General features: G+C 44.2%; 2 protein-coding genes across 2 annotated transcripts; both read left to right on the forward strand.

Moving 5' to 3' along the window:
• Window positions 1-6,515: 6,515 nt before the first annotated feature.
• Window positions 6,516-66,887, forward strand: STX12 (syntaxin 12). The gene is made up of 9 exons (XM_082246777.1): window positions 6,516-6,734; window positions 30,673-30,742; window positions 32,414-32,513; window positions 35,574-35,711; window positions 44,476-44,519; window positions 47,311-47,416; window positions 51,485-51,557; window positions 52,758-52,840; window positions 66,675-66,887. The coding sequence occupies exons 1-9, from the start codon at window positions 6,638-6,640 to the stop codon at window positions 66,768-66,770; spliced, it is 807 nt and encodes a 268-aa protein (XP_082102903.1). The 5' UTR covers window positions 6,516-6,637; the 3' UTR covers window positions 66,771-66,887.
• Window positions 66,888-87,595: 20,708 nt separating this feature from the next.
• Window positions 87,596-106,699, forward strand: PPP1R8 (protein phosphatase 1 regulatory subunit 8). The gene is made up of 7 exons (XM_082247298.1): window positions 87,596-87,690; window positions 90,879-90,939; window positions 100,923-101,076; window positions 103,266-103,483; window positions 104,127-104,271; window positions 105,595-105,659; window positions 105,799-106,699. The coding sequence occupies exons 1-7, from the start codon at window positions 87,641-87,643 to the stop codon at window positions 106,138-106,140; spliced, it is 1,035 nt and encodes a 344-aa protein (XP_082103424.1). The 5' UTR covers window positions 87,596-87,640; the 3' UTR covers window positions 106,141-106,699.
• The last annotated feature ends 37,480 nt before the right edge of the window (window positions 106,700-144,179 follow it).

A 144,179-nucleotide genomic window follows, 5' to 3' on the forward strand; every position in this document is an offset into this window, starting at 1 on the left:
AAGACAAACATTTATTTTTTTAAAAACAAATATGTTATATTTACCTGCTCTGTGCAATAGTTTTGCGTATACTTCTGGGGTCCTGGTCAATGCTTCTGGCTCCTCTTTCCTGCCATGTGCCCCCAGAGCAAGCAGCTGGCTCACCCTGTGTGTGCTCGCTCCCGAGCCTCCTCTGTGTCCACTGACACACAGAGTGTAGCTCAGCCCCCCCCCCCCCTCTGCTTTCTTCTCACTGTCTGTGATTGACAGCAGCAGGACAACAGGAGCCATTGGCTCTCGCTGCTGCCTCTCTGTCCAATGAGGAGAGAGAGAGCCAAGAGAGCTGCTGATCTGGTGCACATTGCTGGAGCAAGATCGGGTGCAGGTAAGTATAAGGGGGTCTGGGGGGGCTGCATGCAGAATGTTTTCTACTTTAATGCAGATAATGCAAAAAGGTAAAAAACCTTGTACCTTAAAGTGGAGTTCCACCCAAAAGTGGAACTTCCACTTTAAATAGTCCTAACCCCCTGACGTGCCACATTTGGCATGTCATTTTTTTTGGGGGGAGCGGGTACCTAGTTTTGACAGGTACCCACTCCCACTTCCGCTCGGAGCGCCGCGGCACACTGAGCAGAAGTTCTCTTCTCCCCCTCCCTCCCTGCAATCTCCTGGGACATGTCAGAGGTCCCAGAAGATTGCCGGCCAATCAAGACGCGCAGCGCAACTCACGCATGCGCAGTGCGTACCCGGCTGTGAAGCCGCAAACTGTCACAGCCAGGTGCCCACACCAGTGATACCGGGGCCGCCGAGACCAGAGGGAGAGGATCGAGGCTTCGGACGGCCGCATCGCTGGACCGTGGGACAGGTGAGTGTGTGTTTATTAAAAGTCGGCAGCTACACTTTTTTTAGCTGCTGACTTTTAATAAACACAGAAAAGGCTGGAACTCCGGTTTAAGTCTGGGTTCACACTATTGCGAACACAGACAGTGCATTGCTGTGCAGATCACATGCAATGTCTGTGAGATGTGAATTCAACCATACATTTTGTATGGCTGAACATGACAATGCGAATGCATGTGTCGTATCTCATTGAGTGTTCACACCCATGTTATCTGATTCCTGTCTGAATTCACAGTTTGCACTGCGATCTGCGGATGGATCTGTGGGTGTCATTAACTTTGCATTGCAAGGGAGATGTGATGCGGGAACCCGCACTGGAATCATACTAGTTCCCACATTGCAATAGCGTGAAGTTCTGAACCCAGGCTTAGAGCAACTTTATGGTTTAGTTCAGCCTCTCAGAATTCAGGTCACCAGTCTGTCTGTCACTGTCCCTAGTAAGGGGTTATTTAAAGACAGGTGAGTCGGCCTAATAGGGTCCTTTGTGAGTCCCTGTCTGGAGCAGAAAGTCATGAACATGTCTTGTGTATTGATGTGTTTCCCTCTTTACAGTGAGCCTTATTCTTTCCACGTTACTGTTTTGTGATTACCTTCTTGTGGGGAAATATCCTATTGAATAGAGGAAGGGGAAGCTAGGGACTCAATTTATCCTTTTCCTGGAACTAACTAAGGCCCGGTGTACTTTGAAATATTTATGCCTTATGCCACCCTAAAACATTGTTTTGCTTTTTATATAGCTTTTTATAACCTTCTAGTTTAGAGTAGGCTGCTGAGAACATTTAATTGGCTTCTTTGTAGGCAGAGGAGCAGGGGTTCATTACTTTGTGCTGTTGAGTGTCTTACTGGCTGCTGTTCTGCTACCTCCCCCTGTCTTCTGGATATTTCTGGAAGTATAGTGGGAGAGAGAGCAGAACAAGCAGCCTGAATATGCATGAATCTCTAACCTATCCTTGGAGAGGGCTTTCCAGTAGGTGGTTGGAGAGCCTATAAATGTTCTGAGGTCTGGCAGCCAAGGGGCAGTGTTCCAGGGTCCAACCTGCTGAAAGAGATCCCTGTGCTGGGGGCTCTGCCTCTGGGCAGATACAGGAGAGGGAGAAGCATCAGGTGACAGGTGAAAGTCCCAGTAAGGCTTAGCTGTGGGCCCTACCAGAGGTAGAGAGCCTGGGTCAGAGTCTGGATAGAGCCGGGAGGACAAGAGTGAGAAAGCGCCACTATTCTGGGACTCAGTACTTGATCCTGCTACACAGTGGAGAAGAGACAATGAGGTGATTCACGATCTACTTGTGTACAACCAGCTAACACATACATGGATCAAAATTCAGCCTGTCTTTGCTGAAATGGCAAAATTTCAATCCATGTATGGCTGGCATTAGTGTGCTTTTACACCTGCAAATGCACCCCGTGTAAGCAGGTTTAGTTTAAGGCTGGGAGGGTTAGAGTTAACTTGCTTCCCAGGTCTTTCTTGGCTGGCTTTCTTGAGTCTGACCCACTAGTCCTGTGCTGTATAAAAATAGGGACAGGGGTCCGATCCGGGGTACGCATAGTACAAGACATGTTGCTGTTTCCAGAATCTGTACAGCCTACTGCTGTATCTAGAACACCTATGGATAAAGAGCATTCTGCAGAGTACAGGACCACTGAGATCTGCAAATCGCTTGAAGACACCAATTCTGGAGATCTACAATAATGGGCTGTATCCTGTGAAGGTATGCTGGGGCAGCTACAAAGCCTGAGTTAGGGGCCAGGGATGTAAAGGAAAAGACTGTGCACTTTATTCTATTTGCTTGATTTTCCAATAAAGCTTTTGAAACTTTGTCCTTGTTTGGTCTGAAGTTATTAAAGAGGTGTAATGCAAGTAACTGACCCACATAATTTACAGTTGTGTCACTTGAGATACACTGGGGTATAAAGACAGCAGTACAAGAGTTAATACAGTGTGAACAGGTATGGAAGAGGAAGATATAAGTGAGTATATGGAGTCAGTGCTAGCTGCACAGTGGGACCCCATTCCATTACTGGGAGTGAGGTAGCGGAGATACACTGGACAGGTAGAGAAGGCATTGGCTCAGCGTGTCCCTCCTAAATGCAACAGTGGCCATGGTACATTACCATTGAGAGAGTTAACTAGAGTTCAGTCATCTGTTCAGGTAAAAGATACGCCATGTGTAAGGCAGTGATCCTGTTCACGTTGCCCAGGGAAACCCAGAAGAACCCACTCCTTAATAGGCCTCCTATGTGACTCACATTTGGTACCCAAAGAGGAGGGGACCATGGAGAAACTGTCAACTGCCTACAACCTATCCATCGACCCCCACCCACGCTTGTTCCAGCTAATCTCAAGAAACCCCAATGTCTTCTGTTCATACCTATTCTGCTTATGTCCGTTTTTAGGCAAGAAAACATGCATGATGGGTATCGCAATCACTCAGCATGCTATTATAACTAAAATAAAGAAAACCAGATAGAAATTTCAAGCATAAGAAAACTTTCTCAGTTCCCTGACTTGGATTCACTGACAATAGAGCTAAAAATGATTAATAATGGACACTAATGGGCCATACACACTATAAGATTTTCTGAAGACTTTTTCCTTCAGACTTACCAAAACCATATAATATGAGGTCAAACCTAAACACTTTAAATTTGTATGCAATCTGGCAGGCCCTTGCACTACATAGAAAAGGTAAATCTGAAGGAAATCTAACCACAAAAGTTGGATAGTGTGTATCCAGCTTAACACACAAAAACAACTTTGTAAAAATTAGCAAAATATGCTTATAAGAGATGACTTCCTACTGATCATGGGAGCAAAAATTACACAAAAAAAGCAGCCCCTTCTGCCATGCCTAAAGGCAAGGATCGACAGCAATTGTTGAAGACATCAGCATTTCTAGTATGATAATTCACTCTAAAAACTTTCAATTACACCATGATTTCTTAGCTACAGTATCAAAGCCTTGGTCTGGCCAACTTCTCTAATGATTATAATGGCATTATTGAGTTTCTAATCATCAAGGGCATTTCCAGGGTCATAATAGACCTGGGGCACCTCTGGGAAAACAAATGTTAAGAGGCTGGTAGGATCAAATCGGAGTCTAAAGCCCCGTACACACGCAACGATTATAGGCCGACCGATCGTCCGTCTTTTGTCCAGAGTGGTGTTTTGTTGGTTGGAATGTGCCTAGACTGCACACTAATTTTCTCGGCCAACAAAATTCTACTTCAGAAGTGATGTCATGTGCTGGTTTTCTTTCTTTGTGTTCTTTCTTCACTGAGCATGCCCAGTCTTGCTCATCAGATTTTTCCCTGTCGAAATCTGTACTGACTGACGAAAAATCGGCCGTTATGTTGACGGCCAACAAAAATTTTATAGCCTGCACACCAGATATCAGCTGTAATGTTTTTTTATTTTTTTTAGCAAAACTATACTCCCACAAAAGCACATGACTCAAAAACGCAGGAAAACGCAGAATAGCTGCATTTTTCGGCTTTTATCAGAGTTAGAGCATTTTTACAGCTGGAAAACGCCTCTCAAAACCCACTAGTTCTGGGTTTTTTTCCAGCCAGAAAATGCCCCTTCCAAAAACTGCTGATAACAGCCTATGTGTACATGGACACATAGGATAACATGCTGGGGAGTTTACTGGATGCAGAAAAAACCGCCAAAAACAGCAGCTGTAAAAACGTCCAGTGTGCATGAGACCTTAAGAAGGAATTGTGTGTTCCAGTGCGTTTTTAGTGTGTTCCAGTGCATTTTTGATGTGTTTCGCGACGTTCCAGTACAGTCAAGTCCAGATGCAATCTGGATGCTTTCCAGATGCTTTTCTGCCTGTGCATTTTTGGCATGTTTTTGATTCATTCCAGTGTGTTTTTAATGCAGTCCAGTGCATTCCCCCCCTCTTTTTTCCTAACCTTAAATAAAGACATAGGTGTTCCAGTGCGTTCCAGTGTGTTTTTGGTGTGTTTAGGTGCATTTCGGTGCATTTCAGTGTGTTTTTTATGCGTTTTACAGTGTTCCAGCACAGTCCAGTGCAGGAAAAATTCAGCAAGTTCGGGCCAGTTCACACCACATGCAGTTCAGTGCCATTTTTTTCTGCATCAAAAATGCATTGATAGTAGGTTATTTGGTTTCCAGTGGTATAGTTCACAGCATTGCTTACAGTTCCAGTGCATTCCAGCTCCAGAGAAAAAAGTAAAACATGCCGCATTTTTCCTGCACTGGACTGTAAGGAATGCAGCATGTTTTACCTTTTTTTTCTGGAACTGGAATGCCCTGGAACTTCAAGCACTGGTGTGAACTATGCCACTATCCAAGTGTTTTTTGGCACTTTTCCACTGCAAGTACCGGCTAGTACCGGCTCGGCTCTACTCGGCCCTGCTTGGCCCGGTTTGCTTTTCCACTGCGGTACCGCATGGTATAGTGTCGGAACGGTTCGGTACGGTACGGTATAGGTTTGCTTTTCCACTAAAGTAGTACTAAAGTTAAGTGGGTGGGATAACAACGGGGTGGGTGTGATTCTCTGACCAATCAGTGGCTAGTAGTGACTGCATGCAAAGGATTGTGAGATATGGTACCAGTTTGGTACCTGTTGGAACCACAATCGAGTAGGTACTGTTTTTTCAGAGCCGTACCGTACCGTACCATTCGGTTCCATGCAGTGGAAAAGCAAACCTATACCGTACCGTACCGAACCGTTCCGACCCTATACCATGCGGTACCGCAGTGGAAAAGCACAAAAGCGTGCCGAGCCGGTACGGTTCTATGCAGTGGAAAAGCGCCATTTATGCAGAAAAAAATTGCACTGAACGGCACGTGGTGTGACCTGGCCCAAACATAATGCATTTTTCCTGCACTGGACTGCCCTGGAACGCTGTAAAACGCATCAAAAACGCACTGGAGCGCACCAGAAAAGCACTGAAACACACATGTCCTTTTTTAGGGTTAAGAAAAAAGAGGGAAAAAATGTACTGGACTGCATCAAAAACGCATGCAGAAAAGCATCTGGAACGCATTTCTATGGGGTGAACTGGCCCTTCTACTTTATAGAACTGGAACTGCAAGCACTGGTGTGAACTATGCCATTGGAGACCATATAATCTACTTTTCATGCGTTTTTGATCCAAAAAATAATAAATAAATGGACTGGACTGCATCAAAAAAGAAAAGCATCTGCAATGCACCCGGACTGCGTTTCTATGGGGTGAATTGACCCTTCTACTTTCTGGAACTGGAACGCACTGGAACTGCAAGCACTGGTGTGAACTATGCCATTGGAGACCATATAATCTACTTTCCATGCGTTTTTGATGCAGAAAGAATCGCACTGGACTGCATGTGGTGTGAATTGGCTCTGACATCTGGAAGAGAGCTTGTTCTGTTGAAAAACAAGATTATTGTCTCTGGATTACCAGATGCAAATCGAAGCCAAAAAACGAAACTCCTGCAGACATTGTATCTTCGAATCAGAAGGCTACAATGTAATTAAATGTTTATTTTTAGGTAATATTGCTTTCCCTCCCTGTCCTCCAGTCCTGACCTATCCATCACACATCATTCTACAATCAGGAGCAGCCCGGGGCGGGGTTTGTAGACAGCTGATGCGCAGACACGCCCACAAGCTGGCCTTCTCTTTCCTGTTCGCCGAGTGACGACACCGCACGGCCTCTCCTATCGGGCGTAGCTCAGCGCCTGCGCACTAGCATAGTGACCGGCGGCATAGACGGATCTGAGACTGAGACGGGCAGAGCAGACGTAAAGATGTCCGGTCACTGGCAGCAGAGCGGGGCCCGCGGGAAGGACTTCACTAGTATCATACAGACATGCAGCGGCAACATCCAGAGGATCACCAACAACAGTAAGCATGCGCAGCCGCGTGCCTGACATCAGTGATGGGGATGTGTCAGGACTGTCAGGAGCTGGGGATGTCATACATTGCACTGTCACCTCTACCATTGCTATAGATAGTTGGCTAGATGTTTGTCCTTTGTGTGATTTATGGATAGGAGTCACCTATGGAAGTATCTACATACATCAGTGGGACATGATCCCCCGTACCTACATACATCAGTGGGACATGACCCCCCATACCTACATACATCAGTGGGACATGACCCCCCGTACCTACATACATCAGTGGGACATGATCCCCCGTACCTACATACATCAGTGGGACATGATCCCCCGTACCTACATACATCAGTGGGACATGATCCCCCGTACCTACATACATCAGTGGGACATGATCCCCCGTACCTACATACATCAGTGGGACATGACCCCCCATACCTACATACATCAGTGGGACATGATCCCCCGTACCTACATACATCAGTGGGACATGATCCCCCGTACCTACATACATCAGTGGGACATGATCCCCCGTACCTACATACATCAGTGGGACATGATCCCCCGTACCTACGTACATCAGTGGGACATGACCCCCCATACCTACATACATCAGTGGGACATGACCCCCCATACCTACATACATCAGTGGGACATGACCCCCCCGTACCTACATACATCAGTGGGACATGACCCCCCGTAGCTACATACATCAGTGGGACATGACCCCCCGTAGCTACATACATCAGTGGGACATGACCCCCCGTAGCTACATACATCAGTGGGACATGACCCCCCATACCTACATACATCAGTGGGACATGACCCCCCATACCTACATACATCAGTGGGACATGACCCCCCATACCTACATACATCAGTGGGACATGATCCCCCGTACCTACATACATCAGTGGGACATTATCCCCCCCATACTTGCATACATCAGTGGGACATGACCCCCCGTACCTACATACATCAGTGGGACATGACCCCCCGTACCTACGTACATCAGTGGGACATTATCCCCCCATACTTGCATACATCAGTGGGACATGACCCCCCGTACCTACATACATCAGGGGGACATGACCCCCCGTACTTACATACATCAGGGGGACATGACCCCCCGTACTTACATACATCAGTGGGACATGACCCCCCGTACTTACATACATCAGGGGGACATTATCCCCCCATACTTGCATACATCAGGGGGACATGATCCCCCGTACCTACGTACGTCAGTGGGACATAATCCCCCGTACCTACGTACGTCAGTGGGACATGATCCCCCGTACGTCAGTGGGACATGATCCCCCCCCCCGTACGTCAGTGGGACATGATCCCCCCGTACATCAGTGGGACATGAACCCCCCCCCCCCCCCGTACATCAGTGGGACATGATCCCCCCCCCCCGTACATCAGTGGGACATGATCCCCCCCCCCCGTACATCAGTGGGACATGATCCCCCCCCCCCCGTACATCAGTGGGACATGATCCCCCCCGTACATCAGTGGGACATGATCCCCCCCGTACATCAGTGGGACATGATCCCCCCCCCGTACATCAGTGGGACATGATCCCCCCCGTACATCAGTGGGACATGATCCCCCCCGTACATCAGTGGGACATGATCCCCCCCGTACATCAGTGGGACATGATCCCCCCCCCCCGTACATCAGTGGGACATGATCCCCCCCGTACATCAGTGGGACATGATCCCCCCCCCCCCCATACATCAGTGGGACATGATCCCCCCCCCCCGTACATCAGTGGGACATGATCCCCCCCCCCCCCCCGTACATCAGTGGGACATGATCCCCCCCCCCCCCCCGTACATCAGTGGGACATGATCCCCCCCCCCGTACATCAGTGGGACATGATCCCCCCCCCCCGTACATCAGTGGGACATGATCCCCCCCCCCGTACATCAGTGGGACATGATCCCCCCCCCCCGTACATCAGTGGGACATGATCCCCCCCCCCCGTACATCAGTGGGACATGATCCCCCGTACCTACGTACATCAGTGGGACATGATTCCCCCCCGTACCTACATACATCAGTGGGACACGATTCCCCCCCGTACCTACATACATCAGTGGGACACAATCCCCCCCCCCCGTACCTACATACATCAGTGGGACACGATTCCCCCCCGTACCTACATACATCAGTGGGACACAATCCCCCCCCCCCGTACCTACATACATCAGTGGGACACGATTCCCCCCCGTACCTACATACGTCAGTGGGACACGATCCCCCATAACTACTTTTGGAAATCGGTGCACCGCACCAATTGGGACAGTGTCATTGCAGGCAATAGGCTGCCATTTGACATGTCACATTGCGCCAATGTGAACGGGGGCTGTAGTTGCACCAGAAGTCGCGGTTTTGAAATTGTGCGATTTCAGATAAAGTTGCACAATTTCAAAGCTGTGTTTAGTGTGAATGAGGGCTAATAAATGAAACATTCCATCATGGGAGGGCCACTCTCTTCAGTCTGTGTGATCATCATGTGATGGCTGATGTTGGCCCCTAGGCAGTCCCATCATCTGAGGGATAAATCTGGGAAAAGTCCTGCTAGCTAGAATCTGCTCATAGAGTAGAAGGTTTCCTTTTTTCAGGCCAACCTTCCTATGGGTCTCCACCATATCCCGCCTCAACCAAGGAACGTTTTTCAGGAGCCCCTTTCACAACCAATCCATGGGGGGGGGGGTCAGCAAGAGAATTGCAGCTTACATTGGTGATCAGTGCGAACATTGCCCCCTCTTAATTCTTTTATTTGTTACAGGTGCATGTATAGTGCCTTCAATTTCTGCAGAACTTTACATATACACTCATTGGCCACGTTATTAGGTACAGAAATATATAACAGATGCTTGACCCACGCTATTAAACCCACAGTGTTAGGGGAAAATTATAAAAATGAATGTAAACAATAGATATAAAAGCAGATATAGAGAATCAAAAAATATTGATAAAAAACACAATAATGATAAATGTTTCAGGTGTATATACAGATACAAAGTCCATGGAGTAGAGTCTATGTAGAGATGGATGGCTGGGTGGCCGACGGCTCTATCAGAGTTAGGAGGGGACTCTGTGCATGGTAGATAAATAAAAGAGAGAGAACAGAGCAGCGCCCACCTGAGTGTAGTATTAAAACAATCCTTTATTGGCATAAAAGGTAATGCACTCACATGAGTGAAGGAAAGCAGGCTTTACTGCAAGTCATCCGATCCACTGCAGGAGAGGTGTAGCCAGCCTTGGGTCCTGGCTGTGTCAGTGGCTTCTGGCACTTCTTGGTGTCCTGTCGGCGTCACAGCTTCTCCCTCATCACATCCGGTGGAAGCGGGGTGGTGCTAGCATTCGAGGCATGCGTGCCCCTTCGTCAGGCATTGTCTACACCTCTCCTGCCTCCCCTGCAGTGGATCGGATGACTTGCAGTAAAGCCTGCTTTTCTATCACTCATGTGAGTGCATTACCTTTTATGCCAATAAAGGATTGTTTTAATACCACGTTATTAGGTACACCTGTTCAATTGCTTGGTAGCACAAATTGCTAATCTGCCAATCACATGGTAGCAACTTAATGCATTTAGGCATCTAGACGCGGTGAAGACGACTTGCTGACATTCAACCCGAGCATCAAGATGTGGAAGAAAGGGGATTTAAAGTGATTATAAACAATCACCTTGTAAAACAACTAATTTGGTTTAAAATGGAAATGAAATGCATAACATTTTTGTATAGCTCTTAAAAAAAAAAAAGTTTTTCCCTTCAACAGTTCAGGCTGGTGGTAGTGGTGCAATGGTGTAGGGGATATTTTCTTGGCACGCGTTGGTCCCCCTTAGTACTGATTGATCATTGTTTAATCTCCACAGCCTACCTGAGTATTGTTGCTGACCATGTCTATCCTTTATGACTACAGTGTCCCCATCTTCTGATGGCTCCTTCCAGCAGGATAATGCACCATGTCACAAAGCTGAAATCATCTCACCACTGGTTTCTTGAACATGACAATGAGGTCACTGTACTCCAATGGCCTCCACAGTCACCAGATCTCAATCCGATACCTTTGGGATGTGGTGGAATTAGGATTCGCATCATGGATGTGCTCAGGACAAATCTGCAGCAACTGCCTGATGCGTCACCGCCTGTCAAACTTACCCATTGAGGACAATTGAACCGCACCACACATGCGAGCCAAACCTTTGGCTAATGGTTGCGGTGCAGTACTTCAATACTGAAGCCTTCTTTGGGATTGAAAATAAAAATTGCCATTCAGGAGGTGGGAGGATCAACTCTTGATTTCATGGAAGATGCTGCTCTGCTTCCCTCTGAAAATTGTTCCACTGCAGATCACTTTTTGGAGGGGGGGAGAGACTACTGCTCATGTGAAAGGGGCCTTTACTGCGGCAGTCAGAATGGCAACCGTTTCAGATACCTTAAAAGATAATTGGTGTGCCGCGTCCTGTCAAGTGGCATTGGCCTTGGTATTGGGTAGGCACCATCAGGTGGGAGGTCAATCAGCCACAGGTAAACCAACAACTTCTGGAGGAACCCTGGTTGAGTATGGCTGGTCTAATTTGCTGGCATAAATTTTAAAGTGGTTGTAAACCTCAGACATGAAATATGAACATAGCATATATCTCTATAGTGTGTACTTGTCTCAATTAGGAGCACTAAGTGTCAATTCTGTCTGCTGCTTTGTTCCTCTACTATCAGCATGAATTACTTATGACAAGTTTTCCTGACCCCAAGAGAAACATGGTGATGGGGAGGGACCTCCAGCTGATTCTGATTGACAGCCTCAGCTCTCTTTCTATGTGCTGAGTGAAGGGGGTGTGCCAATGCCCCTCAATTGGCTCTCAGAGCTCTCCGCCCCCTTGCTTTTCAGAGCTGAGAGATCTTGTGTAAATTCTGCACTTTAAATGGATGTAGGGGAAAGAATTCTGTGGATAAACAGGTACAACTTATGTCGGAATACTTATTTCATCTCTGTGTATCACCTGCGGCCAGTCACTTCACTGGGTTTAGAACCTCTCTAAAGAAGATTTTAGGATTCTGGGGGTCCTCACCTTTCTGATCACATAGTTCACTTACAAATGTTCATTATGGTAATAATATATAGTTGTTACTGGTTTAGTCACCCCTGTCTAATCGAAAAAACTTAGGGAAGGTCCGCCCCTGAAGTCCATTGGACCAATTATCACTGTGGGCCACAGCTTGGCTGGGTGCCATATGAAGCATCAGGACATATTAGACATTTTACAGCCATTTCCCAGGAGGAGCTGAGATCTGGGTGGGGGTTGTGTGAGACAATCGTGTTATTGACACTAATTGGTTTTCTGAGATGTGCTTGAGTTATTAAACCGTAATCAGTTTTTGTTTTTTTTCCTTCTTTTGAAGCAGATACATTTTTAGTATGCTATAAATTTTCCAGAAACAGCGCACGGATGCTTTACCCATTTACACGCTATTAGCATGTCATGAATCTGTTGACACACCTAGCTGTACAGGCCATTATATGCAGGAGTAATAACTGACCAGCCTTAATGACACATCTGCACATTATATTTCATATGCACTAAGAAGAAAACGTGTGTGTTTGTGTATAATCATAATATTATAATACAGGATTTGTATAGCACCAACAGTTTGCAAAGCACTTAACAAAATGGTAGACATTACAGTTACAATACAATTTGGTAAAAAAGGAATTAGAGGGCCCGGCTTGTTAGAGCTTACAATCTAAAAGGGAGGGTTAATCGATACAAAAGTTTAATAGGTGTGGGGGATGAGCTGATGGAGAAAGTGAAACTGTGTATTAGTATAAGCCAGATAGGCTTCTTTAAAGAGAAGGATTTTCAGGGATCGTCTAAAGATGGATAGATTAAGGGACAGTCGAACAGATTGGTGTAGAGAGTTCCAAAGGATGGGAGAAGCTCTGGAGAAATCCTGGAGGCGGGCATTGGAGTTGGTGACAAGGGAGCTAGAAAGCAGGAGGTCTTGAGAGTACCGAAGAGAGCGACTTGGTTGATATTTTGAGATGAAGTTAATGATGTAGCTGGGGGCAGAGTTGTGGATGGCATTGTAAACTATTGTTAGTTCTTTGAATTTTATTTGGTGGGAGAGTGGAAGCCAGTGGAGGGATTGGCAGGGATGGGTGGAGGACACTGAATGGTTGGTAAGGTGGATGAGTCTTGCAGCAGCATTCATTATGGACTGAAGAGGGGATAGTCTATGTAAAGATAATCCAATGAAGAGGTAGTCGTTGTAGTCGAGGCAAGACATAACCAGTGAGTAAATTAGAAGCTAGGTGGTGTCATTGGTTAAAAAGTGGCATATTCTAAAGATGTTGCATAGGTTAAGGCGGCATGATTTGGACATGGATTGGATGTGGGCCTGAAGGGACAGTGCAGAGTCCAGGGTTACCCCTAGCACCCTGGCATGTGTGGAAGGACTGATAGTTGTCAATTGATTTTGACACAGAATTCAGGGGAAGGGGCACGTGGGAGAAGAAATATTATGAGCTCGGTTTTAGAGATTCAGTTTGAGGAAGTGGTGAGACATCCAGGCTAATATGTCTATTACTAAATCTGTGATGCAGGAGGAGACTGATGGGGTGAGCTGGGGGGGGTAGAGAGATAGGTTTGAGTGTCATCGGCATAGAAATGGTAGTGGAAGCCATGAGAGGCTATTAGCTGACCCAGGGAGGAGGTGTAGATCGAGACTACTAGAGGTCCAAGGACAGAACCTTGGGGGATCCTAATAGTAAGAGGAGTTGCAGAGGAGTAAGTAGAGTTGTAGGTGACACTGAAGGTACGGTGAAATAGGTAAGATTCGAACCAACGGAGAGTATGCACATTAAGTTTTTTGAGGAGGGGGTTGTCAATGGTATCAAAGGCAGCGGAGAGGTTCAAGAGTAAAAGCCCGTACACACAATAAGAAAATCGGAAGTAAAATTTCGTCCGAACTATCTGCCGATTTTCGGATTGTTAGTATAGTGCTTTCAACAGCCGATTACGGATTTCCGTACGACAAAATCTGGATGTGCAGGCTATAAATATTTTATCGTACATGGAACGCAGCGTCCAATTTTCATTAAATTAGTACAGTTTTCGTCCGAAAAAAAAAAATCATAATTAGCAAGACTAGGCATGCTCGGGAACTAAAGAAATGCATACAAAACAATTCAACATGTGACATCACTTCTGAAGTTGAATTCTGTCGTAGGAGAATTTTTTTATATGAAAGTAGCCTCTTGACTTTCCATATGAGACTAGCATGCAACAAAAACTAAAGAAAATTAGTCCAATAATCTGATCATGTGTACGAGGCTTAAGAGTAGTGACCGTTGGTTTTAGCTGTTAGTCAATTGTGAGTTTTAGGAGTATCTGTGGAGTGCTGTCGGTGAAATCCAGACTGAAGGGGATCAAGAAGGTTCTACTCGATGAAGTGTTTGCTCAGTCGGGTGTACACTAGACGTTCAAGGAGTTTAGAGGCAAAAGGTAGTATGGAGATGGGTCTTAGGTTTTTAAGATTGGTGGGGTCTAGTGAGGCTTTCTTTGGTATGGGAGCGATTAATGCATGTTTTAGAGGGTTGGGGAAGATGCCAGTGGAGAGGTCGAAGATATGAGTTAGAGTGTAGGATAGAGCCAGAGGGTGACCGTAGTATTTGAGAAAGAACAGGGTCCAGGGGGCAGGAAGTTGGGTGGGCATTAGAAAAAAAGTTTTTAGTGACTTTATAGTAGTTGGGTTAAACAAAGGAAGTATTGAGTGTGCAGGAGGACAAGGAGTGTAAGGTGAGGGGATATCTATAGAGTAGAGATCTCATCACGAATTGTATCAATCTTATTATTGAAGTGATCACTTCGGCAGTGAGTAAGTTAGTGGGTGGAGGTAATAGAGGACTAAGTAGAGTGTTGAAGATAGAAAAGAGTTGACGGGAACTGTGTGAGAGGGTGTAAATGAGAGTGATAAAATAGGTCTGTTTGGAGGCAGGAATTGTATTTTTGGAGGGCAGATTTATATTGGGCCGAAATCTTGCTGTGACTTAGACTTATGCCACAGGCGCTCGAGCGTGGCTACGTTTTTTGAGGCTTCTGGTATTGTCTGTCTGTGCCAGGGTTGTAGTGGTCGGGTCCTGATTCTGTGTGTAGTCAGGGGGGCCAAGGTATCCAGGGTAGATGAGTCAACTGTTGTAGACAGAAGTGGCCAGGTTGGGGCAGGACAGAGATGAGATTGTGTTGTAGAGACAATCTGAAGCAGAAATAAGAAGTGAAGTAATGTTTAAGATGGCAAAGGTTTCTACAGATAATTGTTTGGTAGTTGGAAGGCAAGGAGGAAGACGAGGAGAGAGTAAAGGCCCGTACACACGTACCGATCGTCGGCATACAAACGTCGGCGGACGAAAGATCTGCCGATTGTACGCGTGTTAGTATGGTGCCTCCGACAGCTGTCTGCGCACAATCCGCGGACAAAAGTCTTTCTTGCAAACATGAAAATTTTTGTCTGCGGACACCAGAACGGATGATTGTTCGCCTGTCAGTACAGAATTCGGCCGACAGACCGCAGATTTGCAAGACTGGGCATGCTCAGAAAATTAAAAACACAGGGAAAGTTAACCATTACATGACATCACTTCTGCAGTCAGCTGAAGTCTGCAGACAAAATTCTTGTGCTGTCTTTGTGCTGTCTTTGCACTTTTCAACAGACACCGACATCCCGGGGAGAAAAGACGAACATTTGTATGCCGACGATCGGTACGTGTGTACGGGGCTTTAAACTAATAAGGTGGTGATCAGAGAGAAGGAATGGAATGGACGCGGGTATCAGATACCTGTCTTTCTCACTAACTTGTGACAAATGACTGGCCAATCTCGCACCACGCTGTCACTAGCATAACAATGCCAAGCTCCGCTGCACAAAGATTTTCCATCTCGGGGACCAAAATCTAGGTGCCCGCAGCATGAGAGCGGTTGTCACTGGGCTAATAAGGCAATCAAACCTTTAAATGCCACCACCCCCGTTTGGTCTGAGCAGAAGGAAGCTCGTAATTTCAGTATTACCAATTATGATTTTACAATTGTCTGTAACACACACTGTCACCACAGACAGGTATGTTCCAAGGATTTATTCTATACAGTAGCACTCTTCAAGACCGGTTCTTTGTTAGCTTGCATTAAGAGCTTAGGGACAAGGTTAACACTTAATACGATATTTTATATCACTCGATCTCATGTTTAAAGAGATCAGATTGGTTATATCAGTGCAAGTTGTAAAGCAATTATCTTAGATTTATAGTAAAGTTTGGAAGTTGTATAGTTACCGTATTGTGTAAGGGTTCTTTCACACAGGCGGTCCACTCGGCTCTGCTGACCCCTTCTAAGCAGACGAATGACAGGTCCGTCTCTGCTCACTGTGCAGAGCAGAGACAGACAGTCCTGCTTTCTTCCTATAGGAAAATTGGGTGAAAACTGACCGCCTGTCCATTTTCACTCGATCTTATCTGATCCACTGTCTATTTGGATTTGGCGGACAGGATCGGATAGCGGCGGGTGTCAGCAAAAATTTCACAACTGACATCCGCCGCTCCATAGGGGTGAATGGAGAGTCCGATCAGGTCCGCCTGAAAAACTGACAGGCGGACCTGATCGGACTGCCTGTGTGAAAGGATCCCAAGAATATTGGAATGTGCACAAGAGAAGTTAAAGCTGGTGTTTGTAAGGATCCATGCACATGGCTATGCAGAGACTGCGTAATGACATTTCCATAACCTGCTGCTACTGTTTACAGCCACCCGTTGGGATGCATTAATAGAGGCAGCTGTATGTGGTTGTGCACCAGGGGTTGCCCGAAGCATGCGCAACAGTGTTCCAAACTCATATAGTGTGTATATATAAGTGAGGTAAGAAGGGGTGACCAGCGCTATGGAACTTTTAAATATGCGTATTCTTTTTATCACAGAGGTGTCAGCTGCCAGCAACCTACCCCAAAGGGTTAAGAGAGTGAAACGTGTGCAAAAGATTGGTACGGCGCTACCTCATAGGTGATAAAGTGCTCAATGTGCAATATAAATAGATAAATATATATTAAAAAGTGCACTGATGTGTGAAATTGATATTGTGACCAAATATCAACTACCAAGAAATGTGCATAAACATATAAAAGTGCTGGTGCGAAATAAATCCAATGAAGGGATAACCAAATATAAATAGTGAAAATATATATATATATATATATATATATATATATATATATATATATATATATATATATATATATATATATATATATATATATATATATATATATATATATATATATATATATATATATATATATATATATATATATGAAAAAATTTATTTGTTTCATTCAATTCAAAAAGTGAAACTCTTTATATAGTTTGTTACACACAGTGATATGTTTCAAGCCTTTCTTTCTTTTAATTTGGATGAATATGGCTTACAGCGAGTGGAAAACCCAAAATGCGGTATCTCAGAGAATTGGAATATTACATAAGACCAAAAAAAAGGGGATTTTTAATACAGAAATGCTGGCATACTATAAAGTTTTCCCATGCACAGTATAGTATGCACTCGATACTTGGTCAGGGCTCCTTTTGCATGAATTACTGCATCAATTTAGCGTGTCATAGATTTGCATGAATTACTGCATCAATTTAGCGTGTCATAGAGGCGATCAGCCTGTGGCACTGCTGAGGTGTTATGGAAGCCCAGGTTGCTTTGAGTGGCCTTCAGCTCGTCTGCATTGTTGGGTCTGGTGTCTGCCATCTTCTTCTTGACCATATCCCACAGATTCTCTATGGGATTTAGGGCAGGCGTATTTGCTGGCTAAGCAAGCACAGTAATACCATGATCATTAAACCAGGTATTGGTAGTTTTGGCAGTTTGGGCAGGTGCCAAGTCCTGCTGGAAAATTAAGTCCATGGAGGTGCACAGTGTGCAGGAACTGTGGGTTAATGAAAAGAAGCCCACATAGAAAACCTTTACTGAGAGCTATATGGAAGCTGACCTTCAGAACATGCTAGCTACCTGGTGGTTTCTGGCTGCAGAACTTTGAGTCACTGACTTGTAAGCAGTTCTCTATAATAAAGTCAGAACTCCTGATCTGCATTCTCCTTCCAGCTCAGTGAGTCAGATAATAATGGCTCAGATCAGGGTTCCAACTTTTCAAACTGAGTTTTTATTCTTGCTCGGTTAATCAGAAGATATTGATGGCATGTGATTTATACAAAAGCCTAGGAAGTAGCATTTTTAGTGTTGGTTCGCTAATGATTAACCACATAACGACCGCCCACCGCAGATATACTGTGGCAGGCAGCCGCTGCTGGGCAAAGTGACGTAGGGGTAGGTCACTCGCTCAGCCGCCTGTAGGGGGCAAGCGCGCGCCCCCGCCTGTTCACAGGCATCCCCGTGCGAGTGACCGGCAGCTCCGATGTCCGCCGGCCACTGGCAATCTCCCGCAGGAGAGGGAGAAATGCAGATGACTGATGTAAGTGCAGAGTAGGGCTGGGCGATTTTGCCTAAAAAAAAAAAAAATCTTCGATTTTTTTTTTTTTTTTAAAGAAAAATTCGAGTTTCGATTAGATTTTTTTTTTTTTTCCAATGCACTTAAAAAATGACTGCAGACATCAGATATAGTGTCAAAAGTGCAACTTTATTGCTATTTTAACTCCAAGAGTTAAAATGCATAGAATCCCAAAACAAAAAGTACACGCTGCCATGTTGTTAATTTCTTGTTCTTTTAATAGACTAGACATTAGACAGTAAAAGAAGACACGGGGGCTGGCTCGTATCGCACTGAGCGGGGAGGGAGGAGAGCTCACTGTGTGGAGGGAGGACTGAGGAGAAGAAGCGCTGCGGCTGTATATGTGTGTCTGACGGACCACCGCCGCGCCTGGATGTGATGTCCGCTGCGGGCGGTGCGTCTGTACAGGGGCTGCGCTGTGATAGGTACAGTCAGAGAACTCCCCAGTAACCGGCCACCTTTTTTAGTTTGAAACGATTTTTTTCTACAATTGTTTATTTTCCGCCTGCCCCCGCGTAACTACACACACCTGGGCTCAGCCAGCTTTTTTAGTTTGAAACGATTTTTTTCAAACGAGTTTTCTCTACAATTTTTTTTTTTCTGCTTCTTTCCGCCTTTTTCCTCCTTTTTCCGCCTGCCCCCGCGTAACTACACACACCTGGGCTCAGCCAGCTACTAGTCCACCGCACAGGAACCAAACTCTCCCCAGTAACGGGCCGTCGCGCCTGGATGTGACGTCAGCTGCGGGCGTCGCGTAATTTTCAGATTAATTTTAAGTGAAAATTCTTGAGAGACATACAAGGGGTGCCATTGCAGACCTCTTTTTGGAAATGCTATTTGCTGTTCCAGTGATTTTAGTATGTTGTGTCACTGACCCAGAACTAGAATGCAGAGCGCTGCAGAACTAGCTGCGGCGCGCTGTGATATTGCAGGGGGCGCTTTAACTCACTGTACATGCTTCTTCCCACCTCCACCCTCCCCCTTGTGCAGAGCATGAGATTGGATTGGCTGTCCTGGTACAGTGAGTGAATATAGAGTGGCTTCAGCAGTGTGGAGGACAGAGCAAGGAGTAGAAGCAGCAGTGACAGCTTGCTCAGAGCCTCATCACAGGCATCGGAGCTATCCGAAGGGATTTCTTCCTCCTTCTCTGCTACTGTGAGTCACCCCCCCCCCTTCCCCTCCAAGGCTGCTATGTGTGTACGGTTCTGGATCTGTTCACTCACTAGTGACGTCAGCTGCCGGGAGAGGAAGGGGGCGGTGCGTCTGTACAGGCCAGGGGCTGTGATAGGATAGGTACCTATCCTATCACAGCCCCTGGCCTGTACAGACGCACCGCCCCCTTCCTCTCCCGGCAGCTGACGTCACATCCAGGCCGGGGAGTTCTGTGTACCCATCACAGCGCGCCGCAGCCGACGTCACATCCAGGCACGGCGGCGGTGGTCCGATACTGGGGAGATTTCGGTTCATGTGCGGCGGACTAGTAGCTGGCTGAGCCCAGGTGTGTGTATACGCGGGGGCAGGCGGTAAAAGGAGGAGAAAACAATTGTATAAAAAAACTCGAGTTTTAAAAAAAAAAAATTGTTTCAAACTAAAAAATCGATAAATCGATTAAATCGATTTATCGCCCAGCCCTAGTGCAGAGACTATACGATCCTGCAGGATCGTATGTCTCTGTGGTTACATCACGAGCCACGCCCCCCCACAGTTAGAATCACGCCCCTAGGGACACACTTAACCCCTTTATCACCAATAAAGTTAACCCCTTCCCTGCCAGTGTATATTTATAGCACTGATTACTGTAGTAATGTCACTGGTACTCTCAAAAGTGTCAATGTCAGTCAGGGGTCCGATCTGTCCGCCGCAATGTCGCAGTCCCAAAATCGCAGATCGCCGCCAATACTAGTAGAAAAAAAAAAAAAAAAAATTTAAAATGAGAAATCTTTCCCGTAGTTAGTAAACTCAATAACTTTTGCGCAAACCAATCAAAATACGCTTATTGCAAATTTTTTTTTTTTTTTTTTTTTTGAGAATTTCATATAAAAAAAAAAATGTGAAAAATATTTATTTTTTCAAAATTGACGCTCTTTTTTTTTTTGTTTATAGCACAAAAAATAAAAATCGCAGAGGTGATCAAATATCACCAAAAGAAAGCTCTATTTGTGGGGAAAAAAGGACGTCAATTTTGTGTACAGTGTCGCACGACCGCGCAATTGTCCGTTAAAGTCAGTCAGTGCCGAATCGCAAAATAGGGCCTGGTCATTGAGCAGCCAAATCTTCTGGGGCTTACGTGGTTAAAGAGGTTGTAAACCGCCAAAAACAAAAAACCCCTGAAAGACAAATCTTTCGCATACTAGCTCATTATGAAATGCTTATCTTTTAGAACGAAGCACCCGCATTGCCTGCACACCGCTCACACGGACGACATGTCCACCCATCTTCCTTCTGGGTTCGCGTCCTCCAGCTGTCTGATTGGCTGGAGCTGCGATGAAGTCACCCTCGCGCATGCCCATGGGAGCCGCTGTTCACGGCACAGGGATCTGAAGGAAACACACGGGCAGCCATTCCTTCAGAGCGCATGCGCCAGTGATGTGACTGGCTGCGTGCAAAGTAAATATCTCCTAAACGGTACATGTTTAGGAGATATTTACAATACCTATAGGTAACCCTTATCATAGGCTTACCTATAGGTAAAAGTTAGAGGAAGCTTTACTTCCTCTTTAAAGGATTCCTTTAACCCTTTTGATACTTGGCAACCTTGTGTGACAGTTGGAATGTTTTGTATACCTCTAAGTGGCTTTGTGGCTGCATGGTTTTACACTGTTTCTAGCTTATACTGCCTGTAACTTGGCCCTCTTGCTGTGCACACTACCTGGTGGAGTTCTCTGAGGGACTGAGCTACAGCCGCAAGCTCCAATAGATAGTAGCAGTCCACTTTAATTTTGACGCAAAATATAGAATAATACAGGGTGTGACAAACTTGCTTTTAAATGTAGGAGCCGGTTATTTCTTATTTAACAAAGATTACTGGTAGAACATGTAACATGTTCCTGAAAGTGAGCTGTATTTACACACATTTAAAAAATAATTTTAGGCCTGAAGATTTTATAAAAGCCACAAACATCTATATTCTAAATTAAATAGTGGTAGTTGCAAAGGTCATTTTAGGGGCACCAAATGCAATAATATTACAACATTTTTTGGTAAAATAAAAAAGCCAAGGTTTGCACCGTGTAAATAAATGTCCAACATGTCAAACCTTAATTTGCGTGCGCCCGGGAAATAGCAACAAACTTCAGTATCCTATATTTTCTATAGGCGATGCTTTAAAAGCCCCCTATAGGTCATCAGTTTAGAGTTATGAGGCAGGTCTAGTGTTGGAATTATTGCTCTTGTTCCAGTGTGTGCGACAATATGTAATGTGTATCAATGTTTTCAGGCGTAGACTCCCGCCATGTGTGTTGTGTGGGGGCCTCCAATTTTATTTTTATTTTTTTGGGGGGGGATTTTGTGTTTGGGTGTAACTTTAACTTTTTACAATTTTTTATATATATATATATATATATATATATATATATATATATATATATATATATATATAATATAATTTTTTTTTTTTTTTTTGGGTTACAGGTTCTCTTCTCCCTCCCCTCTACACGGCGGCACCCACTATGCCCACCCCAGGCTCACAGATGGGCAAGCGGAGCCCAAGATACATATGGGGGGAGGGGGTGTGAAGCATTTGGGCGGTAGCCCTGGCGCCAGGACGTAATTTGTCTGGTGCCTGGGGTTTGTCGAACCCTGGAATAAAATGTACAATTATCCTTCAATTATCCTTTAAAGCCTATCTTTAGTTCCAGCTGTATAAAAATAAGTCAGCAGCTACAAATACTGTAGCTGCTGACTTTTAATATAGACACTTACCTGTCCAGGGAGCCCACGATGTCCGCACCCCAGCCGATTTTCAGATCGGCTGCCGCCACCATTCACTCTAAGGGGGGAAACCCGTAATGAAGCCTTTGTGGCTTTGATCGGGTCTTCTGTTCGGCGGCCGTGCAGGTAGGATGCCCGGGTCTCCTGGTGGGACGGGAGACCCGGGCAAGCTGCGGGAGGGGGGACGTCCCCTCCCGCTCCTTGTAATGACAGCCGAGCTGCTTCTCAGCCGCATCGGTTGTCATTCCAAGACAGCCGACCGTCGGCTATGGACACCAGTACAAGGGTGATGCCTCTAGCTGAAGGCATCACTTCGGTACAGCACTTTCCCTAAATATCGGCAATATCAGTAACCTCAGGGGCCAATTCCGTTCTATCGGGGAAAGTGCAGATCGGCCCCTGATATATCGGTGGTGCCGATAATTGGTCGATCCCTAAAAGCAGATACCAGCACAAGGAACTCTTATTTACATGTGAGTACTGTCCCCATTCTGAGGCCACTCTGGTCACCTAATCTTCTTTGCGCCAGCTATAGAGGAGAGGAATGAGTATCACACAACGGCTGGTAATGTCTGGGAGCAGCGATGCCACCCAAAGGCTGCCATGTCTCAGCCGTTGTTGACACTTCCTTCCCTCCTCAGTAGCAGCTGCTGCCTGACGGGAGGGGAGCCGATCATGTGATCGGTCCAGAGCGGCCTGAAACTGGAGAAGTATGAACATAATTTTCTCCATTTTTATACAGTATAGGTGTTAGGAGGGGGAGGGAGCATTTTTAAGCATAGTTATCAAAAGCCTAGAACTAAAACTCTCTTCTTATTTATTTTTTGGAGAGTGGGGAAGTGTTAGAACCCCTGTGGAAATGTTATTGCTATCAGGGGCTCTTATAAGGTTGAAGTGTTACTAAACCTACAACAGTAAAATGAGTGTGTATTTGCAGTAAAGAATGCTCGTTATAATCACTGTGGAACCTAAGGGGTTAATCCTCTGCATTGTGTAAAAAGGCTGTTTGATCCTGTCTTCCCTGGTTCTCCTTTTTCGTCCACTGTCCCCTTAAAAATTACCTGATAAGTCTATGGAGTCAGGCTGCACGTGCTCAGTTTAATGTGTATTTCTAGAGAGATTTTTTTTTTTTCTTGGGAGAGTGCATGTGATTAGCACAGGGCCAATCAGCACTGTCCAGACAGAGGGTCAGGGGTTCCTGCAGCCTCATAGGACAGTCAGGAAACTCCTCCAACAAGCTTTAACCAGTGCTTGGCTGGACACTGATAGATGTCAGACTGCTACATACTGATAAGAAAAGGTAAATTAGCAGTTTATATTTACTAAAATAATTGCATTTCCAAGTTCTGTGTACTGTGGGAGATCAGATATAGTGACTGCAGAGTCCTGGGTTTAGTAACACTTTAATTTTCCTCCTCGCTTGTCCCATATCAATAGTTTTAGCAGACCGGAAGTAAAGGAAAATATCCCAAGAGCAACAGGGACCGAAAAAAGTATTCTTTTATTATTGGAGTATAGAAAGACTAGAACCCCCTACAAGCTTTTTTTTTTTTTTTTTTGCTGGGAGTCCTTCAACCCCAGCTAGGAGTGGTGCAGCATCGCTGGAATGGTGAGTATGTGACGGACAGCACTGGACATCTCTGGTATGTATAAAGCTACGTTCACATCTTGGCATTTTTCAGCTCTAAGGATCAGCTCAAAAAACACCCGACAAGGACAAATCCTATTCATTTCAATGGCCCCTGTTCACATCTGAGCGTTTTGACGTTTTAAGCAAAACTCCTAACGTTCAGAGTACATGAGCTTCTTTTTGCGCAGATTACAGGCGTTTTAATTTTTTTTTTTTTTCCATTGGTCACTTGTCAACCTAAAAAACGCCTGTAAATGGCAACGCCAAGATGTGAACGTAGCCTAACAGCTTAAGCTTCTTTTATTTATTTAAATCTAATGCTAAGGCCTGGATTTTAGTATATTTTGTTCAAGCTACAATTGGGTTTTAAATCTGATTTGTAAGTGTAATTTTTTTTTTTTTTTTTTTATCCAGAAATTTTTATAAGTAATACACATTTTGCACCAATTTTATTTCAGTACTATTTTTTTGTTTTTATTTTTGGAAGGCCAGTGACTGATAGGGATCTTGGCCTTTAATTAAAGATCTTCAAGCTGTTTTGAGCGGTCTTACAACCTTGTTATTACAAAGCTGTCTTTATATAAGAAAAGTATTCATGTCCTTCACATGACTGCCTTTTTTAAATGTCTTTTACAATCAGATAACATTGTTGGGTTTTCCTTTACTCGCCAGGTAAAGCTGGCTTTGTTTGCGAGTGTCAAGGGGAGAGCAGTCGTCCTGCATGCAGAATGGTATGCTGGAGCTGGGCATACACTGGTCAATTGTTAGCTGGTTCCTGATGAATGAGGCGAAATTGGCTTAGCAGATGGCTCTTACACCTGACATTAGTCTACAGAAGAATTGATGGAGCCTGGTGAAAAAATTGTCCACCCAACAGTGGCTGCATGCAATCAGATGCAGCCAGTGCCCGGGTATTTTGACAGCTGCTAGTGCCAGCTGCCAAAGCACAATAGACTGCTTAAAGAGGTTGTAAACCCTCTCTTATAACTTGTAATAACTTTAATAAGGCTTACCTATAGGTACTGTAAATATCTCCTAAACTTGCACTGTTTAGGAGATCTTTATTATTAATGCAAGCCAATGACGTAATCGGCGCATGCGCTCTGAAGGAACGGCTGCCCGTTCCGTTCCTTCATAGCCCTGTGCTGTGAACGGCGGCTCCCACGCGCATGCGCGGAAGTGATGTAATCGCGACCCCAGACAGTCAGGTGGCCGGAGGATGCAAACCAGGAAGCGGAACGGCCCAATATGTCAGCCGTCCTGTCGCTGAGCGGACGACACTGTGGGGGCTTCATTCTAAGGTATTACATATGCCTTTTGCCTTGTAGGATTTTTTTTTTTTTTTCATTTTTTTTTTGGGGGGGGGGGGGGGTTTACGTCGTCTTTTGAAGAAAAAAAAAAAAATAACCTAATGGTCTATTGCCAGATTAATGTGGAACCCCACTCTCTCAATCAACATTGACTGTTTTGAATCCTTATGCTGCTAACATTAGTAAATCAATAGGAAAATATTTACTTGTTTTAAACTGTTTTTTACATTTCTTTAGTTCTTTCCCAGTTTCCCTGCCTAGGCAAATATCATTTATCCCAGGAGTCTTCAGGAGGGGAGGAGGGGTTTTCTCAGCTAAGCACTCTCGCCTGCATGCCGGAGCGAAGGGCAGATGGGTTCAACAAAGTAAATGCTACATGAAACTAGGGATGCACCGAAATTATTTCTCATTTCGGCCGATAATGGGTTAACATTGCCGAAAATAAATATGGCCGCCGTGGATGTATCTCCACTGACAGGGAAGTGAAGCTCTCACATAGTTACAGCTAATAGCGGCCGCTCCGCCCGCCCCGGTGTCAGGTCAGTTCTGTTCTCATTCACACATAGTCGTGCTGAGCTGACAGGGATGGCTCACATTAACCCCCCCCCCCCCGCCTGGTATGTCCATTCATAATGCACAGATCGTAGTAGGGACGTCATTGAGAGGCGGTGCCGCCGGCCAGAGGCGGGACTTTTGAATGAAGGACACCCGAGGAGGGGGACGCTGAGGCGGTGGGGGGGGAGCTGAGGCAGCTTACCAATGGTATTTGTATTATGAAGCATGAGGGGTTAATGTATTGTCACTGCTGGTCATTCATCTATTAGTGATCGACCAGTGGCAGGTAATTAACCCTTTTGTGCTGCATTAGTGCAACCAGTGTCAGTGTTAATTAACACTGGTTGCACTGATACTGGTTGCACTAATGCAGCACAAAAGGGTTAATTACCTGCCACTGGTCGATCACTAATAGATGAGTGACCAGCAGTGACAATACATTAACCCCTCATGCTTTATAATACAAATACCATTGGTAATTAAATTAACCTCTTGCCAACCTGTCACAGTACATATACCGTGACAGGGTGGCAGCGACAGGTGTACGTCACTACCTGTTTTTGGTGTATGCCCCTTTTCTATCCATTTTAAAAAATTTTTGGGGAAAAAGTAATTTTCGGTTTCGGTTTTCGGCCAAGGGCATCCTGCATTTTCGGTTTCAGCCCAAAATTTTCATTTCGGTGCATCCCTACATGAAACCTCTGCCCTTACTCAAGATGGCCACGGCAGAAAGGCTAGGGGGGTTCAAAGGTATTTTTGAACAAAATTAAAGTATAGAGACCTGGATGGATGGTGGAGTTTGCTTTGAATATTAAAAATAAATTAGATTTCGCTTTTGGTTTGTGGTGCTCAGATACAGTGTAGTTCTGCTTTAAGGATCAGACCACTGCTGCTATTCCTAATTTTTAACCTATCAAAGATTATTGCAGCTAGATCAAATACTGTAGCTGCTAACTTTTAGTAACAGGACACTTACCTGGCTGTGCTCACTTGCAGCTTCACACTGCACATGTGTAAGTCGTGCTATTCTAAGCAAAAAAAATCACGATTTTCGGCATAACATCTTTTACGTTATACAAAACAATTAGGCTAATTTTACTGTTAGTTTTTTAAAATTCATTCAAGTGTATTTTTTTCCCAAAAAACTGCCTTTGAAAGACTGCTGCACAAATACCGTGTGACCTAAGATTGCAACAATCACCATTTTATTCTCTAGGGTCTCTGCTAAAAAAAAATCTAGAATGTTTGGGGGTTCTAAGTAAATTTCTAGCAAAAAATACAGATTTTTAACTTGTAAGCAACAAGGGTCAGAAAAAGGTTTAGTCTTTAAGAGGGTAAAGCGAAAGTATCGTTGCTTTTTTACCTTTTTACCTACAGGTAAGCCTATAATAAGTCTTACCTGCAGGTAAAATTAATGTCTCCTAAACCTACGCAGTTTAGGAGATATTCGCCCTGCATGCATCCGCTGACACCAGCGGCACATGCGCTCTGAAGGTCCGGTTGACCTTCAGAGCTCTTTGCCAGCTCCTTGCCGGAAAGTGGCACGTGCGCGGGAGTGACGTCATCGCGGCTCCAGCCGGAGCCCCCGAACGTGGAAGATACGCCGAGGGAACATGACAGCTCCCTCAGTGGTGTCCAGGCGACCGTGTTGGGCCTTCGTTCTAAGGTAAATCTTTCATAATGTGCTAGTAAGCGATGCATACTAGCACATTATGCCATTGTCCTGTAGGGTTTTTTTTTTTTTTTCAGCGAAGATACAACTGCTTTAAACTGCCATCACTTACAGATGGAACTTCATTCCTTTGATCTAAAAGAAGGAAATTATAACTATAAGAGCCGGTTCACACTAATCCGACTCAGTCGCCCCGACTGAGGGTGACTTTGAAGTCGCCCGTGCAGCGCGACTTCATCACGGCTTGCAAACGACTTCTCATAATGGAAGTCAATGCAAGTCGCTCTGACTTCGCTAAAGAATAGTGCAGGAACCTTTTGTAAGTCGGAGCGACTTGAATCGCTCTGATTAGAACGGTTCCATTGCACAGCATTGGGAGCTACTTGTCAGGCGACCAAGTCCCCTGACAAGTTGGATTAGTGTGAACCGGCTCTAAACACAATGTTTTAGTGCCGGTTCACACTCTTGCGGCTGCGGCAATCGCATGTAATATCGGAGCGCACTGCTCCTTCATTACATGCGATCAGGTGTGCAGTGCGAATTCAGCCATACACTTTGTATGGATAAATTCGCACTGCACCCGCACAAAAGTTGCACATGATCCTTTTTTTCAGCCGCATCAGGATCGGATCGAACAGTGGTTCACACTTGTGCGATCCGATCCTGTGCGAACTGTAAAGATTGCACTGTGATATGCGATCAAACTGGGGGTGTCGTTAACATTTCATTGACACCCCCAGCGTATCGCATATGGCAGTGTGAACTGCCAAGGGTGCGTTTGCGATGCGGGAACAGGCTGCGAATTCGCAGCCTTCCCGCATCACACAAGTGTGACCCGACACTTACAATGTGTCTAGCAGTCTTAATAATGTTGATGAACATTGCTGAAGGCTTTTTTTCACAGCTGGTAGTAAGCAGAGAATAGCTCTGTGTTAGGGCTCTTTCACACGGGCGATCTGATCAGATCCGCCTGTCAGTTTTTTAGGCGGATCTGATCGGATCCTCCATGCAGCTCTATGGGGCAGCGGATGTCAGCGGAGACATGTCCACTGACACCCGCTGCCATCCGTATCCGATCCTGTCCGTGAAATCTGGACGGATGGAAACCTTATTTTCCATCCGTCCTGGGGATCGGATCGGATGGGATCGGATGATGGCGGACAGGCAGTCCACTGTCATCCAATCCCCCATAGAGAGCAGCAGGGGCTGTGACACCTTCCTCTCCACACTGCAAGTGGAGACGGAGCTGTCATCTGCCGGCTCAGCGGGGATCGGCGGATCGATCCCTGCTGAGCAGCACGGATCCGCCTATGGAGGCGAACCGTGTGAAAGATCCCATAGGCTCCTTTCACACGGGCTGTGCGCTCGGCGAATTTTGTTTTTTCTCAGCGGGGCTCGATCCCCCGCTGAGCAGGCTGATGACAGCTCCGTCCCTGCTCTGTGCGCAGAGACAGAGCTGTCAGATCCCCGCTCTCCTCTATGGGAGATCCGATGATAACGGACCACCTGTCCATTTTCATCCAATCCTATCTAATCCGATCCTTCTGACGGGAGGGAATAGCTTGCAGCTCTAGATTCTTCCATTCTTTTGGTCCATTTTTTTCTTTCTTTTATTATGAATCAAATTGAATTTGGACATGAACTCTGAACTCCCATTTTTTGAGCAATCTTCGCAGCTCGCCTGTCTGTTATGTAAGATGCAAGGCTGGAATGACCCAGCCTTAAGCTCATTTGGAAAAAAAATCTCTAATTATGACAAAGTGAGACTCCCTCTGAAGTATCAGGAGGAAGATATTTTAGAACATAGGAAATTGTGCTGATGATTATAGTGGGGTCATTTCTGAACGATGAAAGAAATCGGGAAGTGACTTAGCCTTTAAAGTTCCACCCATAACTAAAATGTCAGTTGCAAGTATATGAACACGAGCAACAAACTGATATTAAATGGTAGCCAGGTCTGCAGGCCTGTAGGCCTGTTTTTGATTTGGTTTAATGTGCATGTTTATGGCTATAGTGGAGGAAAAATTTTCACTTGGCACACACTATAGTGACTTATTTTTGAGGTGAGCAATAGTTACTAGCGCTGTTTACTGAGTCCTTGATTCCTCTGTTGGGAAAAAACCACAGCTCCACGAAAGGGATTTACCCAATTAACACTGTATTTATTTTTGTTTTCTCTTTCCTGCAACGTGTGTGTGTGTGTGTGTGTGTGTGTGTGTGTGTTGCCTTTGACGACTTTTTCCATTGACAATTCATGAATAATTTAAAGTGTATTTAGAGCCTAATCTGTTTTGTTTTTTGTTAGAAACCTTCTCTGGTTGCTCTGTGTGCTTTCCCGGGGAGCTCACCCTCTCTGATTTGGGGAGAGAAAGTGGGTTAAAATCCTAAAGATTGAGCTTCAACCAAAAACGAACAGGGGGGGGGGGGTAATGTATTAGTGGGGACACTTGTTGGTTGGCAGCTATGAGAGGATGTTGCTCAATTTGGAGATATTTCTTCTCACTTTCTGTTGTGGGGGGAAGGAAGCAAAGGAATATTTCTCCAATGGTACACAGATGGCAAAAGGTGCTTCCCTGCACTATCCAAAAGGGAGAAATATTTGGCTTCCCATTTTTCTCTGTATGGGTAGTACCTATAAATAAGAGGTTGGGGGTTTGCTAGTAAAGCCCCGTACACACGTACCGATCGTCGGCCGAAAGATCGGCGGTCTTTTGTCCAGGGCTGTCGTGTCGGTTGAAAAGTGCAAAAGACTGCACATGAATTTTGTCGGCCAACAACAGCCGACTGCAGAAGTGATGTCATGTGATGGTTAACTTTCCTTGTCTTTTTTTCTTTTCTGAGCATGCTCAGTCTTGCAAATCTGCTGTCTGTCGGCCGAAATCTGTACTGACTGGCGAACAATCGGCCGTTCTGGTGTTGGCATACAAAAATTTTAATGCTTGCACGACAGATTCTGTTCGGCCGAAAGTGCGCTGTCGGCTGTCAGAAGCATCCTACTAACAAGCCGAAAATCGGCCGATCGTTCGGCGGCCGAACATTTTTGGCTGACAATCTGCACGTGTGTACGGGCCTTAAGGCCCAGAAAAGTTAGCATCTGCAGTATATGTGTAGAAATTGCTCCATTATCTCCTTATGAACATGTGATTTATGTTTGTGTGAGCTTTTTGCACGTCATCCATCATTAAAGTTTGAATACTAACTCTTTTCTGTCTTTTTTCTTTTGTTAGTTCAACCTCCTTTTTAATAGTGTGTTTTTTTTTTTTTCTTTCTTCCTTGTTCAGCTGCTCAGATTCAGACCTTATTAAATCAGCTTGGAACCAGTAAAGATTCAAGTAAACTTCAGCAGAACCTGTAAGTTCAATGTGATTCATACTTCTGCTTTTTTCATTATTTCTAACCCTTTTTGTTATTGTCTGATTTCTTGTATTTAAACTGGAAGTAAACTATAAAGATGCCATCTTACAAAGGGGTTGGCGAGATTGGTGCCCGCCAGGGGCACAGGCTGAGGGGGGGGGGGTCCAAAAAATTCTTACCCTCTGTTTTAATCTTCAGCTGCCATAATGTTGCACATGTGATCAGTTTTGACACCCACCAGCCGTGGAATGGTTTGCTTGAGAGCACAAGCAATGTGACTGTTACATACCCGGCACATGCTGGAAATGTAACTGTTTTTTAAAACTGTTAGATCGCAGGGTTTACTTGTGCTTTAATGCTAAATGAGCTGGGATATACTGTATAAATGACTCCTAGGCCTCGCTCACACCATGGTGCGGAGACATGGTTCCGTTTTTCTGCACTTATTCTGCAATGGCACAAAAAAAAATGGTTCTCTGTGACCTGAACGCACCACAACGTGCAGATTTTTTTTCTGCATGGGAATCTGCAATGTGTATGTAGTTTTCTGCAGATGAAAAACTGACATGACAACATTGGCGTGGACAGGGAACGTAACTGACTCGCATGAAAGCTTATGTCAACGTGCAAAGAACTGATGTGAAATATGTCTCTACAAGTGAAATCTGGGCGGTTTTCCCTTCAGTTTTCATTCATGTGTGTTGTGAACGAGCCCTAATCCTTTTATCGTAAAGTAGAACTCCAGCTTTAATATCACTTTAAAGCCGAGCTTTACCCAAAATAGGACGTTCCTCTTTAAGGCCTGCTCCTCTTTAAGAAATTTTAATTTTTTTTGGGGGGGGGGGGGGTGGGGGTAAGTTGCTCTTTTTTTCGACAGTTCTCTTCTCCCCCCTTCTTCCCCGCAGTCTTCTGGGACATGTCACAATGCATAGTGCAACTCACGCATGCACAGTGGGCACCTGTCTGTGAAGCTACAAGCTGTCGCAACCGGGTGCCCACCGCTAATAATGCCGGGACAGAAGACGGCTGGGGAAAAGGGCTCGGGTAAGCACAGTGCTGGGTCCTGGGACAGGTAAGTGTCTGCTTATTAAAAGTCAGCTTCAGTTTTTGTAGCTGCTGGCTTTTAATTTTTAAAAAATTTTACTGGAGCTCCTCCTTCTTTTTTTTTTTTTTTTTTTTTTTTTTTAAAGTTTTTGATTTAAGCAAGCTAGCCGAAACAAATGACATGACATAAGATGCAGCCGCTGGGTGTGCTGTAACGGACTGTAGTAACCATTAAATACATACAGTAAGCAGCATTTTGTTCTGGCAGCAGTACAGGAGATTTACCATCTGCTGCTGGAATGAAGAATGGGCTTGAATGCTTTTCTGCCGTTCAGGAGAATCCTTGTATTTTTATCAATGAATACAAGACTTCATTTGGCTAAAGTGGAGAGGTGGGTGGATGGCAGGAAATCTCCCTTATGTCTGCGCTGCTTAATGTATGTAGCTGGTGCTACTACAGTATATTACAGCACACTCCGCACTTGCACCATTTTATATAATGAAAATCGTTTGTTTGCGCCAGCTTGTCCCAAACAATCTATTTAAAGTTAATATAATGCTGTCAATTATTTTTTTATTTTTTTTATTGGAAAGCTCATTCCAATTGTTGTTAATTTAATGCAGAGAGCAGATTCAACATTCCACAAATGTCTTGGCGAAGGAAACAAATACTTACTTGAAGGATCTTGCCTTGGTTTCTGCTCCGCTCTCTCCAACTGAGCAGGTAAAAGTTGCTTTGTTTTTTTACAGGACAACTTATGAAATTGATGCCGATTTTACTGTTTCTTTAGTTTACAGAAATTACAAATATATAAGTTTTCCTGAGGGTACAGTTTACTACAGCTCTTGAGAATGTTCAGAATTGAGGCCCATACACACAATAAGAAAATCGGAAGTAAAATTTAGTCCGATGAACGATCTTCAGATTTTCTGCTCATTAGTATGGTGCTTTTGGCAGCCGATTCTGACTTTTTTGGACGACCAAAACGGAGTCTGCAGGCTTTAAAATTTTTATCACATGTGAACACATTGTCTGTCTGATTTTCGTTTTAATTGGTAAAGTTTTCGTAGGAAAAAAATTGCAAGAGCAAGACTACGCATGCTCAGAAATGAAAACACATACAACACCATTTACCACATTACATCACTTCTAAAGTTGAATTCTGTCGTATGAGAATTTTCGTATGAAAGTAACCTTCACTTTCCATATGAGACTAGCATGCAACAAAAAATAGACAAAAATGTTCTCGATAATCTGATTTGCAGGTACGAGGCTTTAGGTTTTCCAAACTTGGAATTGGGTAGTCTTAAATAGTTTACCACTCTGGGTTGTGTAAAACTAAGATTGGCAATCTATGGTCATATACTCTAAATGCTAATGATTGTACAACAGTTTAAAGAGGATCTGTACATTGGGAGCTGTGCCTAAAAAGACCAGCAGAGAAAAGCACTAGTCTCGGCATTGCCTGTGAGCTTCCTGCATCTGATCTTTTCCCTCTTACTGAATTACCATATCTTGTTCTGTACTCTGGAAGTGTGGAAGGGGCCATCCTGGCTGAAGCAGGGCTTTGCTTTCTCATAGAAAAGCTGCTGACTGCTGGGTAATATTCAAGAACTGACAAGAGAGGTGTAGGAAGGCTAAAATAATTATAGATCCTTGCACTGCTGATCCTCAATTAAAGCTTTCTATCCAGCAAGGAGAAAAGTAAACAGCCCAGTAGTGATCTCACTAAATCTCACTATAGCTTATGAGATTAACTGTCAAAGGCATCAGTGCCACTTGCAATGCAGGTATACAGCTATGAGGATGTAGGCTTACTCTCATGCCAGAGTAAACTTCTGTTTTTCAAGGGAAAATTCAGGACAAATTGTACATTTTTTAGGTAAATGTTAGAGCCGGTTCACACTACTCCTACTTGGGACGCGACTTGTGTGCCCTCAAGTCGCCCCAAGTCTCTTGTCATTACAAATTCAATGAATGAGAGCCATCTTAAAATGCACTACTGAAGTCGCTCCGACTTCAGAAAAGGTTTCTGTACTACTTCAAGGCGACCTCTATCCGACTTGTGCCCATGGACTTCAATGGGAGTCGCCTCTAAGTCGGATCCTTATCTATTTTCAAGCGACTGTGATCAGACTTTCCAGGAAGAAGAAAAAGATTAGCCAGGCATTCCCCACAGACCAAGTCGCCTGTCATACAAGGCCCTTCAAAGTCAAGCTAAAAAGTCGCTCCTTCATGGGGCGACTTTCTGGTCACGGTAGTGTGAACCGGCTGTAAATGCACAGATAACATTTCTATATCTTCTCTAAAAATTACTTTTTGCATTCAGTTCCGCTTTAAAAAAAAAACTGCCATTAAAATATTGGAACCAGAAGAAAGAAAAGCAAAAAAAAAAACCACTGCAACCATTAAAATCGTTCAATAAAAATCTTTAAATATTTTAAAGGTGTTTCAGGAGCTCAAAGATGCCCCCTTCAACTAGAATCTGATGGTTGAGGATAACAAATACTAGTAAATTGTTACTAGGCACACTCCTTTAGTAGGTGGATTCGCTGTTTACATTAGGTTACCCGCTTAAACTCTGCCTCTAAATTTACAAGCACTAAACATTTTGGAGCCTTGATGTAAACTGACGGCATCTTTTGGCCCACCGTAAAGTGGACCTGTGAGTTCATTTACAAGTCTTCCTAAATGAATTCCTGAAATTTAAAATCTAGAAATAAAGCAATCAGTGCAGCCACAAAATATTTAAAACATATGGAAATTGTGAAAAATAAGTTGTAAGCTAAAGACTGTTGGTGATTCCACTGGCACCCTCAAAAATAAAACCTATACAATTAAATGAGGCAACACAATTTTACATTATACTATATCCCTCATATGTACCCCCCAAAGTTCATATTGGAAAAAAAAAAGTCCATAAATGTGAAAATGGTGCACATAATCTTCCCAAGATCAAATATCTATTGTGCCATGCCTGCATAATGCTGTAAATTGAATGCTCCCCTCCATTTTTGACCTCTAAAGATATGAGTTCAAATTCACGCTTTGCCACCCTCTGGGCAATGTTTGAGGTCAGATGTCAAACACACTGGTTATCCTCACTGCATTCAGGTATATATGTTGAAAGTGTTTATTAGCATAAAAGGAATTAACACTAGTACCAAGTACTATGAAAATTGAATGTAAGCATAGACCATCTCGCCACTCTACTCTCCCTCAAACAATATGGCCTTAGAATAACGTAACTGGTGTGGCGAGGCCCCCCCCCCCTCCCCCATACACGTTATGCCCCTTTCAAAAGACTTTCTCAGTAGCTATGCTATGAGAGGCAATAAATACCTAGATGTGTTACACTGACACATCATGTAGCATGCTGCATTTTTTTATAACAAAATTTTTGGGGTTTTACAGATACACAAAAAGAAAGCATAATCAGAGGGTAGATTTACAAAAGACCAGCTGGGCTAGCCTACAAAATTGTTTTCTAGGAAGGTATACAAAAGCTGATGGGGGTGTGTGTCCAGGATATAGGACACAACTATTTCCTGGGGGGGGGGGGTAAAAAATATCTGAAGGCATGGCCCCAACTCTGCCCAGCATGCTGCATGAAATAAAAGTTTAAGATAATAACTGGTTCACTATTGGGTGCTAAAGATAACTTTTTTTATTTTGTTTGGATTTTTTTTTTTTACATATATACATGTATTACTTCTCCTTGCAGAAATGTTGTGTTTTATAACCTTGTTCTATAGTGATATCTCCCCTACTTTCATCTTGCAGCGTCAGCAGAAGCTGCAGAAGGAGCGTCTTATGAATGATTTCTCTGCTGCACTGAACCGTTTCCAAGCTGTCCAGAGACAAGTTTCTGAGAAGGAGAAGGAGACGGTTGCTCGTGCAAGAGCTGGATCACGTCTGTCGGTATGTACAGTGCTGGTCATGGGTGGCTATGCTACTACATACTCAAGCCACAGCGAGATTATTAGCCTTCTTTTAATACAGCAGTATTTAAAGTGAGTAATAACCTAGGACAATTATATTGGCGCAAGGAAGGTGGATAAGGCTACATCCCATAGGTACTGTTCATATGGATAGGACAATAAAAAAATAAAATAAAAAATTTTAGTCAAAAATTTTGTGAGTACCTTTATATCACTTGCTAATACCCGATGTGCTACACTTAGATGGCACTTGTTTTTGCTCCCTCTGCAGTAAGTGATGCAAAGTAAAAAATAATAAAAAGTGAATTAGCGCTTGTGATAAAAAAAGTGTAAAATATACATACACACAAATACAAAAATAAGAGAATATTGCAGCGCTGCAGTAAGTAATGCAAAGTGATTGCCCTAAAATGGATATAGGCAGACCATATATTTTTAAGCAGCAGATAGCACTGGAAAATGGTATACCAATCTTGATCTACAAGAACAGAGACTTTAAGAAATCTGAGCCTGATATAATTAGCATGACCACCCTTCTAGACCACAGAGAATACCACACATTCTCCCATTAAAAGATAGGAGTGTGTGTGTGTGTGTGTGTGTGTGTGTGTGTGTGTATGTGTATGTATATATACTGTAAGGTGGGGAAAAAGTATTTGATCCCTTCTGATTTTTTACGTTTACCGCTGACAAAGAAATGAGCAGCCTACAAATGTTTTAATGGTAGGTTTATTTTAACAGAAAGAGACTAAATAACAAAAATATCCAGAAAAATACATTTCAAAAAAGTTAAAAATGTATTTGCATTTTAATGAGTGAAATGGGTATTTGATCCCCTGTCAATCTATCTTGGCTTGTTACCTGTATAAAAGACACCTGTCCACAGAAGCAATCTTATCAGTTGGATTCCAATCTCTCCACCATGGCCAAGACCAAAGAGCTGTCCAAGAGTGTCTGGAACAAGATTGTAGACCTACACAAGGCTGGAATGTGCTGCAAGACCATCGCCAAGCAGCTTGATGAGAGGGTGACAACAGTTGGTGCGATTATTCACAAATGGAAGAAACCCAAAATAACTGTCAATCTCCCTCAGTCTGGTGCTCCATGCAAGATCTCACCTCGTGACATTTTAATGATCAGGAAAATGGGGAGGAGCAGTCCAGAACTACACAGGAGAATCTTGTCGCTCTCAAGGCAGTTGGGACCATAGTCCCCAAGAAAACAATTGGTAACATGCCAGGCTGTGAAGGACAAATTCCGCAGCACCTGCAAGGTCCCCCTGCGCAAGAAAATCACATGTAAAGGCCTGTCTTAAGTTTGCTAATAAACATCTGAATGATTCAGAGGAGAACTGGGAGAAAGTGTCAAACGAGACCGAAATCAAGATCTTTCGCATCAACTCAACTCACCGTGTTTGGAGGAGGAATTCTGTTTGTCTACCCCAAAAACATCATTCCCACCGTTAAACATGGAGGTGGAAACATTAAGCTTTTGGGGGGGACAGGACAACTACACAGCATCAATAGGGACGATGGACAGGGTCATATACCATCAAATCTTGGGTGAAAACCTCCTTTCCCTCAGCCAGGGCATTGAAAATGGGTCGTGTATGAGTATTCCAGCATGACAATGACCCAAAGCACACGGCCAAGGCAACAAAGGAGTGATTTACGAGAAAGCAAATTAAGGTCATGGTGTGGCCTAGCCAGTCCCCAGACCTTAATCCCGTAGAGCCCTGGTCCCCAACCCTGGTCCTCAGGGCCCACTAACAGGCCAGGTTTGCAAGATAACTGAAATACAGGTGATCTCATTTGCTGCTGAGTGATTGCATTACTCTAGTCTGCATCTCCCCAAGGTAATACTTAAAATCTGGCCTGTTAGTGGGCCCTGAGGACCTGAGTTGAGGACCACTGCCGTAGAAAATATGTGAAGGGAGCTGAAGTGAAGGTTCAAGTTACCAAACGTCAGACTCAAAATCTTATGGACTTGGAGAGGCTCTGCAAATAGAAATGGGACAAAACCCCCCCCCTGAGATGTGTGCAAATCTGGTGGCCAACTACAAGAAATGTCTAACCTCCATGATTGCCAACAAGAGTTTTGCCACCAAGTACTAAGTCATGTTTTGCAAAAGGGTAAAAACGTATTTCTCTTTTGTTCATTGATGGACACAGCTCCTCCTCTTCTTGACTAAGTGGGTTATGCTGCCCCCTACAAGAGTAGGACACTAGGCAGGAAAAAACTTGACTATGCCTATGGGGCAGTCCAAGGGGGTATACTCCCACTCTCTGCTATAGGTACTCCAGTTTTTTTTTTTTGCCTATTCAGGAGTAAGGACCTAGTTCCTTGCTGGGCTCTCTGGTCCTGGCAATTTTTTTCTTTTTAAATGGGGTCTTTTTCCTTGTCTTTTTTTTTTTTTTTTTTTTTTGTTCCTGTTAGATCTACAATTAAGTGCTGGACTAGGCGACGGACTGGATAATCTAGATCCAAAGGGGCCCCCAAGTCTGGCCAGCGAGTGATTGCAGACCGCAGCTCCACGCTAGGTCGGCTGCGACATATCCCCACTGGATGGGGGCTGGCGTGCGAGTTTAACGTCTCCCGAGGGCGCATACGAACTGGCTTCAGCCTGAGTCGCAGCGTTTCCTCCTGGCCGACAGCACCCACATTACAATGGAGCCGTGGTCTGTCCAGAGCGGTGCCCACCCTGTTCCTGGTGTGGCAAGTAGCTTCCCCCCCCCCCCTCTACTCCTGGAGTGTTTTGGGGTGGAATGTGGGCCCCTTCCTGGAATGGTCGGACCCCAGGCTCCCATCCCTCCCAGTCAGTGTTCCCCTTTCTCGGTGGTCTTCTGCATGCCCTTGCCCCTTATCTGCCCACACCCCCTCCCCCCCCCCCCCTGCAGTGGACATACCTTTTTAGGTTGGCCTGGGGTGTTGAGCTGGCAAAGGGTGGAGAGGCGTGCGACCAAACGATCAAACCTTGGGAGGGAGATGGACTGGGTGGGGGCGCCTGCCAGGGCCCCCTCTTCTGTTGGGATCATTTTCATGCTTTTGGGGGCCCCTGGGAACTGTGCGTGGTTGCCATTTTCTTGTAGCCTTTTATGCTACAGATCAATGGCCATGTTTGTGTAGCCTTGGGGGCCATTTTTTTTGTGGTTTCCCATTGAAAATAGCGGCGGCCTTGTTTTTTGAGCCGGATGGGCATTGATTCGGTGGTGGGAGCCCCTTCTCGGCCTCTAGTGCTGATCCCTGGATATTCCTCTTCCTGATCGCCGCATTGCGTGCAGTTCGATACTGTGAGTACCTGACTGGTGGTGGTGAGTCTGTGGGGGGGTCTCTCTCCCCCTCTCTGCTGTTGCAGCAGTAGTGCTCTGCGCTTGGCCTTATGGTGCCGCTGGTGCGGTGGGGTGTCCCTTGCAGTGTTCTACACTTTTTTTTTTTTTTTTGCGGGTTCCCCTCGCTATTAATGGATTCCCTAGAGAGTATTTCACCACCTGATCCCCCTCTGAGGCTGTCACTAACTGCACTGATGACGGTCCCGGATTTCTTGCTGGCCAAGGTAGATTTGGCCCTGGGCAAACGGGCTAGCAAAAAGCGTCACCCCCCCCCCCCCACACCTGCTTCCTCTGTCTAATCGGATCCAAAATCTGATTCGGCCGCCACGGATGAGTTACCCTTCGGGATCTGCGTCCATGCACCCTGCGTGCTCAGATAGTGAGAATGATTCCTCTGCTGCTCTAGCCATGCATGAAAAGGCACTAATTTGCAATCCCTAAGTGTTTTGCAATGCGGTACCCCTATGAGGATTCCTCCTTAACAAAAACGGATGGTTCCTCCTGTAATGGACTCTCCGGTTTCCAGGTTGAATAAAGCCATTGTAATCTCGGTTGAAGAGTACCCAGTCTTCTCAGATCCAGGTGATATGGCAGGTCAAGGTCTCCGACCTCCTATGTTCACTGTGGCTGGTTTGGCACTTAGGCCGGTATTTACTATTGCTCTGGTGTCGCAAGCTATGACGGAGTGGGCAAAACTTCTACGCTGCGACATGGTGGGGGAACAGCTCCCCCCCCCCCCCCCCAGCCTTTGCGGAGCTGGTGGATCAGTTGGTCCAAGGGCTACAGTTTTTTTCTTTGATGTCTCTTTGGATGCTGCTCCCTTGATTTCTAGACTGTGTCTGTTTTAGCGGTGGTCTGTAATGCTCCTGCGTTTTATGTATAATGTGGATTTACAGCTGCAGAAATATTCCACTTCATTAGTCATGTAGAGAAATGCTGAGACACCAATCCCAACTCCCAAGACTCATCATGTGTGGATAGTCTCAATTCAGCAAGTAAATACACACACTCAATAAGATGTTCCTAGAGTGACTTATATGTATAGTAATATAGTGATGATAGGCTGAAGAGACAGGTTGGGTAGAGATGGTAGATGACAGACACTTGAAAGGAATGTTCTTGAAAGTAAGATAGTAGCAGATGGGATGCAGATAGGTTTAGCAATCATGTATGGTAGCAGATGATAGAGTAGCAGGTGAACATACAGGATAGACCAACCCAGTGCAAGAGCAGATGGTATTAGGCTCAAGAGCTAGCAATCTTAGTTAATGCAGATGTAGTAATAGTCCTTAGTATGCAGAGCTAGATAGTGTAAGCTTTAGTATGAAGGTTATAGAGGTTTCCCCTGTGGGGTACTTATCACTGGTAGCAATGTAGTAGAGGAGAGGTTCGGCAAGAGCGGATGATCCGGTAATGGGATACAGGGATCAGCAGCGTGGTTCCGATAGCGAGGTATGCTTGCAAGCATGAGAGCTTCAAGGCAGATTATGCGGCGTTGAACGAACATGTGAGTGAGACCGCCGGAGGTTGAAATAGCCGCTCCAGCGGCGCTCAGTGATGACAGCATCGGTCTTAAAGGTGTATGCGCACCTTACCAAAAGAGAATGGTGGGGCGCATACACTTAGGAAAAGTGGAATTAGGGTACCAAAGGTACCAGAACATTACATGGTCCTGCGGCACATCATCTGGCTGAAATGCTGGTCTGCAGACCAGGCTTCTAAGAAGGTTTTATCCAATCTTCCATTTGTGTGGGGATCGCCTGTTTGGTGCTTCCTTGGATAACCTCATCGGCATTACAGGGGGAAAGAGTACTCTTCTTCCTCAGGCATCCAAGGGTAAGGAGTCCCGTCGTAGACCCTTTCTTTTCGGCTCACAAGAGGCCTTTGTCCCTCAGGGTCTCAAGACAAGGGACTGAAGCTCTTGAATTGAATCCATTTGCACGGTGGTGGCTTCTCTACATTGGGGATTTCCCCGCCTCTGTCGACATCAGGGATGCCTACCTACACATCCCAATATGCATCAGTCACCAGCACTTCCCCCGCTTTGCCGTGGGCAAGGAGCATTATCAGTTTGTGGCGTTGCCCTTTGGTCTTGCCTCTGCTCCCCAGGTCTTCCCAAAAGTATTGGCCTCGGTGCTAGCATTGCTGCGTCAGCAGGGGATAACGGTACTGGGGTATCTAGACGATCTGTCTCTGCGAGCAGAGTCTTTGATTGCTCTGTTTGAGAACTTGGAGATTACTCTGCGTACTCTGGCCTCAGCCAGAGTGTTTGTTTCTTCCTCTGGAAAAACTTAAGAAATTGCAGGGGGCAATTCAGCTTCTGCTGTCTAGCAGACGGTCATCTCTTCGGTCTTGCATGTGGGTACTGGGCCTGATAGTGTCTTTCTTTTTGAGGCGGTTCCGTTTGCGCAGTTCCATACGAGATATCTGCAAAACGATTTTGGTGAAATTGAACAAAAATCTTCAGTCTCTAGACAATCGGATCCTGTTGAGCTGGAGTATGAGGGAGTCCCTGGTTTGGTGGCTTTGTTCTCCGGCACTTCATCAGGGCAAACAATTTCTTCCCCTGTACTGGGCGGTTGTCACCACGGATTACCACATGTCCAGGTGGGGAGGCGTCCTCGGCACAGAATGTGCTCAGGGGGACTGGACTCTCGAAGAGTCCAGGCTACCAATCAATGTACTGGAACTTCAAGCGATAAGACTGTCTGGATCATTGGACATGTCGTCTCAAGGGGTACGGATTCAATCGGACAATGACACGGCCATGGCCTATGTCCATCACAAAGGGGGCACAAGAGTAGTCCTGGCTACTCAGGAAGTAGCCGGCATTCTAAGGTGGGCAGAACAATTTGTTCCAGCCCTCTCTGCTGTGCACATTCCAGGGGTGGAAGATTGTCAGGCGGATTACCTCAGTCGACAGGCGTTGGGCCAGGGGGAATGGTCACTTCATCCGGAGGTGTTTTTATCAGCTGTGTCTCCAGTGGGATACTCCAGAGGTGGAACTGTTGGCTTCTCGCCTCAACAGCAAAGTGCAGAGGTTTTTGGCACAGTCCCAGGATCCTCTAGCCAATGCCACAGACTCATTAGTGGCTCCTTGGAGTCAGTATCATCTGATTTACGCTTTTTCTCCTCTCAAGCTTCTGCTGAGACTCCTGTGCTAGTTGGAGGCAGAAGGAATTCCGGTCAGCCTAGTGGCTCCAGACTGGCTTTGCCAGTCTTGGTACGCCGATCTGGTATGGCTGGTCGCTGATGCTCCTTGGAGACTTCATCTCGCAAGATCTGTTGTTTTAAGGGCCAATCTTCCATCCTGCATTAGTCGCTGGCTTTGACGGCTTGGCTGTTGAAAGCCAGATGCTGAAGGATAGAGGGTTGTCTGACTCAGTGATTCCTATGCTGTTAAAAGCTAGAAAATTGAATTCTAGGAAGATTTATCATCGTACTTAGACGTACATTGCGTGGTGTAATTTTTATTCCTCAGGGTTCACCCTCGCTCCTTTTCATGACTCTGATCTTGGCCTTCCTCCAATGAAGGGTTGAGCAGTGCCTGGCCTTGAGTACCCTCAAGGGCCAGGTTTCGAGTTTGGCGGTTTTCTTTCAATGTCCATTGGCCACACACACCTTGGTGTGTGTACTTTTTCTCCAGGGAGTGAGACACTTGGTTCCTCCAGTGCGGTCTCTGTTCCTGCCGTGGGACCTCTATTTGGTGTTGTCAATTCTCCAGAAGCCTCCCCTTGAAAACATTCGGGAGGTTCCCCTTCTTACGTTGTCCCTGAAGGTGGCCTTTTTGGTGTTTATTACTTCTGTGGGCAGGGTGTCTGAGCTGGCGGCGCTGTCTTGTCCGCCTTACCTGGTGGTTCACAGGGATAAGGTGGTTCTTCGTCCATGCCTGTCGTTCCTTCCAAAGGTTATCTCTTATCTTCATGTTGCCATCCCTGTGTCCCAGGCCTTGGCATCCTAAGGAAATTGCCTTGCATTTCCTGCATGCAGTTCAGGCAAGAAGGGTGTCCCTTGCAGCTACAGAGTCTTTTAGAAAGTCAGACTCACTATTTGTCCTCCCATGGATGGACCTCGCAAAGGTTTGGCTGCTTCTGCTGCGACCATTTCCAGATGGATCAGATACTATGGTTGAGGCTTATTTCATTAAGGGTCAGGTTCCTCCTTTCCCTGTTGAGGCACTTGGTGCCTCCTAGGCCTTCAGTCATCAGGCGGCAGCGATGCAGGTTTGCAAGGTGGCTACCTGGTCGTCTGTGCACACTTTAACCAAGTTTATTTTTTTTTTTTTCTCAGGTGAGCTCGTTGTTTTATGGTTGAGCTCCATGTTACCTGGTTGGCTATGTTTAGCCTTGGGAAGTATTATTATTTATTTTTTTTTCTTGCAGTTCCCACCCCTCTTGTTTGACACTGCTTTGGGAAGTCCCACATAGTCAGGAAGATGAGGAGCTTAGACTTACCGTAAAATCCATTTCTCTGATATTCATTGACGGACACAGCACCCACCCCTTTATGGAGTTTTTTTTCTTTTTCTTCTTCTTCTGAAACTGCTTGTAACAAAACTGAGTACGTATAGCAGAGAAGGGGAGTAAACCCCCTGGGGCTGCCCCGTAGGCGCAGTCAAGTTTTTTTTTTTCCTGCCTAGTGTCCTACTCCTGTAGGGGGCAGCATAACCCACGTAGTCAAGAAGAGGAGGACCTGTGTCCGTCAATGAACATCAGAGATATGGATTTTACGGTAAGTCAAAAAAATTTGGCCTTAGGTTATATTCTCTCCAGCTTGAAAATACTGCATTATGGCCACTAGATGGAGCTGGCAATCATGAGAAAGAATTCACAGGATGAATAGGGTGATAACCTGTGTAGTAATATTTGTGACTTTTGCATTGATTCTATTCTATGGGATGATGAAACAGAGGTGAAATAACACTACTCATAAGGATGTATTAATAAAGCAAGTTGTGCTTGTTTGTGAATTGTGATATGACATGAGGTAAATAAGTCACTGTATCAAAGAAATAACACCAGAAGAGTAAAACACAGCACTGTCCAGACAGGGGGTCATGCAGCGTCATAGGACAGTCAGAGTAGAATAGAAACTCCTTCTACAAACTTTAACCAGACACTGATAAAAGTCACAAGCCTTCTATATACTGCTGATGAGAAAAGGTATTTGTTTACTAATAATTGCATTTCCATGTTCTGTGTACTGTGAGAGACCAGATATAGTGAATGCAGGCTCCTGGGTTTAGTAACATTTTAAATCCAGTAAATAGAGATAGCATTCTGGTATCAGTAATTTTTATATGCTTATGGGCTTAGACTGAAGTTATTTTTAAAGAAATACTCCACTTTTGTGGGAAAAAAAGAGGTGTGTTTTATATAACACTCACAATTACTAATTTTTTTGTTTTTATATTAGGGAGATGAAAAGCAGAAGGAAGAGCAGCTTGTTTCATTCGACAAGTAAGTAACAGTAGGAAAAATGCATTCTTTTGTGATTCTTCTAATCATGCAGCATATGAATATCTCTTTATAGAGTTTGTGTTATGAACTCTGGGCCAGAAAAGAACCATGTTGGGTCACTTGTCATGGAAGTGACTCCCAGAATAGTCTTGCAGAATCCTGGTGCTATCGGTGTAAGTGATACTAAAGCCTTGTGTTTTTTTTTTTTTTGTTAAACACGTTACACTTACATACTCTGTGCAGTGGTTTTGCACAGAGCATCCGGGATCCTCCCCTTCTCGGCTCCTCCCTCTTGCCAGGTGCCAGTCACACACACACACAGCCACGGTTGGCCCCATCCCCTCAGACTCCTGATTGGCTCACTGGCTGTGATTGACAGCAGTGTCCAAAAGCCAATCAGAAGTGCAAGGCTCTCGTTGACATTGCTGGATCGAGAGGGGGTCCGGGGGGCTGCTGCACACAGAAGGTTTTTACCTTCATACATAGAATGCATGAAGGTAAAAAACCTTGTGCCTTTTACATCCACTTTAAGACATTAGAGAATTACACTTCTGTTGATGTTGAAGTTCTCTATTCTACAGCTCCTTTGCTTATCCAAAAGGCAGTACAATTCTTACCTGGAATTCCTCAAACCCTGACATTTGTCAGTCAGTAATGTATTGGTGTTTCTTAGCTTTTTTTTTTTTTTATCATATGCATGGTCACCTTGTTATGTCTTATACAGCCAAACATAAACTACTTGGTTGTTGTAATCACAGCTATATTGCCAGGTTAAATTTCTTACAGTAGAGTGGAGAATTGCAGTTATGGTGCAAACTGCTTGATGTCTCCTTTGTCAAAAGCAAGCTCTTACATACAAACACTGATTTAGATTTGCTCTTTTTAGCAGTATTTATTACCAAAATACAGTAAGATTATTACCAGACAAATCCATACTGTTGGTAGCCCTTCTTCCTTAAGACCACTATACATATTACAATTTGATTGTACAACCTCATTTTAAAGCGGATTTCCATGTTTCCTGTGACTTTAAAGGTTGTTTGAACTAAGTTGGTCCAAATTATTTTCTTCACTAAGTGCTGCATTGGCTCTAAGCACTGTATGGAGTTTAAGCTGCATACAGTACACAGGGCTGGGTTCAGGCTGTGAGGCAGACTTCTTGACTCGCACCCATAACACTGCAGAGTTGGTCTGAGTGGTGTTCAGCTATTCACAGGAAGCTTTGTATTCATTCATAGTAGAGCTTCACAATTCTGGCTAAAATGAAAATACCAATTTTTTGGCTTAGAATAAAGCTCACGATTCTCATCGTAACATCATTTTTTACACCAGGGATTCCCAAACTATGGCCCTGCAGTTGTTCAGGAACTACAATTCCCATCATGCCTAGTCATGTATGTGAATGTCAGAGTTTTACAATGTCTCATGGGACGTGTAGTTCTGCAACAGCTGCAGGGCTGTAGTTTGGGAATCCCTGTTTTACACTATACAAAAAAATTGGGCTGACTTTACTGTTTTTTTTTTTTTTTTTCATTAAAGTGTACTTTTCCAAAAAAAACTACGTTTGAAAGACTTCTGCGCAAATACAGTGTGACATAAAAATTGCAACAATCTCCATTTTATTCTCTAGGGTCTCTCTCTCTCTCTCTCTCTCTCTCTCTCTCTCTCTCTCTCTATATCTATATATATATATATATATATATATATATATATATATATATATATATATATATATATATATATATATATATATATATATATATATATATATATATATATATATATATGTGTATGTATGTTTGGGGGTTCTAAGTAATGTTCTAGCAAAAAATACTGATTTTCACTTGTAAGCAACAAATGTCAGAAAAATACATAGTCTTTAAGAGGTTAAACTGCCCTCCTTTACAGAGGGAAGTTCATTCCTTTGATCTAAAAGACCAAAATGATACATTGTAAAGCATGGTTTAGTGCCGGTTCACATTTGTGCGATGTGGGAACGCTGCGAATATACAGTGTGTTCCTGCATCGCATCCGCACCTCTGGCAGTTCACACTGCCATATGCGATACGCCGGGGGTGTCAATTAAAAGTTAACGACACCCCCAGATAAGATCGCATATTGCAGTGCGATCTGTAACTTCGCACAGAATTGGATCGCACTAGTGTGAACCACCATGCGATCCGATGCTGCGGACCAAAAGAAGGGTCCTGTGTGTCTTTTAATGCGATTGCGGTGCAAATTCAGCCATACAAAGTGTATGGCTGAATTTGCACTGCACAGAGATCAGGAGCAGTGCGCTCCGAATTACACGCGATCTCATCTCTGTGATCGCACTAAAGTGAACCGGCACTTATAGTTATCTAGTAGCCTTAACAATGTTAATAAACATTTGCCTGAGGCTTTTTTTTTAAGATTATTCATGCAGCTCTAATTTATAGAAAACAAAGCTGCTTATGAAGTCTCTGCATTGTTTCAGGTGTCTGTCCCGCAGCTGGAACGCAGCACTGTGTACTGTAGGTAGCTGAAGCTGCATGCAACTTATATAATCCTTGGAGACACTGCAGCAGTTAGTGAAGGAAATAGTTTGTTTAAAACCAGCTTAGAAAGAGACTAAAAATTGGAAACTAATGCAGCCATCACATCTAAGAATTGGTAAACTGCAAAATAATTTGTTTTTGGGACTGCTTTAATGATCATTTAGGCAAGGGGCTCCACAGAATTTGGTTTTAAACTGACAATGCCTATAGACTTCCCTACTGTTTTTAAAACAACTTGTTTGTTTTTTCCTAAGCAATGAGGACTGGAACCAGATGCAGGACCAAGAAGAAGATCTTGGAATAACAGAGCAAGACCTGGAACTTATCAAAGAGAGAGAGAGTGCTATCCAGAAACTAGAGGTTGGTAATCTGATCCAAAACTTGTGTGGCTTCCTTGTGCTGTAAGACTGTATGCAAGAAAAATGTTGGCATTCAAATTAGAGAATCTTATTAAACTGCTGGGAATGCACCCTATGTAGTTTGTTTAAGTTTAGTAAATTAAGGTAAAAATTGCCAGCAGGAACCATTGAGCCTTTGTTCTGTTCTCAGCATTATGGTTGAACTTTTACTGTAGTAATAACTTCTTTCTGCCCGCGCTATAGCCGAAAGACGGCTACAGCGCGGGCCTAAATTGCTGGGAGGGCATCCATGTACGTCCTCCAGTGCATGTGCTGCCTGCGCGCCCTGGGATTAGCGAGTCTGTGCGTAAGGGGTCAATCTCGGTCCTTTATTACGTGATCAGCCGACAGCTGATCACGTGATGTAACACAGTAACAGAAGCCCGTAATCGGCTTGTGTAAATGGGGCATCTGTCCCGCACATGGACACCCACTGCTGCTAACCAGTGCATATCAGTACTGCTATGCAGTGCCTCCTATCAGTGCTGCCTATCAGTGCAGCCTCCTTAGCACACATCAGTGAAGCAGAAAAATTACCATTTGCAAAATGTTATAACAAAACTATGAAAACTGTTTTTCAGTCATTTTTTGTTTGTTCAGCAAAAAAAAAACCCAGTGGTGATTAAATACCACCAAAAAGCTCTATTTGTGTGAAAAAAGATAAAAATTTAATATGGGTAAAGTGTTGCATAACTGCGTACAGGGACGGACTGAGCGGTCGGGCACTTCGGACGTGGTCCGAGGGCCCAGCCGGCAAGTGGGGCCCGCCGCCCAGTACAGAAGGAATTCACCCGATGTGTTGTCTCAGAGACAACATCGGGCTATCGGGGCCTGGCTGCTGCCGTTAAGTAGGTGGGAGGAGGGGCCCGGATGCTGGCGCTACGTGGATGGGAGGAGGGGAGGGGCCCGGAGGCCGGCGCTATGAAGAGGGGCGGGGCCCGGAGGCCGGCGCTACATATGTGGGAGGAGGGGAGGGGCCCGGAGACCGGAGCTACGTAGGTGGGAGGAGGGGCCCGGAACTGGGTTTCCATGTTGTCCTGTGAGCAGGGGCGTGTCGATGTGACGTCAACGTGCGCCACCTCCACAGGTAAGTAATGGAGTTGAGGTGGTCTAATGAGATGTTACAGCCTTTGTACAAACTTATGGAAGTAAAGCCAGTCATATGGGCAGTTTTACACTGTCCATAGGATTGTACACTGCCCAATGTGCCCATACGGATTATACACTGCCCAATGTGCCCATATGGATTTTACACTGCCCAATGTGCCCATACGGATTTTACACTGCCCAATGTGCCCATACGGATTTTACACTGCCCAATGTGCCCATACGGATTTTACACTGCCTATACAGATTGTACGCTGCCCATATGGAATGTACACTGCCCATATGGATTGTGTACAATCCTATGGGCAGTGTACAATCCTATGGGCAGTGTACAATCCTATGGAATTACAGCATATCCTATGGGTACAATCATACATCATATGAGCAGTGTTACATTGTATGAGTAGATTGCTCCATGTGCCTTGATACATGAGGCGGTGTGTACAGAAGAGACATGTACCTTGCTGTAGAGGAATACATGTATGATGTATAATGTGAGGACATCCATACAGAGTAGTAGAGAGGTGTGATCTATGGTGACCCATGCAGGGGCGGACTGAGCGGTCAGGCACTTCGGACGTAGTCCAAGGGTCCGACTGGGAAGGGGGGCCGTCACCCAGTACAGAATTAATTTACCCGATGTCTCAGAGACCACATCGGGCCCAGTGGCCGGAGCTACGTAACTGGGAGTAGGGGAGGGGCTCGGCAGCCAATGCTACTTCCGTGGGAGGAGGGGCCCCGCTCTGGGTTTCAAGGGTGTCCTGTGAGTGGGGGCGCGTCGGCGTCGCGCACTGATGTTGCATCGATGTCATGAAGTGACGTCAACGTGCGCTGCCTCCACAGGTAGGTAATGATTTTCTCTAAGTTGAGATGGCCTAATGAGATGGTACAGGTTTTGTTCAAGGTAATGCTAATGCACTGGTCTTGGTTTGTCCATTTATCATTGGTAATGCACTTGTTTATAAATTATTGTACTTTTGTTCCTTGTGTCTAAAGATTGTGTAGGGTGTGGCTGGAGGTGGAACATGGGTGGGGCCTGGAAAGGGGCCCTTGATTTATTTTGCCCGGGGGCCTTGAGGGTTCTCAGTCCGCCCCTGACTGCGCAATTGTCATTCAAAGAGTGACAGTGCTGAAAGCTGAAAATTGGCCTGGGCAGGAAGGGGTTTAAGTGCTCAGTAAGCAAGTGGTTAATCATCCCCAGCTTCCACTTAAATTCTCTTTGTTATACTGATCCTTCATAGGAAACCTATAAGACAGAATCAGATTACACAGACCACAAAGTGTTTATCCGATAGATGGTTTCCACTGACTTTGTTTATTTACTCAGAGGGATAATAAATGTAAATTTTATATTTGGGTTGTTTAGCTGAATAAAGGAAAAAGTAGTATTGGGGTCAGGTGTCTAATAAAATGCTTTATGGTCTCTTGTCTATAATGCATATTTGGCAAAGGTGGCAAGATTTTAAGCTATCCGGGGTAGCATAGGATGCAGAAAAGATGGGTACCATTTTTATTAAGACCTAATACCATGCAGCAAGGAGCAATAAAATTCTCTTGCTTGGCCATCACAGTGACTTTGGCAAATATCTATTTATTTATTTTTTGTACATCTGCCTGCCTGTTCAGTCTTCAGCTGTAAACAAATAACTATCTTCTAGTTCCAAGGTTTATGGCAGATCATCGGTAAACCTTTTTTCAATAGCTGAAAAAATATTTAATTTTTAAGCTTGCAAACGTTTAAAAAAAAATTGCAAAAGCATGGCAATTTCTCTCTAACATTAACTTTTTATGTGGGGTAGTTTAAATGTTTGTTTCTCTGGCAGTCTTGTGAAGATACTCTAAGATTGCAATACCACCAAGAATAACAAGCACTTTATTATTTTCTAGGAATTTAACTTTTTTCATTTTACCTAAAGCAGTGTGGATTATTTATTTATTTTTTACATAATGTTGCTCGAACACATCTGTGCTCTTATCTGGAAGGCATAGCGTTCTATCAGTATGTAAAGTGATCTGTCAGTCATGTTTAACAACAAAGATCCTACCTAAGAGCAGACATCACAAAAGTGCCAGCTCCTTTGTTGTTTCATAGGCAATGAAGCCTCCCCTGTGCAACCATCTGTCCCTGGCTGCTCTTTGTTAACAAGAGCTCAATTCTCTCAACTTCAGGGCCAAGCCCCACTTACCATCGCTGTCCAATGAGGACCTATTTGTCAAATGGGGCTTTTTTTTTATTTAATTTTTTTTAACCAGGTGAACTCAGATCACAGGGACATGTGCTAGTTTTTTTTTCCCTCCCTAGCCGTTATAGCAGAACCCTTATTAAATATTTAAAGTGGTTGACTAGTTCACTGTAAGGAAGTGTAAATTTAAAGTTGGAAAAAAAAAAATGCAAACAGGCAAACTCTTTCTAGCAGAATAGACGTGCAATAAAATAAATCTACAGGCCTGTTGGCAATTCCCTGTAGAATGTACACTGAGTTGCGCATTCCTGGGAGTGACCTCATCCTGCACTGGCCAATCAAGCCACTCTAAGATGGGCACCCAGACAGAAGAAACCAGGAAGATGTCGGCACCAATTAGGGAGCCAGTTTGTCATACCATTGGAACCAAGGTAAGTATTTATACCTTTAGTTCCACTTAAGGAAACGTGTGAGCCTGTGCTACCCCCCCCCCCCCCCCCCCCAACATCTCCTTTTAATCATATGATCTAAAGAGAAGTAAATAAAAACAAATCAATAAATCTACGCTTGGATAAATGTAAATTACTGTATGTGATACAAAAGCTCAAATAAAAAAAAATGTAAAAAAAATTGCTCTTTTAATTTTTAATACAGCTTGTGTAATAATAGCTTGTGTACTCAAACACACAGGAAATCATCCGCTGAAGTTTTTTTTTTTTCTTTGCTTTGTTTTAACACAGGCTGACATTCTTGATGTCAATCAGATTTTTAAAGACCTGGCAGTAATGATTCATGATCAAGGAGAAATGATTGGTAAGCATTCCACCATTGTAATTTTGTATCTGTAAAGTACTCAGCTGAAAATGTGTTCTTGCATTTTTTTTCTTGTTTTGGATTGCACTCCCCCCCCCCCCCCCCCCCCCCAGACTGTCCTCTGGTGCCTCTCCAGGCTCTCCCATACAGTCCGGAAGCTAAGTTCTGATCCGGTGGCAGATTATCATCGGATGGCCCCTGCCACCTCTGTGACCCTGGGAGGCCGGAAGCGTCTCTTCCCGCACTGGCAGATGTAAACGCTGCCAGTTTTTTTCCCTTGGAAAGCAGAGATTGATTTTGGGAAAGGGGGGGGTGGGATTCTGATCTCATGCTTTCCAGGTTAGAGGAGAGATGTGGGGTCTTTTTGACCCCAGATGTCTCCATAAAGAGGACCTGTCATGCCTTATTCCTATTACAAGGGATGTTTACATTTCTTGTAATAGAAATGAAACTGGACAATGTAAAAAAATAAAAACTATATATTAAAGTGCCCCTTCCCCTCATGCTCGCACTCAGAAGCAAATGCATACATAGGTTGTGCCCGCATATGTAAATGGCGTTCGCACCACACGTGAGGTATCACCGCAAATGTTATAGCGAGAGCAATAATTCTAGCACTAGACCTCCTCTGTAACTTTAACCCAGTAACCTGTAAAAACATTTAAAGCGTAGCCTAAAGAGATTTTTTTTTTTTTTTTTTAAGTACTGATTTTTGGCACCATTCCACAAGTGTGCGCAATTTTAAAGCATGACCTGTTGGGTATCTATTTACTCAGCATAGCATCTATTATATTGTACCAAAAATTGGGTTATATATTATGTTTTTGCATTAAAATTAATTAAAGTGTATTTTTTCCCAAAATACCGTGTGATATAACAAATTGCAACCAACGACAGCCATTTTATTCTTTAGGGTCTCTGCTAAATATATAAATATAAATATATATATTATAATGTTTGGGGGCTCTAAATAATTTTCTAGCAAAAAAAAGATGATCTTTACATGTAGCCAAGAAATGGCTGAATTGGCCAGGGCTGGAAGTGGTTAAACTTGCTATATCATCCAATGTGTGAAGTGGAAAGTTCACTTTTTTGCCGAATGAGGGGTCACATTTTACCATTCCATTAGGAGGAAGTAGTTTACATCAAGCACAAAGAACTGTACTGCATATGATTGATTGTCAATATGATCTCTTGCAGATAGTATAGAAGCCAATGTTGAAAGTGCTGAAGTTCATGTAGAAAGAGGGACTGACCAGTTACAGAGAGCAGCATATTACCAGGTAAGTACGTGTTTGATCTGGACATGAAGCTTAACTGTGTACATCCAAAAGTGAACCTGTGGCTATGAATTATAGTATACTGTATTTAGTGGTTGAGCTCTCGAACAATGGTTACAAATCGTAATCTAGTGTACAAATCTTGACTTTTCTGAGTCCCAGCTGTGCCGCTCAGTGGCTGAAGCACCTGCATTGCATTGTGATATGTAAGCGGCATGTCCGAGCATGACTTAGTGATTGTAAATGATCACAACCTATTCAGTTTAAAATAAAAATGAAAGGCAAAACATTTTTGTATAGATATAAAAAAAAAAACATTTTTAAATAACTTTTTTTTTCCCTTTTTTTTTTTTAAATTGATCACATTCCCTCTGTTCTCAGCTGCATAAGAGATGTGGGGAGGAGTAGCAGCAGCACACTGAGCTTCCCAGTGAATAGTTGTGCAGCGGGGGCATGTCAGGGCAAGTCTGATTAATGGAGGAGAGTAAGCTCCAGCATAGCTAGAAAACTGACCACAGTGTGGTCAGTCCTTAATAGGAAAGCAAGGGGACTAGCGGCAACACCAGGGATTTCACATAAAGGAAGTAATACAAGGAGAACAGAATACTTTCCCCTACAAGTACATGGTACAGCAGGCACATATCAGGAATATGACGTGTTGGGGTAACAAATGCTTTTAGGTGATTTTAAAAGTTTTTTTTTTTTTGTTTTTTTTTTTTTTTTTTTTTAACAAAGTATAACAAACCTGTTATACTTGCCTGCTCTGTGCTAGAGTTTTGCACAGAGCAGCCCCGATCCTCCCTCCTCTTCTGGGGTGCCCCAGCGTCGCTTCTGGCTCCTCCTCTTCATCGGGTGCCCTCACTAGGAGCCACTTTACATGGGGGCACCTGTGCGGGTGCACTGCTGAGTCCTGCTGCTGCGTCCATTGACACACAGCAGGACTCGGCCCTGCCCCCCGCTCTCGTGTCACAGGATTTGATTGACAGCAGCGGGAGCCAATGGCTCCTGCTGCTATCAATTTATTCAATTAGGACCCAAGACAGCGGCTCAAGCTGCTGGGCTCATGCTTGTCGCTGGAACCTTTTTGGGTTCAGGTAAGAATAATGGGAATGGGGGGGGGGGTCTGGGGGTCAGCTGGAAACGAGAAGGTTTTTCACTGTAATGCATAGAATGCATGAAGGTGAAAAACCTTGAGACTTTACAAATCCTTACAGATAACTCATTCTGAGTTTGGAATATGTAGGAGATTCTGGACAAGCAAACACTAAGAACAGCCAAACAACTACTGGTCAGTACCAGTGATTTAAGGCCGGGTGGAACTAGTATTAACGGCAGTAGTGAGAATAGGAATATTTTTTTCAAAATGCTCAGTTAAAAAAAATATAAGCAAAAGCTAAGTTAGAGAGCACGCAGAAACGAGAGAAAGCAAAATAGGAACTTGTAACGATAAAGATGTATTAGGATTACAAATGGAAAAATGTAATACAATGGGAACAGGTACTATAGAGGCAGCCTTTGCTGAAAGTCTTCTCCTTGCAGTGTTCCAACCTCTTGCTCAGTCTACTTCTGTCAGCAAAGGATCACAGGGGTGTATTTCCATGATATCTCCCCTTTCCTTAGCTTAAACCTGCTTTAGCAACTTGTGACTGTACTTCACAAATTCAACATTGGGACAACACACTCTTCCACGTTGTTAGAAGTACACAATAGTCGATTTTAATACAATGGAAAGATAGACTTTAGAGCATGGGTGTCCAACCTTTTGGCTTCTCTGGGCCACATTGAGTGTAGAGAAATTTTCTCGGGCCGCATATAAAATATATACTATAGTTAAGGTATATAAGTAATAAAATGCAGCTGCGCCCTTCCCGCGCTGCAGCGCCCCCTGCACTAATTTAACACAACCAGAAGATGATCAAATGAAATGGAATCAGTATACAGAGGTATACTTCTTCTGAGAGATTTTAAAGGAACACTCTAACCACCATGACCACTTCAGTGATTTGAAGTGGTCATGGTGGTAAAGTCAGAAACACTGCACATGCTCGCCTCCCCCATCCCCTCCGAGGCAGCCTCTGCCTACCATTAGTTGGAAGCCGCTGTGGCCATGCCCCCAACCCGACTTCCTTCCTCTCCCGGAAAAAAAAATTGCCAGGGGGCAGTGGGCCGCATTGCCTGGGGTTCCGGGCCGCATGTGGCCCCTGGGCCGCAGGTTGGACATGCCTGCTTTAGAGGCTGTACAGATTTAAGATTTACTACAGTATATTCAGTGAGACAACACAAAAATATATTTTACATGGAGCTTCTTTGTGTGCCCTTTTACACCTGTTCACATGCAGTAACGTGTTTTCATGTACTTTGCTGCATACATGTATGTAGACTTTGAAGACCTGCATGCTTGCAATTTTATATTTTTGTGTTTGAAAAATGTTCATATTCAGTCTTTTCACTTACTATTCATTTCAAAGGGCCTGTTTAATCCTGTTTCCGCAATGTATTTTACTTCTTTACTCTTTACCAGCACAAATTTCTGCAGACAAAATTAGAATAATATACATATATTTAAGTACAATCTATGAATAAGTGATCTTCCAAGTAAAAAATGCCAATCCACCACTGCGCCTAAGGAAAATAAATGTGTAAAACAATTTAACGTGATTCATAAAATAATATTTGGTAAAAATTTGTAGCCACTTTAAACCAAAAAAAAATTGATATAAACCTTGTCGCTTAAAACTAACACTAAGTGGACAGTGGTGCTATAGTGTGTAATGAGTAAAAATTGACTACTAACGCTTAATTACAAACATAGCAACCATACATGGTGAATGTGAGCATCAAAATATAAAAACATCAATGAAACCAGATAAAGCAATCACCGCAGTGTAAATAAAATGCACATATACATACAGTACTGTCACAAAAGTGAGTACACCCCTCACATTTTTGAAAATATTTTATCTCTTTTCATGTGACAACACTGAAGAAATTACCACTTTGCTACAATGTAAAGTAGTGAGTGTACAGCTTGTATAACAGTGTAAATTTGAGGTTCCCTTAAAATAACTCAACACACAGCCATTAATGTCTAAACCATTGGCAAAAAAAGTGAGTACACCCTTAAGTGAATATGTCCAAAATGGTCCCATTTAGCCATTTTTCCTCCCCGGTGTCATGTGACTCGTTAGTGTTACAAGGTCTTAGGTGTGAATGGGGAGCAAATGTGTTCAATTTGGTGGTGATCTCTCTCACTCTGTCATACTGGTCACTGGAAGTTCAACATGGCACCTCAATGAACTCTCTGAGGATTTGAAAAATTGTTTAAGAATTGTTGCTCTACATAAAGATGACCTAGGCTATAAGAAGATTGCCAAGACCCTGAAACTGAGCTGCAGCACGTTGGTCAAGACCATACAGCGGTTTAACAGGACAGGTTCCACTCAGAACAGGCCTCGCTATGGTCTGCCAAAGTTGAGTGCACGTGCTCAGCGTCATATCCAGAGGTTGTCTTTGGGAAATAGACATATGAGTGCTGCCAGCATTACTGCAGAGGTTGAAGGAGTGGGGGTCAGCCTGTCTGTGCTCCGTGTTGTCACATGAAAAGATAGAATAAAATTTCTCTTACGTCCTCCGACAGTCGCCGCCTCTTCATATTCGTCACATATGGGGTATTAGACTTTGCTCCGAAGGAGTAGCTAGGCAACAGAATATGTTAACAATAAAGCTTTAACATATCCCACCCTCAAGGGGTGGTCCCCTCAGTCAATACCCTCCTACTTCCTGTAACCATATCTCAGTTTTAATGTCTAGCTTGTCAGGAGTGGCTGGCTCTCTCTGTGCTGGGACTTTTTGTCCCAGACTCTTTCTTCTTTTTGATATTTTGTTTGAGTTTTCTCTCTACCTTTACTTAGCTGTTATTTTTGTCAGCATTAGTTAGTTCTTCGGACGAAGAGGATCATGCGGACTGGGTCTCGGGCTGATCCCCCTGGTCGCAGGTCGTGGGTCAGTGGCTTCCCAGTCTGCCATCGAGCGTTCAGCCAGGTAACGCTCCTGGCACGGTGAACGACCCATCCCTGTTCGGTGCAGGGATGATTGGTGAGGTGGCTACCTCACCGGACGCTGTGCGGTTTCTGAACCGCCATTGTGTGCGTCTTGAGTAGCGACTCTCCCTGCCTCCTGTGCAGCGGCTTGTTCGCCTGTGCGGGTTCCCCACGCCATGTGAGGTAAGTGTATCTATGTGGGGACCTGTCTGTCTGGGGGGGTCTCAGTCTGGGACTGTGTAACCTGCCTTTAATCACACTGCTTGTCTCCCTATCTCTCGGCTGCATGCTGTGGGCTGCAAGGGGGGGGGGGAGCTGTATGACACTGAGTATGTCAGGCTGGGCAGTGTGAGGAGCTGTGTGCTGTGGGGCATGTTTTTAATGGCATGTTGGGGCATATACAGCGATCGCTGCGGCGATCTAACATGTATCCATACTATGGGATGATATTGTGTGTGATTTTATGCACTGTGGAGCGGCGATTTCGGCGCCAAACGGCGCCATTTTACCGGCGCCCGCTCCGGCCGCATGGTTTACATGCACGGCGGCCATTTTCTTGTAGCCTCCATAGGCTTACATAGAGCGCCCTGGCAGCATCACTCCCTCTCTCCTGGAAGCACCGATCGAGGCAGCAGCAGCAGCGGTGTCTCCTCAGGTTTTATCCTTCTATTCCTGTGTTCCATTGCCTGTATTCAGTCTGTATATTCCCTGTGGGGGTCTCATTGTGCCTGAGTGTGGTGCGGTGGGCTGCGCTTGCCGCGCTTGCTGTAAGGGGGCAGTTAACCCTTGGTTGTCTGGCATACAGGGGCAATGGATTCTCAGGAGGGCAAATTTCCCACAGTCTTGGTGGAAAGCCAGGGGACCGCTGTTTCCCCCCCAGGGGGGGATTTGGCCACTGTTGTGGCTGGCCTTGCTGCACAGGTGCAAATGCTGGTGGCTGCTCAATCTACTAAACGGCCCAGAGTTGCTCTGTCCTCTGATTCTGAGGGTGAAGGTGATGGGGCTGTTCTGGCGGGGACCCCCCTATCGGGGTCCCGCTCCTCTCTGGATCTAGTGGGGTCTGAGGTAGAGGCTGAAGTTGAGGGGGTTGATAATTCTCCCCCTGGCTCGCCTGAAGAGCTTGCAATCATGGATGAGTTGATTGCTTCCATTAAGCAGACGCTGCGTTTGCAGGACGAGGTGTGTCCCCCAGCTGCCTTGGCGGCTTATGGGACGCAGAGAAAACGCAGGACGCCGCAGGTCTTTCCCTGCAATGCTGATTTTCAGCGCGCTGTTAAGGACCAATGGCGCGATTTGCGCAAGCCTTTTGCGGTACCAAGTAAATTTAAGCTGCGTTATCCTTTCTCGCCTGCCACTGATGAACGGTGGTGTGTGCCTCCGCCAGTAGATCATGCTATTGCGGTTTTGAACAAAGCCACTGCGATCCCTGCAGAGGGATCCCCTATTTTCCGTGATGCCACGGATAGGAGACTGGAGTCTCTTGCCCGTCATACTTATTCTGTTACGGGTTCTATGCTTAAGGCTCTGTTTGCTTCTCTCATGGCGGCCCAGGCGATCGCAAGTTGGACGCAGATGCTTAGGCGCGTCCTAGTGGCCGATTCGGCCTCAGCGGCGACCCTGGATATGGTGGATCAGATCCACCAGGGTGTCATGTATCTGTGTGATGCGGACCTGGACCTGATTCCGTTGGCCGCGCGTGTGCACAGCGTGGCGGTGTTGTCTCGCCGCCTGGTTTGGTTGAAATGTTGGTCGGTGGACCAATCTTCACGTAAAACCTTAGCCAATCTGCCTTATGATGGGTCTCGCCTTTTTGGGGAGTCCCTGGATGTGTTGATTAAGGGGATTACTGGGGGTAAGAGCACTCTCTTGCCCCATTTCCCCAAGGCTAAGGGGGCTTCTGGGAAGAAGCATGCTAATTTTCGGCCCCCTCAGGGGTCCTTTCGTGCCTTTCGGCCGCACTTCAAGGGCAAACCGTTCAAGGGCCAGGGCTCTCAGAAGAAGCCCTGGTCTGGAAAACAGAAGTCCGGCCAATCCGGACCTGCGGCCCATAACAGTTCGGCCTGAAGGGGCGCCCTCACCCAGTTTTGGGGTGGGGGGACGCTTGCTCGGTTTTCTTCAGCCCTGGTTGGCCCGTGTGCGGGACAGATGGGTTCTGGAAATCGTTCGATCTGGTTACAAGATCGAGTTTCTCTCTCGGCCAGAGAGCAGATTTTTTCCCTCAAATCTACAACTGTCTCCAGAGCGCCTGCGGGATCTGCACCTGGCGGTGCGGGACCTGAGGGCTCAGGGAGTGGTGGTTCCGGTGCCTCATCGGGACAGATTTCGGGGGTTTTATTCCAATCTGTTCACTGTGCCCAGAAAGGAGGGCAAGGTTCGTCCAATTCTGGACTTGAAAGCTCTGAACCGCTCTGTGCGGGTTCGCAAGTTCCGCATGGAATCCCTGCGCTCGGTGGTGGCTGCCCTGGTTCCGGGGGAATTCATGGCCTCCATCGATTTGAAGGATGCGTATCTTCACATCCCCATATTCGAGGGTCATCAGAGATACCTTCGATTTGCCATTGCGGAGGATCACTACCAGTTCGTGGCGTTGCCCTTTGGGCTCGCCTCGGCTCCGCGGGTCTTCACCAAGGTGCTTGCACCGGTTCTGGCATTATTGAGAGCCCAGGGCATTTCTGTCCTGGGGTATCTGGACGACATTCTGATTCGGTCTGCGACCAGTCAGGGTCTGGAGAAGGACCTGTCTGTCACGATGCAAACTCTGCAGGAGTTCGGTTGGACGATAAATGTTCCAAAGTCGACTCTGAGTCCGTCGGTTCGTCTTCCCTATCTGGGAATGATACTGGACTCGGTGCAGGCGAAGGTCTTCCTGCCGGAAGACAAACTCAGGACTCTTCAGGAGGAAGTCAGGTCCCTCAGGGACGTTCCGAACTCGTCTCTGCGGACGTGTATGAGATGTCTGGGATTGATGGTCTCGGCTTTCGAGGCGATTCCTTTCGCGCAGTTTCACACGCGGGGTCTCCAGGCGGAGATCTTGTCCAAGTGGGACGGGCGACCTCAATCTCTGGATCTTCAGATCTCGTTGAGTCATCGCACCAGGGAAAACCTCCTGTGGTGGCTCCAGTCCCCGTTGGTGTCCGGGGGCAAGTCGTTTCGTCCGATCTCGTGGACGATAATCACCACGGATGCCAGCCTGTCGGGCTGGGGTGGTGTTCTGGGCGTTCTGTCCGCCCAGGGGACCTGGTCGGAGGGGGAGTCTTCCCTCCCGATCAACATTCTGGAATTGCGTGCGATAAGGCTCTGTCTTCATCGCTGGACGGACCGGCTGCAGGGCTGCCCGGTTCGGGTGCAGACGGACAATGCCACGGCGGTGGCCTACATAAACCACCAAGGGGGCACCAGGAGTGCCCGAGCGGCTCGAGAAGTGGCCGACATTCTGTCTTGGGCCGAGACTCATGTCCCGGCGATAACGGCGGTTCACATTCCGGGAGTGGAGAACTGGCAGGCGGACTATCTGAGTCGCCAGACCCTGGATCAGGGGGAATGGTCTCTCCACCCGGCTGTCTTCCAGATGTTGTGCGCGAAGTGGGGTCTTCCAGATGTGGACCTGTTCGCGTCTCGCCTCAACTACAAGGTGAAGAGGTTCGTGGCAAGGACGCGCGACCCTCGGGCGGACGCGTCGGACGCGTTAGTGGCCCCGTGGCATCAGTACAGGCTGATGTACGCGTTTCCACCGATTCAGTTGCTGTCCCGGTTCCTTCGCAGGTTACACTCGGAACGCAGCACGGTGATTCTTGTGGCACCGGACTGGCCTCGCCGGTCCTGGTACGCAGACCTCGTGAATCTGGCGGTCGACGCCCCCTGGCGTCTGCCTCTTCGGGACGATCTACTGTCTCAAGGACCGATTTACCATCCTGCTTTACAGTCGCTGGCTTTGACGGCCTGGCTGTTGAGACCGAGGTCCTGAAGGAGAAGGGTCTCTCTCCAGAGGTTGTTCATACCTTGATCAACGCGAGGAAGTCTTCCTCGGGAAAGGTTTATTACCGTACTTGGAAGGCCTATTTTGCCTGGTGTGAGTCCAGGGGGTTTTCACCCCGCACGTACTCGGTTTCCCGTGTGCTGTCTTTCCTTCAGACGGGTGTCGATCAGCGTTTGGCGCTGGCTACGATAAAGGGTCAGGTGTCTGCGCTGGCCGTTCTGTTTCAACGTCCCGTAGCTTCCAACTCCTTGGTTGGCACTTTTATTCAGGGTGTGCGGCATCTGGTTCCTCCTAGGAGGGATCCCTTGCCCCCTTGGGACTTGAATCTAGTCCTGTCTGCGTTACAACGTGCTCCTTTTGAACAGATCAGGGAGATCTCGTTGTCTATGTTGTCCAAAAAGGTCGCCTTTTTGGTGGCGATCACTTCGGCTCGCAGAGTGTCGGAACTGGCGGCTTTGTCCTGCAAGTCTCCGTACCTGGTTGTTCATTTGGATAAGGTGGTCTTGCGACCTAATCCTTCTTTTCTGCCGAAACGAGTTTCGGAATTCCATCTTAACGAGGATATTGTTTTGCCTTCGTTGTGCACGAAGCCTAAACATCCTAAGGAGGTGAGATTGCATTCTCTGGATGTTGTTCGAGCGATTAGGGTTTACCTTAAATCGACTGAGTCTTTTCGAAAGACGGACTCCTTGTTTGTTCTTCCAGAGGGTCCTCGGAAGGGCATGGCGGCTTCCGCCTCTACCATTGCCAAATGGATCAGGCAGACCATTGAACAGGCTTATGCCTTGCAGGGGAAGGTTCCCCCTGTGCCTGTGAAGGCGCACTCTACTAGATCTCTGAGTACGTCTTGGGCCTGTCGTCATGGGGCTTCTGTAGCCCAGGTGTGTAAGGCGGCGACTTGGTCGACCGTGCACATTTTCACAAAATTCTACAAAGTAGATGTTCAAGCATCGGCGGATGCTTCCTTTGGCCGCAAGGTTCTTAGTGCGGCTGTTCCCTAGGGTCCCTTGTTGGGGACTCCTGGCTGTTGGGATAAGTTTTGTATCCCCTGGTTTTTTGTCTTTTCCTGGGTTGTTGCTCCTGTTGAGCACTTATTTTAGCTGTTGCCCAGCTGGTTTCCTTCCTTTGGTAAGGTTCCTTTCTTTGATGTGGAGACTGCGTTGCCTTTCGGCGCGGATGCGTTTCCCACCCCTCATGTTTGCACTGCTTTGGGACGTCCCCATATGTGACGAATATGAAGAGGCGGCGACTGTCGGAGGACGTAAGAGAAAACGGAATTTTTGTAAAATCTTACCTGTAAAATTCCTTTCTCTGAGTCCTCCGACAGTCGCCGCCCCCGCCCCTCTTTTGGGGTTTGAATGTATACTCTACTGCTATTCCACTAAAACTGAGATATGGTTACAGGAAGTAGGAGGGTATTGACTGAGGGGACCACCCCTTGAGGGTGGGATATGTTAAAGCTTTATTGTTAACATATTCTGTTGCCTAGCTACTCCTTCGGAGCAAAGTCTAATACCCCATATGTGACGAATATGAAGAGGCGGCGACTGTCGGAGGACTCAGAGAAAGGAATTTTACAGGTAAGATTTTACAAAAATTCCGTTATTTACAAAAATGTAAGAGAAGTACTCATCTTTGTGAGATACTGTATATAACAAAAGTCCATAGATGGAAGTGCAAGAAATGTCAGTGTGTAAAATAGCAGTCCTTTAAAGAGTGATGAGTTCCTCACACCACACCTCTTCCCCATAAGATATGCACTCACCGGAGCTATTTGCCTCACACTTGCGTGTTTGGCAGACAAGCAGTTATTAACCCCCACAGGGTTAATATCTCCAGCACGGCGCTCTCCACTTGTTGCCACTATATATAGAACTCGATCCTCTGCTTCCACTTCCAGCGATGCCTTCTCTATACATACATTTACTATGCTAATTGTGTTTTGTGACTTATTTAGAATTTAAAAAAAATTGCCATTTTAAAGAGAACCTGTAAGAATTTAAATAAGGACGAAATGCTTCCCTATGCCGCATTCAAGCAAAAATACCTTTTGTATGGCCACAGCATTTTACTGTACCAATCAGGACCCGTCTGGGGTGTTCCTCTGAAGGAAAACGTATAACGCATATGATATTTTAATGTTCACATAAGTACCTGGCTCTGTTCCTGTCCACCTGGATGTTTTGGGAGTATCTATCCACTGTGTGTTCAGCACCGCCCAAATGCATTAATGTAAAATATCCAGTGGATGGAGTAGGAAACCCTCCTATTGGCCTGAGCAGAAGTTCAGGACCAGAAACTTAGTGTTACTAAACCCATGACAGAAAAATCAGCCTGTGTATGCAGTAAAGCGTGCTTGTTATACTCGCTGTGGAACCTAAGGGGTTAATCTTCATTGTGTAAAAAGACTGTTTGATCCTGTCTTCTCTGTTCCTCTCCTTACACTATCTCCAAACCATCTCCTGATATTTACAGAGATAGGGGACAAGTTGCACATGCTCAGTTTAGTGTGTATTGCTAGATGGTGTTGTGTTTTTTTTTTTTTTTCTTGGGAGAGTGCATGTGATCAGCACAGGGCCAATCAACACTATCCAAACAGTGTGTCCGGGGTCCTGCAGCCTCATAGTACAATTGTGGGAGAATGAAAACTCCTACAAGTTTTAATCAGGCACTGTTAGAAGTCACAAGACTGCTCTATACTACTAATGAGAAAAGGTATTTAGCAGTTTATATTTACTAAAATAATTGCATTGCCATGTTCTGTGTACTGTGGGAGACCAGATATAGTATATGCAGGGTCCTGGGTTTAGTAACACTTTAAGCTTATATTATCTGTTCATATTATCTGTTCATTAGAGTCCTTGAGAGATATAGGATAATAGGCCCAATTATCAGGGTTTACATAAGAAAAATCATCTTTAGTTTCCAGCATGTGGCTGTTACTTTTTAAAAAAAAAAAAAAAACAAACTCATCTTTGTGTGTTTAGCTGTGTGAATTAAACATTGTCTGTTGGTTACCTCTCCCAACATCTACTGAAACTGACATCACCCATATTTTACAGATTTAGCATTAAGGGTTGAGCTTCAAGAATTCAATTCACTTGCCGACTTTCATTTTAAGGGCTTTTCTGCCCACTTTTACAGAAAAGGTTATTTTTACATCAGTTTTCCAAAACAGGGGCTCAACATCATGGGAGGTTCAAAGGAAGGCGCAGTCTCCTGGCTATATTAATCCATATAGACCCACAGGCTGGTTCTGCACAGATTGCAATAACACTCATGTGACAGCCCAGGCAAACCAGAGCGACACAGATTTGTCTGCAAATGCTACTGCCTCCTAGTGACTGACTGTCCTATTACATCAAAACATCAGCAGACAGCTGCAGCTGCTGTCGGCCTGTCATTGCTTTGTACAGGCCCAGCGGTGCGACTGTCTGCAGCTGCAGGAATCTGCTGGATTTGTGCTGCAGCTTAAGGCTGTGAGGCAAAAGAATGAGGCCCAGGGGGTCTGTAACCCTTGTCAAAAGGTTTCCTTGTGTGTGTTCTGTCTTTGTGACAGCACGTGCATAAAGTCATTGAAGGTGACTTTGCTGCCCATTTTCATTTAAAATTCAGACTATACAAAAGTAGAGTACACCCTTCATATCTTTTTGTAAATATTTTATTCTATTTTTTCATGTGACAACACTGCAGAAATGACACTTTGCTACAATGTAAAGTAGTGAGTGTACAGCTTGTATAACAGTGTCAATTTGCTGTCCCCTCAAAATAACTCAACACACAGCCATTAATGTCTAAACCATTGGCAACAAAAGTGAGTACACCCCTAAGTGAACATGTCCAAATTGGGCCCAAAGTCTCAATATTTTGTATGGCCACCATTATTTTCCAGTACTGCCTTAACCCTCCTGGGCATGGAGTTCACCAGAGCTTCACAGGTTGCCACTGGAGTCCTCTTCCACTCCTCCATGGCGACATCACGGAGCTGGTGGATGTTGGCGACCTTCCGCTCCTCCACCTTCTGTTTGAGGATGTCCCATAGATGCTCAATGGTGTTTAAATCTGGAGACATGCTTGGCCAGTCCATCACCTTTACCTTCAGCTTGCAAGGCACTGGTCGTCTTGGAGGTGTGTGTGGGGTTTTTATGTTGGAATACTGCCCTGCAGCCCAGGGAGGGGATCATGCTCTGCTTCAGTATGTCACAGTACATGTTGGCATTCATGGTTCCCTCAATGAACAGCAGCTCCCCAGTGCCGGCAGCACTCATGCAGCCCCAGACCATGACAATCCCACCACCATGCTTGACTGTAGGCAAAACACACTGGTCTTTGTACTCCTTCATGTTTGCTGCAACAAATGCTTGACACCATTTGAACCAAATAAGTTTATTTTGGTCCAATTAGACAACAGGTCATGGTTCCAGATAACCATGTCATGTCCTTAGTCTGCTTGTTTTCAGCAAACTGTTTGCAGGCTTTGTGCATCATCCTTAGAAGAGGCTTCCTTCTGGGACAACAGCCATGCAGATCAATTTAATGCAGTGTGCGGCGTATGGTCTGAGCACTGACAGGCTGACCCCCCCCCCCACCTCTTCAACCTCTGCAGCAATGCTGGCCACACTCATACGTCTATTTCCCAAAGACAACCTCTGGATAGGATGCTGAGCACCTGCACTCAACTTCTTTGGTTGACCATGGCTAGGCCTGTTCTGAGTGGAACCTGTCCTGTTAAACTGCTGTATGGTCTTGGCCACCATGTGCTGCAGCTCAGTTTTAGGGTCTTGGCAATCTTCCTATAGCCTATGGCCTAGGCCATTTTATGTAGAGCAACAATTCTTTTTTTCAGATCCTCAGAGCGATCACACCAAATTTACCACACCTTCTTCACATTCACACCTGACAGCTTGTAACACTAATGAGTCACATGACACAGGAGAGGGCAAATGCCTATATGGGCCCAATTTGGACATTTTAACATAGGGGTGTACTCCTTCTTTTTTTTTTTTTTTTTTTTGCCAGCAGTTTGGACATTAATGGCTGTGTTATTTTGAGGGGACAGCAAATTCCCACTGTTATACAAGTGGTACACTCCCTACTTTACATTGTAGCAAAAGTGTCATTTCTTCAGTGTTGTCACATGAAAAGATATAATAAATTTACAATAACATGAGATACTGTACGTACGTACATACATGTGTCCATTTTTTTTATATCCACTTTCTTCTACTCCCTTTCATTTTCTGATCTGGGAACCCCTTTTTATTTATGCGTGTGCCTGAGAAGTAGAGATGGGCTTGGGCGTGTTCGGGTTGCCATGTGCCCAATCCTGCCAGGAAGCCAACGCTGCACACTGTTAATCGCAGGCACTGAGATATTTCCCGATTGTAGCTGCACAGATTGGGAAATGTCCCAGTGCCTGTAATTAGCAGTGTGCAGTGTCGGCTTCCTTGCGGGATTGGCCACGTGGGAACTCGGACACGTCCGAGCCCATCTCTCCTGAGAAGGATTGCCAAACACTCTCTCATTGTATGCTTTTTGCTGTGTCTCGCATACTGAAAGACCAATGTGTTGTAGATCAATAAAAGATGTTTCTTGTATCAGAATTTTATGTAATAATACATCAAGCAGAGAGTGAGGGAGTTGCACAGATTGTGAAAGCAGACACACCCATCACATACATGGGTTGCTGTATGAAACGTTGCAGAGGTTAGTAAGTGGTTTTTAATGGAGGTTAGCAAAGTTGCTGCATTTTCTTTTTTTTTCTTGATATACTAATGATGAATTGCTTTTTAACTCCGTATTTTTTTTTCTTACCCCTCAGAAAAAGTCCCGGAAGAAGATTTGTATCTTGGTTCTTGTCCTTGCAATTGTAGCTATAATTCTGGGCATTATTATATGGCTTTCAGTAAAATCCTGAGTCATGCACTTGAAACTATACTGGAGGACCCAGAACTCCTGAAAATGTCTCCCATCGTTCTGTATATATTGAGATTCTGCTGTGCAAAAAATGAAAAAAAAAAAAAAAAAAAAACAACCATAAATGTGAAAGAGACAGTATTCTGAAAGCACACAGAAAGGGAATGCAAGCAGGAGCCTGCATAGAAAACTACAGTAAATGCACAGACTGCGAACGTATAAAAGCTAGCCTGAAAAAGAAAACTAACATTTACTATGCAGTTGACCTTATAGTTGGCCCAAAAGTACTTTTTTAGCAATGCATTATGTGAAACACTACGCTGGTCACTGCCATTCAGCTGCTGGGTTCCTGAGTGCTGTAGCGCAGACCCTAACCCATTCTGGCTTTTTTAATAGCGCTGTGCAAACAGTGGTGAGGAATAACAGCCAATCATTCTGCTAAAAGCTTGTTTTTGATTGGTTAATATAGATGACTGCTTTTTGCATGATGTTCTTTAAATAAAGCCCACTGTAGAGCACATCATGCCTATTTACTAAAATGAACCTGTCAAATTTTCCTCTAGTTTGTGCTTTCCTACACAGGAGGCCTTATTGATAAAAGTCAAGTAGGAATTATTTCTGCCGATTAACCACCAAGGCCCTTCATTCACCTGTAATGCACTGTAAGTGAATGGGGCTTTCTGGTTGCAGCAAGAAATGCTTTTTCTTTAGACACTTTGTTCAATAAGACATATATTGTGTATGTAGAGAAGACATAACTTCATTTTTACGTGCATTTCTGTGTTTAAATTAAGTGTGTTAGCAATTAGAAAAAAATCTTAATATTTTATATCACTGGGACAAAGTAATAAATTGTTCTTTATGGCTTGTGGTATGTGTATACACACTAATATGTGATAACCTGTATATATTTTCTCTCATCTTTCTTTATACTTTTTTGAAGTTGAATCATCTTGGAATGACCCAAGTGAAGAGAACTAATATATGTATAGAAGTACAAATTTGCAAAAGTGAAGTAAAAGACGACAAAGTACTGTTCTCAAGTTGTATTCATTATGTTATATTTATTGTTATCTATATATTGTTTAACAAATGCATATACTCAAAAAACTTTAGCTCAGTACACAGGGCGTACAAACAGTATGCTTCCCTAGCTGTCAACCTGCCATTTTTTACTAGCTGTCATCAAATGCATACCGCCATTCTGCAGCTCTAACTGTTGTATGTTAACATCAACACATGATTTCTAAAGACTACAATATTTGTCATTTATAACATTCTCATGATGATTTCACAATGTCATAATATCATCCCCAACTATTGAAGAGTTACACAAAGATGAGAAATTCTATCCATCTCAACCTTTTGCCTGTCTTGCCTAATTATGGGGATATAGATGCATACAGCAGGGCTTGGGATCACGCCTGTACAGCACACAGCTTGCTATGGGGGCACACATGAACGAGGAGCTTGGTATTGTACAGAGCAGGTAGATATGCCATGTTTATTGCTTTTACAGCTGCTTTACCAGGCAGATCATTGCTGGGGGGGTTGCACATAACTTTCTGTAAACATCAAAGCACCTAGCCTCAGTCCTGGTAAGAATTATCAGCTCTGATGCAAGCAGTGGAATTGTGCGAATATCAAAATGTCTTGATGGTGGATGCTAGCCTGGAGAGAGTGTGTATTCCTAGGCAGGCACCATTTGAATGCAGACTGCCCTAAGTAAGACCCACATATGATGCTAAACTTGCATGATTGAAAAAAAACTGCAATATAATGAATAAAAATGGTGGACAGGAACAATCCAAGCTTGTGAGGAAAGAGCAGGATAATGATTCAAGTCTAGAAATGAAGAGAATTGCACAAAACATATAAACACTTGCATAGGAGTTCTGCCTCAGAGTCTAGTTACATAGTAGGTAAGATTGAAAAAAGACAATAGTACATCCAGTTCAACCTGAGTAGTGTACATGTCAGTGTCGCTAATCGCTTCCCATATCATATCCCTGTATATTGTGTTCACTAAGATGCAAGACCATTAGTCTTATAAAAATATCAGTACTCCCCGCTGACACTGATACTTCTGCATTGGATAATCAAAAGCAATGGAATGCTTTGTTGACTCAGCCCTACTCCAGGGGAATTTAGTTTAGTAGAATTTAGTGGACAAATGTGTAAGAGCATATTGTGGGGTGCACATGCCTAGTCCATTACCAAAATGTTTTTTGAACAAAACATACAGCCAAATGGATGTTCACAAAAATATATGTATACAGGTGTTGCATGACACTAAACCTAAATATAGTATGACCAAGCACACTGTAATGCTGCGCTGGCAAGCAAAAGCGTTTCAAGGGATTCACCCCCTTCTTCGGAGCTCAAAAGCCCAGCTCTGAAAAAGCGGGTGTGTCCCCTGAAGTGTATCCGCTTTCCAGCGCAGCATTATGGTGTGTTTTGGCCTTGCTATATCCATTTGGCTGTACGTTTTTTTTTTTTTTATTTTATAGAAAAAACTTTCGGTAATGCACTAGTTGTGTGCGCCATCTTGTGTGTTCTTTTACAGGACATGAGAGATGAGGTTTATCTAACTTGATGGAGCTTTTATTGCCCATTGTGAGAAGCTCACAGTGTGCAGTGAAACATGAGTAAGCAATTTCATTACAGGAGGGACGTTTGAACAACCATACAGGATTAAAGTAGAACTATAGGAAAAACTTTTTTTTCTTTTTTTTCTTTTTTTTTTTTTTTTTTCTTTTTCTTTTTGTATAGAGTAATGGAGAAATAACAGCCCTGTCAGTTTATTTGGGGAGGTTTCACTTCCTGTCCCATAGTCAAAACAGGAAGTGAGATAAAATCCCTGCCAATAAAGGGAACCCCAGGTTACCAGAACTAGTGTCCCTTTTGGAAAATTTCCAGTCTATTACTTTTCTGGGAACAACCCAAAATTAGGGGTTTCTTTTACTTTCTCTTTTGATGATAAAGGTGAACAGGGCAAATAGAGAGGATGAATCTCCCAAATGGAGGCAAAGGAAGCAATAAAAAAAAAATGGCAGGTGTTTTAATCCTTCTCCAGTCTATCCAAAACTTACAAAAAAAGTTTTATCTTTTAGTTTTACTTTAAGGTAATTTAGCTTTAAAAGTGTTACTAAACCCAGGACCCTGCATTCACTATATAGGAGCTCCCACAGCACACAGAACATAGCAATGCAATTATTTTAATAAAAAATAAACTGCTAGATACCTTTTTCTAATCAGCCATATATAGCAGTCTTGTTTGTGACTTCTATCGGTGTCTGTCTGAGAACTGGTTAAAGCTTGTTGGAGGAGTTTTTTATTCTCCTCTGACTATTCTATGAGGCTGCATGACCCCTAACCTTTTGGACAGTGCTGATTGGCCCTGTGCTGATTGCATGCACCCTCCCAAGAGAAAAAAAACCTCTCTAGCAATACACACCAAACTGAGCATGTGCAGAGTGCCCCCAAGGCTCTGTACTATCAGCAGATGGATTTGGGACCGTAAAAGGGGAGGATCAAAACAGCCATTTCACACAATGTGGAAGATCAACCCCTTAGGTTCCACAGTGAGTAGAACCAACATGCTTTACTGCATATACAAACTGATTTTACGATTGTGGGTTTAGTAACACAAAAAGTATTTCTAAATATCAAGCACAAGAGGGTAACGGCTTTACTTCTACCTAGAAAAGCCTCTTCTGTGTGTCTATTATGATTTTACTTACTGTATATACTTGAGTATAAGCCGAGTTTTTCAGCACATTTTTTTGTGCTGAAAACGTCCCCCCTCGGCTTATTCAATCATTTTTCCCATCTTTTTGTGCTAAAAGTAGGGGCCTCGGCTTATACTCGGGTCGGCTTATACTCGAGTATATACGGTAAATATGTATCACCACAACATCAAAATTGTCATTGAATCTGCCAGGGGACAAATTGTATTTAGCACTTTGTATCGCTCTGAACTGTCCAAAAAACAAAAACATTTCTTTCGTTCATTGATGTACACAGCTCCTGATTCTTCTTAACCATTGGGTTATACTGCCCTCTACAGGAGTAGGACACTAGGCAGGAAAAAGCTTGACTATGCTTTTGGGCAGTCCCGGTGGGTATACACCCACTCTCAACTATAGGCGCTCAGCTAATAAGAGGACGGATGCTCTGGCCTGCCATATGTGCGCGGTGGCTGGTTCGGCAATTAGGCTGGAAATTACTATTGCCCTGGTTTCATGAACCCTGACCGAGTGGGCTAAGCTTTTACGCCAGGACCTAGAGGGAGAATAGCTTCACCCCGTCTTTGCGAAGCTGTTGGACTGGGTGGTCCAGGGGCTACAGTTTGTCTGTGATGCCTCTTCGCATGTGGCTCCTTTGATTTCTAGGCTGTCTGTATCTGCAGTGGTCCTTCGGTGTATTTCTGGCTGAAATGCTGGTCTGCGGACTAGACTTTGAAGAAGGCCTTATCTGATCTCCCACTTGTAGGGGATCGCCTGTTTGGAGCTTCCTTGGATGGCATAGTTAAGGGTCTCACAGGGGGAAGAGTACTCTTCTTCCGCAGGCTACCAAGGGCAAGGAGCCCCGTCATAGGTGTGGGCCATTCTCGTGTCCTAGGTGGCCTGTTCGTCTCTCAGGATCCCAAGACAAGGGATCAAAATTCAGGGCCTCCTCCAGAGGTCCTGGTCTGGCAAGCCACGAGCGGGCAAAATCAGACCTGCGGACAGGGCTACCTCTGCATGAAGTGGTGCCCTCACCCATATCTGGGGTGGGGGGATGTCTTTGCTGGTTTCCGGATCCATGGACCTCCCTGGTACAGGACAAGTGGGTCCACAAAGTTTATTTGGTCAGGCTACGAGATTGAGTTCAGTCTTGTCCTCTGGAAAGGTTTTTTCCCTTCCAATCTGCGCTTGTCCCCAGATCAATTATGGGGTCTCTTTGGGGCAGTGCAAGACAGTTGGGGCAGTGCTTGTTTTGGGGCAGTGCAAGACTCAAGGGGTGATTGTTCCGAATTCAACTTCGGAAAGCAAAGTACGTCCAACTCTGGACCTCAAGGCGCTAAGCTGCTTTGTGCTAGTACAGAAGTTCTGCATGGAGTCCATTCACATGGTAGTGGCGTCCCTACATCAGGGGGATTTCTTCTCACAAGAGTGTAGGCCCTGGGTGCTGGCATTGTTTGAGTCAGCCGGGGATCGCAGTACTGGGGTACCTGGACGATCTTCTGCGAGCGAAGTCTCCGACTGTTCTGATGGACTTCTGGAGATTGCTATGCGAACTCTGAGGGAGTTCAGTGGGTTCCTGAACTTTCAGGAGTCTGATTTTGTTCTATCCACAAAAAATTGCTGATTTGGGTCTGACTCTGGACTTGGCTTCAGCCAGAGTGTTTCTTCCTCGGGAAAAACTCCAGACATTGCAGAAGGCAGTTCAGCTTCTGTTGTTCAACAGACAGTCTTCCCTCTGGGTTTGCCTGCATGTGCTGGGCCTGATGGTGTCTACCTTGAGGCGGACTGCACAGTTCCACACAAGATCTCTGCTAAAGAGATTTTGGTGAAATGGGTCAAGGATCAGCGGTCTCTAGAGGTAGCTTCGCTCTCTGGCACTTTGACAGGGAACATCCTTTCTCCTCCTGTACTGGACAGTTGTCTCCACGGATGCCAGCCTATCCAGGTGGGAGGTGTCCTCAGCACAGACGTGCTCAGGGGGTCTGGACTCTGGGCCGAGCCCAGACTGCCGATTTGTGTACTGGAACTTTGAGCGATCAGACTTTGTCTGGCTCATTGGATAATCGTCTTCAGGGGTGTCTGGTACGGATTCGTTCGGACAATGCCACCGCCGTGGTCAATCACCAAGGGGGCACAAGAAGTGTCTTGGCTGCTCAGTAAGTAGCTGGCATTCTAAGTTGGGCTGACTGATTTGTTCCAGCCCTCTCTAACTTCTGCCATGCCTCCTGTACAGGATTTTCCCTGCCTATGCTGCCCCAGAAGGTGGTCGTCTTTGGTGGTTCTCACTTCTGCATGCAGGGTGTTGGAACTGATGGCGTTATCCCATCGTTCACTTTATGGTGCTTCACAAGGATAAGGTGGTGCTTTGCCTCTGTTCGTCATTCCTTCCTAAGGTGGTCTCTGACTGTCATTTTAAATTGACATTGTGTTGTCTTCCCTGTGTCCTAGGCCTAAACATATGCAAGGAAGTCAGACTCTCTATTTGTGCTCACGGACGGACCTCACTAAGGGTTGTCCACTTCTACTGTGACCATTTCCAGATGGATGAAACGGTGGTTCAGGCCTATTGCAATCATGGGTCAGGTTCCTCCTTTCCCTGTTTAGGTGCACTCTACTAGGGCACTTTCCTTGTTAGTGTTAAGTGTTAGTGATGCAGGTTTTGCAAGGCAGCCCCGTGCTAGTCGGTGCGCACTTTCACAGAGCTTTTTGTAAAGTGGTTGGTTGTGTTGGCATCTGCGGATGCTTCTTTTGGCTATAAGGATTTGCTGGCTGCTGTTCAGAGGACCTGGTCCTCTTTGAGGGTGTATTGTTTTTTTTAGGAGAGCTCCAGTTGTTTAAAGTTTGAGCTCTGTTACCTTATTGGCTATGGTTAGCCTTGGGAATTTTTTTCCAATGTTTTCCCTCCCCTCATGTTTAACACTGCTTTGGTACATCCTACTGGGTAAGAAGATCAGGAGCTGTGTCTGTCAATGAGTGGAAGAGAAAATGTGATTTTTGACTTACTTTAAAATCCATTTTGCTGATGTTCATTGACGCACACAGCACCCAACCCTCTGTGGAGTTGGCTTTCTTCTGACTGCTTGTAACAAAACTGAGTGCTTATAGCTGAGAGTGGGTGTATACCCCCTGAGACTGCCCATGGGCGTAAAGCTTTTTCTTGCCTAGTAGCCCACTCCTGTAGGGGGCAGTATAACCCAATGGTTAAGAAGAATCTGGAGCTGTGGCCATCAATGAACATCAGAGAAATTGATTTTACAGTAAGTAAAAAAATTGCATTATTTGTCTGTGCTGACTGTACACTGTACCCCAGCCTGAACTCTAGATGATGGGTGTTCTATTTGGGGAGCTACAGTGCTATGGCCATTCCCCCTCTCCTCTGTGTACTAGCTGAGAGGAAGTGCTACAACAACCCTAAAAACTTGATTTCTGTACATGGAGAGGCGGATCCCAAAGCTGCATTCAACATCCATTCACCTACATTGAGAGATTATGGATAAACCCAAGTATGACACCACATATTCTGCAGATAGTAATCTCCAGAGCCTGGCTGTCTCACATTACATTCACTCTCAGGTGCACCCACTGAATACTGATACATCAGAGCAGGTCTGTTAAAGAGGAAGTAAGCTTCTATTCCTAACTTTTGCCTATAATAAGGCTTACCTATAGGTAGTGTAAAGATCTCTTAAACGGTGCACGATTAGGAGATCTTTGCATTACATGCAGCCAGTGTCATCACTGGGACATGTGCTCTGAAGGAATGGCCACCTATGCCTTTCCTTCCAAGCCCTGGGCGTGAACGGCGGCTCCCAGGTGCATGCGTGGGAGTGACGTAATCACGGCTCCGGACAGTCAGAGCCTGAAGCAAGATGGGTGAAAATGAAAGCGGCTGCAGTGCTCACATCCTGGCACTGAAACAGCTTCATTTTAAGGTAAGTTTTGCATAATGTGCTAGTATGCACATTACCTTGCAGGGAAAAAAAAAAAGCCAGCGGTATACAACTGCTTTAACAGGAATATCACTGTGCCCACTTGCTACTTGCTACACTTGTGTTGCATCCAGGCAGCTGAGGTTGTTGCACTTTTACCCTCACTGAGTGGGTTCCTTGCAGTGGATATTTACAGGCAGATTGACCACATGGCCCCACCTCTGGCCATGGTCTATTGCAGGGCTCAAAATTTAAAGTCCTGAGCTACTAGCCAGGCCTTAAGGGTTACTCGCCACCAGTTGCCCCACCCAACTCCTAACCTGCCCCGCCCCTAAACATGCCCTCATAAATTATCTCATAAAATTACACTGTTAAATGTTTTTGCATTAATGCAGAAGTTACAAAAATAAATATTAACGTTTTCAGTGCCCATCAAGGGTCTGGAGGGCGGGGGGCTGAAGAGCACTAGGGGGCTGGAGGAGGGAGGCTGAAGAGCACTAGGGGGCTGGAGAGGGGGGGGGGGGGCTGAAGAGCACTAAGGAGCTGGAGGGGGAGGCTGCAGAGCATGGGGGGCTGAAGAGCACTGGGGGGGGCTGGAGGAGGGGGGGCTGAAGAGCACTGGGAAGGCTGGAGGGGGGCTGAAGAGCACTAAGGGGCTGGAGGGGGAGGCTGAAGAGCACTGGGGGCTAGAGGGGGGGCTGAAGAGCACTAAGGGGCTGGGAGGGGGGCTGTACAGCACTGGGGGGCTAGCAAAAGAAAAAAAGAAGTTGGATAGGAGGGAGTGGGGCGGCTGCATATAGAGGAATTGATCTTTCCATATTCCTCCTGCAACCACTGAATGCCTGCAGAGAGGAGAATCAGGCATCCAGCGGCTGCAGGAGGAATATAGAAAGATCAATTCCTCTATATTCAGCCGCCCCACCGCTCCTACTATCCAGTCACACAGGGAGGCTGCTCAATCCTTGGGCACTCACCTTCTTCCAGCCCCCGGGAGCAGCTGATGACTGAGAGGAGATGATCGGTGTGAGTACCGGCTTGACTCCCCCCCCCCCCCCCCGCCCCCCATTGGTATGCCACTGCTGGCCGGATGACAGAGCGCGGATCATCCCACTGTAACAGCTTTAATTGTAATTGCCGGGCGCTCGCCGACACACACAGTCCCGCCTCCTAGCCCGGCTCCTTTGATAGACGTCACAAGTCCTGGTTGGTCAGGTGTTCTGTCTATCAAAGAAGCCGGGCTAGGAGGCAGGACTGTGTGTGTCGGCGAGCGCCCGGCAATTACAATTAAAGCTGTTACAGTGGGATGATCCGTGCTCTGTCATTATCGGTCAGCTTTCCTCTTCCTCTCTCTTCCCCCGGAGCAGCCCCACACTCGCCCTACATAATTTTCCACTCGCAAAATGCGAGCAGGCGAGTGGAAAATTTGAGGGTTGGTCTATTAGGCTTTGTGCTGCTGTAGCTCCAGGCTGTTCTTTCTGTGGCTTTACTCTTTTCTTTGTAGCAAACAGTACTGTAGCCACCACCCTCTCTTTAATGTATTAGCTTGTCTTGGGTTCTGAGCTGACCCCTCTTCCTGCTGTGGTAAATGATAGCCCTCATCTCCAGCTTGCTCCTGCTGCCAGAGATGAGGACTGTCACTCTGACCTCATTAGATACTGCTGTGTGGTCACACAGCAAGGGGGGGGAGGGGTGTCCCATTGCTGACTGCACCACAGCATGGATGATAATGATTTTGAACTTGTGGCAATATTTCCTCTTTACCACTTTAGTACTAGCCATACTACTTCATTAACAGGCCTTGTTTTTAGTTTTCAGTGCTGTGATCATCTGACTGACAATTAGTCTTTGCTCATGCATTTTTTTATTTTTAGAAACGTTAAGGCTTCACTTAGATGTGCAGTTGGGGATAGGCAAAAATGCAGTTGAACCACGTTTTTGTTGCCTGCCAACTGCCCCCCCTTAAGTAGCAATAGTCAGCGGACAGGGGTGTTTATGGTTGTGATGCTTCATGATGTGATGACAAAATTTACCTGTTATGTAGTGATCTACAGGTGCCATAGGAAAATGCCCCAACCGCCCTGCAACGGCATGCATTGCAGCACGATTGTCTGCAAAAATAGGGTTAAAAAAGGCAGTGAGTAGACATCATATTACTTCCCCACTGTCTGGCAGTAGCTGCTGAAGCACGATCCTAATGCGAATTGGGCTTCAGAGCAAACGTCCAAAATCTACCTTTTAGAGCTTTCTTTGGTGGTACTTAAAAAAAAAAACAAAAAAAAAAAAACAACAGTTTATTAACTATATAAGGGAAAACAGGCCTAACATCTGGGATTTCTTACATTTGCCTATCGTTTCGTTACCTTTTATATATAAAAAACAAAAACTCCCACTCTGATAATAAATTATCAGTGGCACTTTTACCAACCAAAAAACCAACCCCACAATAATTGGTAGTCAGTGGGCACTAATCGTAAGATGAAGTGTACTTATCCTGTTTGCCCCTGTTTGACCCAACAGATCTCACCCCTCCCCCAGAAATGTCTTCTTAAAGTAAAACTAAAGTGTTAATACTTATCTTTCCAACAGTCCCTCGCTGGCACTGGCATCTTCTCCTTTGTACCAGTTTTCAGCCATCTTCACTGGTCGGCATGGGTCGCAGTCACTCCTGCATATTTACAGGAACATGCACAACTCCATTTACAGTCTGGGGATCGCTATTAGCAGGGACGTAGGTGTAGTTGATTTCAGAAGAGACATTGCATGGCTCTTCTGCAATAAAAAGCTTGCCTGCTTACTGTATGTAACAGCAGAACTTTTTTTTAGAAAATGAAGTCCCGCTAGATCACTTCATGCTGGCCCATTTGCAGGTATAGCTCTGTAAAACAGTAAGAAGTGTCCATACGGTGAAAAATCCAATAATGCACTTTCTCACCCTGCTCTCCACATGCTCAGTTGCTATCTATTTTCAGGCACTGCTGAATTTGTAGAGCCCAATCTGCTGACCGCTTTATGGGCCATACACACTATAAGATTTTCTGAAGACTTTTTCCTTTAGATATACCCAAACCTGATAATATGAGGTCAAACCTAAACACTTTCAATTTGTATGCAATCTGGCAGGCCCTTGCACTACATAGAAAAGGTAAATCTGAAGGAAAAAGGCTTCAGAAAATCTTAGTGTGTATGGCCCTTTAACCACTTGCCGCCCGCCCACCGTCAAATGATGGCGGGACGGTGTGGGTATTGTTCTGGGCGGACGTCATATGACGTCGGCCCATTCAAGCAGGGCAGGCGCGTGATCGTGTGCGTGCCGCCCTGCACTGCCGGTGTCGGCGTGTCCCCGGGACACAGCCCCTCACCGGCAGGGGGGAAACAGCCAATGGGCGTGGCTGTTTCCCACGTGATCGGCTGTGTTCCAATGACACAGCCGATCACAATAGAGGAGCCCGGAAGAAGACCGCGCATGTGCGATCGGGAGCGCGCATCGCGATCATGTCGGTGGCTCTGTGTTCCCTAGGAACACAGCTAGTCACCGGCAGTAGTAAACAGTCACTGACAGTGACTGTTTACTAATGTGATCGACTGTGAATCCATTCATAGCCGATCACAAAATGTAAACGCAGAGCAGTAACTCAGTGTTACTAGCTCTTCTCCCCTCATACAGTTTCCAGTGTGAGGAGAGCAGAGTCAGAAACAGTGAGTTACTGCTCTGTGTACCTGTAAAAGTAAAATCACACCAATAAATGTCCCCACACAGTCCTCAGCCCCCCCCCCCCCCCCAATTGCACCTGTCACCTCATCAGTGCCCAGAAATTGCCACCCATAACATTCACATGTGAGCGTAGCGATCGCGGGCAGAATCACCGCGATTCTGCCTGCGATCTGGAAATCATTGCAAATCGCGGGATGCCTGTGCGTTGCCCGTGATTAGCAGTAGCACCCCAAACGCTGTGCGATGTTGCAGCGATTTCCGCCTGCCGAATCGCAGTAACATCGCGCAAACAACGCATGACGCCAAAAAAAGGTACAAGAGCTCTTTGGGGCGTCATGCGTTGTTTGCGTGATGTTACCTCAATTCGGCAGGCGGAAGTCGCAGCAACATCACACAGCGTTTGGGGTGCTATTGCAAATCACGGGCAACGCATAGGCGCACCGCGATTTGCAATGATTTCCGGAATGCGGGCAGAATCACAGTGATTCTGCCCTGATCCGCTACGCCCACATGTGAAAATAGCCTAAAGTTCACCTGTCACCAGACATATCAGTACCGCCGTGCACCATCGCCTGTCACCCATCGGTGACCATCGCCCATCACCTGTCACCCCATCAATCACCGTCACCTGTCACCCCATCAGTCATCGTCACCTGTCGCCCCATCAATCATTGTCACTTGTCACCCCATCAGTAATCGTCATCTGTCACCCCATCAATCATCGTCGCCTGTCACCCCATCAGTCATCGTCGCCTGTCACCCCATCAGTCATCGTCACCTGTCACCCCATCAGTCATTGTCACCTGTCACCCCATCAGTCATTGTCACCTGTCACCCCATCAGTCATTGTCACCTGTCACCCCATCAGTCATCGTTATCTGTCACCCCATCAGTCATCGTCACCTGTCACCCCACCACTCATCGTCATCTGTCAACCCATCAGTCATCGTCATCTGTCACCCCATCAGTGACCGTCACCTGCCACCTATCAGTCACCTGCCACCCATCAGTGATCATCTGCAGTCAACCGTCACCCGTCGCACAGCCCACTACAGCCAGCACGTCAAAAAGGATGTACAGCAGCGAGGAGGCCCTTCAGGTCCTCTCCATGACTGATGAGAGCACCGGGGAGCTCTCATCAGTATCCAAATCAAATCCCGAATCTGATTCGGAATTTGAAATCGCTAATAGTAGCGGATCGGAGATGGACTCGGACTATTCCTGTACACTTTCCTTTATACCAGTGGTTCTCAACTCCGGTCCTCGGGACCCACCAACAGGCCAGGTTTGCAAGATAACTAAATTACATCACAGGTGATCTCATTTGCTGCTCAGTGATTGCAGTATTCTAGTCTGCATCCCCCAAGGTAATACTTAAAATCTGGCCTGTTAGTGGGTCCCGAGGACCGGAATTGAGAACCACTGCTTTATACAATGTATTTTGGGGTGCAATTTTTGCTATATGCATGCAACAACTTACTGACCGCCTAACGACTATATACGTCGGCCATTAAAAGCTAAATACTGGGGTTATGGCAGCAGATAGCTGCCATAACCCCAGTATTTTTTTAAACGGCGAGCGGTCGGCTTTCAGATAAGGGTGGTCCCAGTGGCGGATTCGCCGCGGAATTACCCTTACAGTGCAGGGGAAGAGGTGCCCCCCCCTCTCCCACCGCGTCCCAGACGTTTTCCCAGCTTACCGGACCCGCCGGCAGCGGGGAAACCTATCCGGTCCCGGATCCTCAGAGACAGAAAGTCGAGTGAGGGCAAGATGACCCTCACTCGACTCTATGGTCTTGGAGGACCGGAGCTGCGTCAAAAGTCATTGCCTAGCAACCGATTTAAAGGGCCGCTTTTTTTTTTTTTTTCTTTTTCTTTTTCAACAATTTTTTTTTTTCCTTTTTTAGTGTAGTTGTGAGGTGTGAGGTCTTTTTGACCCCAGATCTCACAATAAAGAGGAACTGTCATGCCTATTTCTATTACAAGGGATGTTTACATTCCTTGTAATAGGAATAAAAATGATCAAAACATTTTTTTTTTTTTTTTAAACTGTGTAAAAATAAAAAAATAATAAATAAAATAAATAGGAAAAAAAAAATTAAAGCGCCCTGTCCCCGTTAGCTCGCGTGCAGAAGTGAACGCATACGCAAGTCCCGCCCACATATGTAAACGGTGTTCAAACCACACGTGAGGTATCGCCGCGATCGTTAGAGCGAGAGCAATAATTTGAGCCCTAGACCTCCTCTGTAACTCTAAGCTGGTAACCTGTAGAAATTGTTAAAATGTTGCCTATGGGGAAAATGTTGCCTATGGGGATTTTTAAGTACCAATGTTTGGCGCCATTCTGTGAGCGTGCGCAATTTTGAAGCATGACATGTTGGGTATCTAATTACTCGGCGTAACATTATCTTTCACATTATGGGAAAAAAATGGGCTAAATTTACTGTTTTCTTATTTTTTAATTAAAAAGAAGTGAATTTTTTTCAAAAAAATTGCATTTGGAAGACTGCTGCGCAGATATGGTGTGATAAAAAATATTTCAACGATCTCCATTTTATTCTCTAGGGTCTCTGCTAAAAAAAAATATATAATGTTTGGGGGTTCTAAGTAGTTTTCTAGCAAAAAAAATGATTTTAGCTTGTAAACACCAAGTGTCAAAAATAGGCCCAGTCTTAAAGTGGATAAATGGACAACTTTGTGTAAAGTGCTACTTGGATGTTAGTCCTCTGTATGTGGCTAGGCTGTGTAAAAGTGTTACACATGTGGTATCGCCATACTCAGGAAGAATAGCAGAATGTATTTTGGGGTGCAATTTTTGCTATGTACATGCTATGTGTTGGAAATATTTCATAAATGGATAACTTTGTGTAAAAAAAAATGCATTTTCATTTTCTTTCCACAGTTTCCAAAAACTTGTGGAAAAAAATGACACGTTCAAAAGACTCATTATGCCTCAAAAATTATACGTTGGGGCGTTTGCTTTCCAAAATGGGGTCATTTTATGGGGGTTTCCATTGTCCTGGTGCTCCAGGGCCTTCAAAAGTGCGATAGGTTGTCAGGAAATTATATGTGTAATTTATGCTCCTAGAATGCCGGACGGTGCTACTTGGATGTTAGGCCTCTGTATGTGGCCAGGCTGTGAAAAAGTCTCACACATGTGGTATCGCCATACTCAGGAGGAGTAGTAGAATGTGTTTTGGGGTGTAGTTGCAAGTATATATATGCTGTGTGAGAGAAATAACCTGTTAATACGTCAATTTGTAAAAAAAAAAAAAAAATCTTCATTTTGCAAAGAATTGTGGGAAAAAATTACAACTTCAAAAAACTCACCATGCCCCTTATTAAATACATAGGAATGTCTACTTTCCAAAAAGGGGTCATTTGGGGGGTATTTGTACTTTCCTGACTTTTTAGTGTCTCAAGAAATGAGATAGGCCTTCAGTACATCAGGTGTGATCAAGTAAGGTCAATTTTCAATGATTAGTGCCATAACTTGTGGTCTCTAGAACTTTCACAAAGACCAAATAATATACACTTATTTGGGTTATTTTTACCAAAGATAAGTAGCAGTATAAATTTTGGCCAAAATTTGTGAAGAAAAATGACTAATTCGCAAAATTTTATGACAGAAACAAAGAAAAATGCGTTTTTTCACAATATTTTCAATATTTTTTTATTTATAGCACAAAAAATAAAAAACCCAGTAGTGATTAAATACCATCAAAAGAAAGCTCTATTTGTGTGAAAAAAAGGACACAAATTTTTTATGGGTACAGTGTTGCATGACTGAGTAATTGTCATTCAAAGTGTGAGAGCGCTGAAAGCTGAAAATCGGTCTGGGCAGGAAGGGGGTGAAAGTGCACTGTAGGCAAGTGGTTAAAGTGGAATTCGATCCTCATAGTTACATAGTAGGTAAGGTTGAATAAAGACAATAGTCCAGTTCAACCTCTGTCGATTTGTGTGTGTGTGTCAGTGTCGATAATCATTTTCCATATCCCTGTATATTGTGTTCTTTGAGATGCACGTCCAAGAGTCTTTTAAAAGTATCAATACCCCCCGCTGACACCACCACTTGTGGAAGAGCGTTCCACATCCTTATCACCTTGACAGTGGAAAAACCCCTTACGCAGCTTTAAGTTAAACCACTTCTCCAATTTAATTTTATGGCCCCATGTCCTCTTACGCTCCCTGAGACTGAATAGTTGTTTTCCTATGCTGGGATCACCATTGAGGTATTTGTAAATCAATATCATGTCCCCTCTTAAGCGTCTCATCTCCGGCGAGAATAAGTTTATTGCTTGTAGTCGCTCCTCGTATTTGAGATCCTCCAATGCCCTTATTAATTTAGTTGCCTTTCTTTGGACTCTCTCCATCTCCAGCACATCCCTTCTGAGGACTGGCGACTAGAACTGGATGAACTATCCTTTATCTGCCATGGTGCTGCACATGTGATCAGTTATGGCAACAGCCATTTGACAGTTTGGTTGAGGACACAAGCAAATGTGACAGCAGTTCCGGCATTCCAGGAATGTAACTGTTTTTTTTTTTTTAACTCCGTTAAATCTGTGGGTTTAGTTCTGCTTTAAGAAGAACCTGAAACAATGCTGCAGGCAATTTACAGAACACACTAATTTTGGTGGCATAATTATTAATGTGGAATGTATATTCCTTGCTAAAGAACATTATTTTTTTTTATCAAGTTATATTAAAAATTTAAGTTCTGCTTTAAGCAGGCCATAGATGTGTAGAAACACAATAACTGAAATGTTGTTTTGATCTAGCATTCAATGGCCCAGTCTTTGTACTGGGAAAGTTCTAGTGAACTTAAAGCGGAGTTCCAGCCATTCACTCACCTGTCCAACGGTCCAGCGATGCGGCCGCCCGAAGCCTCGATCCTCTCCCTCGACGCCGGCATCACTGCTGTGGGCACCCGGCTGTGATAGTTTACGGCTTCACAGCCGGGTACCCACTGCGCATGCGCGAGTCGCGCTGCGCGTCTTCATTGGCCGGCAATCTTCTGGGACCTCTGCCGTGTCCCAGAAGATTGCAGGCAGGGAGGGGGAGAGGAGAACTTCCGTTCAGTGCGCCGCGGCGCTCCGAGTGGAAGTGGGAGCGGGTACCTGTCAAAACTAGGTACCCGCTCCCCCCCCAAAAAAATTACATGCCAAATGTGGCATGTCAGGGGGTCAGGACTCCCTAAAGCGGAAGTTCCACTTTTGGGTGGAACTCCGCTTTAAACATTTTTCTGATCATTCTAATATCAAACATTGTTTTTTTTTATCCTCAATCATTTTCTACTACTACCCCTACTGCTCATGGGCATTTCACTTAAAGCGGAACTAAACTCATCGATTTAACAGTTTAAAAGAAAACATACATTCCCGGCACTGTCACATTGGTTGTGCTCTCCACTAAGGTTTCAAATCCTCCAATGGTTGGTGTCATAACTGATCACATGTGCAGCATCGTCATGGCAGTTGAAGATCAAACAGAAGCCAAGATGGCATCTTCCAAGGTTGAAAAGCATAGGAAGGTTTAGTTCCACTTTATGTTTTTTTACAAACAATTACAAAATACAAGCAATTAGAAAATCAATCCTTCCCAAAAATGTTTTTCATTTTTGATCTTTAAATGAAAATCAGCTGTTGCAGTAAACACATTAACCATACAAAATTCCCCACTCATTTTTTGATTTTTTTTTTTTATCTATCTATGGCCAGCTTTATTTCAATACAACAGCCGCAGCCTCCAGAAATTGTTTGCATCCCATGTTGCACTTCCTCTGTCTCTCAGCCATGCCTAAGCTGTGGAGCCCAATAGAAGGCTATGGAGCCCACCTCCCTGCTGGAGATGGAGATAGCCTGAGAAATAGACCTACTGGTTTCAGGTCAATGACTCAGAAAGCAGTGAATTGCTCAGATCTGCATAATAGCCAGTCAAACAGCATTCCCACAAGGAGGTTTGGCATATCTACCAACCTTTTGAGATGGAATGAGGGACACCTATTAGCAAAAGTATGTAGGAATAGGACACCCCCCCTGCCCCGCCCCTTAAAGGAGAATTATATTTAAAAAAATGATTAGCTTAACCTACAAGTGCTTATTTTTTACCTCTACTATTCCTTTTTACTGGCTTTTGAAATTTACAAATGCAGCAATTTAGAAATCAGATGAAGGGTACGTTCACACTAAAATCGTACGCATTCAGCTGAACTCGCGCGATCTTAAACATGCATTTCAGTGCGAGTTCGGGGGCGATTTGAATGACGTGTGCGGATTCATGCACAGATGTCTACTGAAATCGCCACTGAAGTTGGCTAGCTGTGGCACGCACGCCGGTTCTTGGCTAGTATTTACGATGTATCTGCCCTAGCATACATTTGGAATTGTGTTTTGATCTCTGGAATATTGTAAGTGCATTTTTACTTCTAAAAAGGACGTATTACACTATTGTGGACTCTCTCTTTCCCATCCATGAGTCATGGTCTTGTAAGGACATAAAGGAAGTGATCCAGTTTCCACTTATCGGAACAAGCTCGAAGGACCCACATGCTATATTACTAAGGGGTCCACATTATCTAGTAAGTGGAAGCGCTGTTGGGGAGTGGAACACCGAGCACTGCATGTTTTAACAATACTAAGGATTTTCACTGGCCTCATGCTTATCATCATATTGGCAATTTTTGGCACGGAAGAACTTTTTTTTAATTCAATTGAAGATTTTTCACTGGTCACATGTTTGTTTATAACATTGGACTATTATTTGCACATTGAACGTATAAGTTTGTTGCATTTTAATTTAAAGCGGAGTTCCGCCCCCCCCTCCAAAAATTAAAAGTCACATGGCTTTTAATATTAGGACACTTACCTGTCCTGGAGTCCAATGATGTTGGCACTGCAGCCAGTGTTTTGATCGGCTGTCAGGTGCTGCTGCCACCATTGCCGGAAATGGAACCTGGCAGTGAAGCTATGCAGCTTAACGGCCGGGTCCCTACTGCGCATGCCCAAAGCGCGCTGAGTTTGGTAATTGACCAAGAAGCAGAAGGAGGAGTAGGGGGGCCGAACCTCTGACAAACCTCAAGTGGGGATAGGGTACCTGTCAAAAACAGGTACCCACTCCCCCCTCCCCCCTAAAAGCTGCCAAATGTGGCACCGGAAGGGGGGAGGAGACAGATAAGTGGAAGTGGTACCGGAGGGGGGGGGGGAGAGACAGATAAGCGGAAGTGGTACTGGGGGGAGGAGACAGATAAGCGGAAGTGGTATCGGAGGGGGGGGGGACAGATAAGCCGAAGTGGTACTGGGGGGGGGGAACAGATAAGCGGAAGTGGTACCGGAGGGGGGAGGAGAGAGATAAGCCGAAGTGGTACTGGGGGGGGGAACAGATAAGCGGAAGTGGTATCGGAGGGGGGGAGGAGACAGATAAGCGGAAGTGGTACTGGGGGGGGGACAGATAAGCCGAAGTGGTACTGGGGGGGGAACAGATAAGCGGAAGTGGTATCGGAGGGGGGAGGAGACATATAAGTGGAAGTGGTACTGGGGGGGGGACAGATAAGCGGAAGTGGTACCGGAGGGGGGAGGAGACAGATAAGCGGAAGTGGTATCGGAGGGGGGGAGGAGACAGATAAGCGGAAGTGATACTGGGGGGGGGCAGATAAGCGGAAGTGGCACCGGAGGGGGGAGGAGACAGATAAGCGGAAGTGGTATCGGAGGGGGGGAGGAGACAGATGAGCGGAAGTGGCACCGGAGGGGGGAGGAGACAGATAAGCGGAAGTGGTATCGGAGGGGGGGGAGGAGACAGATGAGCGGAAGTGGCACCGGAGGGGGGAGGAGACAGATAAGCGGAAGTGGCACCGGAGGGGGCGGAGACAGATAACCGGAAGTGGCATCGGAGGGGGGGAGGATACAGACAAGCGGAAGTGGTATCGGAGGGGGGGAGGAGACAGATAAGCGGAAGTGGTACTGGGGGGGGGGCAGATAAGCGGAAGTGGTCCCGGAGGGGGGAGGAGACAGATAAGCGGAAGTGGTATCGGAGGGGGGAGGAGACAGATGAGCGGAAGTGGCACCGGAGGGGGGAGGAGGCAGATAAGCGAAAGTGGTATCGGAGGGGGGGAGGAGACAGATGAGCGGAAGTGGCACCGGAGGGGGGAGGAGACAGATAAGCGGAAGTGGCACCGGAGGGGGAGGAGACAGATAAGCGGAAGTGGCACCGGAGGGGGTGGAGACAGATAAGCGGAAGTGGCATCGGAGGGGGGAGGAGACAGATAAGCTGAAGTGGCACCGGAGGGGGAGGAGGCAGATAAGCGAAAGTGGTATCGGAGGGGGGGAGGAGACAGATGAGCGGAAGTGGCACCGGAGGGGGGAGGAGACAGATAAGCGGAAGTGGCACCGGAGGGGGAGGAGACAGATAAGCGGAAGTGGCACCGGAGGGGGTGGAGACAGATAAGCGGAAGTGGCATCGGAGGGGGGAGGAGACAGATAAGCGGAAGTGGCACCGGAGGGGGTGGAGACAGATAAGCGGAAGTGGCATCGGAGGGGGGAGGAGACAGACAAGTGGAAGTGGCACCGGAGGGGGTGGAGACAGATAAGCGGAAGTGGCATCGGAGGGGGGAGGAGACAGATAAGCGGAAGTGGCACCGGAGGGGGTGGAGACAGATAAGCGGAAGTGGCATCGGAGGGGGGAGGAGACAGACAAGCGGAAGTGGTATCGGAGGGGAGGAGGAGACAGATAAGCGGAAGTGTTACTGGGGGGGGGGGGACAGATAAGCGGAAGTGGTACCGGAGGGGGGAGGAGACAGATAAGCGGAAGTGGTGTCAAAGGGGGGGAGGAGACAGATGAGCGGAAGTGGCATTGGAGGGGGGAGGAGACAGATAAGTGGAAGTGGCACCGGAGGGGGGCGGAGACAGATAAGCGGAAGTGGCATCGGAGGGGGGAGGAGACAGACAAGCGGAAGTTCCACTTTTGAGTGGAACTCTGCTGTAAGGTGGATTCCATTTTATAAATTGTTGCACACAAGTACAATTGGGTTATTTAGGCATTGGTATTGAGGCTTTGGTTATCGATATTGGGCTTGCGCTGTGGTAAAATTCGTTTTGTGAAATTGGATTGCATGGATGTGAACACCCATGCGATCTTATTTCATTGCAGAACATAGGACTGCCAGCCCCCATAATTCCCCACAGAATAGAGTGTTTTATAAAAACATTTACTCATATTAGAAAAGTCTATCAGATGCAGCATTTCTTGTGGTTATAAGATCACTGGCTCTCAGTACTCCCCCCTACATGTTACACTGTACACGTCACTGATGCACATTTGCAGCATAATCTCCCAGCAGCCATGGATTCTCACACAGCTAGTGACAAAGCGGAAGTCTCCGTACGTCGCCTAGCAATGGGGAACTCGGCCGTCAACGCTGGGATACGTAGTGCGCTTGCGCAGAACGGGCGGCGGAAGTGGACAGCTGGTTCCCCAGAATGCTTTGGGAGGAGGAGCGAGAGCAAAGATGGCGGCGAATCCGAACTCTACCAAACCTCTGTTTGAATGTCCGACCTGGTGAGTGGAGGGGGTGTATGGAGGAGATATACGGAGCTGTGGGCCTGCTGTCGTGCGGGGAGAGACTAAGGGGTGAATGGAGAGGAAATAGCAATGGATAAGAAGCTATAAATCAGTAATGAAGGGGAGGTGTGGCACAGTGATTGGGGAATGGTTCCTATCAGGGGAGATGTGCAGAGGACTCGTGTCTCTATCTGTGCATATGAGGACAGACCTGGCAGCCATGAGGTAGCATGCAGCTCTGCAGGCCAGTGCTGTGTTCAGTCAGAGCCATCATCCTATGTAATATTTGCAGATTACATTGGTCTAGGTCAGTGCTGTGTGTCTGCATGTAGTAATCACACAAAACTGGGACATTTGACAACCAAGCAGAGATCCTAAGGCTTTAAAGTGTTACTAAAGCCTTAACTTTAAAATCACTCTGTATATGCAGTAAGGCTGAGTTTGCACTTGTGCGATCACAGACATTGCATGTGGTTCGCATTGCTGTGCAGATCACAAGCGATAAAAATTCAGGCACACAGTTTGTATGGCTGAACTCGGAACCAGAATGGTGCAGGACCCTTTTTTTTGTTTTTTTTTTGTTTGCACTGGAATCAGATCGCATGGGTGTTCACACTAATGCGATCCAATACCTGTAACATTTCAGTTTGCACTGCGATCTGTGAACCCATCTGGGGGTGATTAACTTTACATTGACACAGGCAGCTGTTTGCAGATGTCAGTGTTAACTGCCTGCGATTCAGGTGCGATGCAGGAATCCGCACTGGAATCACGCTGCCTTCCGCATCACACAAGTGTGAACCCAGCCTAAAGCATGCTTGTTATAATCACTGTGGAACCTAGGAGGCTAATTCTCCACATTGTTTAGAAGGCTGTTTGATGCTGTCGTTTAAGGGCCTACCCTTATTCTTCTGTCCCCAATGCATCTCCTGATAGTACAGAGCCTTTGGGGCACTCTGCACATGCTCAGTTTATGTATTTCTAGAGAGGTTTTTATTTTTTCCTTGGGAGGGTGCATGTGACCAGCACAGGGCCAATCAGCACTGTCCAGACAGAGGGTCAGGGGTCCGGCAGCCTCATAGGACAGTCAGAGTAGAATGAAAACTCCTCCTGCAACCTTTAACCAGACACTGATAGAAGTCACAAGACTGCTTTATACTGCTGATGAGAAAAGGTATTTAGCAGTTTGTTTACTAAAATAATTGCATTTCCATGTACTGTGGGAGACCAGATATAGTGAATGCAGGGTCCTGTGTTTAGTAACACTTTAATGCATACCTAGTGACCTGATGGTTAAATCCTAAGAGCCTGTGTTCGTGGGATTTTCTTTTCTCTGTCTGGGATAAAAATGACCTCCCTCACTTTCAGCCCTGACTAACTCATTGCTGTGGTCCTGTGACAAGCCAACCCAAGTATTCTTCTCTTCTGTTTACCTGGGGGAACTAAGAACCCTTAGGAAAACAAAGGGTCCTCCTTTGAGTGTCCATTACCTATGAGTCATGGACACCTCCAATTAAATGGCTTCAAATGGGATCCTCTCGGGAGAGGGAAGAAAACGTTCTCACAGGCTGGGGACAGATGGGACATGGCAGCATAGAATCAACATTTCCTGGCACAGGAGCCAGTGGCATTGAGGGACTAGGGACCCAAGTGGGGGCTTCAAAGCTGATCTCCAGCTTTTGTTACACTTTACGTAGCTTGGCCCAAACAAACTATGTCCCTCGCTAACTTGAGAGACAACTGGATATGCAGCATGAACTGTATGTAGCTGAGGCTGCATACAACATACTGCACGGTGTTCTGGGTTCAAGCCAAGACTTTGTCTCATACCTGGAAAAAATATTCTGTTTGAGCGGTTCTCAGCCATTCATAGAAAGTGATGTATTCTAGCAATGAATACAAAGCTTCCTCTGAACTCTTCCTCCTCAGAGGTTGTGACATCATCAGTCTGCCTCTCTGACTCAGCCAATCGGAAGAAGCTTTGTAATAAATGCTAGAATGCATAGCTTTCTATAAATGGCTGTTAATCTGAACCTAGCTGAAGCTAGGGGGACTTGACTAACTGCCAGTGACAATAATTCAGTGATCAGTAATATACACTGTCACTGTACTAATGACCCTGGCTGTGAAGGGGTTAACGTCTAGGGTGATCAAGGGGTTAAATATGTGCCTGACTATGTGTAGAGTGTGCCACTTTTTTTTTTTTTAGAGATCTGTTTCTCATCCCTGCTTTCCAGGGATGAGAAACTGATAGATCACTCCCTCTGTACAGAGCTATGTGGTGTTTACCAACACAGGGCTCTGGGCTGTTATGGCACACAGCCAGTCAGCAGGTCCTGTCCATAAATCATTGGCCGGGACTTGCTGACAGGCTCCCGCTATGTACCATCACAGTGGTTGCCAGCCAGGGGGTGCTCATGCATACGCCTTAAACCGGGAAGTAGGCAGTGACATTGCCTACAGCGGCCGCTCTCTAGTCCACTGTTTTCCTTGAATGTTCCTTTGCCACTAGCCCTCTAGCCACTATCAGTGGTGCCCAAACTGTGACCCTTACCCTTTTGGGGCTCTTGGCTCACTGTTGCATGCCGCTATACCTCCCCCCACTGGTCCCTGACGATGGGATGCTATACCTTCGCCCACCGACTACAGTCCCCCCCCCCCCCCTCCTACTATTCACCAACCCCCACCGATTTCTGAGCCAGAGACCTTGTTTACTTCCACTGACAACTAATAGGGCATTTTTTACTTTAACTAACTGTGCCTCAGTGTAGCCCACCTAAAGTTTTGAAAATAGTGAATTTGTGTTTATTTAGAAAGTTTGAGGACCCCTGCCCTTCAAGCATTTTCTTCAAGCGAACAAAACTGGCATTTGTCATCACTAATTGACTTGTGGCTTTACTAGATTTGCAGAAAAATTCTGTTGTAAATTTATGACAAAAATAATGCAGAAGTTTTGGGTCATTTGGAGCTTAGTGAGTCTAGTGAGCTACAACACAATTCCTATGATTGATTTAGTAAAGATGTTGAGGCTGTTCACTTTGGAAGTTTGTTAGTAATTAAGCTGTGTCCAGCTTGTTTAGCAGATCAACCCTTGTTCCTTTTTTTCTGAAAATGATTTGTATGACAGCACTCATTTGTTTTCATGTTTCTTGGTGACCTTGTTAATTTCTCCTCCCACTTTATAGGGCAGGGAAACCTCCTCCTGGCTTGCATCTTGATGTTGTGAAAGGAGATAAACTTATAGAGGTAAGGATATCTTATATAAGCCCCTGCTAAGACTAGCCGTGAATGAAAAGCTTTCTTTCATTAGCCTGCAAGCTGAATGAGGGAAATATAATAGATTCCTCTACCTATGTTAAACAGCATAGATGAAGGAATCTCCACTGACAGCTATTGTATTTATACAGTCAGTGACTGCATCTGATTGGATGCAGTCATTATTCAGTTGACTATTTTCCACCTGGTTCCTTCAGTTTTTAAATGGAGCTAGGTGGTACACAGCCAAAATTTGAGTCATGTATGGCAGGCTTATGACTGATTGAAGCCTTTCGATTTTCACTGCTCTACTGTATTGTAGATGCAATACAAATTTATTTAAAGCAGGTCTGGACAAATCCTGTCCCTTTTTATAACTAAATTAATCTTCCTAGGCTGCTGTTTTTTTTTTTCCCTCTCTTTGCTGCAAGTTTCTGTATAAACGAAGTTCATTTTGGAAAAATTCTGTACCTGGATTGGATTGTCTCCTAAGCTTAGATATAGTAGTATCACAGCAACCTGACTGATTGCTACCTTTGCTTCCCTACAGTCAGGGATTGGACAAAATAATGGAAACACTACATGATTTTCAAGTGTGAAAGTGATGACATGTTTCGTGTTGAAGGCAGAAGTGATGTAACATTATTTTGCTTCCGCTGTCTGATGAGACACCTAGCTAACACGTGGAAACCTCATTTTGGTAATTCACTGTATGAGCTGCTAGTAATACGTAGTCGTGTTAGAGTTTACGGAGTTTCAAAGAAGGCAAATCATTGGCGCCTGCTTAGCTGGTGTCCCTGTGACAAAAGTTACCAATTTTATTTGCGGTGTTGCGATGTACAGGATCAAAGGCTATGACGGCATATACAGTTTCTAGGAAAACGCTGTCTGATACGCAGTAGTGCGGTTGACATGGTCAACTGACCGAAAGAGACAAGATGACATTGCGCAGGATTGTGATCCAGAATAGGAAAACTGCTGCAAAAGCGACTACAGAGCTCAATCTCAGTCTTCCAAAGCCCATGTCCACAAAAACTGTGCGGAGAGAACTCCATAAGCAAAACATTCACGGGCGAGCTGCAATTGCCAAACCACTAGTGACCAATATTCATGCTCAGAAGAGGAGAGAATGGTGTAACACCTATAAATCGGGGACTATTAATCAATGGAAGACTGTAATGTGGTCTGATGAACTGAGGTTCACACGGTTCCTAGCCCCCAGGGGTGTTTACGTTTGGCGAACACAGTCCCAAGCTTACAACCAGGAATGTCTAGTGCCAATGGTAAAGCATGGTGGCGATGCAATCATGGTTTGGGCAGCCATATCTTGGTATTCTGTAGGTCCCATCACCACCTTGAAATGTAGAGTCACTGCCAGCAGCAGTGTACAAATTTTGGCTGACCATGTGCACCCCATGGTGCAGTCATTGTTTCCTGAAGACCGCGCCATTTACAAAGACCATAATGACCCAAATCACACAGACAGCTAATGTTGTTAAATCGTGGTTTTACGTGCATTCAGACAAAATCTCGCACCTTCCCTTGGTGCTGCAGTTGCCAGACCTCGATACAATAAAGCCACTATGGTCAATTTTGGAGAGCAATGTTCCGGTTCGTTTTCAGCTTCCAGCATCTCTGCGAGAACTGGAAAGATTTTTGCATTAAGAATGTTATCTGATTCCATTATCCACCATCCAAGACTTTTATATCAATTCCCAGGAGAATTCAGTCCATCTTGGATGCCGAAGGTGGTCCAACACCATGTTGGGAAACAATTTTGTTCTTTTACCTGGCGTTTCCATAATTTTGTCCAACCTCTGTATGTTTGAACCATTTTAGATAATGTAAAGAGGATATAAAAGCTGAAGTGGCATGTGGAATTGCATCGGTATGTACTTGGTTTAGGAAATGCAGAGTAAAATGTTCCGCACTTGATACTAACCAAGATATCTATGCTCTAGTTCTTTTCTAGTGCATACCTCATGATATCTGGGTCCAAGGAGTGCTAAATTAATGTCCATAAGCATTTAAGCCCAGTGTGTGTAGTGACGCTCTGGGTTATAACTTATTGTACATATTTTAAAACATGCAAAAATATAACTGTTTACTGGGTTGTATTATAAACTCCTCATTGAGAACCAGTATTTGTTTCAGTTTTGTACTATAATTGTGCTTATTAAAGCATTTCCTTCAAAAGTGTAGCATGTTCCTCTTATGTACATGTTCTCTCTTGCTGGATGTAAGTTATTAAGGATTTATGTATTGCGGAATGAGAATCTGTGTTTTAGAAAACTGGTTGTATTTTGTTCCTTTTATGTGTCTTTTTGTATGCATTTCTTGTCTCACTATATACAGTCTTCTTAAAGATGATCTCCACCTTTTACAGTCACTTTAACTAGCTTGTTTGGGCCAAGCAGCAGAGCCTAAAGGGAATTTCGACATACCTGTAAATTCAATATTTTAAGTAGAGGACACAAAAATTGATTCTTAGACCTTGACACCTATGCTGCTACTTTGATGATTGGACACTGCCAATGGATTTGCTGGGACTGCCCCCAGTGTACCCATGTAACCTGCTAACTCTTTGAAGCTTCAGGTTTTTAGCAAGCAGTAAGGAGATGAGAAAAGAGGGGAGGGACTTGTTTCATGTACTGTACTACAAGGTATGGAATTTTCAGGTATGAAAAAAAAAATCCCTGTTAATCCTACAGGACACAGAAATCGATTCTTACACCATGGGACATACCCAAGAAACTAGGAGGAGGGGTGGGCAACAAAATAGTAGCAATCAAGGGCAAAATGCTGGTGCTCAGGAATAAGCAATATATAGAGTATATCAGCTATGAGAGTCCATATAGACCATTTAGATGTCCATATCAAATAAGGTGAGTAGGCTGAGGGTTATCAATAAAAAAGAAGCACTAGGGCAAAGCTGCTTCTTTATTGAACAGGAATCAGAAAGCCAAGTAACACTTGACAAAGGAGCGCGCATGCTGAGTGTGAGCCTTGCGCATGCTCTGAAACGTATTGCGTTTCCCTGCATACCGGTGACGTCACGCCACCCGGCGCTGCGTTCCACACACAGCTAGGACCCAGAACCATCTCATCCCTGCTGAAGACTAGACGCCAGACAGCGGCTTCTAATTCCCCAGTTTGGATGCGTGGATCCCCCCGCTGCTGGAGCATCACCACAGATGAGCCTAAGCTTTTCACACTTTATGTGAGTTGTTACTTGGCTTTCTAAATTCCTGTTCTGTAAAATATTGCACTTAGAGGCGCTCTCCTGTTCTTTTTCAAAATAGCAGCAACAGGATCCAGAAAATATTAGCAAGGGTCAACAGACCCGAACAGACAGTTCATGGCAGAAGCATCTTGCAGCCAAAATGCACGTCAGCAGAAACCCAGGCAGTCACCTCGCAAAAAACAGTTTTGAAAACATGAGCAGTGGATCACTAACAGATGCTTGATGCTGGAAAAGCCAAGGAACCCTGATGCCTCAGAGAAAAGGATAAGGTAGAGAAAAAGAAACTTGTTCCCAGAAGCACTAGAAAAAAAGGCAAAAAACCCACCAGCAGATGGAAGAGGAGTGAGGAAGCCCATAGAGCAGTGGTTCTCAACTCTGGTCCACAGGACCCACCAACAGGCCAGATTTACAAGATAAATGTAATGCATCACAGGTGATATAATTTGCTGCTCAGTATTCTAGTCTCTTCTCCCCAAAGTAATACTTAAAATCTGGCCTGTTTGTGGGTCCTGAGGACTGGAGTTGAGAACCACTGCCATAGAGGGACCGTCCTGTGGGAAAACAAGAGTAATCCAGTCCCAAGGGAAGTCCTTGCAGGTAGCCATAGAGGACAGTCCTGACCCTACCCATAAGGCAAAGCGGAAATCGTTTTGCATGCCTTCAAGGCAGAACAACTAGAGGGAGAAAAAAATTCCCATGGGAGACAATGGGAAGAGCTTCAGAAAAGCAAGGGCTGACTTCCAGGATGCTTTGTCCCTATGAAGGAGAAAAATTAAAAGGGGCTGCCATTAAGGTAATAGGGGGGAGCCCAAGCAGCACTACGGGTGCCAGGGGCAATGGAGAGAAGACAGCTGCCTTTGTATAAGGGCCCTTGTTAGGAGAGTAATCCCCAAGAATGCAGAAAGATGCAAGTACCGGGGCACACAGAAGGTCACAGCAGGTGACAAAAAACATTTGAAATAAGAGTGCGAGAGCCAAGGTGTTAGGAAGAGGACCTACAAGGCAAAAAAAATACCTGCAGAGGGCTTGGTTTGGCAACATCAAACATAAGTCGCCGGATAGATAAGGATGAAGAATATGTTTTTAGATTGAGTTCCCCACCATCACACTAGGTGAGAATTGCCTCCCGTAAATGCACAGTATAGGGGAAGAAATCAGCATACAACAAGGGTCACCCAATCTAGAGGAATGTGCATAACTGGTGAATATCAGTGAATTAGAGATGCAGGGATATCTCTTGATAAAAGGCTGTAGAGCAGTCATAGAACTGAAGATTTCTAGGGGAGGAGGCAGGCACGTGGCGAGGCACCTCCAAGCCACATGTTGAGAAGGGAAGGACTGGGAATATGGGCAATATGCCCTTTTCCATTACTAAGTCAGTGAATTAAAGTCAACCAGTACAAAAGGTCAGGTTTATGAGATGGCTGGAGCAGAATGGCCTCCCAGCCCATATAATGGGCAACTTGGTAATCTGCAACACTGATATGGGGATGGAAGGCTATATCGGTGCTTAGAGTAGAGTCTGAGGGTTGTAAGCCAAGGGGATATGTGTTATGGCAGTAAGGGGTGGCACTTGGTAGTGAAGCTAAACTCCTCTGTAGTGAGGAGATTCCTATTGTGACCCTGGGTGGAGAAAACAGGGCACGGGCTACCTTGAAAAAATCTTCAGTAGAAGCTGAGACAAAATCTCATCGAGGGGAAACTAAAGAATGCTTATAAGAGAGTCCCTAACCCTGGGACCAGACACAGGCAAAAAAAAAAAAATATTCTAATGAAGGGAGAATATGAATACGATTTACAGTATGTCTGGATTAGACCCGGTACCCCAAACAGTACAAGGCTGGGGGAGGGGCCAAGTAATATGCAGGATTAACCTAAGGGAGAAGTATGTACATTAGCGTTTGTTTCAAATAATTAGGCTCAGAAGCCTTGTAGTAAAAAGTTTCCCTAGAAACCCTAGGATATTATTGTTCAGGGTGTCTAATAAATGAGCACCATTGAGTGTGATATTTTTTTCCAGCAATGGAAGGGCATTATTGATGTTTGAATAGATATTGAATATAACCGATCATGCTGTTTTTAAAATTTAAAGCTAGAAAAAAAATAGAATTTTAGAGAGATAGCGGCAGGTCTACAGGAAAGAGGATAGAAGCCTAGCTTTTGCAGTAATTAGGACAGGTGTTTTAATGCCGTGATGGGACATGTCCCTAAATGGACAAGGGTCCCTGCACAGCATTTGGAAAGTCCTTGTCATTCTACCTAAAGGGGAAAGATGATCACCTCTTGTGACTGTAAAGCTGCAAGGTATAAGACCGTGAAATAAAGGGCTTCCGGGGGATGAGGGTAAACCTTCATTGTGAAGAATGCTTTTGAGCAGGTCCAGTAGGCTTATGCCATGAAAGGATGGATCTGCAGTAGAGAAGGACACCTGGAGAGGGTGAACAGATTATACCCATTAGGTAGAAGGAGAAAACAATAGGTGTAATTCTGAATAGTGGGGTAGGAGGAGCCTCCCTCTCCAATTACCTTAATGTATTCCTCCAAAGGATTTTCCAAAGAGGAAGCCTACGAAGGCACATTTCCAGAAGAAGCAAGGGAACCGCTATCAACCTGCGAGGAACTGGGTTTCCCCAGGGCCCTCAGTGGAATCCTCACCATTTGTCATGTGTTCCAGCTCCCATCCTCCTTTGCCAAGTGAGGATCTTCCCAGTGGGGTACTCACAGAATGGATGCAGACTGAAGGGGTACAGCATACCCATTATGAAGGAATAGCAATAATTCAAGGTGCTATCTGAATTCCTGAGGCTGTACTGCTGAGATATTAGGCAAGAGGTGAGATGGCAAACAATCAGCTTATGTCATAGGCAGAAAATTTCATTCAGAAGTACGCCGTTGGGACCCTAAGCACTGTGTCTCTAGGAGGTGTAAAAAAAAAATGCTACAGTATCTCACAAAAGTGAGTACACCCCTCACATTTTTGTAAATCTTTTTTATATCTTTTCATGTGACAACACTGAAGAAATTACACTTTGCTACAATGTAAAGTAATGACTGTACAGCTTGTATAACAGTGTATAGTTGCTATCCCCTCAAAAATACTCAACACACAGCCATTTAATGTCTAAACCGCTGGCAACAAAAGGGAGCACACCCCGAAGTGAAAATGTCCAAATTGAGCTCAATTAGCCATATTCTCTCCCCGGTGCACATGTTACTCGTTAGTGTTACAAGGTCTCATGTGTGAATGGGGAGCAGGTGTGTTAAATTTGGTGTTTATCGCTCTCACATGGCACCTCATGGCAAAGAACTCTGAGGATTTGAAAAAAAGAATTGTTGCTCCTACATACAGATGGCCTAGGCTATAAGAAGATTTCCAAGACCCTGAAACTGAGCTTCAGCACTGTGGCGAAGACCATACAGCGGTTTAACAGGACAGGTTCCACTCAGAACAGGCCTCACCATGTTTGACCAAAGAAGTTGAGTGCACATGCTCAGCGTCCTATTCAGAGGTTATCTTTGGGAAATAGACATATGAGTGCTGCCAGCATTGCTGCAGAGGTTGAAGGGATGGGGGGGTCAGCCTGTCAGTGCTCAGACCATACGCCGCACACTGCATCAAATTGGTCTGCATGGCTGTCGTCCCAGAAGGAAGCCTCTTCTGAAGATGATGCACAAGAAAGCCCACAAACAGTTTGCTGAAGACAAGCAGACTAAGGACATGGATTACTGGAACCATGTCCTGTGGTCTGATGAGACCAAAATAAACGTATTTGGTTCAGGTGGTGTCAAGCGTGTGTGGCGGCAACCAGGTGAGGAGTATAAAGACAAGTGTATCTTGCCTACAGTCAAGCATGGTGGTGAGAATGTCATGGTCTGGGGCTGCATGGGTGCTGTCGGCACTGGGGAGCTACAGTTCATTGGAGGAACCATAAATGCCAACATGTACTGTGACCTACTGAAGCAGAGCATGATCCTCCTCCCTCCTGAGACCAGCTTCATGGCAGTATTCCAACCTAACGACCCCAAACACACCTCAAAGACCACTGCCTTGCTAAAGAAGCTGAGGGTATAGGTGATGGACTGGCCAAGCATGTCTCCAGACCTAAACCCTATTGAGCATCTGTGGGGCATCCTCAAACGGAAGGTGGAGAAGCGCAAGGTCTCTAATATCCACCAGCTCTGTGATGTTGTCATGGAGGAGTGAAAGAGGACTCCAGTGGCAACCTGTGAAGCTCTGATGAACTCCATGCCCAATATGGTTAAGGCAGTGCTGGAAAATAATAGTGGCCACGCAAAATATTGGACACTTTGAGCCCAATTTGGACATTTTCACTTAGGGGTGTACTCACTTTTGTTGCCAGCGGTTTAGACATTAATGGCTGTGTTATTTTGAGGGGACAGCAAATTTACACTGTTATACAAGCTGTATAACTGTCACTACTTTACATTGTAGTAAAGTGTAATTTCTTCAGTGTTGTCACATGAAAAGATATATTAAAATATTTACAAAAATGTGAGAGGTGTACTCACTTTTGTGAGATACTGTATATTTAGTTAGCAAAATCGAATAAGCAATATTATCTACAAGGCCAAATTATGTGAGACCGTAATTAGGGGGAAAAAGGTGTGATTACCCCTCCCTGTGCCTTCAAAACTGCTTGGGTGCTTGTCCCTGCAGTGTGTCTTGTATAAAAGGATGTAACTTGTATGTACTACAGTTCCAAATAATGATCCTATAAAGACATGCATGGCCAGGAACCAGCATGTAAATATACAAGAAAACCACGTCTTGCCTTGCCCACATTGCTGGTGCTGTCCGAGGTTTAAGCCTGGACAGGACCCCCCAAAGGGGGTTTTTAGGGTTTGGGTGCCATAGAAATGGACTGCGTCCTTGGGGCTGCACAGCACTTTCCTACTTCTCATTGCACCACATGTCAAGGTAAGCACCTAAAGCAGGATCCAGTGCCCAAAGCAAACCTTCCAGGCCAGGCTGGCACCACTGTTGTGGGGTCCTTTTTGTGCAGTTTTCAAGGTATACACAGAGGGTAACCAATCCAGAAACTTCTAGTATACCATAAGTCAATGAACAGATATTGATAGAAGTTGACTAAAGGAAATCTAGTAAGAAAAAAATAAATAAAAAAAAAAATGTTCTCTAACAGGAGAAGCGGTTCATCACTTAAGGGCCCTAGCAAAAGAAGCCGGAGTTGGTGGGGTTATATGGTTTTAAGCTTTCTGGTGTCCAATCACCTGAAGGTAATGCCATATAGCCATGGCCTAACAATCAATTCCTGTGTCTTGTACTATACCAGTGATGGTGAACCTTGGCTCCCCAGATGTTTTTGAACCAATTTCTCATGATGCTCATGCACTCTGCAGTGTAGTTGAGCATCATGGGAAATGTAGTTTTGAAACATCTGGGGTGCCAAGGTTCGCCATCATTGTACTATACTATGTTATCTTTACACCATCCCCTCTGTTAGATCACAACCTGTATTGTATTACAACCTGTTCCTGTGCTTTATTAAAAAAAAAAGACTTCTACCTGTTTTCACAACTTCTATCGGCGCTCACGTGATTCCCGCCTCTTTTCTCTCCCCGTCTGACATCTCCAGAGAGCGGGGCCAAGAACATCTTCTGACTTCAGCTGGGAAGGAAAAGAGGAGAGAGCCGGGAGTCACGTGAGTGCCGATAGGAGTTGTGAAAACAGCTAGAAATCGGCTTTTTTTTTTTTTTTTTTTTTTTTTAATAAAGCGCAGACACTAGGATACACATTGTAATCTAATAGAGGGGATGGTGTTAAGATAACATTGTTTTGTAGCAGAAGGGAGCAGAGCGGTGCTAGTGAGAGCTAACAGGCAGGGAGGGGAGGGGAGGGGAGGGGGAGACGGAAGAGAGCTGCAGACAGCTGCGGATGACGGAGGCACGTACACTGACCACGGCGTTAGGGCTCAGCAGCCATGATACACTGTGGTCAGTGTACAGAGGGGAAGGTAGAAACTGGCAGGATCAGCCAGGTTTTTTTAGGTGATACGGTGGGCCAAATTACAAAGCGCAAGCACTGTGCTGTATATCATGCTATAAGGGAACAGGATCTGTTTTTTTTAAGATATAGAGTTTAAACATACAGCTGAATGTTTAATATTAAACCAAATTGTGCAGTCTTTGACTCATCAGCTTTAATGTTAGGTCAATTACCTGACCTCAAAAACAATTTTTGTTTCTCAAGAACACTGCTATATACTAATATATTCCCAATTAAGCCTTGTAATTTGCTGAGCAATAGTATATTAAATGGAATATCTGTAAGCATTTTTAGTTGCAAAAAAAAAAAAAAAAAAATGGATTGTTCGGAAAGGCATTGATAATGTTCCCATGTCAAGAGAAGTTTTTGAGGTCATTTGGGAATATTTGCCAAGCATTGACTTTTATAAAGGCATACACTTTAACATGGTTTGGTAATGGTTGTTGACAAGGAGTTAATAGGGGAATAGTAAAAAGCTTGGACTAGCAGGCTTTACAGGCACATTCGCATGGCAGTCTCTGAGCTCATGCAACATCATTTCTAGCTTTGCCCAGGTACTCATGTGCAAGATCCCCACATGTTGTATTGTGAAGAGCTTTGGATAAAGCCACCTCTTTTGCCATTTGACCTATTTGGAGCATGTGTTTAAGCTTTTGCTTTTGTTGTATAATAGAAAATTTCTGTTTTTAAATCTTCTGTCTGCAGAAACTGATCATCGATGAAAAGAAATACTACTTGTTTGGGAGAAACCCTGATATGTGCGACTTCACAATCGATCATCAGTCTTGCTCTAGAGTTCATGCAGCCCTAGTCTACCACAAACATTTGAAGAGGGTCTTTCTTATAGATCTCAACAGCAGTAAGTCCAGTTAATATCCATTTGTAATTATGACCCATACCTCCTAACACCAGTCATGCACACGAGTGAACTTTTTGTCCCATTTATTCTCTTGTGCAACCCACTTTTATTAATGTACTGTAACATGAAAAATTAATCCTGATCTATTTTCCTTTTTGTTGAATTATGTCTGCAAGGGTGGATGGGGGGAGCATGACGATTTGAAGTAAACATGTACTAAATTAAGAATTCTTTCCTGCAGGGATGGCAGGTTTCTAACCTGTGTTGTGAGTGCAGAACAGATTATAATTTGCTACAGTTTATCAGCTATAGTTACCAAGAAACTCATATTTGATGCCTCTTTTGTTTGCTAGTGATAACTAAGCATTTTTTTTTAGATATAAACTGAACTGCTTTAACCGATTTCATCCCCCCCCCCCCATATCCTTTTAAACAGTTCTGAACACCTGTGGGTGGGAAGAGTCGGCAGTGGTCACATGATTAGGAGTCATGACTGTAGTATGGATCAAGAGCTCTCTAACAGCTCGGTGTCTGTGCTGGGCGCATGCAGTGAGCGAGTGTGTCCTTGGCACAAAATCCTTGTTGTCCAGCATCACGTATGTGTGGCACATATGTCACACAGGAGGCAACAGTTTAACATTCAATCTTTGTCAACAGTTTGAGTTTTGTAAATGAGTACATTTAACCACCTTAGCGGTATTCCCGAGCGTGGCTCGGGGTTAAATTTCAGAGCCAAAAGCGGTAACCCCGAGCCACACTCGGGGTACCACCAGAAGCATCGCTGGATCCTGTAAGCAGGGTTACTTACCTTGTCACCGGGATCCAGCGATGTCTGGCGGCGGTTCTTCCTCCCGATAGTCTCCGTGCCCCGGCTTCCGTCTCCTGCGACGCGACGTTCGCAGGGGGGAGGAACCGGCGGCAAATTCAAATGTAAAAACACACCAAACACACTGATACATTGCAAAATAAAAAAATCACACTAGTTGCCCCCCAGTGCCCTTTCCTGCAGTTTTACTGTACTTTTTATGTGTGTGTGTGTGTATGTATGTGTGTGTGTGTATATATATATAATATAATAAATGTATACAGTTGGTTTGGGCTGCTCATTCACAAGAATTACATGCAAAATAATGGTACCGCTTTCAGCACCTAAAATCCGAGAGAAGAATCATACCGCCAGGGAGGTTAAATATATACAACCCTGTGTTCAAAGTCATTGCTCCTATCCCTGTCCCAGTCCTAAATTGTAGACTCTCCCTCCGCTTGTTGATGGATGTTACTAAGTTTCAGCGGAAACCGATAAATACTGCATGCTAAATTACCACAGTGAAAACTTTAGAGATTCATCAAATATGCTGTCCGGCTAATGTGCTTCACTTGACTTTCAGCTTAATTGTAGAGATGAAGGTAAGTAAGAGGACTTTATACAAATATGTCTTGCTCATTTCTAAAAGATGCAAACAACTTGTCTGTTATCTCTACCTACAAACTACTTGCTTGTATCCTCCCCCCCCCCCCCCCAAGTCTCACTGATGATGATCTCCATTTGTTTATTCTCTCCCACTCCCCTCTCTTCAATCATAGTATAGGTTTTCATGATTTCATGGGGAAAAAGAGTGTATGGAGAGCTAACATCACAGACTTTGAAAAGTGCTTTTGTGATCAATATATAAACCATTCCGTTGCTTGTAACTTTAAGAAAGGAGTGGATGTATATAGTCCCCTCCCTTCCAGTTACTTTCAACTTAGTCGGAGAGGAACCCAGGTGGGTAGAACATAATGACTGTTATACAAGCTGTACACTCACTACTTTACATTGTAGCAAAGTGTCATTTCTTCTGTGTTGTCTCATGAAAAGATATAATAAAATATTTACAAAAAAATGAGGGTTGTACTCACTTTAGTGAGATACTGTTTCTGTAAACTGGCAAACACACACCCCCATTCAGTAGCTTGGACAACTGGTATGCTTGCATTGTGAAAAGTGAAGCAGTGTTTTAGAGGGCTGGGTGCAATAAGCAAATATGCTCGTCCTATATCAAATTGTACATATGAGTACAAGCAAGGTTTTTCAAAATGTTAACACATTGTTATTTGCATTGGGCCAATCTTTTAATTGTGTATTATATTTTTTTTTGTCAACTATCCATTCCATTTAAAAATGGATCACATATTTCTTTTGTCTCCAGCCCATGGCACTTTCCTTGGACACATCCGGTTGGAGCCTCACAAACCACAACAGATCCCTATTGACTCCACCGTTTCTTTTGGAGCCTCAACGAGAATGTACACGCTTCGAGAGAAACCTCAGACCCTTCCATCTGCCTTGAAAGGGGATGATAAAACTGGCGATGATGATGAACTAAAAGGTCTCTTAGGGCTTCCGGAAGAGGAAACTGAGCTTGACGTAAGTGGTCTTTAAACCCTTGCTGCCTAGATAATGCATGCGTGCAGCACAAAGAGGGGGGGATTTAACACTCACACGCTGCACTTATGCGTTATTGGGTGGCAGAGGTTTCTGTGCTGAAAGTGCACTCAGTGGGTGCTCCAAGCACAGAGACTAAGCTGTTGGACAGCTCCCAGTTTCTAGTAATGATTGGTATCCTGGGGCTCATGTGAGCACTGTGGCAGCCAATCACGGTGGTCACGTGATCAGGCTTAATAGCCCCGTTAAAGAGACGCCGACGCTGGGCTAGAAAAATAAAACTCCCTGAAAACTAATGTATACTGGTTGGCTAGAGTTCACTTTTCAACAGGTTTATAGGAGTCAGAAATTGAAACTACACAATCTTGTTCTAATGTGTGAGCACACTTTACCTTGTTAAAGGTGTGTGTGTTTGTTCGTGTTCACATGTACGTATTGTCATGTTTGTATTTTTTTTTATTTTTGCAAATGGCTTTTGCAAAAACAGATACCTGATTTAGAAAAAATAAAATAAAAATTGAGCAGTTCTGTGTACCTTTTTTGCTAGTCATAGTTCTGACAGTTTACTAAACTCTTTGCTGGTCATTGTTCTTGCAGTTTACTAAACTGTATTATGTCTTTATAGAATTTAACAGAATTTAACACTGCACACAATAAGAGAATATCAACACTTACTATTGAAGAAGGCAACTTGGACATCCAGCGATCACGAAGGAAGAAGAGGAATTACCGCGTTTCCTTCAGTGAGGATGATGAAGTTATAAATCCAGGTAAAATGCGTAGAATTCGGTTAATATTTGTACAGCTATGGTGCATTGTTAGGAGGCAAATATATTTATTATCAAAGAATACTCTAAATCAGTGGTTCTCAACTCCTGTCCTCAGGACCCACTAACAGGCCAGATTTTAGGTATTACCTTGGAAATGCCCACTACCGGAGACAGGCCCCATATATGACTTTGTGTCATTTATGTCTGTGCTAAGCAGTGATTGCGAATATCATATTTACCTCAGGCAGCGGGGCCAATCCGATGTGCTTCATGCAAATTTGGTAATAATAATAATCTGCTGCTGATCCTTATACTATCCATTTAGCAGTGATATGAAATCGCTGAATTCTTGAACTGTAATTGGTTTCATAAACCTACCAGTGCTTCCCAAAATGGTTGTGTAAATCTCAGAATGGTAAAAGCTTTGGCAGGTAAAATTGTTCTATTTTATGTTTTGTATTTGTGTTTGGCCTTTAAGTGTAATTGCCGTCATTGATAATTTATGAAACTCCACCCAGCAAAAAAGGTTCATTAATAATAGGGTTTATAAGGTTTTCTTTACAAAAAATGTAATGTCAGTGGAAAATTTGACTTGACTTTGTGAAGCGATGCACATTCACAAGGCGTTCTAAATTCATCAGAAATGCCTCTGTTATAGAAAACATGACAAGTCCTCCTGTACACTATTCTAAATCAGTCCTAACATTTGACAATTGCATATCTTCTTGTAAGGCCTCATTTACACAGGCATATGCCTGTGCAGGGCCATTATTACTTGCATGGCGATGCACTGGTCTTTCTTGCAGGCAATCCCTTTAATAACTATTGGGACACAGTGCGATGTCCCCGAACATACGCAGGGTGAGTTTGGGGACACGCACCTACCTACACGGATGTAATTTTGGGACACGGATGCTGTTTCCGTGCAGCTATTATTTTCCAATAGACATTAATGGGGATGCGTGGAACACGGTCCTGCATAGGCATGTGATATTGTATGCCCTGTGTAAACAAGATCTAAAAGAAATAATCAGTAGTTGTGTCCAGAAAGATGATTATAAAATTGTATTCGGGGGGCAGCGCATTAAAACATTGGTGACGTAAGGGTTCTAGATTGGATTTGGGTGCTAAATTAACTGCTAAACGTTGGTAAGAGTGAACAGCCTGTTACTCAAGAAATCTGCTGACTCTTCCAAGGTACATTCATGGCATCCCTTCAACAAAAGAAAGATGAATCACATTGGTTGAAAATGTAACTATTTGTCTATTTCCACAGAGTAACTACTAGGCATACTACATTTTTTTATTTTATTTTCCCTATAGAGGATGTAGACCCTTCAGTCGGACGTTTCAGAAACATGGTGCAGACAGCTGTAGTTCCAGTCAAGGTAAATTTAAATTTTCAGCCGCCTTGTTGGATATACAATATATTAGACATCTTTTTGTAGGTTGAAAAGAAAAAAAAGAAAGACAGACATTGTACTTTAGAGACACTTTAATATTCGTTTTTTTTTTTTCCCCTTGCAGAAAAAGAAAACCGAAAACCCTGGATCTCTCAGCCTGGAAGATTCTGTTGGTCGGCGTGTTCAGAACTTTCCATTTTCTGGGGGCTTGTATGTTGGACTCCCTCCTGCCCATTCTGAAGGAGGAGGACAGGCGCCTGGCAGCCATGGAACATCACTAATTGGTGGGATGCTTTTCCCTAATTTGGCACCGGAAGTTGATCTTACTCCAACCACCCCCACAACTGCCCCTATCACAGCTGCTCCTACTGCATCAAGCTTTGTTGCTGAGTCTCTCAATGAGCCCAAGAAGAAGAAATATGCAAAGGAAGCTTGGCCTGGGAAAAAGCCTACCCCTCTTATTTAAAAGACCTAAAGTAAACTGTAATAGCAATTGGAATAGCAACTATACAGAGGAACTTTAAAACCAGTGGATATGTTCATTGTAACAAAATTCAGAACGGTCATATTGTCTCTTTGCAATTGCAGTGCAGGCAGAAAGTAGGATAGGCTTTTTTTCTCTTCTAGATATTAAAGCATTGCTGTCAGAACAAACACTCTGCTTGGAATGAGCACTCAATATGTCCTTCTGATAAAGAATCTGTTACACTAGAACAGGGAGTATATGGTCACTTCTACAGATCACTCCACCGTGTATTGTTCAGCACCTGGACAAGAACCATATAGCCTGGGAGTCTAAAAGAAGCCAAGTTGGAGTAAAACTGCAGAGAATTGTTCCACCAAAGAAGGAATGAACATGTGTATATATTTTCTTCTTTCTGGGAAATGGAGACCTATATGCGTCTGTACATTGATTATGGATTTTTGTATATGTTAAGTGATTTTACAGCTGTAAAATGAAATTTACTAATGTCCTGGTTTTGTTATATTTTAGTGTTTAATACACTGTATATATTCCTTTTAAATACTTTCTCGAGTTGCCCACTTAAATATTTTTTCTTTTTTGAACATATTTTAATCAATGAGAGTGAAAAAAAAAAAAAAAAAAAAAACCTCATACGCTTTTAGATGGTTCCTTTGTCACAACTTGGTAATTCTGTGGTTGATATCCAGAAGTTCACAAAAGACAAAACGAAAAAGTTAAAAGATAAGTTCACCTCTAAATAAATAAATGCACATCTTTTTGTGGGTAAAAAAAAAAATTATTCTTTTATTTTTTACTTGGAGCTTGTACAGCATTGCACCTGCGATCAGCAGATTGCAGGTGCCATGCAGGACTCCTGCAGACTTGTCAATGTATCTGTGTGCTCATACGGCCAGATAGATGCATACTAACAGGAAGAGACCATGAACTACCAGAGCGTTTGAGAGCGTTGTGGTAGTTGATTCAATTGAGAACTACAAGCTGACAGCCGTACATGTTTTTTTTCTTTTAATAGTGACAGCAAGCGCTGGGAGAAGGGTCACTAGAGGCAGAGGAGTGGGAACATGTTACACAGGTTGAACTAGATGGACTATTGTCTTTATTCATCCTCAACTACTATGTAACTATGTTCCTCCCGTCTTTGGGGCAGAACTTGTAAAGTTCCCAAAGGTGAACTTATCCTTTAATTTATCTCCATGCTTGCTATAGGTAACTCACAAGAGGAAAATAGAGGCGGTCATTCCTGAGCTATCATGAGAGAAAGAGACAGAGTAAAAATTGTAAGCTGTCAATCCAGAAACCACCACCAGCAAACGCCAGGTGTCCAAGCCGGATCTGATAGACTCCCATTACAGAGATCAGTCAAGCGTGCCCAATACACAATCACTCATGTGGAGCCGATTCCAGATCCAAATATCCTCCAAGTCAGGCAGCCAAGTCTCAGTAAATGACAGACCTCAGATCAGAGATATAAAGGGAGACTCCTCATGGTATAGTAAATCAGACTAAGGTTTATTGAAAGTAAAATTGGCCACTTACACATTATCCAGTAAAAAACAGCATGAAACGATTTTTAAGCCGATCAGTAGCTCTGGGCTCAAAAAAAAAAGGCCCCTGGATCCTCCACAGCAACAAGCGCCACGCCAGCCAGGCTCCGCCTCCTCTGCTGCCACTTCCAGTAATGTCACCTCGGGCACGCTTGACTAATCTCTGTAATGGGGGTCTGTCAGATCCGGTAAGAGGCTTGGACACCTGGTGGTGGCTTCTGGATTCACAGCTTACAATTTTTACTCTGTCTGTTCCTGGGATTCCCCATTGATTCGTATGTGTGTGGACTTCTTATGAACTTTTACTCCCCAATTGATCTTTTGTGGATTTTAATATAAAAAGCGCTGCACATTATCTCAAGCTCATTTATATCCACGTTTCAGGATTGGTGCAAGCTGCTTTTTTCTGTTGATAAAGGTTTTTTTTTTATTTAGCGCAGTATTATATCATGAGAGAAAAGTGGAGACTGCCATTGTTTAGCTATCTTTCTGAAAACTATAGTTGCCTAGTGGTCAGGCTGATCTGTACTTTATTCCTTTGGTGACCCCTAAATAAGCATGCAGGTTGAAGATTTAGACTTACTCTAAATTGCTTTCTTGCTCCAGGTCAGAAATTTTAAATGTAGGAAAAGTAGTTCCAATATTCAGCTCCTTTGACTACACACATGCGCACGTACACACATTTAACTGGGAATTGTTATATTTTACATAGCAGAAGCAGCTGTCAAAATACACCTGTTCCTGTGTATCAACTTGCATGGTTAACTAGGTTAAGATGATGCTTATCCTTTTTTGAGTTCAAACATCAGAACAAAATAAGTAAATAGGTTAATACATTATCATAACCAGTAGCCCTGTATTGCAAGATGACAAGGGCCCACCCACAACAAGGAGCATTGGAGGTAGAAAACGCTGGCTGGCAGGGGAGTGAGAAATAAGCAAAAAAATTATTTCTCCCGTTAACCTAAACAAAATGTGGGGTCTGAATTATGGAGGATACATCCCACTGAAAGTGTGTGGCCCCCCCCCCCAAATATAATTTAAACAGGATGGATTGTCTAAACCACCCTCTATCAGAAAAAAAGCCTGGAGTTAATTTATAAAGTAAACCACTTTTTACTGAATAATTTTTCATCCCTGCGTGGAGGTAATTATCCCTTAACTACTTGCCGACCGGCTGCCGCAGTTGTACGGCTGCAGTCTGGCGCTCCCAGGCAAAGTGACGTACATGTACGGCGCTAGACTGGGAGGAGCTAGGGGGCGATTGCTCACCGCCGGAGGCGCACCCCCACTTGTCGGCCGGCCACTTGCTATCTCCCTCTGCAGTGTGAGGAGGACAGACGGCTGATGTAAACACAGCCGTCTGTCATTCTCACTAAAGTAATCACAGAGGCTATGCGATCCTGCTATGTAGGATCGCATGTCTCTGTGATTACATCACAAGCCACGCCCCTCCACAGTTAGAATCACGCCCCTAGGGACACACTTAACACCTTGATTAACCCCTTCCCTGCCAGTGTCATTTTTACAGTAACCGTGCATATTTATAGCACTGATTACGGTAGTAATGTCAGGCAGGGGTCTGATCTGTCCGCCGCAATGTCGCAGTCCTGCAAAAAAAAAAATCGCAGGTTGCCGCCATTACTAGTTAAAAAAAAAAAAACAATAAAAATGACAAATCTTTCCCTTAGTTAGTAAACGCAATAACTTGCACAAACCAATCAATATACGCTTATTGCGATTTTTTTTTTTTTTGTTTTTTTTTTTTTTTACCAAAAATATGTAGCAGAAAACAAATTGGCCTAAAATGTTAAATTTAGATTTTTACATTTTTTTTTTTTTTTTGAGAATTTCATGTGAATGTGAAAAATATAGTTATTTTTTCAAAATTGTCGCTATTTTTTGTTTATAGCGCAAAAAATAAAAATCACACAGGTGGTCAAATACCACCAAAAGAAAGCTCTGTTTGTGGGAAAAAAAAAGGGACATCCATTTCGTTTGGGTACAGCGTCGCACGACCGCGCAATTGTCCGTTAAAGTCACGCAGTGCTGAATCGCAAAATAGGGCCTGGTCTTTGAGCAGCCAAATCTTCCGGGGCTAAAGTAGTTAACTGCCTCCTCTCAAGAGGAAATAAACTTAATGTTTATTACCCCAGTATTTCATATTGCTATGTGGCGGCAGCTAAGAACCAAGGGGATGTGATTACTTATAAAAACAAAAGATTTTTTTTATATCTATACAGAAATATTTTGTCTTCCATTTCAATTTTAAACTGAATGCGTTATTTTACAAGGTGATCATTTACAATCACTTTAAAAAAATATTATTCTTTCCTCATAGCCGAGGCTCTATGCGCCTTTAGTTGCTCTTTACTGTACTCCTTTTGTAGCTACCAACTTCTCATTCTGCAAATGCAATTATTCTCCAATGCCTATGTATATCCCCTTGCTTAATTACTTTGTCCCCTTCCCTAGACCAAGTTTGCAAACAAGGATATCTTGACATTTCAGATATGGATATTAAATCAATTTGGTCACTGTACCAGCCAGACATCTAGTAGCATTCTCAGAAACCCATTGGTAATAGCAGCTCCCATGTGTCCTTCCTTTAAGGTTTTCTTTGAAAATGACACTGGTTCATTTATGTATTATGATTATCAATAAAACAGTAGGCAAGGGGAGCTGACACAATTTCTCTGTGATAGGGTATATAACAGCCAGAATGATACTAGGCGAGAAAAATAAGTATTTTAGTGCTTTTAAGACTTTCAGTGTATGATTGATCTACATATGGCAAATTTACTTTAAGGTAGAACTATAGGCAAAGCTTTTTTAATTAATTTTGGATATTGCAAGAGAGGGTTACAACCTATCAGATTTTTTTTTTCCTCCCGCCATCTTTGTCACATTTTGGAGATTTGAGAGTGAATCTCCCTAACTGGCACAAAGACAGCAATAAAAACATGATAGAGTACCAATCCCTCTATACAACTATAAAACGAAAAAAAAAAAGTTTTGCCTTTTTAGTTATCCTTTAATAGTTTCTAGTGCTAATGCATCAGCTAAATTGTGTGTGAAGTGTATGTTTAGTCAAAATAGATCTCATTGAGAAAGGATGTGTAGCCCACCTTTTTCAGCACTCTTCCTGTATAGCAGTGTAGCACCCTCCTAGACAGGTGCTAGGTAAAAACATCTATTGCTCCTGCTGCTTATCAGGGGAGCTTGGTTTGTTAGTTTTGCCTGTCACATGTTTCCAGGTGTGATTTGCTGGGTCTGAGGCAGTGTCCCCACTGTATCCAATGAGGAAGTTTGTTGGACAGTGGAGGAGACCTAACCAGTAGCACATCAGAGTTTATGGCAGTCTCAGTGGGTGGGCATTCCTGCAATGCATGCTGGGATTGGCCATAAATACTGAGGGAGCATGTGACAGGGCATCTTTTGGCGAAAGCAAAGTCCCAGGAGGAGGTGGACTGCTGTCTCTCCTCCTGCAGGTGTGAGGAAGGTGGTTCAGGCGGTCAGCCTAGTGAACCAGGTGTGGAGCTGAGCTGCAGAGGATCCAGAGTGCGGACAAGTGGAGCTGCTGGTAGAGTCTCTCGGGAAAAACAGTATCGTGAGTACCAAGAGATTTGCCTTGCCTGCGGGGACAACTCCAGAGAAGTCAGGGGATCAAGGAATTGGCTCACACAGGAAGCATAACAGTAAAGGGGGGTGCTGTGTAGTTAATCCTGAAGAATAGGAACAGTAAGAGAGGTGCCAGGAAGGGCCCTGAAGATTTTTCTGCAGTACAGTACAGTTTACTTCAGGAAGCTCACTTAATTCTACTTCACAGCTAATGACAAAGTGAAGCAGCGGCCTAGCTGTGACTAGCGTTACTCAGCATTTTTCAAGTTGTCCCAGCCAATTGTGCATAGTTATATTAAAGCGGTTGTAAACCCCAAAAAAAAAACCTGCAAGACAAAGGCATAATGAGCTAGTATGCATCGCATACTAGCTCATTATGTATTACTTACCTTAGAACGAAGCCCTGACACGGACATCGCTGCGGGCGCTGCCATGATCCGTCTCTTTCGGGTTCGACGGCTCCGGCGCTGTGACTGGCCGGAGCCGCAATGACGTCACTCCCGCGCGCATTTTCCGGCAAGCTCCCAGCAAGGAAAGCTGAAGGTCCGCCGGACCTTCAGAGCGCATGCGCCGCTCGCGTGAACAGCTGCATGCACTGCAAATATCTCCTAAACCGTGCCGGTTTAGGAGATATTAATTGTAGCTACAGGTAAGCCTTATTATAGGCTTACCTGTAGTTAAAAGTGTCAAAAAGCGGGATACTACAGCTTTAAGTTGGAGTATCCCACTCATTCCCATCTCCTATCCAAGTTCTAAATAAAAACCAAAGCTACTGGACTGTTTCCTGACTGAGCTAAAACACTTGGGAAAATATGAACTGTCATGTTGTTGCTAATGGTAACGCAGATAACCCGTAACCAGCAGCTCCCAAGGGAGTAGTGCTACAGCAGATTGGGAAAAATATTAAACGTTACCAAATATATTGGGCTGCCATTGCTGACCTCTCTGAAAATGCTACTTGCTTGTCTTTATGCTGGCCTTTTGGCTTTAACACTTTGAATCACTGATCTGTATCAAGTGTGCAGATCAGAAAAGTTAGTAAGGTTCTTGTTTGGGTATGTGACTTGAAGCTTCCAAGCAAGGCACTTGGCATGCCTGTAGGTAATTTGCCCTGCAAAATAAGTGGGCAATGAAGGCCTTCATATTTCTTTTGGAAAGGTTTCCTTTAAATGTAGCTTATTCGCTTGCGACTGTTTCTTTTTCTTTACTAGAGGTTGTTTTAGACTCCATTCACGCTACCGCGACTTGTCAAGCGACTGGTGAGCCTGACAGGTCGCGGTCCATTGTGTGCTACGGGAACCGTTCTAATAGGAGCGACTCAAGTCACTCCGACTTAAAAAAAGGTTCCTGTACTACTTCAGGGCGACATCGGAGCGACTTGCATAGACATTCATTATATGAAGTCCGTGCAAGTCGTGCCGAAGTCGCGGTGCACGCGACTTCACAGGTCGCCCCCGAAGTCGTGCCGCGTTAGTGTAAACCGGCACTTAATGGAAATTATATAGCACAAATGCAAAAAGAAATTTAAAGGCATAGTTCACCTGCTTATGCAAGTGAGGAACACCTATAGATGAAAACAAGCTGTGCAGCTTTGCCCAAAATTGAATAATACCCTTGCTATAGGTGTAGACCCTTAGGAAGCCTGTGTGGAATACTCCCTGGATATTCCTAAAAGATGCCCAGCTGTTATTGTTCACCTTCAGTTGTACCCAGTGGGGAACCGCACTGCATTCACACGTACACAGGGGTGTATTTGCTAAATTTGAAGAGTGCAAAATCTGGTGCAGCTCTGCATAGACACCAATCAGCTTCCAGGTTTTTTTTTTTTTTTTTGTCAAAGCTTAATTGAACAAACTGAAGTTAGAAGCTGATTGGCTACCATGCACAGCTGCACCAGATTTTGCACTCTCCAGTTTTAGTAAATCTACCCGGTCGTTGGGTCCAGGGATGTTCCTAAAGCCAGCCATAAATGGTTTGGTAGGGGCCAGCTGAGATTCTAACCATCTATGGGCAGGCTGATTGTACCCAAGTCGATCGACTTGGGTCCAAGCGGCATGTTGGATTTTTATATGCGATTACTGCCAACGGCATTATGGTTTTCTGGTATTAACAGCTCTCTGCACCCTCTGCGGGAGGGATTGAGGGAGTAAGTGTTTATGGGGGGGGGGGGGGATCAAATGATTTTCTTTCTAGCGATCCCTGGTTGCAGGAAAGAAAATTGCACCACCTATGGCCTGCCTACATTTGGGACTTGAGCAAACACTCGGAAGATCAGGGGTCTCTCTAGCGATAATCTTTTCTCACCCAGATGAAGCAAGGTGCTGTTACATGTATGCAGTCCACATCACACTGCACAGGCATTCCTCTGAGCAACCTAACTGCTGCAGAGAAATTCCTGAATCCCTGGATTTGTTGTGCGCAGTGAGGGTAGGCAAACCTGTTCTCATCCAGATGCAAATGGGCTTATGGGAGTTGTGTGCACCACGGAGGTGATCCAGACCCCCTGTAGTGTGGGAGGGCTTGGCTATGACAGTCTGTGGGAAGTTGGATTTCTCACACACAGAAAATATGCTTGCTGCAATGGCCTTCAATGAAAATTTGAAGGCACACCGTAAAAAGGGGAGGGGTGAAAATTACAGATTTTTACCAAGCTTCAGAGACAAAACCCTATAACATGAGTTGAGATTGAAGTTCAAGTTTTAGTGCTTTTGCTATGAACTTTGAGGATGAAGATCCGAGATCAGGCAGGGCTAGTTTTAAGGCTGATTTCTACTGGTCAAGAAAATGTAAATACTCTCATGCTACAGCCTTGCTACATGTTAACTTTGAGGCATAATGTGTACTTTAAAATGGACCTACAATATCTTACAAAAGTGATCACACCCCTAACATTTTTGTAAATATTTTATTATATCCTTTCATGTAATAACACTAAAGAAATTACACTGCTACAATGTAAAGTAGGGAATGTACAACTTGTATAACAGTGTAAATTTGCTGTCCCCTCAAAATAACTCAACACACAGCCATTAATGTCTAAACCGCTGGCAACAAAAGTGAGTACACCCCCTAAGTGAAAATGTCCAAATTGGGCCCAAAGTGTCAATATTTGAGGTGGTCACCATTATTTTCCAGCACTGATTTAACCCTTTTGGGCATGGAGTTCACCAGAGCTTCACAGGTCGCCACTGGAGTCCTCTTCTACTCCTCCATGACGACATCACGGAGCTGGTGGATGTTAAAGAGCTTGCACTCCTCCACCTTCCGTTTGAGGATGCCCCTCCGATGCTCAATAGGGTTTAGGTCTGGAGACATGCTTGGCCAGTCCATCACTTTTACCCTCACCTTCTTTAGCAAGGCAGTGGTCGTCTTGGAGGTGTGTTTGGGGTCGTTATTATGTTGGAATACTGCCCTGCGGACCAGTCTCAGGAGGGAGGAGGATCATGCTCTGCTTCAGTATGTCACAGTACATGTTGGAATTCATGGTTCCCTCGATGAACTGTAGCTCCCCAGTGCCGGCAGCACTCATGCAGCCCCAGACCATGACACTCCCACCACCATGCTTGACTGTAGGCAACACACACTTGTCTTTGTACTCCTTACCTGGTTGCCACCACACACGCTTGACACCATCTGAACCAAATAAGTTTACCTTGGTCTCATCAGACCACAGGACATGGTTCCAGTAATTCATGTCCTTAGTCTGCTTGTCTTCAGCAAACTGTTTGCCGGCTTTCTTGTGCATCATCTTTAGAAGAGTCTTCCTTCTGGGATGACAGCCATGCAGATCAATTTGATCCAGTGTGCGGCTTATGTTCTGAGCACTGACAGGCGGCTGGCCCCCACCCCTTCAACTTCTGCAGCAATGCTGGCAGCACACATACATCTATTTCCCAAAGACAACCTCTGGATATGACGCTGAGCATGTGCACTCAACTTCTTTAGTCAACCATGGTGAGGCCTGTTCTGATTGGAACCTGTCCTATTAAACCTCTGTATGGTCTTGGCCACTGTGCTGCAGCTCAGTTTCAGGATCTTGGAAATCTTCTTATAGCCTAGGCCATCTTTATGTAGAGCAACAATGTTTTTTTTTTTTCAGATCCTCAGAGAGTTCTTTGCCATGAGGTGCCATGTTGAACTTCCAGTGACCAGTATGAGAGAGAGCGATAACACCAAATTTAACACACCTGCTCCCCATTCACTCCTTAGACCTTGTAACACTAACGAGTCACATGACATCAGGGAGGGGAAATAGCTAATTGGGCCCATTTTGAACATTTTGACTTAGGGGTGTACTCACTTTTGTTGCCAGCGGTTTAGACATTAAAGGCTGTGAGTTATTTTGAGGGGACAGCAAATTTACACTGTTTATACAAGCTGTACACTCACTACTTTACATTGTAGCAAAGTGTCATTTCTTCAGTGTTGTCACATGAAAAAATATACTAAAATATTTACAAAAATGTTAGGGTGTACTCACTTTTGTGAGATACTGTATATACAAATATGAAAAGTAACATGAGGTGAAAAAAGTGCTGGAGAAAGAGGGGGGGGGGGGGAGATTCCCTCCAAACCTCCGGTAAAATTTAATAACCATATACGGTACTTACAAAACAATAATAATATAGATGTGTATGTGGAAGGTCCCAACAATTGAGGAGAGTTCCCGGTTTGGCCCTTAGGAAAAAATGGAAAAGAAGTAATGCTAGTCTACAGCCATGTAGCCATGTAGAGAAAGCGGGCGGGCGGGGCGGGGGGGGGACACTTTGAGTTTTATTTATTTTATTTTTTTTTTGTGCCATAAACGAAAAGACAGAAAATTAAAAGACTATTTTTTACTTTCTGCTATAAAACATATCCAATATAAAAAATAAAAAGAAATGTAAAAATCAAATCTTTTCATAAATGTAGGCAAATATAAACAGGTACATCTAAAAAATTGGAATATAATTTAAATTTAACTTAAATAAAAAGTTAATTAATTTCAGTAATTCAATTCAAAAAGTCAAACTCATATATTTTATATAGATGCGTTACGCATAGAGTGATATATTTCAAGCATGTCTTTCTTTTAATTTTGATGATTATGGCTTACAGCTAGTGAAAACCCAAAATTCAGTAGCTCAGAAAATTTGAATATTGTGAAAAAGGTCAATATTGTAGACTCATGGGAGTTTATTTACTAAAGCTAGAGAGGTCAAAATTAGTCACAATTCTGCAGAGAAACATATCAGCTTCCAGGTTTTATTGCTAAAGCTTTATTAAACAAGCTGAGGTTAGAAGCAGATTGGTTTCTCTGCAAAATTGTGACTATTTTGCCCTCTCTAGCTTTAGTAAATATACCCCATAGTGTCAAACTCGGATCAGATAATTAACTAAAAACACCTGTAAAGGTTTCCCGAGTCTTGAAATGGTCTCTCAGTCTGATTCAGTAGGTTAAACAATCATGTGGAAGACTGGTGACTTGACAGTTGTCCAGAAGACACTTATTGACATCCTCCACAAAGAGGGTGAGTCACAAAAGGTCATTGCTAAAGAAATGGCTGTTCACAGAGTGTTGTATCCAAACATACAGTGCATTGCGAAAGTATTCGGCCCCTTTGAACTTTTGGACCTTTTGCCACATTTCAGGCTTCAAACATAAAGATATAAAACTGTAATTTTTTGTGAAGAATCAACAAGTGGGACACAATCATGAAATGGAACGAAATTTATTGGATATTTCAAACTTTGTTAACAAAGCAAAATTATTCAGCCCCTTTACTTTCAGTGCAGCAAACTCTCTCCAGAAGTTCAGTGAGGATCTCTGAATGATCCAATGTTGACCTAAATGACTAATGATGATAAATAGAATCCACCTGTGTGTAATCAAGTCTCCGTATAAATGCACCTGCACTGTGATAGTCTCAGAGGTCCGTTTAAAGCGCAAAGAGGATCATGAGGAACAAGGAACACACCAGGCAGGTCTGAGATACTGTTGTGGAGAAATTTAAAGCCGGATTTGGATACAAAAAGATTTCCCAAGCTTTAAACATCCCAAGGAGCACTGTGCAAGCGATAATATTGAAATGGAAGGAGTATCAGACCACTGCAAATCTACGAAGACCTGGCCGTCCCTCTAAAATTTCAGCTCATACAAGAAGACTGATCAGAGATGCAGCCAATAGGCCCATGATCACTCTGGATGAACTGCAGAGATTTACAGCTGAGGTGGGAGACTCTGTCCATAGGACAACAATCAGTTGTATACTGCACAAATCTGGCCTTTATGGAAGAGTGGCAAGAAGAAAGCCATTTCTTAAAGATATCCATAAAAAGTGTCGTTTAAAGTTTGCCGCAAGCCACCTGGGAGACACACCAAACATGTGGAAGAAGGTGCTCTGATCAGATGAAACCAAAATCAAACTTTTTGGCAACAATGCAAAACGTTATGCTTGGCGTAAAAGCAACACAGCTCATCACCCTGAACACACCATCCCCACTGTCAAACATGGTGGTGGCAGCATCATGGTTTGGGCCTGATTTTCTTCAGCAGGGACAGGGAAGATGGTTAAAATTGATGGGAAGATGGATGGAGCCAAATACAGGACCATTCTGGAAGAAAACCTGATGGAGTCTTCAAAAGACCTGAGACTGGGACGGAGATTTGTCTTCCAACAAGACAATGATCCAAAACATAAAGCAAAATCTACAATGGAATGGTTCACAAATAAACATATCCAGGTGTTAGAATGGCCAAGTCAAAGTCCAGACCTGAATCCAATTGAGAATCTGTGGAAAGAACTGAAACCTGCTGTTCACAAATGCTCTCCATCCAACCTCACTGAGCTCGAGCTGTTTTGCAAGGAGGAATGGGCAAATATTTCAGTCTCTCGATGTGCAAAAATGATAGAGACATACCCCAAGCGACTTACAGCTGTAATCGCAGCAAAAGGTGGCGCTACAAAGTATTAACTTAAGGGGGCTGAATAATTTTGCACGCCCAATTTTTCAGTTTTTTATTTGTTAAACAAGTTTGAAATATCCAATACATTTCGTTCCACTTCATGATTGTGTCCCACTTGTTGTTGATTCTTCACAAAAATTAGAGTTTTATATCTTTATGTTTGAAGCCTGAAATGTGGCAAAAGGTCGAAAAGTTCTAGGGGGCCGAATACTTTTGCAATGCACTGTATTGGAAAGTTGAGCAGAAGGAAAAAGGGTGGTAGAAAAAGGTGCACAAGCAACAGGGATAACTGCAGCCTTGAGAGGATTTTGAAGCAAAGGCCATTCAAGAATTTGGGGGAGATGTTGCTCAGTGGTCCAAGCTCTCTTTTTGGATGAAAGTAAATTTTGCATTTCATTTGGAAATAAAGGTCCCAGAGTCTGAAGAAAGAGTGGAGAGACACAGAATCCAAGTTGCATGAGGTCCAGTGTGAAGTTTCCACAGTCAGTGATAATTTAGGAAAACAATGTCACCTGCTGGTGTTGGTCCACTGTGTTTTATCCAGAGATGTATAGTAACGAAGTAGAACTACTTAAGTACTGTACTTAAGTACCGAAAGGCGGTATCTGTACTTTCCTAGAGTAGAATTTTTTTCTCCTACTTCTACTTTTACTTCACTACATTTTTTCGAAGATTTCGATACTTCTACTCAAGTATTTTTTTTTTGTGCTGCATAGTTACTCGTTACTTTTAAAACAATTACCACTGCCAGAACAGTAGATGGCAGGTTGCATAAAGCTCAAAAAAATGTGTATAATGTCATTTGTAAATCAGCGCATATGAAAATAAAGGCTGTGTATAATAAAAGCTGCTATACCAAATCTTTCCAATAAAAAGAAAATATGAAACAAACAAATAAATGGTGCTACAGCGCTTAAAGTGCATCAAGAAACTACTAACAAGCACAGGTTAATCATTTGAAATAATAAAAAACAATATGATGTTCAAACTTTTGACTTCTTTCTTTAATAACTACATAACACAGAACTTGTACTTCTACTTTCAGTACTTGAGTAGAATTTTTTTTTCAAAACTACTGGTACTTTTTACTTTTAGTACTTAAGTAGCAAATTTTTTGAAAAAACTACTTGCAATACTTAAGTAAAAAAAATGTTGAATACTTTAGTACTTCTACTTAAGTAACTTTTTCTGCGAGCACTTCCACTTCTACTCAAGTCACTTTTTGATCGAGCACTTGTACTTTTACTCAAGTAGTAATTTCGAGTACTTTATACAAGTCTGGTTTTATCAAGACCAAAGTCAGCGCAGCCCTCTAGCAGGAAATTCTAGAGCACTTCATGCTTCCCTCTGCTGACCAGCTTTATGGAGATGTTGATTTCATTTTCCTGCAGGACTTGACCCCTGCCTACACTGCCAAAAGTAGCAATACCTGGTTTAATGATCTGGTATCACTGTGCTTGATTGGCCAGCAAACTCGCTTGACCTTAACCCCATAGAGAACCTGTGGTTTATTCTTGAAAGGAAGATGAGAGACACCAGACCCAACAATGCAGACAAGCTGAAGGCCGCTATCAAAGCAACCTGGGCTTCCATAACACCACAGGCTGATCGCCTCTATGCCACGCCGCATTGATGCAGTAATTCATGCAAAAGGAGCCCCGACCAAGTACTGAGTGCATACTATACTGTACATGGACATACTTTTTTGTAAGCCAACATTTCTGTGTTAAAAATCCTTTATATTTTATTGGTCTTATGTAATATTCTAATTTTCTGAGATACTGAATTTAGGGTTTTCACTAGCTGTAAGCCATAATCATCAAAATAAAAAAAATGCTTGAAATATATATCACGCTGTGTGTAATAAATCTATATACTATATGAGTTTTACCTTCTGAATTTAATTACTGAAATAAATAAACTTTTTCAAGATATTACATTTTTTTGAGATGCACCGGTATTCTGCTACATATTTTTGGTTAAAAAACCCCCAATAAGCTTATATTGATTGGTTTGCGCAAAAATTTTAGCATCTACAAACTATGGGATATATACTGGGATTTTTTTTTATGGTGGCGATCAGCAACTTATAGCGGGACTGTGATAGTATGGTGGCAATCTGACACTAACACACTTTTGACACTTTGGTGGGAACCATTGACACTAATACTGTGATAAGTGATAAAAATATACACTGTCACTGTACTAATGACACTGGGTGGGAAGATTTTAACCAACCAAAGGATTAAATGTGTGCCTAGCCAGTGTTTATATGTGTAATGTGAGCTGCTTTTACTAAGGGATGTGCTGGATTTTATTCCCTACTTTGCAGGGAAACAAACACCGGCACATCCTTGCTGACAGGACAGAGCTGTGTTAATGAAAACAATACAGAGCTCTGTCATGTCTTCCTCCTCGTGGATCAGCGGGTGCAGTCAATCATTGGCTGACACTTGCCTGATTGGCTTGTGCTGACTAATCACAGCATAGCCGGCAGCACGCGCGTGCATCCTCCTATCTGAAAGTGAAGAGCCGCTCTGCCATCGTACTCCTACGAGTGGGGATCGGCAAGTGGTTACAGTAATCTAGATGGCAACATATTTGTTATTGTCTGATAATTGCCCTGCCACCCACAAGCCAGGCACATAAAAGGGTCTAATTTGGGGAGGGGGGGGGGGGAACGACACTTCTGTCTTAGGAACACAGCCTCCTAATTGGGGACTGTCCCTGGAAATCACAATTGTTTGGCCACCCTGTTATACTGACCAATTTGGTTTTTTTTTTATTCCCTTGGCCTAAATCTTTTTATTTTAGTCATCCAGTACAGGATATATATGGATATTCATAGACCCTGGATTGTAAACTGCTACCTTAAGGTAAATGGACACTGACAAAGGTTTTAGACATGCCCCCTTGGGCGTATACTTATAACTTTACCCCGCTCCATGACACCTCCGTTTTTTTGCTAGTGGCCTGTGGATAATGGACCTCTTTCCCCTGAAAGAAGAAGTTTCTATGCGTAACTACTTTTTCTTTACCTAGAAATCAATTCAACTTCAATAAACTCATGAATCAACTTCTCACTGTCTGCTAATAGAACAATAGAAGCAGTACATCCAGATTGGTGCAACCTCGGTAATACCTTGGGAACCATAGCTGGACCTGGCACTGTGGGAACAAATTATTATGTTGCTTTGGACACTGGATTCTACCTGGGTGCTCACCTCAGCAATTAGTATTTGTTTTTACGATTAAAGCTATCAGGAAACCGAGAATTGTGTTTGACTTCATTCACTTACTGAGTGTTCAAAGTTTCAATCTAGGCATTAAAATTTCCACTATCCAGAGCTTGGTTTCAGGTGGATGACTAGGTGTTATATCACACCATAGGTCGCACTGTTACCATAGGCATTACAATTTTGACTACCTAGAGCTTGGTTTCAGGTGGATGACTAGGTGTTACACCACAGGTCGCACTATTACCATTACTTCCACCATGAACTCTTTTAAGGTACTTAGGCACTTCTACCTGTCCTTTTGCCATGAGGACTTTGCTACAGGATGGTCAACACCTGGTTTGCTGTGTATACTTCTCCAGGTATGTTTATTAAATTCTTGCACCCTACTCTGCGAGAACTCCACAGCAGAATATCTTTGCTAATAATGATGGCAGAAACCAGGCAAAAGGGAACCATAGCAAAAGCTCAGACAAACACATTTGCTTTGCCAATGGGCTGCAAGGCACTCAAACTGCTCAGTGATGTTGCTTCCCTTGCAGAGGAGCAGGACCCTATTTTAACACCTATTTTTGCATCTGCCTCCCATGCACCTAATGCTACGGCTCTATGTAATATGTTCACTTCTGCTGTGCACAACAGCCTCTGCACAGTCACACTTTATTCTGCCTTCTCAACGGCCCTTCAGGGAACTAAGAGATCTGCAAAGTCTTAAATGACATTTCCGGCTCATGAACAAATAGAATGGGCAATTTATGATTATTGGCATTCTCCTAAAAAGGTTTCACCCCTCCGAGAATCATTGCCAAGCTAGACTGATCAGCCACAACATTATGACCACTGATTATTTTGTTTCAAAGGCACCTGAAAGTGAGTGGGATATACTGGGCAGCAAGTAGAAAAAAAAAAAGGACAAGCATATGCAAGCAATTGTAATGATTTGATGCCTGGGTCAGAGCATCTCCAGAACTGCAGCTCTTGTGGGATGGCCGCAGTCTGCAGTGGTCAGGACCTACCAAAAATCAGAGATAGGGTTATGGGTGGTCAAGGCTCATTGATGCGTTTGCGGAGCAAAGGCTGGCCCGTGTAGTCCGATCCAATGCAAGAGCTACTGTAGCTCAAATTGCTGATAAAGTTAATGCTGGTTTCTGATAGAAAGGTGTCAGAATGTAAGGTGCATTGTAATTTGTTGCATATGGAGCTGTGTAGCTGCAGACCAGTCAGGGTGCCATGAGTGAGTTCTGAACTCATGACCTCTGCTACGTCCAGCAGTAGCTCTTCTTGCTGAACCCCCTGAGATGCTGGGGTGCCTCCTGTCTAAACTTATGAAACAATCTTGCCTTGTCTCTTGTTTCTGGTGAACCTTGAATTCTTTGCTCCTTTCCTCAACTTTGTTATTTAACCCATGTCTATGCATTTCCTGTTTACCAGATTATTTTGCTCTCTCCAGTTGATAGCTTGCTCCTTTGTGTATTTGCAGCTTTCCTTATCTCCACTAACACTTGTTACCAACCATTGGCTTGTTCCTCGACTACGTTTCTGCTTGATCCCAACCTGCAACCATTCATTGTTGATCGTTAGTTTGTTCTTCAACTAAGTTTCTGCTTGATCCCAACCTGCAATTACTTGCTACTGACCTTTGGCTTGTTTATAGACTACGCCTCTGCTTTAGCCCTACCTGCTATATCTGCTACTGGACCTTGGTTTGCTCACCTCCTGGTGGGGTGATCCTGAGGACCACGACCTGGTACTAGCAAAACTCATCACTCAGCAAAACCCATTTATACCATCAGGAGCTCTGGATGCTGGTTAGTGGTTAAACCCCACAACTCAGATGAGCCTGAGTCACCAACCAGAGGTACCGGTTTGTGTATTTATCCAGCTGGTTGATGGGAGCCTCTCTACTGTTATAGAAACAGGTCTCCAAGCCTGACCCCTGACTGTGACACAGGGTGCCCATGCAGACCCATCCCCAAAGCCGAAAGAGCCTACAATGGGCACACCCGCACCAGAACTGGACCACGTGGAAGAAGGTGGGCTCATCTGATAAATTAAAGAGTGGTTAGAGGAACATAACAATGAATTCAAGGCGTTGACTTGGCTTCCACATTCTCCAGATCTTAATCCAAATTAGCATCTCTGGGATTCACTGGAAAAACAAGTCCGATCCATGGAGACCATACCTCCCAACCTAAAGGTCTGCCACTGACTGTTTGGTGCCAGAGACCACAGAAAACCTTTAGAAGTCCAGTGCAGTCCATGCCTTGACAAGTTAAGGTGGGTGGTCATAATGTTATAGCTGATTGGTGTATTTCAAGTGGAAAAATAATTCACTAAAAAGTCTTAAACAAAAATCTTATTTTGGCCTATAGATAAAGCTCCTTCATTCAAGGATTCTGCAGACAGAAAATTTGAGATGCTTTTAAACGCTCTCTTTACGCTTGTAGGTCCAGCCCTTCTGCAATTTCTGTTTGTCAGACCATAGCTAATTGGAAAAAGGCTATGAACACTTCATAGGATCCTGACCTTCAAGAACGAGCTCTGACAGAACACCTATAAACATTGTCTTCCACCTTACTTTTCTGCATTGATGCTCTAGAACAAGTCATGGCACAAATTTCCAGAATGGCTCTCATTTTTGTCCATATGCGCAACATCCTATGGCTGAAAGCCTGGTCAACTGAAGCTGCCTGCAAAAGACACCTCAATCGTATGCCCTTTAAAGGAGGATATTTCTTTAGTGAGGCACTTGACAAGTTCATAAAGGATGTCACAGGAGAAGAGGTCCTTCTCCGGCAGCAAAGGGCTCCAAAACCCCTCTCTTCAGGGGCTTCGACCGCTTCAAAAAGCAGAGTGCCTCACTGCTCTACTCTGGCTTCAACTTCAAAGCCAACTCAGTCCTTTCCTGTGGTGCAAGTTCTGGAACCCAAAACCCACCAAGTCTGCCACACAGCCGCAATGAATGGGTGCCTTCACTCCTATGATTGGGGGGGGGGAACGGGAGACCTGTTACAGTTTGCATTCTTCTGGGTCACTGATGTCCCAGGTCTATGGATTCAATAGGTTACCCTCACTCCTATTATTGGGGGGGGGGGGGGCATCTGTTACAGATGTCCCAGGCATATGGATTCAATCAGTGGTGTCAAAAAGGTACAAAATAGAGCTTCAAACTCTAAAAAAAGAATATTGGTAGCTCCACTTTTTTCATGTCTCACAATATCCATGCAGTGGTTTATGAAATGCTAAATTTTGGTAAAACATAAGCTAGAGGGCACACAATAACTATATATTACCCAGTTTTGAGTAAAATATGAAATAAAAAAGATGAGGTTGCGCCGAGTAAATAGATACCTAGCCTTAAAATTGAGTGCGCCCATGAAATGATGACAAACTTCAGTATCCCTATATTTTCTATAAGCAATGCTAGAATTACTGCTCTCACTCTGGCATGCGCAACAATATATAACATGTGTAGTGCAATTGATGTTTTCGTATGTAGGGGCCTCTGACGTGCATGTATTCGCGGGTTGGGGGTCTCAAATATATGGGGGTGGGTTTAAAGTGCTTAGGTGTAACTTTCTTTACACTTTTTAAAATTTTCTTACTAAACTGTGGTTTAATCACACAGGGGACAAAAAGTCCTCTATGTGATGCTTTTTTGGTGACAGGTTCTCTTTAATGAGACATCAGGGGTCTAAAAGTCCCCTAATGTCTCACCTGTCCCCCAGGCGCTTCATTAGCTTCTTCTCCATCTACAATGGCACCAGGACCCGGAAATTACATTTTACACATCTCTTCCAGGTCATAAGCAGGAAGGGGAGATCAGGGAACAGATGTTCACCGATCTCCCTCACCTCGGCGGTTACTGCCATGTTTGTCAAAGGACTGCCGATGGGTGTGGGGAGCCCAGGAAACATAGCGGAGGCATGTGCGGGATGGGGACCAACATTTACAGGGATTTGTGGAAACGATCCAGCCACTGCACAGCCACCAGATTGCTTCCATCTGACTGTCAGATTTACACACAGATAGAGTAGAGCAGAGTAGGACTGGCCAGAGAGGGATTACTTTTACGCAGTTGGCCAGATTAAACATCATTGCAATGCATGTGAACTTAAAATCCTTCTTTTTTATGCAAAGTTTGCTAGAATGGGTGTTGAAAGTATTGTGCAGAGGATTCTTTCTTCTGAATTTTGCTCTTCTACAAAGACATTTGTAGCGCTGCCCCCATAAGGACTGTTGGATACTGTCTCTACAGGCTCCCCTGGTTAACAACACGCGGTTATGGTTAAATAAAACTCCTGAATCCCTCCTTGCTCCTGTTGGCTCTTGGCAGAAATGAACAGTCTAGGGGTGTTGGATTTTTTTTGTTGTTAATTGGTAATTGGGATAGGAGAAGGGAATAGTGGGATACTCCAATTGAACGATTCACAACACTTGAGGACTTCTATCTTCAAATCTCTGCTGATAAATATGGAACAGCCAGGCTGTTAATTCACCCTGCCACTGGGAGGAATGGTGTTCAGTCTCTTGCTTTCTTTACTCTCTCTAACAAGGAGACTTGATGGATGATCACCTATCTTCAGGACACTCTCCCTGGCATCCTCTTCCTGCTGACACCCATCCACTGACTAGCCTATGAGCAGGGATGCCCCCCCTCAGGTCAGGCCCCTTGACACAAGTTCCTATACTCACTATACTGCAGAAACAGGACCTCCGGTGTCTCCCCTCTCAGTCAGCTTCCCTGGACCTCTGGGACCAGCTCCTTTGACCACTCCTCCGGTCCTCAGAACGACCTCCTAAGACTGCATGGCACCTCTACAGAGGAGGAGGCTGCCGCCCCCTCCCTCCGGGACTCCGCTTTCCAACGAAAGACCCCGAGCACATGTGCTCCTGGCTTTTATACAGTATCTGCCTCCTGCCAATCATCAGGACTGTATCAAAAGCCTATGCACCCATTCGTCAGGTTTCCTCCCACTGTCCAACATGCCTCCCTATTGGACTAGTGTGAAACACTCTCTAAACTGAATGAATTGCATACTGAGCACAATGAGCAGACCTCACTAACAGATTCTGCTCTCTGGTAGGCAGAGAACAATATAGATTTACCTGCAGCCCCTCTGGTAAGCACACAGAGCTCAAAACTATACTTTCTCACTAGCACCTACCTAAGAGGGTGGTAAACATTCTTTTGAAACCACCAAGCATATCGTATCCTGATCCACAGAGAAGTTCTTTTGATAGAAATATAAGTTACAAACTTTCTTGAGATTCAAGAAATTGGATTATGTAATAAAACGTCTCTTTCCACAAACCTTCACATCGCTCATTCTGTTTTTTGACAATCAACATTTACCTGTGTACATGGCTTTTTTTCAGCAGGAACACAGGGGAACGCAGTTTCGGCTCCTTTACTGAATGGGGTGCAGGGGTGAGCTGGTGGGTCTATTGATTCTGGTTACTGGAGAATCTGTTGTCGCTGTGGGGGGATCATTTGTTGCTGGGGAGGTCTATTGTTGCTTGTTGGGGATGAGTTCAGACTAGGATCCAAACATGCCTGAGCTCGTCACTAATTACATAATAAATCCAGAATGTGACTTACTACTACTAAATATACCATGACCTGAATAAACGGTTAAAAGTTTGAATTTGAAAGCGCGCTTCTCATTTTTTAAGTCACTTTTCTGCCATCTTGTGGTATTATGTAGGTACTACAAACCAAACCAAATGAAGGTGCTGGAGCAGTACAATGTTGGCATTTATAACAACATAATGACTCATTATTTTACAGTTACAGTGGGACAAAGTTGGGAAATCATTATCAAGCTTACTGGCTATCCAACCTCCATTTTAAAAGATGAATGTCACTACTTTTAAAGAATATGTGCAGTTTCTAGGCAAAAAGTGTTGCAGGTGGAAGTCATTATCTTTACCTCCCAACTTTCTGAGATGGGAATGAGGGACACCTATTAGCAAATGTATGTAGGCATAGGACACCCCTATGCCATACCCCCTTAAAGGAGAATTTTACAAAAAAAAGATTGGTTAAACCCATAAGTGCTTTTTTTTTTTTTTACCACTACTATTCCTTCTAATTGGCTTTTTGGAATTAGAAATGCATCAATTTAGAAATTTGATGAAAGGTTTAGCACGGTAAAACACTTTTGATAGATAAATAGTGCATTTTATATACAACTATATAGATCAGACCAAAATTAAGGACAAATGAGGAGGAAAGAGGGATAGAGGGACTGTCTCTTGAAATCAGGGACAGTTGGGAGCTGGAAGAGGCTTCCATTGCTCACCTGGCTGTCATGCTGATGCAATGGATTAAACAATTTCCAAGGCACTGACCTGAAACACGTATCCAGAGCACGAATTCTGAATTCTGTGCTTCTTTTATGACTTAAGGAAGACTGAAACAGGGGACAACCAAGTAACTCACATTTCAGGACAGTAAAGCTTTCCTTTAAAACAACCCAATGCCAGTGGACAAATAGTTTTACAAGCAAAAAGTACCCTAGTCCTAGGCTCCTGTGTCTTGCAGTGTATACATTTAACAGCTGCTGATAGATTTTCATATGAACATCTCTATATAGTTCTATTATAGATTTATTATTATTGAGTCCACTATTTCATTGTTTAAGGCTGGGTTCACACAATGCGATGCGGGAACCAGCGATATTCCAGTGTCGGTTCCCACATTGCATGTCTCTCGCAGGCAGTTCACACTACCCTTTGTGAACCGCTGTGGATGTCAATACAAAGTTAATGACACCCCAGATCGGTTTGCAGATTGCATTGAGAACTGTCAAATGGTGTAGGAATCAGATCGCATGGGTGTGAACACCCATGCGATCTGATTCCAGTGCGGATCACAAAAAAGGGTCCTGCACCATTTTTGTTTGAATGCGATGCAAATTCAGCCAATCTGTCGAACATCTATCGCAAGTGATCTACACAGCATTGCAGTGCGAATCACATGTGATGTCTGACATCACAATAGTGTGAACCCAGCCTTAAATTGATTCACTTTATAATAAATATGATCGAATCATAACCGAATCATCTATACACTCGCCTATAAATACTCAACGAAGGGGCAGAGTGCCTCCCCTCGTCTGTAGTCAAGGTCAGCCTGAAGTGTGCAATCACTACAGACAACAACCGGGAGGTGCTCCGCCCTTTCATTGCATATGTATGAGTATTTATAGGTCAGTATATAGCGTGCCTCTGTACCCGCTGACAAAGTCCCACCCCCTGGGAAGTAACATGTATGGGAAGGAGTTACGTGATGTCACCCGCGGCCATCTCCTTGTGATTTTATGTTACGAGCGCTTGTATGCTGGCACTTTTTGGAAGTGCCTGTTTTGTAAGTGTGTTTCTTTTATTATTAACCACTTGCAGACCAGTCACTGGGACTGTACTGCGGAAAAGTGGCTCGATTCCGTCCAGCGACGTAGACCTACGTTGCTGGACTCCTCCCCCTGTAGGCGGCACTCGCGCGCCGCCGGAGGTGCGCTCCCGCTGTTTTCAGTCACAGCGGGAGTCGGGCCAGGGGAGGAGCGGGGAATCGAGTTTGGAGATCCACCCACTTGTGTAAACAGAGCGGGCGGATCTCCTAAGTGACAAGGAGTGACAAATTGCAGTGTTCAGCATAGCTGAACATGCGATCTGTCCTTGTGTCACTCAGTCACCTCCCCCCACACACTTTAGTAAGCACCAGGCATACATTAACCCCTCCCTCTCCAATAAAGTTAACCCCTTCCCTGCCAGTGTCATTTTTACAGTAACAGTGCATATGTATAGCACTGATTACTATAGAAATGTCACTGGTACCCCCAAAAGTGTCAAAAATGTCAGTCAAGGGTCCGATCTGTCCGCTGCAATGTCGTAGTCCCGCAAAAAAAAATTGCAGATCGCCGCCATTACGGGTTAAAAAAAAAAAACACCAAAAATGACAGAAATCTTTCCCTTAGTTAGTAAACGCAATAACTTTTACGCAAACCAATCAAAATACGCTTATTGTGATTTTTTTTTACCAAACATAGGTAGCAGAAAAAAATTGGCCAAAAATTTAAAAAAATGTTGATTTTTACATTTTTTTGGGGGGGGGGATTTCATATAAAAAAATGTGAAAAATATTGTTATTTTTTCAAAATAAACGCTCTTTTTTTGTTTATAGCACAAAAAGTAAAAATTGCACAGGTGATCAAATACCACCAAAAGAAAGCTCTGTTGTGGGAAAAAAAGGACGTAAATTTCGTTTGGGTACGGTGTCGCACGACCGCGCAATTGTCAGTTAAAGTCGCACAGCGCCGAATCGCAAAAAGTGGCCTGGACGTAAGACAGCAAAATCCTCCGGTGGTAAAGTGGTTAAATGAATATTAGCAGAGAGCACTATATGTCCTTTGTCTATTTCATAACTCTGGAATATTGGTGAGCATCTATATGCTAGCCTTAAGCCCCGTACACACGTACCGATGGTCGGCTTACAAATGTTCCTCTTTTCTCCCCGGGATGTCGGTGTCTGCTGAAAAGTGCAAAGACAGCACAAGGACAGCACAAGAATTTTGTCCGCCGACTGCAGAAGTGATGTCATGTAATGGTTAACTTTCCCTGTGTTTTCTATTTTCTGAGCATGCCCAGTCTTGCAAATCTGCGGTCTGTCGGCCGAATTGTGTACTGACAGGCGAACAATCGTCCGTTCTGGTGTCGGCATACAAATATTTTCATGTTTGCACGAAAGACTTTTGTCCGCGGATTGTGCGCAGACATCTGTCGGAGGCACCATACTAACACGCGTACAATCGGCAGATCCTTCGTCCACCGACGTTTGTATGCCGACGATCGGTACGTGTGTACGGGCCTTTATGCCCCATACACACGTGCAGATTATCTGCAGACTTTTGTCTGCAGACTTACCAAAACCATATAATATGAGGTCAAACCTAAACACTTTCAATTTGTATGCAATCCGGCAGGCCCTTGCACTACATAGAAAAGGTAAGTCTGCAGACAAAAGTCTTTGATAATCTGCACGTGTGTACGGGGCATTAAAGCAAGTTTCCTGGTGAGATATCCCTGTGTGGACTTGTCTTGCTATATTGTATAAATTACACCAGGAGGACCTCCATGACTGCATTTATGGATACATTTATGTATTTCCTGTTATGGAAAAGCCTATGTGACCCATCTGTTAACTCATGGGTCCTGTTGTTGAGGTGAGCGGCTAAGTTTGTCTATGGTGGAGGCTGCACACTGTTTATTTCACAAAGTCCATTACACTAAAGGCATATCCTCGCCATTTCTGGAATCGTTTGTGCTCATCATTATTGAACTTTTATTTCAATAGCACTATTTGTATTTCATAGTGATCCATATTATATCTTCAACTAATTTTGTCCTTCACCAGTACAGGAATCTAACTAATCCCAGATGTGAAACTCTCCTGTAAAGAAAAGGTTGCACCTGCATTGTATAAATCTTCAAACCGCTCACTATGTCCACTAAATATCCAAACTTGGCCATAAACAGGCCATATACAGTACTTTACAAAAGTTTTAGGCAGGTGTGAAAAAAGGCTGTAAATTAAGAATGCTTTCAGAAATAGAAGTGTTAATAGTGTTTTTTTTTTTTTTTTTTTTTTTTTAACGAATTAACAAAATGGAAAGTAAATGAACAGAAGAGAAATCCAAATCAAATCAATATTTGGTGTGACCACCCTGCCTTCAAAACAGCATAAATTCTTCAATTCTTCTAGGTACACTTGCACACAATTTTAAAAGGAATTCGGCAGGTAGGTTGTTCCAAATATCTCTTCTGTAGATGTTGGCTGCCTCAAATCCTTCTGTCTCTTCATGTAATTCCAGACAGTCTCAATGATGTTGAGATCAGGGCTCTGTACTAGTGGCCAAACCATCCTTTCCAGGAGTCAGGACTGTTTGTTTATGCTGAGGATAGTTCGTAACCACTTGACCTCCAGAAGGTTTTTATCCCCTTTACGGTCAGTACATTTTTTGCTATTCAAAACTGTGCTATTTTATGCAACACTGTAAATGCAAATTAAATTTATATGTATTTATATATTATTTATATTTGATTACTACTGTTTTTTTTTATCTTTTGCAACATAAATGAAAATTTTGAAAAAAAAAAACAAAAAACAATATTTTCTACATCCTGTTATAAAACATATCCAATAAAATCAAGTTTCTTCAAACATTTAGGCCAACATGTCTTTGGTAAACCAAAGAAAAATACCAATGAGTGCATATTAATTGGTTTGTATAAAAGTCATAGCGTCTACAAACTATGGTATTTACATATATTTGAAAATGAATCAATCCTGATGTACTGATGGCCTGCCTCATTTCTTAAGGCCCTAAAAGGGCAAGACAGTAACAAATACTCCCTAAATTACCCCTATATGGAAAGTAGGCAGTCTGAGGTATTGGGCGGGTTTTTTCAGTTGTAAATTTGTTTTGGAAAATGAATAAATTAAATTTTTGGGAACCCCCCCCCCCATACAGTAAAACTGCACATTTTAGAGTGGCCTTTATTGTGGCCAGCCTGAGGCTGGCATTACATGTACAATTTTCTGTTAGGTTTACCAAAATCCATAAAATATGAGGTCAAATCTAAACAACACTTTCAATTGTATCCTATAGGGCAGGCCTTTGTTCTACACAGTTGAAGGTTATCTAAAGAAAATTGTACAGATAATTGTAAGAAAATTGTATAATGTATGGCCAGCCTAAGGCACACCTGTGCAATAATCATGCTGTCTAATCAGCAACTCTTATATGTGAGGTGGATGGATTATCTCGGCAAAGGAAAAGTGCTCACTAACACAGATTTAGACAGATTTGTGAACAATATTTGAGAGAATTAGACCTTTTGTGTACATAGAAAAAGTCTTAGATCTTTGAGTTCAGCTCATGAAAAATGGGGGCAAAAACAAAAGTGTTGTTTTTTAAATTTTGTTCAGTGTACATATGCTGCAGGGAGCGCACTGACTTGTGTGTTGGCAGATTTCTACAGTTTAAACCATTTTACCTCTTTATCAGCACTAAAACCTGAAGGGGTTCTAATCCTTCTTCACTGTATCCACCCCACTGAATATCATGTCATGTTTTCATGGGCAAAATACCTCACATTTTGATGAAATAACCCATGTTATATTTTAGTAGTGTTTTTTTGTGAATTGCAAAAAAATGCGTGACAAAATCTATGAGTTGCTTTGTCTCAGATTTTAAGAGTAAAATAACTCCTTGTGAATTGAGCCCACTGACTGGTGACATCATGTTTAACCACCTCCCACCCGGGCCATTGTACATATATGGCCGGGTTGGAGTCCCGCCCTTCTGATCGGACGTTCCGGAACGTCCTTCAGATGGAGCGAGATCGCGCCGCCGCGGGCACGTGCAGTGGCCCGATCTCGATGTGCCTGTGTCCCTCTGACACAGAGCAACAAGATGCAGCAGGAGGGCCCTGTGATTGGCCCTCCTGATCACATGATGGCTGTGTCCAATCACAGCCGTCATGTAATGTAAACACAGCCGTTGTAACGGCTTCGATCTCTTTTCCTCCTGACAGATCCTGTCAGTGAGGAGAGGAAGAGAGGATCGGTGCTGCAGCCGGGGGGATCAGTGAGTATTTCTAATTACTCACTGATCACAGGGGGGGTCTGTGCTGGTAATCAGAACATTGATTACCAGTGCAGCCCTGGGGGGGGGGGTGCCACTAGAGCCACCAGGGATGCCCACCCATGACCACCAGGGATGCCCACCATGGCCACCAGGGATGCCAGTGGTGCCCTCCCTTACAGTTCTGCCCACCAATGCCATCTTTCAGTGCTGCCCAGCATTGCCCGTTATTGCCATCTATCAGTGCCGCCAACCAGTGCCCATTATTGCCCACCAGTGCTGCCTATCAGTGCCCATCAGTGCCCCCCATCAGTGCCGATCAGTGCTGCCCATCAGTGCCACCTATCAGTGCCCATCAGTGCCACCTATCAGTGCCGCCGATCAGTGCCCATCAGCGCTGCCTATCAGTGCCCACCAATGCTGCATATCAGTGCTATCTATCAGTGCCCATCAGTGCTGCATATCAGTGCTACCTATCAGTGCCCATCAGTGCTGCATATCAGTGCTACCTATCAGTGCTGCATATCAGTGCCACCCAATCAGTTCCACCCCATCAGTGCCACCCCATCAGTGTCTCCTCATCAGTGCCTGTCAGTGCGGCATCATCAGTGCTCATCAGTGCAGGTAAAAACGTATCTATTTACAAAATTTTATAACCTAAACAGAAAAACTTTTTTTTTTTTTCAAACTTTTCGGTCTTTTTTTATTTGTGCACCAAAAAAGAAAAACCTGGCGGTGATCAAATACCACCAAAAGAAAGCTCTATTTGTGGGGAAAAAATGACACAAATTTGGTTTAGGTACAGTGTTGCATGACCGCGCAATTGTCATTCAAAATGCAACAGCGCTAAAAGCTGAAAATTGGTCTGGGAAGGAAGGGGGTTTAAGTGCCCAGTATTGAGGTAGTTAAAAAAAAAATAATATTTTTTTGTATAAAATGTTTTTTACATTTTTTTCCTTTTACATGTAGCAAAATTTCCAGGCATTGGGCCTGATATGGTTTTGCCATTGTTACCGGTAACACTTCCAACACATTTAAGTTGAAAACCCAAGTGTGAGAGCTGAGACAATGACCATTCCGGCATCTTTGGTTTGTTTTGTTTATTTTGTAATGGGAATGGGAGAAGGGAATGAGTGGGATACTCTGGCTCAACTAGGTTCAACTGGGACACTGTACAGAGAAAATGCCTGTTAGTGCTGTCTTGACGCCAGCTGAATGCCGACCAACGCTCCCTGGCGCTTGAAAATACTGTTCTGCTGAACTGTGCTGGAACCTCGACTTTAATACTCTGGTTAACTCAGAAGATCCAGGACTGTAGGACATTTGACTCCTGACACTCTGTTTAGCTCAAAAGTCTGGTGAACAGCTCCCTCCAGCCCTTCACTGACTGAGGTAGCTCCTTGTAACTGCTTGTGCTGCTGCAACTCCTAACACTGTACACTTAACTCAGGGCCCAACCGCTGACGCCCGCTCTGACACTTCAGGGTCCTCTTGCTAGGCACTCCCTCTAACACTTCAGGGTCCTCTCACTAGGCACCCCCTCTGATACTTTAGTGTCCTCTCACTAGGCACCCCCCTTGACACTAGCTGGCTCCCGGATCCCTGGGACCTTCATCGGAGTGATCCCCTCTACACTTCAGGCAGACCCTCAGGGGCAATTTACAGTACTTACGAACTTGGCATGCTTTCCTGGAACTGAACCCCTCTATCTCCACTGGTCCTCGGCACACCGGATCTTCTCTGCAGCTCAGCTCAGCTCTCTCTCTGGACTCTCAGGCAGCCCAGACACCCGATCCTTCTGACAGGAGGAGAGACAGCCGTACCCTCCCTCCTGGGACTCTGCTTCCCACCAAAGACGCTGCGTCATGCATTCCCCTCAAACTTATACTCACTCCCAGAATCCTCTGCGGCAGAATCTGCCTTCTGGGGTAGATACAGGCCTGAATGAGCCACTGATTGGGCTTCCTCCACTGCCCAATGAGAATCCTCTCATGCAGCCACACCTGGGAGACATGACAGCTCAGCTGAAAATCATGGCCCTGCTGTTAGGCAGCCAAGGTCCACTATGCTTATACCTAGCACCTACCTTGTAGGGTGCTACATCCATATTTTTATCACGGGAGTTCAGTGACACTGTACTACTCTGGGGGGGGGGGGGGGGTGTTGATTAGGGATTTTTTTTAACACTTTCTTTGCTTTTACAGTGATGATCACTGTAACAGCAATGCTTTGAACTGTTATCAATGAATTACATTCATACCAGCTGTAATTACTATTGTGTGCTGTCATTAGCCCACAGCAACTTACATGATCCAGCCTGCCTGTGCCAACCACCCACAGTAAATGTATTGTGGGTGGGCGGGAGCTGGTTATGACATTGGCTGTATGTTTGGGGTCATTGTTCTGCTGCAGACTAAATTTGGGGCCAATAACACGCCTCCCTGATTGTATGGCATCACAGATAAGTATCTTCCTAAAAATTTGCACAGTACTATATGTTACAATTTCTCTTGTTCAGCCCATGAAAATAATTTTGCCAATTCAGCAGGAATTGTCCAAAATTCGATCCATGCATGGTCAGCTTTATAATAGGTTACTATGTGTACTTCATAATAGGTAAATACTTCAGTATTTTCCAATCTCCCAAGTTATAACTGTATATTTATAAAACTGTGAATGTGGCATTTCCTAAACATCTACTGCAGGTGTATCTTCCTGGTGTATGTGATTTGCTAATATTGTCTTGCAAAAATGATTTTTTTTAATGCAATTGATAGATGAAAATGTTAAAAAAAAAAAATGGTACTTTATTGACTGTGCTGCTTGCTGGAGAAAAATCGGGATTGCATGAATTTCTTTGTTTCTCTTTCATTCATTCTGTGTATCTGTGGTTTTTGAACCTCCCGTGCTGCTTTTTGAACACTTGACTACCCCCCGCCAGTTCTTAGGTTACTAGTCTTAAGGGGGCAGCAATCTTTAAGGAGAAATACTCCCCACCAGTTAGTAGGTCACTAGTCTTAAGAGGCAGCTCTGTCACAGGGAAGCCCTGCCTTTACCATATCATATAGAGACACAACACAGAATAAATTAGTAACATGGCAGATAAAAACCACAGGGAGTCTCGAGGCAATAGCAATACTGTTGACTAGTGCTTTGTCCTCTGCTTTCCTTTTTTCTTTCAAACAATTTTCGGAGTTGAGGTCTTTTTTTAAAAGTAATGGCACCTAACCAGAGTACAGTCAAGACAAAAGAGACTTAATCATGGAGCTCCATTACTAAGCCCTGGGGGTTGATGCGTCAGAGGCATGGCATGGGTGTAAGCAGGCTGAAGCCCCTTTCATTTAGCATACGCTCGGGCTTGGTTGGTGTGCGGCGATTGGAGGGTTTTTTTTCTTTTCACTTGACTGTATTTATTGTGCCAGGATGGGCTCTTTTCCATGCTAGCCCCCTCCTTCTTCTGTGTTGGTCACTGTGAAGTTTTCCTTACCTAACCAGAGTACCTGATAATGAACATCCAATTAACTTCTGCAAATCTATAGAACAAAATTATTCCTATATAAAATAAGCATGTGGTGCCTTTATCCATGAGAGGCTAAAGGCACCACAAGCTTCCACAGACTAAAGCTGGTCATAGATCAATCAAAATGTGGCCAGTTCAGCAGAGATCAGACAATTTTTGATCCATCTATGGCTGGTCTCGCCAGAGTGAAGTAAATCTAACAGTTGGCTTCTCTTTAACGAGAATGTTGGAAAATTTTCACTCAATCAACATGTGGAGCCAATCGACCACAGCACTGATCAGAGGAGTCCCTGCTGTCAGAATACATATGCACAGTGAAGAGGATTCCTTCATCCATCTCAATTGGCTGACTGGTCAAAAATAAAAATTATCCATCTATGGCCAGCCTAACTCTTTTTTTTGTAGTAGTAATTATTATATCTGTACATCCCAGCTTTTATATAGTTATATTATGCATAATGTACAGTACATTTTGCTAGACATTACTTCAATACAAAATAAAATAGTTGAAACAAAAAGCAACCATACAAAGCAAAAATAACGTATTGAGTAGGGTTTGCTCTACATAAAATTTTCATTTTATATGGAAAAATTACATGCCAAGCAAATGATTTCTTTAAGAAAATAGCTATTGGATTATTATGACCGTTTGTTATGCATCCTACAGTTGATGTATAATGGAATAATGGAGCATTTTGATTTTATTATAAAGTTCTCAGTTGAACATATAGGATAGGCAGGTGACACTCCTTTCACGTTTCCCTCCTTGTGGGGCACCAAGCAACGGTCCCATGAGGGGCCTACCCCGGGATGGGTTTTTCTGGGCTAACTTGGATAGGGTCACTGCCTTACACATGGGGTACCTTTACCTTTGTGCTGAACACTGTGTACATTTGTACTATAACTGTTCTCCAGTTAACTCTCTTCATTATGCTGTGTCTTTGCCACAACTTTCTTTGGGAACTGTTATTCTTTTTTGTTCTGCACTACTACTCCCACAGCTGTGCAATACAGCTTGATCCAGAGATTTATAGATTCTCAATTGTTTTGTACATAGTTCTGCTGTTTGTTCAGTTTGGGGTATCCCATGCTCCCCCATTCCCCATCCAAGTCCATCGTTCCTAAATAAACAAAAAATAAACCCTAGACTATTTCCTGTGCCATCTGGAAGCATGTGAAAATACCATTTGCCTGGCTGTAGGGTCTGTAAGGGGGAAATAGGAAAAGAAATCCAGTGGCTCCTTCAGAGTTAGCTCTACACACATATTAAAAAAGAAAAGGTGCCAACAACTTGACAAAGGGTTGGTAGTCTGAAACATGTGACTGGTGAGGAGCATATGCTTAAAACCACAACTACAATACCCAGTATCTTTACCCAAAGACAACACATAGATTAAGATGGAAAAGAAAAGGCAACATCTTTATTTAAAAGTTTCGTTATAAACACTTAACCTGTGCTGGTCACAGTTATACTGTGAGCACGTTTTAACAGTAACATGACCAAGTCTAAAAGGCCTGTCCTTACCATGAATGCCAGACAGACAGTAGACTGACCCAACTTCCGTTCAAGGGCACAGCCCTTTAAAGCAACATTTAACACTGGCAAGGTCAAACTGCCAATAACGTTGTGAGAAGCAACCTTAAACAGGGTCGATGGGCAGACAACTCTTCTGAAGTTGCCGTTCCCCATGTCAGTGAAAATGTATTTCAATGTAGACATTTAATAGAGTTCAAGCTCAGCCCCCTCACCCTCTGCCTATATAGCCAACAAGCTTGAAGCTACTTTAACTTGCTGCTTATGTCCATGCCCATTAGTGAGCCATGCTCCCATCAGTCAAAGCTCCCTTTCCCTAAGGGTTCAAGCGGCCTTCATTGCCTAGCAAAGAGATCCAGAAGTGTACGCTCATTCACATGTGAGATGCTACCAAACTATCAAAACACTGTGCAAATACAGCTGGAGTGCGCATGCCAAGTTTGCTGAGAGGCTTATCATTATATCCCTTACGTGTCCCCCGCAGTGGACAGTGTCACTGCAGGAACTATAAGGCTGCCTACAAGCACTGTTTCCCAGTCTATTTTGTTAGTGTAAAATCATCATCTTTGACCTCCTCATTAGCATGGGACCTAAGATAGAGTGAGGGCAAGCTTTCCCTATGTAGTGCTACCCCCCGAAGGAGACGTATATGGATATAAAGGGAACAAACTGACTAGCTCACTTGTAGGTCAGGAGAGTATAGGTTTAAGCCTAAAAATCTATTAGACCCCCTGCATACTGGTACTGCTAGACCTTGGTCTAAAAATAGCCTGAAGTTTGAGGCTTGTGCTGGCTTAATTGGGACCCTTTACGGCGCGCAATACCAGGCACTGTTCCCTTAAGAAGTGGGACCAAAGGGGCAGTTAACTTTAAAAGACAAAGTTGTTGGCACAGTTCACTTTAAAGGTGAAGTTGTGGGGGTAGCTCAACTTTAAAAGGTGAAGTTGTGGGAATAGTTTATTTTAAAAGGTGAATTTGAATGTAGGCAACAAAAGCATCCCCTCATTTGTGGCCTGTTTAGAGAAAGAAAAAATCTGCCAAGCAGGGGCAAAGTTTTGGTTCAGCTAAGCAACCTGCGGGCAATGTTCACAATAGAAAAGAACAGGAGCAACTTGTGGCAATGAAGGGCAATGGGATGTTTATCGCTGATAAAGGTCAATATTGAGAAATGTTCATAATATAGGCAGGCCCTACTGGGAACAAGAAATAATTGTAACTTGTAGCAATGAATTTCGGGTCAGCAGCTTTCTCACTCAGATCCTCTGCCGCAGTCCAGAGAAGCATTAGTTGTCTTGAGGTGGGGGGCCACCTTTACCTGAAGATGAGGCTATGGTGGCTGGGACTCACACACTCCTGCAGCTGAAGGGTCTCCTGATCGAAAGCGGTCCTCACAACTCGGCGTTTGAATTAACAGTCTCAGCTACCCCAGCTATATTTACACCTCGACTTAACCCAGAGTGGTCCAGAATAGTATGTCCCAGCACAAACACACCTAGTCCTCCCCGGTGCAACGTCTCTCTCCAACTCCCCTGTGTCTTCTCAGGCTTTTTCTTTTATATTCCCTGGCCCCTTGGTGATTGCCTATGGGCTGTGTAGTTTGATTTCAGCTTTACTATGTGAAAAGTTCTGCTTACAGTCTACAAATCTCAAAAGGCTCTGAATCCTTGTAATGGGACTATGGCAAGTGGAAGTGCTTAATGCTGCCATCTTGTAGATCAGGGGTCTTCAAACTATGGCCCTCCAGTTGTTCAGGAACTACAATTCCCATCATGCCTAGTCATGTCTGTGAATGTAAGAGCTTTACAATGCCTCATGAGATGTATAGTTCAGCAACAGCTGCAGAGTTGTAGTTTTAGGATCCCTGTTGTAGATAAATAGAGTTCTGCATTTTCAGTAACAATGCATAGTGTTACACTTACTTTTCAGATCACATGACAGAGAGCCATGGCAAACTTCTAAAAAACTCTTCTCATTCTATGCTGAGTCCCACACTGATCTGGAAGAGTTATAAAGAAAAATAGAGATGTTTTGGTGCACAGCAGGCATACGATTGTGTATAAGCGGCAATTGGGATAAAAAACAAGTTGCCGAGCAAGTCCAAAAAAGTTCATAAGTCTATATTCAGTTTATTGAGGGGGGTCACAGTATACACTGGCGGCTGCTATCCTCAGAGATTGAGCCACATAAGTGCCCCCCCTCCTTCTTTCCTTGATCTGGAGTTTGAATCCTGTTTTCCAGTTTTAGATGCAAAACACTGTAAGCAATATGGGGCTGCATGAATTCTGTGGATTGCAAAACAAGTTACATTTGTTGTGAAAAAAATATGGGGGCTGGTATTGTTGTCCTACTTTCCAAAATGATAGTGTCTAGCTTTAATTCTTCTATATGACTGTCTTGGAAAAAACATGCAGCAAATGAAAATTGCCGAAGAGTTAAATAACTTATCTCTATACTTACTAAAGGCTAGTGATTTAGAAAATGGAAAGGCCATAACATTGGCATGACAGCCTGGCAACTAATATTTCTCTAAAGGAGAGGCCAGCAATGACATCCTCCATATTTCTCTAAAAAAAGGCTTCCTTTAACCACTTAAGCCCCGGAAGATTTTACCCCCATTCCGACCAGGGGGTATTTTGCGATTCGGCACTGCGTGAATTTAACGCACAATTGTGCGGTCGTGCGACGCTGTACCTAAACGAATTTGACGTCCTTTTTTTCCCACAAACAGAGCTTTCTTTTGGTGGTATTTGATCACCTGTGCGATTTTTTGATCACGCGCTATAAACAAAAAAAGAGCGTCAATTTTGCAAAAATAGCAATATTTTTCACATTTTTTTATATGAAATTCCCCCCAAAAAAAATGTAAAAATCAAAATTTTTAAAAATTTTCGGCCAATTTATTTTATGCTACCTATGTTTGGTAAAAAAAATCGCAAAAAGCGTATTTTGATTGGTTTGCGCAAAAGTTATCGCGTTTACTAACAAAGGGAAAGATTTTTGTCATTTTTGTTGTTTTTTTTTTTAACGCGTAATGGCGGCGATCTGCGATTTTTTTTTGCGGTACTGCGACATTGCGGCGGACAGATCGGACCCTTGACTGACATTTTTGACACTTTTGGGGTTACCAGTGACATTTCTACAGTAATCAGTGCTATACATATGCACTGTTACTGTAAAAATACACTGGTAGTGAAGGGGTTAACTTTATTTGGAAGGGAGGGGCTGTGTGTGTCCCTAGGGGCGTGGTTTCTACTGTGATTGGCTGTGGCTCTAGCTGTAAGGACACTGATCAACGGATCTACATACCAGATCCGTTTTATCAGTGTCTTTGCAGCGAGGAGAATGACAGGCAGTTTATTTACACAAGCTGCCTGACATTCTCCCTCTCCCCCGCCGATCGCCGAGTGACCGGCGGACATCGGGTCCGCTGGTCACACGCGCGGGGGGGTCCGTGACCACGCGGGAGCGGGAGCGCGCCCCGGGGGGCGCGCGCTCGCTCCCTAGACCCTCACAAGCAAGCAACGTAGCCCTACGTTAGTTTGCCTGTGAGGGGCTGACCGCCGACGTAGATAGTCGTGCGGCGGTCGGCAAGTGGTTAACCACTTGCCGACTGCCGCACGACTATTTACGTCGGCAGTCAGCCCCTCACAGGCAAAGCGACGTAGGGCTACGTCGCTAGCCTGTAAGGGTTTTGGGAGCGAGCGCGCATGCGCCGCCGGATGCGCGCTCCCGCTCGGTCACAGACCCCCCCTCACGGTCGTCCGTGACAGCGGGAGAAAGGCAGGCGGCTAGTGTAAACAAAGCCGCCTGTCAGTCTCCCCTGTGTAAGAATGGTGATCAAACGGTTCTACTATGTAGGACCGTTGATCACTGTTCTTACACATCAAGCCACAGCCAATCACAGTTAGAATCACGCCCCTAGGACACACTTAATCCCTCCCTCTCCAATACAGTTAACTCCTTCACTGCCAGTGTCATTTTGCAGTAACAGTGCATATGTATAGCACTGATTACTGTAGTAATGTCACTGGTAACCCCAAAAGTGTCAAAAATGTCAGTCAAGGGTCCCATCTTTCCCCCCTAATGTCGCAGTGCCGCAAAAAAAATCACAGATCGCCGCCATTACGCGTTAAAAAGAAAAACAACAAAAATGACAAAAATCTTTCCCTTTGTTAGTAAACACAATAATTTTTGCGCAAACCAATCAAAATACGCTTTTTGCGATTTTTTTTACCAAACATATGGTTAAAAAAAAGTGGCCAAAAATGTTAAAAAATTTAGATTTTTACTTTTTTTTTTGGGGGGGAATTTCATATAAAAAAATGTGAAAAATATTGTTATTTTTTCAAAATTGACGCTCTTCTTTTGTTTATAGGGCATGATCAAAAAATCGCACAGGTGATCAAATACCACGCAAAATTAGTTTAGGTATAGCATTGCACGACCGCGCAATTGTCTGTTAAAGTCACGCAGTGCCGAATCGCAAAATAGGCCCTGGTCAGGAAGGGGGTAAAATCTTCCGGGGCTTAAGTGGTTAAGCCTTACCGTATACTGTACATATAGTCTTCACATCAGCCCATCCTAGAGTGGAGGTTTCAGTTTAGAGTGTTGGCACACATGCTGTGTTTTAGAATATTTGGTCCGGCCACATCTTGAGTATGCCATCCAGTTCTGATCACCAGTCCTCAGGAAGGATGTGCTGGAACTGGAGAGAGTCCAGAGAAGGGCAACAAAGCTAATAAAGGGACTAGAGGACCTCAGTCAAGGGCGCAACTACAGGGGTTTTAATTGCAACCGGGCCCCATGCTCCAGGGGGCCTGTGCGGCTCCCCTGTACACCTGAATAGGAGGGGGGGCGGGGGCAGCATGTAGAGAAATCACTGTCCTCCTTTTTCCTCCTGTAGCTGCAGGAGGAAAATGGAGGAGATTGGTTCCTCTGTATGCTGCCCCCGCCACTCCTCCTATCCAGTTCACTTGTGTTCTGCTATCTCTGGGCCCCTGTGTCCCCCCCCCCCCCCACTGTGCTCCCTCCCCTCTCCTGCCGGCTGCTGCGGGGGATTTGTCACAATAGAGAACCATCAGTAAATATGTAATTTACCAGCTCCTTCCTTTTCTGAATGGACAGAGTCATAGCCAGTGACATTGTAAAAAATAAAATAAAATGATAAACAATAATACAATTAAAATACCAAAAATACCCGTTGGGAGGCCCCAAGATGGCAGGAAGGGGGCCCACTGCAGAACTTGTGAAAGGGTCCCATTGCTGGACCGTAATAAAGGGCCCCGCAATGAGAGTAAAGGGCCCCAGGATCAGTGGGAAGAGCCCCAGGCTTGAAGGGAAGGGCCCCAGTCAGGGGTCCAGGGGGCCCTTCACGGTTTTTTTCACCGGGGCACTGAAGGTTCTAGTTACGCCTCTGACCTCAATTATGAGGAACAACTACAAGCATGAATCTTGTTCACTCTGGAGAAGAGACACTGAAGAGGAAGATATGATAGCGAAATACAAATACATCAATGGTGATTCTAGCATAGGAAAAAAAGTTTCAGTTGGAGGGAGTTTAAAAAGACATGCAGCCATTCATTAAAACTGGAAGACAAGCGGTTGAACCTTAAACTGCGTAGAGGTTGTAAGGATCTGGAATAGATGTCATGGGAGAGTCAATAGTTTCAAAAAACTATTAGATGAGCATCTTAATGATCACAACATACAAGGAATGGGAATTATTATTGACATAAACTCCTACCCACACAGGCTAAACTGGATGAACTGATGTCTTTATTCAACCTTATGAACTATGTAACTGCTGTGAAGGTAAAGGAGTTAAGACTATGAAAATGGAGGCTGTTAGTAAACTGTCTATCTGACTGCATATATAGTGTAAGTCTTTGACTTCAGTTTGGTATTAGGCAATAGTCCTGTTGCTTCAAAAGACCAGCATTAAACAAGAGAGTGATATACATATAAGACTT

This window comes from Pelophylax lessonae, assembly GCF_965119305.1.
Source record: "Pelophylax lessonae genome assembly, chromosome: 2".
Classification (NCBI taxonomy): domain Eukaryota; kingdom Metazoa; phylum Chordata; class Amphibia; order Anura; family Ranidae; genus Pelophylax; species Pelophylax lessonae.

Bases quoted from the DNA above. Each gene is read 5' to 3' on its own strand.
- PPP1R8 (XM_082247298.1), top strand. From the start codon at position 87,641: ATGGCGGCGAATCCGAACTCTACCAAACCTCTGTTTGAATGTCCGACC. The intron at 90,940-100,922 runs GTAAGGATATCT...TTCTGTCTGCAG, and splicing joins AAGGAGATAAACTTATAGAG to AAACTGATCATCGATGAAAA. The intron at 105,660-105,798 runs GTAAATTTAAAT...TTCCCCTTGCAG, and splicing joins CAGCTGTAGTTCCAGTCAAG to AAAAAGAAAACCGAAAACCC.
- STX12 (XM_082246777.1), top strand. From the start codon at position 6,638: ATGTCCGGTCACTGGCAGCAGAGCGGGGCCCGCGGGAAGGACTTCACT. The intron at 32,514-35,573 runs GTAAAAGTTGCT...TTCATCTTGCAG, and splicing joins CGCTCTCTCCAACTGAGCAG to CGTCAGCAGAAGCTGCAGAA. The intron at 51,558-52,757 runs GTAAGCATTCCA...GATCTCTTGCAG, and splicing joins TGATCAAGGAGAAATGATTG to ATAGTATAGAAGCCAATGTT.